Below are 144,179 nucleotides of genomic sequence, written 5' to 3' on the forward strand. Positions count from 1 at the left end.
AACCCGAGTTTGTCACGAAGCATTCTAAGGGCTCAATCACCACAGTCTCACGGTGTTCCATGACGTTACTGGACTCAACCTATGTCAAGACACGTACAAAATGCATTCTATTTACATATCAATCTTCATGTAGTGGTTAAATGTAGTACGTTTGAGAATGCTACATTCGATCTTTTTAAGTAATTTCACTCCCTTGACTAATTTCTCTGTTGAGTCCAAGGTTGGCATCAGCTTTAATAGCTTCATTTTCACGATGTCATAAAATGTATCCATATTTATAGTAGTAACAAAAACGAATTTCCTTCCCGTTTCAATAGTTGTTGCAAGGATGAATGTTAATTATTGACTATGAAATTGACTTGTATTTCAGCGACGTTTCTTCCTGTTTACATTCAAGTGAAATCTCAGTCCATAAATTATGGCACCCTGTTTGTAGGCCTACATTCTACATGAGATAATTTTCATTTGAACTGACCACTCTAGATATTCTTTCTTTCATTATTTTGGCAAGTTTCAACTTAAGATTAGCACATACTGGCGACACTAAAAGTTTTCTGCATTTCCATATAAAACCAAATTTTTTGCTAGTGCTCAGCATAATTTTAATTTAAGTTTACACAGCCTAGGTTTCATGCTTTATAGAGTTATTATTTTAGAAATGTTACTCGTGTCTTCTGCTGTACTACGAAGCAAAGAATATACATTGGCCATTAGACGATAGATGTCGATCAGCTAGTGGCAACATCCATTTACTGATGAACTCTGGAACAGTGTTCAGTTTATCTTAATCTTGTGTGTATTCCATACCAAAATTTTCTTTATTAAAATCGTAAAATCTTGTGCAGAGTTTGGTTGCAATGAAAGATATATGAAATGAAGTAATATTCCGTTTCTCTAGTAAAAGGAGTTTTAAAAACACAACAACAGTTTTGGCCGGCCGGAGTGGCCGAGCGGTTAAAGGCGCTACAGTCTGGAACCACACGACCGCTACGGTCGCAGGTTCGAATCCTGCCTCGGGCATGGATGTGTGTGATGTCCTTAGGTTAGTTAGGTTTAAGTAGTTCTAAGTTCTAGGGGACTTATGACCACAGCAGTTGAGTCCCATAGTGCTCAGAGCCATTTTTTGAACAACAGTTTTCGAACACATTTTTCAGGTTAAGTCAGTGATTTTACAGCCTATAACTAAGGAGTGACGTCATTACCCAACTAGACATAAATGGACTTCTATTTGAGAGTATTTGTGGCGGCCGGGGTGGCCGAGCGGTTCTAGGCGCTACAGTCTGGAGCCGCGTGACCGCTACGGTCGCAGGTTCGAATCCTGCCTCGGGCATGGATATGTGTGATGTCCTTAGGTTAGTTAGGTTTAAGTAGTTCTAAGTTCTAGGGGACTGATGACCTCAGAAGTTAAGTCCCATAGTGCTCAGAGCCATTTGCATCAAGTACATATTTGTATCTAAATATTACGAATGTGTAATATGTGAATCTGTGTTCTACTGTGTATTATGCCACGAATATGTGATATTCAATTTTTTAGTTGTATACTGTAAGTCCTTGAGGAGTTTCAGATTAACAATTAATTTCTTTGATACTTGTACATGCCGGCCGCGGTGGTCTAGCGGTTAAGGCGCTCAGTCCAGAACCGCGGGACTGCTACGGTCGCAGGTTCGAATCCTGCCTCGGGCATGGATGTGTGTGTTGTCCTTAGGTTAGTTAGGTTTAAGTAGTTCTACGTTCTAGGGGACTGATGACCACAGATGTTAAGTCCCATAGTGCTCAGAGCCATTTGAACCATTTGATACTTGTACATTCTTTTTCTGTGGTTTGATAGCACAACAGAGGACCTGAAGTACCTCTTTGAAACAATAGTAATAGAAAAGTGCCGCAACTCGAAAGCTAGATTGTGTGTAAGAAAATAAGTATGTAAATAAATAAAAACAAAATAATGAAAGGCTGTCAGCTGCATTTTCTAATTATTCATTTTATTGTAAAAGTCTTAGAAATACTTTTAATGTTTAAAAAAATTCAGGTAGACTACAGTAAGTGTGAAAGACTAGTCTTCATGAAATAGGTTCCAAATTCCGAAGTTAGCTGAGTCAGTTTGACAGGAGTGAAGTCTGTTAACCGTTTTGGTACGTACATACATACATACACAACGGCGTCTAGAACGAAGTGATGTGCTATCGTGACGTACAGCTCTCAATACCGAATGTCAATACAGCGTGAAGGTGAATGTGTCCCATATTCCCTGGGACATACTTTTCTATGACTTCAGTTAGCTCAAGAACAAAAGCAGTTATTTGTTAAAATTAGGCAAATGATGCCCGCCCGGCGGATTTGTCTGGAGGTCCGGTGAACCGGCCAGTCTGTGGATGGTTTTTAGGCGGTTTTCCATCTGCCTCGGCGAATGCGGGCTGGTTCCCCTTTTCCGCCTCAGTTACACTGTGTCGGCGATTGCTGCGCAAACAAGTTCTCCACGTACGCGTACACCACCATTACTCTACCACGCAAAGTTAGGGGTTACACTCGTCTGGTGTGAGGCGTTCCCTGGGGGAGTCCACGGGGGGCCGAACCGCACAATAACCCTGGGTTCGGTGTGGGGCGGCGGAGGGTTGAAGTGGACTGCGGTAGTCGTCGTGGGGTTGTGAACCACTGCGACTGCGGCGGGGACGAAGCCTCTCCGTCGTTTCTAGGTCCCTGGTTAACATACAATACAATACAATAGGCTAATGATGACTAAGAATCTGCGAGTGTTAGTTACACAAAACATTTTTTTAATTTTCAGTTACGGTAACGAACAATTTTTCCAGCTATAACCGGCCGGCCGCGGTGGCCGTGCGGTTCTAGGCGCTCCATTCCGGAGGCGCGCTGCTGCTACGGTCGCAGGTTCGAATCCTGCCTCGGGCATGGGTGTGTGTGATGTCCTTAGGTTAGTTAGGTTTAAGTAGTTCTAAGTTCTAGGGGACTGATGACCACAGCAGTTGAGTCCCATAGTGCTTAGAGCCTTTTTTTTTTTTAGCTATAACCAGCTATTTTTCCAGCTTTAACTCGCCATCAGACAGACTGCCCTACTTTGGCCAGAGATTTTTGTGGCCACCTCCTCGACAGTAGTCTTCCGCAGCTGAGAGTGCAGCTGCTGGACAACGTGACATTAAATAGTGAGCACGGAGTGTAAAAGTGGCAGTAACCTGTAATTGTTTGCGACGCGTAAAATAATTTATTTACGTGAGGGTCAGAGTTAAAAATAAGCATGCGAACCAAGCAGAGTGGAGTTCGGCGCGTATCACATGTGTTTCTGAGCGACGTCTGGAGGACGGACGGGCGAATTCTGCAGGTTGTTGTTAAAAATTCCGCTGCTCCGTGCAGACTTCGGCCCGTCGCCTGGCGACGCGGCGGTTAGAGGGCTGGGAGATTGGCGGCTGTCTGTAGCTGCGCGGCTGCGGTTAGCCGCCTCTGGTCTGGTCTGCCTTTCACTTTCCCACTCACCGCCCGGGGCCCGCGGGGACCGGCTGGTTGCAGGTAATTGCTCGCAACAGGCACGCGCTCGAAGGCAAAGCCAGGTCGCCGCAAATGCCACGCCGCTGCTCACAATACAGGGCTGTCACCCAGTACAGCACAGTCCTGGAAGCTTCTGGCAAAGTACTACGTCGCCCCCAGCAATTTTTTTTTAATTTTATTTTCGCTTTACCAATTCAAACGCCTCTTTCTTGCTCCACGTATATAATTTCCACACTTGTTTCGTCGTTTCTATTAAGGGCATCATAAGTGGATATATTTTTTTCGTCAATAATACAATCTTGATTGGACAAACTATAATTATATATAGTTCGAACTAGTTCACACTACAATAATTTTCGAATCTGTCAGTATTAATTATTCTCGATTTTTCCGTCTTAAGCTTACTGCAATTTAAGAGTTTTTTCACCAGATGAGTTTCACTTTTACGAGGGTGAGTCAAATGAAAACCTTAAATTTGTAATAACAAATCGAAATTTCGCGCCGTTATCCCGTAAGTTGGTAAGCGTGCTACAAACAGCGTGCAGAATGGCCTGTAGGTGGCAGCATAGTGCAGATGCACACACACCGTCGCAGTATCAGTATAAAGATGGCCGCCCAACTTGCGACTTGCACCAGGGAAGAAAAGCGTTCTGTTATTCGATTTTTGCTCAGTGAAGGTGTGAAACCTATTGAAATTCATCGACGAATGAAGGCTCACTATGGTGACGCATGTTTGTCACAGCAGCAAGTCTACGAATGGAGTAGGAAGTTCGCAAGTGGTGTGACTTCAGTGGAAGATGCTCCTCGTCCAGGTCAGGCATAACAAGTTGTGACTCCACAGAACATTGCAGCAGTTGAAGCCATAGTGAAGGAAAACCGCCGAGTGACACTGAATGGCATTGTAGCATGTTTACAGATTAGTCATGCGTCAGCACACCACATTGTGTATGATGTACTCCAGTTTCACAAAGTGTCTGCAAGAGAGTACCACAGCATCTGACTCCTGAAATGAGAGAACACTTGTTGATGTTTGTGATAAACTTCTTTGCGCTTTGAACAAGAAGTTGATGGCTTCCTTACAAGAATCGTTACTGGGGACGAAAACTGGGTTCACTTCCACCAACCGGAAACGGAGAGCGAGCAAGGAATGGCGCCATTCCTCATCACCAAAACCAAAGAAGTTTCGAACAGAACCATCAGCAGGGAAGGTTATTCTGACTCTCTTTTGGGACGAAAAAGGCGTCATTTTGGAGTATTACATGCCTAGAGGAACCACTGTCAAAATGGTTCAAATTGCTCTGAGCACTATGGGACTTAACTTCTGATGTCATCAGTCCCCTAGAACTTAGGACTACTTAAACCTAACTAACCTAACGACATCACACACATCCATGCCCGAGGCAGGATTCGAACCTGCAATCGTAGCAGTCGCGCGGTTCCAGACTGTAGCGCCTGGAACCGCTCGGCCACCCTGGTCGGAGGACCACTGTCACCAGTGCATCATACATATATCTCCTAAAAAATCATCTGCGGCCTGCAAGCAAATCAAAGCGACGTCGATTGGTGTCAACAGGTGTCCTTTTACAACATGACAATGCAAGGCCCCACACTGCCCGTACAACACTTGCAACAATCACAGAGCTACATTTTGAGTGTCTTCCTCATCCACCACTCACCAGATCTTGCCCCAAGTGATTTCCATATGTTTGGACCATTTAGAGACGCAATGGGAGGAAAGAAGTTCCGTTCTGATGGTAAGGTACGCCACACGGTGCATGAGTGGTTGCGCGACCTACCAAAAGAATTTTTTTTCTAAAGGAATTTAAGCACTTTGTAAGTGCTGGAGGACTTGCATTGAGCGTGGGGGAGATTATGTTGAAAAGTGATACAGCTTTGTACCACTTCTGCACAATAAATAATATTTAAAAAAATATTTAAAGTTTTCATTTGACCCACCCTCATATATAAAAAGCTTCTTTAGTGGTCAATATAGAAATGCGCACGTAGTATGTCTCTACTTTCGGTATTTATAGATTAAAAACAGTGTTTCTTTATAAAAGCTGCATTCACTTTACTTACGGTGTTTCGCCGCCTCGTTTGCATGTCCTGAAGTCCAAAGCTTTCTTCTTCGTTGTTAACGCATGATAAAGTCAAGAAAAACCAGGTTGCACATTCACTTTTTGCAATTTTTCCCCTTCAATGAAACTTCATTTATTTATGCTGCATTTGTATTTCTTCCACTGCACCTCACTTCTGTAAACTTCGCAAGAGAAACAGCATAGTGTTTTAGTTTATTCATTTGTTTTCTGTGTAGGTTCTGAGTATTGGCGTCCTTGTGTATTCAAAACAGAACTGTATTGTTCCAGAAAAGAAAATACGCTGAAGATGCCCTCAATGTAAAAGGGGAAACGAGCCTGGAAAAATAAATATTATTTTCCAGGAACATTATTTGTCAGAATCAATTTATGTTCTTGGTACGTGAAATGATCACATGAAAAAGTTTGCCTTTTATTATAATACGTTGCTGGTAAGGCTGGTTGAAAAAATGGCTCTGAGCACTATGGGACTCAACTGCTGAGGTCATTAGTCCCCTAGAACTTAGAACTAGTTAAACCTAACTAACCTAAGGACATCACAAACATCCATGCCCGAGGCAGGATTCGAACCTGCGACCGTAGCGGTCTTGCGGTTCCAGACTGCAGCGCCTTTAACCGCACGGCCACTTCGGCCGGCTGAGGCTGGTTGATTCAGCTGTTCTAGAGGATATATTTTAGTTTACGTGGGCCTCAACCACTGATATAATCAATATGGCGACTGTGACGTCATTGATGGTTTCGATATTTCGTATTTAGTACTACATTATTTTGTAGAGATTTTTTTTCTTGGCAGTATACACGTAACAAGGTGCACTAATCATTACGTTTTTGCCGCAGTTGTAAATCATCTCTTATTAATGATTACAGTTGATTTTAGTCAATGTATTTCTACGTACGTTTTTCAAAGTAGTTATCTTAGTACCAGTATTTTGTGCTTCTTAGATGTCATCAAAAAACAACGTATTTCGATTTTATTTTTACGCGCTTGTTGACTATCGCATTACAGTTTAAGAACAAAGAAACATAATATATGCAGGCATTTGCTTGGTTACAGTTCTATTTTGACAAGGGCGGGACAAGTACTACACCATCGTCTAATAGTAGGAACCATCCCGGCATTCGCCAACAGTAGTTTATGGTACTGCGAAACACCATAATCAGGACTGCCACATGCAGATTCGAGCCTCCATCATCCCGAATAAAAGGCCAGTCTGTCTAAAACAGCACAACGTCATTAGTTTTAACCCTACTGTACTATACTGTATTGTTTGTACCATCTTGCAGAGGAGTTAATTAACAGCGTAAAAAGCTACTACGACACGATTCATTCTTTTATTAATGCCCATCGGAACACGCACTTCATAAATATTATTTCTTCATGCAAAAACTGGGTTGTTTTCCGAATCTAACCGCAATTATTCTGCTCTAGAAATGGAAGTTTTTGATGGGCCAAGTGCAGTGTCTCATAGAACGGAAGAGTATGTAATGAAATGACATGAAGTCCCTTGTTTCGAAAGTGCTCGTTTTCAGAATACCTTTAAGCGATTTGTTAGAGAAACTTCTGCTGTATAAAATACATCCGCCTCCGTAACCGACCACGTTAAAGCACGTCTGTGCAGCGGCGCCCGGCTTGAATGTCCACAAGTTCGAATACTAATGGTGAATGAAATGGCTCTGAGCGCTATGGGACTTAACATCTGTGGTCATCAGTCCCCTGGAACTTAGAACTACTTAAACCTAACTAACCTCAGGACATCACACACATCCATGCCCGAGGCAGGATTCGAACCTGCGAGCGTAGCGGTCACGCGGCTCCAGACTGAAGCGCCTAGAACCGCACGGCCACACTGGCCGGAAATGGTGAATGAAATTTTCACTGCCAGCATTTGGCCGGCAAGGGGAAGAGAGGTGGCGGTGTTAAGTTCCTGATCACCAGTGGTTGCGAAAGTGTCCTGGATTACATTAGTAACCTGTCCGCAGCGTGTCATGAATTGGAGGGCATGTGAGAGACTGTTGTTGTGTTAGTTAGGTTTAAGTAGATTTAAGTTCTATGGGACTGAAGACCTCAGATGTTAAGTCCCATAGTGCTCAGAGCCATTTTGAGGGACACCCTTTCCGACTAGGTGTGCGAACTCACGTAGTGGGGTTTCCCAGTCAACAATGATATACGACATTTAGTTTGATTTCGGAACTAGAACCTGTTAGCACATATCTGTACGTGTAACGTCTGCAGACATAAGCTTCAGTAGGCGGTATACGTGCATAACGTAACTGTGAATTGCCGTCTTTAGTAGGGCTGTTAAGGTCAACTCCAGATTGTGACATATGCAACATTCGGAACAAAATTACTGCCATATGGTGCGTCATTAGGCAGACCCGCCAGGTTTGCCGAGAGCGCTAATGCGCTGCTTTCTCGACTCGGGTAGGCGCGCCGGCCCCTGTTCGAATCGGCCCGACAGATTACCGACGAGGGCGGTGTGCCGGCCAGACTGGATGTGGTTTTTAGGCGGTTGTCCACATCCCGCTAGGTGAATACCGGGCTGGTCCCCACGTCCCGCCTCAGTTACACGAGTCGCAGACATTTGAAACACGTTCGTACCATTTCATGATTAACACTAGACGCATACAGCTAGGGTATACTGATTCCGTCCGGGAGGGAGGGGGGGGGGGGGGGGGGTGTATGGGGTTGCGCCAGGAAGGGTATCCAGCCAACCCTTCAAACTAACCTTGCCACAGCCAATCCGTTTGTAACCACGCCGACCCTGCACCATTTGCAGGACAAAGGCGTCAGCGATAGATAGACAGGTGTGGCAATCGTTAGGAATTAAACTGTTCGATTTTTAAGTAGGTCGATGCGAATCGCGTTCCGTATTCAAGCAATATAGGTTAACTTCTGATTACAGTATATTTATTATCCCATACTAAATTATTCGTACTGCTCGTGACTTTGTTTCTGTCTTAATGTTTAGTGAGTCTCCCGTCCAAAAACCCCTTTTCCCCGGTAGATTCCGACAGTTCAAAGCGTATGAACCATACTTCTCTGCGTTTTTGTTTAACGATTAGAATCTTAGCGCCTAAAACTCATTTTTTCAGCGTAGTCTCGGCGTTTGGTAGTTTCTAACATGTGCTAAAGCATAACTTGAGAGACACTGTACTTACACTCATGTTTAGGAAAAATGAACACCTCGAATGGCTAGAGAGAGGACGTTAATAAAAATGGTTCAAATGGCTCTGAGCACTATACGCCTAACGTCTGAGGTCATCAGTCCCCTAGACTTAGAACTACTTAAAACTAACTAACCTAATAACATCACTCACATCCATGCCCGAGGCAGGATTCGAATCTGCGACCGTAGCCGCAGCGTGGTTCCGGACTGAAGCGCCTAGAACCGCTCGGCCACAATGGACAGCGGAACGTTAATATTTACAGGACATTTGCATTAGTATGTTAGCATTTGAACCATGTCCGCCTGCAGGTTCGAGGACAACATCGACATCGCGAAATACCACCACCTACCGGTAAATTTGTGCCTCCGGCTCCCGTTGTCGCTATAAACCGAAGGTTGTGGATCAGCGTGACCTGAGCAGACATGCAGAATGCCTCGCAGAGGTATGGGCGAACCGTACCGTCAAATCAGTGATTTCGAAAGAGGGCTCATTGTTGGCATGAGGGAATGCAACTTATCCATCCAGGAAATTGCTGCTCGTGTGGGACGAAGTGTTTCGGCAGTGCAACGGTTGCCAGCAGAATGGTTCACGGAAGGCCGTGGAACATGAAGAGATGCGTCAGGTGGTACCGCCCAGACCACACCCCGAGGAGATCGACAGCTCATCCGAATGGCGTTGCCGGGCAGATCGCGTCCTCCTCGGCTCTGCGCAACAGCGAAACGGTGTAACACATCGTACACTGTCAGGGGTGACAGTCCATCGCTGTTTATTACGGCATGGGTTATGCGCACGTCGTCCACTTCTCCGCCTACCTTCGTTGAATGCGCAGAAACATCATACATGGCAACGATGTATGGAACTAACTCACTGGGGACTATGAACGGCACCAGGTAGTGTTTTCCAATGAATCGCTGCGCGGGATTAGCCGAGCGGTCTCAGGCGCTGCAGTCATGGACTGTGCGGCTGGTCCTGGTGGAGGTTAAAGTCCTCCCTAGGGCATGGGTGTGTGTGTGTGTGTTTGTCCTTAGGATAATTTAGGTTACGTAGTGTGTAAGCTTAGGGACTGGTGACCTTAGCAGTTAAGTCCCATAAGATTTCACACACATTTGAACATTTTCCAATGAATCCAAGTTCTGTTTGCTTGAAAATGTTGGGTTCGCCGCGCACAGGGGAACGTCACCACAGTGACTGCATTCGCATAAGACATACAACGCCAACTCAAGTTCTTATGGTGTTGGGTGTTATCGGGTACAACGACAGATCGCAGTTGGTGGGTTCCAGGGCCCTGCGACCAGTGTGACCTACGTGAATGACATCCGGTGAACCGTAACCATATCCTTTCTGCACAGCACACCAGACGCCAATTTTAAGCAAGACAATGCACGACCACATGTTCCTGCACGAACACGTACTTTCTTGGTGTCACAGGATGTCAGCCTTTGCACTGGCCCACCAGATCACCAGTCTTGTCGCGAATTGATAATGTGAGGGATATGGTGAACGACGGACCCAGCGCTGCGACCCAATGCCAACCACCGCAGTTCAGCTTGGGAAACAAGTGAATGCAGCATGGATGGCTATTCCATAGTACGCCATTCTCGCCTTATACGCGTCGATGCCATCACGCATGGAACAAGTTATCAGGAACCATCGCGGATCTTGTGCCTTCTAGGCAACAGGATCAAGCTCAACCGAGATGACTGAAATGCTAATCATCTCTGCAGAATACACTAATGTACATGTCTTGTGAATATGAATGCCCTATTGAAACGTCTGCTTAGAAAAATTCATAAATTACTGGGCTGGTAAACCTCTTACGTTATTTGATTTTCAAACAGCTGAGCAAAACTGAACGTACTCAGACATTTCTCTCTTCACTTATTCTGATCATCACTAAACTGACACACAATATTTTTAGCGCAACGCAATCTGACTTTCAATAATCCCTACAAAAGAATGGCCCTGACTAACAATAACCTATACCTTTCATGAATCACTTGCCTCACAAAAATCTTCGTTATTCGAACTATTTCAATACAGCGAGCGCCAGTACTGCCAGCTGAATAAAAGATTCTAACTACTGAAGGCACTAACTACTGATAGGCATAGTTAGCAAATGAAAGATTTTGATGGAGAACAAACAATGTATTTACCTTAATAATGTTCAAAAGTCATTATATACCAGTTCATGACAACCAGTTTTAAAACTTTTTCTGGAAGACACACGTTCAGACCGTCCGCTCTCAAAATTCTGCCATCTCTCCCCCCACATCCACCACTGCTGGCTGCTCACCTCCAACTGCACAACGCTACGTGCTGTTCACATCCAGCTGCCCAACACTACAATAACGAATATTCCAACAATGCCAACCAGCCACAGACTGCACACAGCACAGCCTGTGATTTTCATGCAGAGCGCTACGTGCTGTTACCAACATAACCTAAACAGCCTACTTACATTATCTCTGATCGTCCAAGATTTTTTTTTCTGAACATGAGTGTACTACGTATCCATGAGCAAGGCGGCGGATTGTATCGGAATGTGGCTCCGAACGATGTGGGACAGTGGTCAGCACACCAGACTCGCATTCTGCAGGGCGACGGTTCAAATCCTTGTCGGACTATCCAGATTTAGGTTTTCTGTGATTCCCCTAAATAGTTCCGAGCAAACGCCTTTATTTGAAAGGGTAAGGCCGATTTCCTTTTCTATCCCTGAAACATACTGAGATTGTGCTCCATCTTTAATGATCTCGATGTCGACTAGACGTTAAACCCTAATCTTCCCGCCTTCCTTCAAAATGTTGAATGTGCTCGAACAATCCTGACACCTCTGGCAATGCTATATCCTCTAACTTAGTTTTAGCGCATCACAGTACATTTTTTCTGGTAAAGTTGTTGCGTAGTTTTCATGTCCATTTAGGAGTACATTAGTCGAATGTATGTTAATATCACGACAAGATGTATTCTCACTTGTTTCATGTTAAAATGTTACTAAGCACTCTTACTTAATTAAGTAAGGGATAGCTGCCGTGTTGGAGATAGTCGATGTGGTATAAATGTGCTACTTACATGCGATGCTGTATGCTTGAGTTGATCACAAGGCAAGATGTTTTTCTAGGCTGGATTCTAGTAGCAGCTACCTCCACGTGTAGTAAGATCGTGTATATTTCCTCCCCTTCTAAATGTCGACTTTTATAAAGAAAACTTTTGGTAGATATGACAGAATACATCGTTTTTTGAAAGGTATTTCATAACGTTCTATGGTACTAACAATAAATTTGCTTTATTTCTTAATTTTGCTATAGGGTATTATACAAGAAGATGTGAGAACGACTATTGATTAATTCTTGTTTGCGTAGCTTTTTTACGTTTGTTAGACTGAACTCCTACGCATAGAGACGAACACGCACTTAAATCGTATAATTTAGCCTCATGAACAGGAGGCAGCGATCTCGTATTTTTTTCGGTCTAGATCACGTAATATATGGAGGTGGTCGGGTTCTGTTGAATTTGTCCATCTTCAGAAACTGATGTTTTATCCTGTGAAGATAGTCTAATTCGTCTGGAACCAGTCATGTCAATGAATAACATGATCTAGACTGTGCGTTGTTTAGCCTCATCTGACACATTCCATTGACAAGGAAACTAGAAACTGTTTAATGTTACCACGAATAGCTGCTTACATTTCCTGACACCATGCAGCAATTTAGTTACACGAGCTTCACATTCCTAAGCTTTACAAGAAGCTTTTTACTTTCCCGCTTCAAAGACAAACAGTTTTTTGTTCTGTACAAAAATAACTAAACGTTTATGCAAGAAATATCTGCCCACTGCTGGAATGTGCGTTGCAGTCTTTTGTTTCAGACATATGACGAACCCACATACCCTCCTTTACAGTCGTTACGTCCCATTACCTCCAGTCTCATGTAAACGCAAGACAATAATTCACTGCGCTGGCTAGGAACCAACTCTATATTGGAGTGATTCACTACTTGTACTCAAGGTCTCACGATGCTTCTTAACCTCAGGGAAAGTCAAATTGAAAATTTTCAACATTAGTGACATCTACGTGTGGCTCTGAGTGGAAATCCTCTCAGAGCCATTGAAGCTTTTTATATACAAAGACCACCAGCCTATGATTTAATAGTGACAAACATTCTTGATAACCGTCATGACTACGCATAGCGATAAGGCCGAGAGGTACGTCTTTGTTCATTAAACATATTAACATTGTATAAGAACGTTTACATTTACCATCTTCATTACATCAGTTTATTTGCTTCAGTAGTAGGTTATCGGTCAAGCGAATGGGCTCACGGACTTATTCTTGTGAAACCTACGGCGGCTGTAGGAAGAGTCTAAAGGAATATTAATCTCATAAGTATTGGGGCATTTGCGAATACTGCAACGGACACATTGCCATTATTTACACTTGGCTCTGTCTACTTCACTTGTTACTTAGACAAATAAAGAAGTACATCATTGTTTAAAAAGGGGAAATTCGACAAAAATTTGACTGATAATCAGTGACTATACAGCAAACAGAAAATTAGAAATACCGTATTTGATAATTACCAGAAACCACACGGTGAAAATCACAAACATGTCACATAGCTTACGAAATTGTTTCTACTGTCCGACAGCGACATACATTACAGTTTTCGGAGCCAGTACATGGAATGGCGCACTTTGTTACCGGTTACTGGCTCTACACATTAGATTTATGCTGTTGCTGCGTTCTTCAATTTGAAGTCTACTTTAATGCAACTCTGCAGGATAATCTAGCGTGTGCAGTTCTCTTCATCTGTGCACAACTACTGTAACCTGCAGCCATTAGAAACTCTCTTACGATTCCCTCCACAATTTTTACTATTCACTCCCCCAACCCCAACACCCACAGCACGCTTCCCTCCATTAACATACTGACGATTCCTTGATTCCTCAGAAATTTTCCTAGTATCTTATCAACAGACCCTTTCCTTTAGTCAAGTTGTCCCATGAATTACAGTTGTTACGTTCTCTGCAGTTTGATTCAGGACCTCCTCATTAGTAATTCACTGTGCCCATGTAATCTTCAGCATTCTCCTGTTGCACCACATTTGAAGCGCTTCTATTCTTTTCTTGTTTGAGCTGTTTATCACCGACGTCACTTCCGCACAAGGCTACGCTGCAGGGAGATGCCTTCAGGAAAGACTTCACAACACTTCGTATTCGATGTTAACAAATTTCTGCTGTACAAAAATACTTGTCTTTTTGCTATAGCTAGCATACATTTTATGTCTGGTCTGTTGTGGCCATCGTCAGTTACTTTAATGGCCAAATAGCAAAACTCATCTACCACTTTTAGTGTCTCATTTCCGTATCTAATTCGTTCAGCTTCACGTGATTTAATTCTACCAGTTTCAGTTGCCTTAGCTACAGTTTTGCTGATGTTCGTCTTGTAACCTCTACTCAAGACAGTATCAATTCCGTTCAAGTGACTTTCCAAATCCTTTGCTGCCTCTGGCAGAATTACAATATCATCACAAACCTCAAGGTTTTTATTTTTCTTTACTCAACTTTAATCTTTATGGAAAATAACTGTTAAATAAAAATAAAGCAGTTCCAAAACTAAAGCACGTTCTCTGAAAACTGCACATATTTGCATACCTGCCATATGAAAATCGATTTCTAGGTAGCATTCAATACCGTGTTGCTCCAGCTCATACATTGCAACATCTTTGTACCCTTCTGGGCGTACTGTCGACGACGAGGAGGTGGCGACATTCCTGCTCAATCCCGTCCTACTCCGCCGGCCCTGCTGACGTCATCCAGTGTATGACGAGGGTTTCTGTAGCGGCGCTCAGCAAGTTTTCAAATGGTCCGCAGCATCGGGTTTTAGTATTCAACAGATGCTGGAAAGCAGTCCAACGTTATATTTATCAAAGAGTTCGTTTTGCTGTAAGTTTAAATTCGTGAAGGATATTGGGTCTCATAGTGAAATACGATATAGTGCCAAGCTAATAGCCTGTTGTAGACCGAACGAGGTGGCGCAGTGGTTAGCACACTGGACTCACATTTCGGAGGACGACGGTTCAAGACCCGCGTCCGGCCATCCTGATTTAGGTTTCCAGTGATTTCCCTAAATCGCTTCAGGCGAATGCTGGAATGGTTCCTTTGAAAGCGTACGGCCGACTTCCTTCCCCATCCTTTCCTAACCCGATGGAACCGATGACCTCACTGTTTCCTCCGCCCCCCCAAATCAACCAACCTATCGTAGATACTCACTGTGCTAGTGCCGTAAATCCAACTACTGTGGAGAAAAAGGATCATAGATGTAGATAATTCCTTATAATAACATGAGAACTAAATAAACAGGTGAAACGCAGTATTATGTAAAATTCAACATTTACAGGATTTTTTACTATCGATAGACTTTATGTCGTAGAGACAATAACGAATGAATTATACGTAAATTAAAGGTGGAGGGAGGGGAAAGCAAATGAAAGGGGGGGAGGGGGACTGCTGCTGTCAGCTGCATCGGAAATTTACGCAGAATCAGCGGCGCTTGTGAAAATTTGTGTCAGATCAGGATTTGAATCCGGGATCTCCTTCTTACTAAGCAGTTCGTCAACAACTACGCCAACCGGACACAGTGTTTATAGCAATAACGCGGACTATCTCGTCGCGCAACTCGGACGGCTCATACTCCCACCTAGTGTCACCTATTCAAAGTCCCTCCATGCTCGCTGCTTTGAGATTCCCGCAGAAGGTCAGACATAGTCGTGCACTCGCACTGAAGAAGGATTCGTTACCCATCGAGGCGAATAAATTATATGACCGATTGGTATCTGTTCTTTCGGACAATTTCTAAAGAATAGACACCATGGATTCATATGAATGAATGAGTGTATGTTGTTGTTGCTGCTACTGTTACAGTTCATGTTGAAGACGTGCAGCCATCGTCGTTGGACACGGCTGGCGTGTGAATCAGTTCCTCCGCGTAGGAGCGCGCATATGACTCATCGCTGGCTCACAATCGGTAGACATCGCACGACACTCACCTATTGCTGCCTACGCAAGAGGGGAAAGCAGATCCGGTGTCTCGCAGTGTTGGGAGATCAACACGTCGTTTCGACACGTTTCACAACGTCACGCTCGTCAACACTTTTTGGTACCTGTCCTCGGGAATTCCCATCTGATGTGATCCGGTGTTTCACGCCGACGCACCCTCTTGTCTTCATTCCTGAATCTCCTTCGTAGCCGGCTGGTGTGGCCGAGTGGTTCTGGCGCTTCAGTCTGGAACCACGCGACCGATACGGACGCAGGTTCGAATCCTGCCTCGGGCATGGGTGTTTGCGATGTCCTTAGGTTAGTTCGGTTTAAGTAGTTCTAAGTTCTAGGGGACTGATGACCTCAGATGTTAAGTCCCATGTGCTTAGAGCCATTTGAACTAATGTCATAAGTTATCACTCACTCCCTGCTTCCTGATAGCATCACACGGAATCAACACGCCCCGAATTATTCCCTTGTGTTTCACAAGAGAAGAGTTCTCTCGTGCAACAAGGGGATGAAAGTCGAAAGTTGAAGACCTCGGCTGTAAATAAGCGGGAGGAAAAGTCGACGAGAAAGAGAGTTATTGCATGTAAAACATAGTAAATATTTTGCTTTGTTCACGTTAGTTGAATTTCCACGATAAACCAAGAAAGAGAAGCTCTGTTTCCACTTCCAGATTATCGCTAAAGGCAGCTTTGTCAGAATGGTGCATGTAAACCGTGACAAGTGTCAGAAACGTAGCTGCTACTTATAGTAACTTGTGCGATGTTCGTGCCAGAAAAATACTTTTCAGAGACGATTTGTACAATTCCGAGGATGATGTGGCTACTTAAAATTCAGATAAAGATAGTTACAATTCAGATGAATGTGTTTCAAAAGTAGTTTCTAATAAGGTGCATGTGAATAATTATTTAAGAAACTAAACAATGTTAAGCTGTGTCCCTTGCCATAGTTCATGTGAACTCATGTGAAAGTGTGATGATAGAAATGTTAAGGATAATCCCGCAGTTATCTGTGAGAAAGTCTTTTCGGATGGAAATTGCAGTAATATCGTCTTGCATCTCAATAAAATATAAGTCTAATGCAAGGACTGACAAGTATCTCTTAATTTAGAGTAGTTGTGCTCCTCACGAAAAGTGAACGACCAAACAATGCCGACGTGTGCTGTAAATTTCATGGCACTTTCGGATGCGGTTCTCGGTGGCGCGACTTGCTTAGAATTAATTCTCGCAGCGCAGCCAGCAGATCAGTTAAAACAGCGGCGTAGGACCCACGTCGGGTAATAAGTTGCCAGGCACAGTTGTGAAAAAAAAAGAAAAATCAAAAATCGTTTTACTGTAGTGAGCTATATGAAGGACACCTGCGCAGCCTCCAGGTTTGAATGGGCGTCGAATGACAAAGCGTGTTTGTCGAGGCCGAAGTGAAAAGTAATTAATTTCCAAGAGCGCGCTCGCTGTGCCAAATGCAGCACGTGGGCGTCCGAGCGGGCACGTGCGCAGCCTGCACTCCACGTTGCAGTAAACCACACCCGCAAATCCCTTCGCGACAATTTTCAAGTCAACAACTTATCCGCGACGGACAAAGCTGTTTAATATTCAGAGATGCTTCCTTGTTTTAATGGATGGATATTTTAAATATTTTACAATACTGGCTTCAGAAATGCATCTGTAGGTTTCTGACACGTGTCGTTTCTCACCTTTGGTTCCCATCCAAAACTATTAATACTATCAAATTGTTTTCCCGTACTTCGCAATTAAGAAAAACGCACAAAACATGTCCAGCAGTTGGAAGTTCGTCTACACGTCGGATACTTTTCCACCGTTATTCCGTGCGCCAGCTACACCACGTCTGCCAACATTAACTTTTCTTTTCAACAAGTGGCGAAATTATTGTAAGTAACGATCTTCTTTGTTCCCGCAGCCGGAGTGGCAGAGCGGTTCTAGGCGCTGCAGTCTGGAACTGTGCGACCGCTACGGTCGCAGGTTCGATTCCTGCCTCGGGCATGGATGTGTGTGATGTCCTTAGGTTAGTTAGGTTTAAGTAGTTCTAAGTTCTAGGGGACGGATGACCTCAGATGTTAAGTCCCATAGTGCTTAGAGCCATTGTAACCATTTTTTGTTGCACTGTAGTGGGGGGAAAAAGAGCAGTATCAGCACAGGGAAGGAATTCAGTTCCCGAATCAGTCTGTCCTTTTTTTACGCCAATGACCAGGTATCCATAAATATTATAAAAGTGTGTGTGTGTGTGTGTGTGTGTGTGTGTGTGTGTGTGTGTGTGTGTGTGGTGTGTATGTGTGTGTCGTTCGTTCCCTATCTCCTCATAAACCACTGAGCCGATTTCAGGCAAACTTGGCCCATATATACCTCATTGTCAGGTTACATCGCTGTGTGGATAAGAACCACCAACATATCGAATGGGTGGGGATGGGGCTGAAAAGGAAGCGTAGCCCGGCACGCATGAATTCCAAGATTTTATTCATCCAGTATTTGAGAATGAGAGTGTTATGTATGAGGCGGAACTATGGGCCTCATGGAAAATGGGTGACCCGGCTGAGTCACGCAATTTGACTCTTAGTCTGATCACAGGGTGTGGCCATTAATTGCACGCGTTGATCACGTGGGCTGACGTGAGGATCAATGAACGGGATGTATCTGGAACATTTTAGGTAATTTGAAAGTCAGTAGACAGGAATACAATTACATACTTAGATTTAATTCAGCATCAGCGGTTAACGTCGACCTTGACTTTGTACAATAATATTTACAAGTGCAGTTCTGGACTGAACTGCGAATACTTCTTTACAGTTCTGATTGCTTCACACATATACATCAATTGTCAATGCATAACTGTATGTGGCGCATGGTTACGTCGTAGCTACTGACTTAGCCGAAGGCTATGCTAACTAGAGTCTCTGCAAATGAGATCTCTGAAGCTATAGCAAGTGAACCATTCCTATTGAAGTGGTCTGTAGAAGTGGCCAGTGCGCTAGTTTGTCTCGTAAGACCAGCCGAGTGGCGGCGCTCTGTCTGCTGGTATCGACAGTGGCGACTCGCGGGTCTGATGTGTACTGACGGACCGCGGCCCATTTGAAGCCTACAACCTAGCGAGTGTGGTGCCTTGCGGTGACACCACAGAGAGCACTTAATGATATCCAACAAGCTTTAAAAATCATTTCAAAGCTTTACAAATTTTTTTATTGCTGACAACCATTACAGAATGATAAAAATAAAAAAGTTTAACGATCTCTACTATTTCCGTTGTTCATGCAGTAAATGTACCGCGTGAACCATAACGTAATTTATTACTTCTTTGCTACTAACTGTATTCGTGACACATTTTGCAGACAGTACGCATGTATATTATTCAATGTTACTGGAAAATTATACCATTCTACGACAAGAAGTTCAGGTGATATGGCGTCATACATAGTGAGATGCGGGAAAAACTGCTGCATCTCGCTTGACGTTTAAATCTATTGATGATGATGATGATGAAGTGCCATACTTCTTTGCAGAGCGTAGGAGAACGACGCGGGAGACCCGCGCCGCCCTACTAGGCAAGGTCCTAGTGGAGGTGGTTTGCCATTGCCATCCTCCGACCGTAATGGGGATGAATGATAATGATGAAGACACAGCAACACTCAGTTATCTCGAGGCAGGAAAAGTCCCCGACCCCGCCAGGAATCGAACCCGGGACCCCGTGTTCAGGAAGCGAGAGCGCTACCGCGAGACCACCAGCTGCGGACTTAAATCTATTACTTCCTTGCTACTAACTCAAAAAATGTCTCCAAGCACTATCAGTCCCCTAGAACGTAGAACGACTTAAACCTAACTAACCTAAGGACATCACACACATCCATGCCCGAGGCAGGATTCGAACCTGCGACCGTAGCAGCAGCGCGGTTCCAGACTGAAGCGCCTAGAACCTACTAACTCAATTCGCAACACAGTTTGTAGACAGTATCCACATATGCTGCTGGATGTATCTACGAAATTATATCTTTTTACGACGCAAAGCTCAGTAGTTGTGACGTCATAAACACTTAAGTACAAGGCCAGACGCTGCGTGGTACGGACGTGAACGCACAGCTATAGATAATTACCTGGGAAACGCCGGACTTCTCCTCTAATCTGACTACAAATCCTACGGCTGATCAACTGCTGGTACGAGAAGTGACATTTTCTGTTTTCCATATTTGCAATCCATTCTTTACGCCTATGAATGTAGGTAGGTAGTTGTCGGTGTTCATGAGTGTTGAAGTTACGGTCCGTTAAGTACAGGGTGTCAGTTTTTGAACTACGTAAAATAAAATCGTCATAGCTTCTGAACGGTTTACGTTAGGACGTTCAAACTGCAAAGTCGGCCGCGGGGCAAGATGGGAATTAGTAAGCGCTGTATGCTTTGGTTTAGCGACGAAGCCCACTTTCATTTGGATGGGTTCATCAGCAATGAAAATTGGCGCGTTTGGGAGACTGAGAATCCGCATTTCGCAATCGAGAAGTCTCTTCACTCACAACAGGTGAGTGTGTGGCCTGAAACGTCCAGTCACGGAATAATCGGTGCGATATTCCTTGATGGCATGGTGACTACCGAACGGTACGTGAAGATTTTGGAAGATGATTTCATCCCCACTATCCAAAGTGACCCTGATTTCGACAAGATGTGGTTCATGCAAGACGGAGCACGACCCCATCGAAGCAGGGGGTTGTTTGATGTCCTGGAGGAGCACTTTGTGGCCCACTTCCTGGTTCTGCGGTACTCAGAGGCCACTGACATGGACCTCGATTGGCCGCCATATTCTCCGGATCTGAACACATGAGACTCCGTTTTGTGGGAGTGTAATGGCAGAGTAATCACGCAGATGTAGATTCTGTACCGTCCTGTCACATCGAAGAGCATCGATATGATTGCGTAAACGCACTTTTTTTTAAAATTTGGTCACGGTGATGATCTGTCTACTAAGCGGTGGTGAATTTTCTACTAAGCTTTAAGCTTTCTCAAAGACAGAAAGTGTGACTCAAACCTGTTCTTCATACATATATTTCATAAACAGATAGACCAAACAGTATGTGACATTATCAGTCCGTGTCCGCCCTTCAGAAATATTTCTCGATCTTAAAAATGAAACAAAACGGACAATCATACGCCAGCATAAAATATACTCCATAGTTCCACAAGCAAACTGACGTTAGTGAGGTAGTCTTGTAATTCTTCTGTCTAGCCTTCAACTAACGTTGTACGGCATAACGACCTCCGCCTCCTTTTTCAGTCAGGTGTAATACTTCGTGCAGGTTGCCACGAAGATAATCGTTTTGCTCCAGACGTAGCGCTACGTTAGAACTGAGGATATGGTACAGCATTTTGGTGTGATAACTCTGACGATTCGTCTAGATTCTAGCTCGTCTGCCTGCGTAGCTGGACGGCTGGCGCATCTACCCGTCACATGGACGATCCTGGTTCGATTCCCATTAGCGCGAGGGTTTTTCTCTTGGAGACAGGAATGGAACTGGGTGCACTTCGTCCCGTCATTTTCGTCTTTAGTAGGCTAGTAGGCATGCGCCTTACCGTCTTCTCAAAGATCATGTTCATCGTTTCCTTAGTCGACCTACAAGTTTTCTTCTAAACAGTGGAAAATCCTGGATGGAAAAATGACACCATTATGAAAAGAGATGATTTCCATTCACCAGATAGAGGAGACGATAAGCTGCAGACAGGCACAACAAAAAGTCTGCTAAAGAAGTAAGTCTGAAGTAGACAACAAACATTCACGAAAACACTACTTACACAAGTAGCGGCTTACTTATTTAGCAACCTTTTTGTGGTGCCTGCCTGGGACACAACATTTCCACTATATGGTGAGTAGCAATATATGTTAGAGGCTATTCATTCATTCTCATTCTTTTATATGTTATCTCCACCTCTTTGTCTTTTCAGTAAAAATAAATGTCGTGTGACTAGGGCCTCCCGTCGGGTAGGCCGTTCGCCGGGTGCAAGTCTTTCGATTTGACGCCACTTCGGTGACTTTCGCGTCGATGGGGATGAAATGGTGATGATTAGGACAACACAACACACAGTACTTGAGTGGAGAAAATCTCCGACCTAGCCGGGAATCGAACCTGAGCCCTTTGGATTGACATTCTGTCGCGCTGACCACTCAGCTATCGGAGACGGTCGTTTTTTAGTTACTTCCTCGTTAACAGCAGGTGCTTTCAACTCATTTTTCGAGTCCTCCCCTCGGGTATCGGTGTGTGTGTTATTTTTAGCGTAAGGTAGTTTAAGGTGAGTTAGATTAAGTAGTGTGTAAGCTTAAGGACCGATGACCTCAGCAATTTGGTCCCATAGGACCTTACCACAAATTTCCAAAAAAAATTTCGAACGTATTCATTCTTTATTAAATCTCTCCTTAAGAACGTTATACCTGATGCTTGTATTTTGCTTTCTTTTTAAATATTCATGAGGGCAGTGGGGAGATACTTGAGGGACATAGTAGTGCGAAAGTGGTACACTGACCACATGCCTGTTTGCATCGAGTCGCTTGATGCTGTTTTGCAGATGATGACAAGGGATCCGGTCAGTACCAGGACACCACAACGTATCCTGAGTTCAAACACCGTGTCCTACCTAGCACAAAATAGCCTCCTCCATGGAAATCTGCCTGCGTTCCAAAAATGTCGCTCATGCAAAACTCAGTTCGCGCCTTTAGCACATCATATCCTCAGTGCCACAGGTAAAAGGGACTTGGTTGATTTCTTATTCCTGTATTATTTGACCAGGCGTGTGACAGGATCTAAGGTTTCCTGACAGGCTGGATGTAAGTTACAAGCGGGGATGCTCCACGCAATTGAGATAAGGCCATTACGAATAGCGTTAGTTGCAATTTCGAGATTTTTGCAGATAATGCATTTGTCTAAGAGGGAACTCTCTGTGGTAAACATTGCAGCTATAACACGTTTATGGATCGACAAATGAAGCCAGCTGACGCAAAGAATGGGAACTTATTGTTAATTTAGAGAAATGCAGAGTTCTACACTTCATGTAATTTAAAAGCTTGGTATCCTTTGTAAGACTGTGTACAGTTACAAAGTGAAATGACCAAATAGGGTCAGTTGTAGGAAAAGCAAATGGCAGCAACATTTATTTTCTAGGACACTGGAAAGCCACTGTTCGAAAACAGAACGGGTTTGCATACAAACACTTGTGAAGCCTGACTTGAATGCTGCTTATGGGACGTGTATGGGAGCCGTACAACGTCGGACTAGCCGAGAACATCGAGCTGTTACTGAAAAGGGTGGTGCGGACCGTCGCAGGCTTGCGTGTCTGGTGAGAGTGGGTAACAGAAATTTCAAAAATCCTTAACTGGTTTGCATTCGACGAAAGATGTGGAACATTATGTGAGGACGTGTTTAGGAAACTTAGACGGCCATCTGTCCTACAGGCCCCTATCCATCTATCCGGCAGACACGAAGGAGGTAAAAACAGACAAATGACATCCCGCAGAGAGATGTAGTAGCAGTCATTCTTCCTATGCTGCATCCATCAATACAAGACGCCACCACATAAAATAAAAAGGAACGTCTATCACGCACTTTACAGTGATTCACAGAGTAAAGATGTAGATTTAGACACTTTCAGATTCTAACCTCGGAGTTAGTGAGACAGACATATGGAACAACTAATAGTGCCTTTTTTGTTGATGGTGTGCCTTGTGTCTCAGCACTAGCAAACTTTCCTTGTTGAAGGAAACTGCAGTAAACGGTGATTAGAAGCGGCTGTAGACTGTCGCACGACAGTGTCAGTCAGAATGCATGCGTATTGCAGGATCGGTCAATCAGAGTAGGCCTGCATCCAGAGTGTGGGATCAGTCATTCAGAATGTATCCAGAGTGTGGGATCGGTCAGTCAGTATGTATCCAGCGTGTGGGATCGGTCAGTCAGACTGTATGCAAAGTGTGACCTTGTAGCTGCAAAGAGGCCAGACCTTATCGAAAGCGTCAGTAGAGAGACAAGAGTTAGTGATTATGATGGCATTACAGCAACTAGGGTTACGAAAGTTAACAAATCAGTCAAGATGGCTTGGAGAGTGTATCTGTTACAAAGAGAAGAGAAGCAGTTGTTAGCATCTCACTTACGCAATGAACTGACATCACCTAGTTCAAGTAAGGTGGACGAAGATGAATTACGGGTAAAGTTTAAACATATTGTCTTTAGAACTACGAGCCTGATAAATGGAGTAAGGACGGAAAAGACCCTCCGTGGATTAACAACGAAAATCGGAAAATGCTGAAAAGAGAAGGCGCAAATGACGACAGGCAAAAAGGTCTGCAGAGATTCATGAGCCTGGGAAAAGAGCTATGCCTGAAACACACAACGACTACCACCGTCACACCTTAGCAGAAGATCTGGCCCAGAACCCGAAAAAATTCTGGTGTCATGTAAAATCACTAAGAGGGTCAAAGGCTTTCATCCTGTCGCTCATTGGCCAGTCTGGTGAGGCCATTCAAGACAGCAAAACGAAAGTCGAGGTTTTAAATTTCGCGTTTAAGAAATTGTTCACGCAGGAGAATTGCACAGGCATACTGTCGTTTGACTATCGAACAAACTCCCTTATTGACGACATAGTAATAAGTATCCCTAGGGCAGAGAAACAACTGAATGAGTTGAAAACAAATAAGTCGCTAGGTCCAGATGTAATCCCAGTTTGGTTTTACAAAGACTTCCCTGTGGCATTGGCCCGTTAGATAGCATTTATCGCGACTCTCTCGCCCAGCGCAAAGTTCTAAGCGACTAGAAGAAAGCTCAGCTGGCTCCTGTTTGTAAGTAGGGCAAAAGAACGGATCCGCAAAATTACAGACCAATGTCCTTAACATCAGTTTGGTGCAGAATCCTTGAACATATTGTCAGTTCGAATGTAACAAGTTTTATTGGGACCGAAAAGCTGGTGTCCACAAGTTAGCGCGTTTTTAGAATGCATCTCTCATGCGAAACTCAGCTTGCCCTTTTCCCACGTCATATGCTGTGTAACAAGCAGATTCCATATTTCTAGATTTTTGGAAAGCATTTGGCACGTTTCCCCACTGCGGGCTGTTAAAGAAGGTGCGAGCATATGGAATGGGTTTCCAGATACGTGAGTGTCTCGAAGACCTATAAAGTAATAGAATCCAGTGTGTTGTCTTCAGCGGCGAGTGTTCATCACATGCAATGGCATCGTCAGGAGTGCCCCAAGGAAGTGTAAGTGGGCAGCAATCTGTAGTTGTTTGCTGATGATGCTGTGTTGTACAGTAAGGTGTCGAAATTGACTGACTGTAGCAGGATATAAGATAACTTGGACAAAATTTCTAATTGATGTGATGAATGCCAGTTAGCTCTAAATGTAGGAAAATGTACTTTAATGCAGATGAGTAGGAAAAACAAACTCGGTACATGTGGAAAAAAAAATTGTTCAAATGGCTCTGAGCACTATGGGAGTTAACGTCTGAGGTCATCAGTCCCCTAGAACTTAGAACTACTTAAACCTAACTAACCTAAGGACATCACACACATCCATTCCCGAGGCAGGATTAGAACCTGCGACAGTAGCGGTCGCGCGGTTCCAAACTGTAGCGCCTAGAACCTCTCGGCCACCAGCGGCCCGCGGTACATGTGGATACGACATTAGTAGTGTCCTGCCTGACACAGTCACTTCGTTTAAGTAGCTGGCATAATGTTGCTAAGTGACATGAAATGAAATGAGAATGTGAGGATTGTAGTAGGGAAAACGAATGGTCGGTTCGGGTTCATTGGGAGAATTTTGGGCAAGTGCTGTTCATCTGTAACAGAGAACGCGTATAGGACACTAAGGCGACCTGTTCTTGAGTATTGCTCCAGTGTTTTGGATCCTTACAGGTTCAGATTATAGGAAGGCAGGCTTACAGATTTGTTACCGGTATCTTCGAACAACAGGCAGGGGTTATGGAGACGTTTAGGAACTCAAATGGGAATGGCTGGAGCCAAGGCGATGTTCTTTCCGAAATACTACTGAGTAAATTTAGAGGACCGGCATTTGAAGCTGACTGCAGCACAATTCTGCTGCTGCCAACAAACATTTCGCGCAAGTTAAGATACGAGATATTAGGGCTCGTAGAGAGGCATATAAACAGACGTTTTTCCTTCCTCTATATACAAGCGGAACAGGAAAGGAAATGATTAGTAGTGGTACAGGGAGACACGCACCGTGTGGTAGCTTGTGGATTATGTTTGTAGATGAAGGTAGAGGTAGGTGTAGTGTACTCAGAGTGCGAGATCAGTTGGACAGAGTGTATCCAGAGTGCCAGATCGATCGGGCAGAGTGTTTGCAGAGTGCTGGGTCGCTCGGTCAGAAAGTGTCCAGAGCGCTGGATCGGTTGATCAGTGTGTATCCAGAGTGCGGGTTCAGTCAGAGTGTATCCAGAGCTCTAGATCGGTCGGGCAGTGTGTATGCAAAGTGCCCGATCGGTAGGACAGAGTGTATCCAGAGAGGCAGATCGGTAGCATAGAGTGTACCAAGAGTGCTGGTTCGATCGGACAGAGTACAGCCAGAGTGCCGTATCGGTCGGCCAGAGTGCAGCTAACAGATATACCGAGGTCGCGCCTCGGCGGTGACCGCGCAGGAATGCACAGTGAGGGGTGTGGTGTACTGCGGCCTGCTCTCTTTAAAAAGTCGGCGCACGCAGCCACGGCCGCACTGCCGCACTATTGTAATGGCGCTCCTCTTCCAGACTCCTAACTCACCAAGAGACCTGGTACAAATACGGAGACAGTCCTCATCCAATGACGTACAGTGAAAAGAAACTGTGTGTTACATAGGCACTCAGCCGTTCGATAAATGTAGTCATGAGAATGTGAGAAATATGCAATCATGCGTCACACACTTTTTAAGTTTTATTCTTTGTAGCTTAGCGTCCGCTTCTTTGCTCGTGTAGATTGTATGATCTGCAGAGATACTTTTGTTTTTCTTTTAACGAATTTTTATCCTGTTCACAAACTGCAACACTTTCTAAACTTTTCACGCTAAGTAAGGCCTAGAAGCTTTTCCGAATGTACTTCTGGTAGCTGGAGTCTCAGGTTTTGTTAATCACTCCTTTTACGTTCTTGTGGAGATATTTCCATAGAAACTTTAGTCCATAGCTCGTATTTCTTTATATTTAACCGAGGAGTTAAATACCAGTTTTCGTAGATTTACCTTTTAAAAGCTTTCAGTTTACCTAAAACTAAATATTTTCGCCCGTTATTTAACCCATTAGGGGTTAACTCTTCAAAAACAGTGAAACTCGTATTTTTTTTTCCATTTCCAACCGAGAAGCCAAACACCAATTTTCAAAGACGCAGCTTCAAACATGCTTTCATGATGAAATATTTCCATAAAATTCTTCAGTCCCTGTTTCACCCCATTAGGTGTCAAATTTCCAAAAACAGGGAAATGTGTATATTTTTAGTTCTAACAAAGATATAAAAGAACAAATTTTTTCTGCATTTAGCTTCAGAAATGGAGGCGTAATTAAATATTTCCACAAACGCTTTCAATCTCCAATTGCACCCCGATAGGGGTCGAATTCCCAAAAACATTGAAACACCATTTTTTTGTCTCTAACGCAGAAGCCAGACATTAATTTGCAAATTAGCTTTAAAATCATCCCATGTTTCATCTGCTCACGTGTTGAATTCACGAAAACACTGAAAAACATATCTTTTTTATTTTTTACTCAGCAGTCAAACATTTTCCTAGATGTAACTTTAAAAATACTTTAGTGGTCTCTTAATAAAGATTTTCAAAAACATTTTAGCACGCTATTTCAGTCCCATAGGGGTTTAATTTACAAAAATGCAGAAACACATATTTCTTTATTTCAGACAGAGAAACCAAATACCAATTTTTGTAGGTCTATCTTCAAAATTGCCTTAATAGCGGCATATTTTCAGAAAAATTTTTCATCCCCTGTTTTATTCCCTTAGAGGTGGAATTTCGAAAGATCTCTTCTTAAAAGACGCCTACAGTATAAGACCACCATTTCTCCAAATTTCAAGTTTCTACCATTCGCGTTTTGGGCTGGGCGATGATGAGTCACTGAGTCACTCAATTAATCTGAGAGATTAAAGCGAGTTGACAAGTTCTTAGCGTTGATATTAGTGAAACACTATGAAGCTCCTATAGGAAAATTAGTTTCTTTCAAAATACCACCAAGATTCAGCAAAAGCCAGTTGTGTCAAGCACAGATTGCCTAATTCGTAGACTATATCGTGCGAAAAGAGATGCCGTTGAACAGATAGATTCCATCGTTATAGCTTTCGGAAGGAGGTACGACGTTGTGCCATATCGTCGGTACGGTCAGAGGCAATACCTTGGTCGATGTGTGATTGGCTCGGTAAATATTTGAGTAATATAAACCAGAGCGTTACATTCTCCATCACATGTTCTAAAGAAACGAAGGGAACATCAAGCTTGCCCCTAGCAAGCGCAACGAGACATCCAAAATTGTAAATAAACGTAAAAATTTCGTCATATAGAATCAGCCGCACTACAACATTATTCGCTGACGACGCAATTGTCTACCAAGATCGCCCGACAATCTTAAGTAGATGCAGTAATATACTGAAGTGAGGTGACAGAAATCATGGGATAGTGACGTCTACATACACAGATAGCGGTAGTACCGCGTGCACAAAGTATAAGAGGGCAGTGCACTGACCGGAAATGGTTATGTTTGGCTCTGGCTCTGAGCACTATGGGACTTAACAGCTATGGTCATCAGTCGCCTAAAACTTGGAACTAATTAAACCTAACTAACCTAAGGACAGCACACAACACCCAGCCATCACGAGGCAGAGAAAATCCCTGACCCCGCCGGGAATCGAACCCGAGAACCCGGGCGTGGGAAGCGAGAACGCTACCGCACGACCACGAGATGCGGGCGTTATGTTTGGCTTCTTGGAGACCCTTTGCAGCCATTCGTGGGCTTCATGTTCCCAGACAACGGTGGAATTTTTGTAGATGACAATGTGCCACGTCACGAGGCCACAACTGTTAACGATTGGTTTGAAGAACACTCTGGAAAATTCGAGCGAATGATTTGCCCAACCAGATCGCCTGACATGAATCAAACCGAAAGTTATGACACAGTCGAGAGGTCAGATCGTGCACCGGCTATACTTACGCTATTATGGACGACTATACAGGAAGCATGGCTCAGCATTTCTACACTTTCAATGAATTGTTGAATCCAAGCCATTGTGAGTTGCTGTGCTACGCCGGGCAAAAGAAGGTTCTACACGATGTTAGGAGGTATCCCATGACTTTTGTCATCTCAGAGTACGTGAACAAAGCTTCCAGTTTGTGAAACGAATGGTGCTTCTCTTTAAATGTCGGTCCATGTAAGATAATAGTTATAACAAACAAATAGGACTAACAGTATCGAACTGCGAAACCACTACTGAACGTCTTGAGCACGTTACACCACATACGTAATTCGAAGTAATATGATGTGCATGAGATGGTCAGTTAAAATCACTCTTAGAGAAGGCGACTGGAAAACTTAAATTTGTTGGAAACCTTCTGGGACAATACAACACATCTCTGAACGAAATAGCATGCACAAAGCTAGAGTGACCAGTTACAGTGTACTGTTCAAGTATTTAGAGCCCTTATCAAAGAGGCATGACGAAAAACATCTAAGAATTCAGAGACACTCTCTGAGGAACGTAACTGGTCGGTATAACCCATACGAACGGGCAACAGAAATGCTCAGAGAACGTAAATAGGAATCCTTGAACGAAAGACTTATTTCTCGTGAAACCTTGTTGGGTAAATTTAGAGAACCGTAAATCGTGGAGGATTGTGAGGCCGTTCTGCTGCTACTATTGCTAAACTCGTTTATTGACTATGAGAATACGAGAACAAAGTTTAGGACAGGTACGGAGGCATAAGGATAGGCTTTTTTTACTGTTCAGTTCGCAAATGGACCAGGAAATAACATGGATACTATTGAAAGGAGTCCCCCTTGCCATGCACTGAAGACTGACTTGCGGAGAGTGTGTATAAAGAAAGATGTGAACATGGCACAGGCTTGACAATAACGTAATCAAATGTCAGCTGAATGATTTCCTTTATACGAATTTCTTGTCCGTACCCCGCAAGGCACCGTAAGGAATATGGCAGAGGGTAGATAATGCCACAATATTATTTCGCATGCGCCCCCTCCTCCTCCCTCCCTTCCTATTCCATTACAGAAGCTACGCGTGAAGGCTGGTCGTCGGTGTATCTCTTACTACAACGAATTTTAACGTCGTGCTCAATATGCCAGATGTATGGTAAAGGAAATGGTATGTCTCTTGTCTTATTCTCCTTTACTACAATCCAAAATCGTGAGAGCAGGCGGGCCGTTATAGAACTTCGTTTTTGTCAAGTAAACTTCCCATAGTGCTGGGAGTGAGGCAGAGGGAGTACCAGCTGGGAACTTTGGGGAGGGGGATCTCCAGGTCCGACATTAGCTTCATGGTCAAAGGATAACGCCTAAAAACTTTGCTCGAACTGGGGTTGGAGCTACATTATATGATAAAACGGATCCAAACACCCAGTAGTGAACATTAGTAGGAAATGGGCTCACCCTTTTCCTTTATGACAGCTTGAACTCTGCTGCCGACGCTTTCAATGAGGTGTCTGAATGTCTCTGGAAGCATGGCAGCTCATTTTTCCTCAAGAGCACAGACCAGAGAAGGGACTGATGTTGGACGCAGCGGTGTGGAGCGAAATCGACGTTCTAACTCATTCCAAAGGTGTTCCGTTGGATTCAGAGTGGGACTGCGGGTAGGCTATTCCACTTCAGGGATATTACTGTCCACAAACCATTCCCTCACAGATACTGCTTTATGATAGGGTGCCCTGTCAAGTTGTTACAAACATTGATCGCCTCTGAACTGTTACTCTACTGTACTCAATACACAACCCTGTGAAATATGTTCTAATGCTTCTACATTTTCCGTTTTCTTATTCTCTATAAGGGAACTACATCCTAACAACGGAAAAAATAACATTATACCGTCCATACTTCACCGTTGGCACTGCACATGACCGCAGTTAACTTTCACCAGGCATTCGCCAAAGCCAAACCCTTCCATAGGATTACGACAAGATACAGCGTGATTCATCGTCCCAAATCATTCTTTCCCAGTCATCTGCTATCCAGTGGCGTCGCTCTTACACCACCTGGAGCGTCGCTGAACATTGTGTACAGAAATGTTTCGCTTATAAAGAGCTGCCCTATCACTGTACCCAGGTCTTTTGAACTACTTACGCACAGTAATTATGTTAGCTACGCTGCTGTTATCACTTATGAATTCATGAGTGATTCTTTCCGCTGATTTCATGCAGTTTTTAGAACCACCTTCCGTGGTGCTCGACTGTCACTAGGTGAGGTCTGTCTGGTCTTGGTTCGCTTCTGGTCGTTTCTTCGTATTTCCACTGCACGGTCACATCAAGAGCAGCCGACTTTGGCAACTTTAGAAGCACTGAAATTTCCCTGTTGGCTTTTTCGCTCATGTGACGTTCGATGACTGATCTACGTGCAGTAACTTCGCTCTTCTGACGGAACCATTCTGTTGTTACTGCTCTGCTGCGCTACTGACAACACAGTACGGCTCCTACTATACTAGCAGGCCTATCTTCCGTAAGGTCTAGTGGTTCACCCAGTATTACACAGAAGTGTACAAATACTTTTGATCATATAGTGTGTGTACGTGTGTGCGTAATGTTTCTGTGTATGGCTGAGTGTAAAATAAATGTAAATAACTGAATATTCAGTTTTGCTTTTAACACGAAGTACTCGACTCACCGCAAGAAAGAGGTAGACGAGGACAAAGTCATTAAGACGGAGCTCAAGATCAAATTTGGGGGAGGAAATCGACCATTTTCTTTTCAGAGGAGCCACCCAGACATTCACCTTAATTTAGGGTTACCACCTTCCCTCCACCGTGCATTAAAAGCTCGACTCTAAAACTGGCGAGAGGCCGACAGCGTGTTGGTAACCGGAACGTACAACAATTCCACAAGTGCAGCGAGCAGTGGCTGTGGACCCGTGCCACTGGAAAGACGGAGCAGTCCGTCCTGCGGCGAGCATAAGCCGTCAGTGAGGCGGTCTGCGGCACTCGTGCGATTAGTGGCGGCATAGGGCCGCCAGCTCGGAACTGCTCCTTTGTCTGCGCCGTCTGGACCGCGGGCCAGCCGTCTGCCGGCGGCAGCTGGAGGGGGTAGGCGTTCTGTGTCTGTGGTTGCCGCTTGATCCCAGCTGCCCGCAGACGGACCAAGCCCTCTACACCGCCCCCGCGTAGAACTCGCACTCGCTATTAACAAGCGGGGGAGCAGCAGGCAGCCGTGCGGCCACGTTTCTCCGTAATTTGTTCTCGTGCAGCAGTAATCTACACCTGGGAAACTAACAGAAGTGCACCGTAAATGGTGTCCACTTGTTTCCAGGCATTACACATGGCCTCGTCTAGTGGACGTGGTTTGTGTCCTGTATCTTTCAGGCAATACAGTACTCCATGTCAAGGTGGTGCACAGCATCCGTAACAATGGCGCCTGCTGTGCTGATACCTGCTCGCAATGAAAGCAGTTGTAGAATTCTGGAACACGTATTATGTTCGAGTATAATGACTTTTCTGGAGACTAGGAATCTACTCTGCAGGAATCAGCATGGGTTTCGAAAAAGACGGTCGTGTGAAACTCAGCTCGCGCTATTCGTCCACGAAACTCAGAGGGCCATAGACACGGGTTCACAGGTAGATGCCGTGTTTCTTGACTTCCGCAAAGCGTTCGATTCAGTTCCCCACAGTCGTTTAATGAGCAAAGTAAGAGCATATGGACTATCAGACTAATTGTGTGATTGGGTTGAAGAGTTCCTAGATAACAGAACGCAGCATGTCATTCTCAATGGAGAGAAGTCTTCCGAAGTAAGAGTGATTTCAGGTGTGCCGCAGGGGAGTGTCGTAGGACCGTTGCTATTCACAATATACATAAATGACCTTGTGGATGACATCGGAAGTTCATTGAGGCTTTTTGCAGATGATGCTGTGGTGTATCGAGAGGTTTTAACAATGGAAAATTGTACTGAAATGCAGGAGGATCTGCAGTGAATAGACGCATGGTGCAGGGAATGGCAATTGAATCTCAATGTAGACAAGTGTAATGTGCTGCGAATACATAGAAAGATAGATCCCTTATCATTTAGCTACAAAATAGCAGGTCAGCAACTGGAAATAGTTAAATCCACAAATTATCTGAGAGTATGCATTAGGAGTGATTTAAAATGGAATGATCATATAAAGTTGATCGTCGGTAAAGCAGATGCCAGACTGAGATTCATTGGAAGAATCCTAAGGAAATGCAATCCGAAAACAAAGGAAGTAGGTTACAGTACGCTTGTTCGCCCACTGCTTGAATACTGCTCAGCAGTGTGGGATCCGTACCAGATAGGGTTGATAGAAGAGATAGAGAAGATCCAACGGAGAGCAGCGCGCTTCGTTACAGGATCATTTAGTAATCGCGAAAGCGTTACGGAGATGATAGATAAACTCCAGTGGAAGATGTAACAACAACGACGTTGTACTATTGTACATATAAACAATAATTTTTCCATCAGATTTTTCGTTGAACATGTGTAATTGATGTTCTGATTTCATTTCTTTTTTGTTTCATGCCAGAATTGAAATCTAACAAATGTTGAGACTGTTGTAAGATGTTAAAATTGTAACTGTGCATCTGGTCCATACGTAGGCAATGTGTTAGGATATGTAGAATGCAAAACCTCGGGTGAATACCCCGTCTGTAAGGGAGCGGTAAAAGGTGGATGGCAGGCGAGCGCGGGAAAATGCGCACGGGCACTGTACGGCACAACGGGCTCAGCAGTAGTAGTTGGAGTTTGGCATTGGTTTGAGCAACACCTTCTGGAGCGAGGAGGCTCTCCTGGAAGACGTAATTTCACTGAGCCTCGGGTATGCTGTTCCAACGCCCACAAGTTAGGCAAAATTCCATAGGCACTAAATGGAAAAGTATTGCGACGCTAAGAAGAATTAAAGTGCTGATACATCAAGAGCCATAGCTGTGGTTGTATGTGTGCTCTGTGCCTCGCCATCTCGCCGCTCGCCAACCGCCGCATCGATACAAGCAGGTTGAAACTTTTAGTACTAATTCGTATGGACCATAGAGTGAACTGTTCAATAATAACCTAAATTTTACCAGAACTTCCCCATCATTTAATTATCCTCACAACCAACCTAGACAGGGTCCTTTCCAAATGTTGTGCAATCCGAGTATCCCGAAATGAAAAATTAAATTTTGTGTTAATAATAATTGCAGACCTAGCTATGTTAGAATGGTGTTTAAAGAACTGTTTTGTTAATGAACCAGTGAAAGAATAACGAAGGTCTAACGAAGTTGAAAGATAACTTTAATATTGATATAGTAATGAAGTTTAATTATTTCGAGACACGTTACCTGAATGGTCGATAAATGGGCCTGTGTTCTTTTCACAGATGAGTCCCAATTTGGTCTGGAGAGTGACTCCTGGCCGATTCGCAAATGGAGGGAACGTGGAACATGATTTTGGGACACAGAAATTGTGGAAAGAATCCTTTATCGAGGAGGATACCTAATGGTACGGGCAGGCATTATGTTGACCACTAAAGCACCTCTTCATGAAACTGCGTAGGTGAACTGGCAAGGTTTAACTGCTGTCAGGCATCGTGAGAGATCTTGGGACTTCATATGTGGTTGTCGCGAGGTGCTGTGGGCCCAGACTTCGTACTGATGGACGATAGCCGGTCGATGTGGCCGTGCGGTTAAAGGCGCTGCAGTCTGGAACCGCAAGACCACTACGGTCGCAGGTTCGAATCCTGCCTCGGGCATGGATGTTTGTGATGTCCTTAGGTTAGTTAGGTTTAATTAGTTCTAAGTTCTAGGGGACTAATGACCTCAGCAGTTGAGTCCCATAGTGCTCAGAGCCATTTTTTTTTTTTTTTTTTTTTTTTTTTTTGATGGACGATAATGCTCGATTTCATAGAGCACAGGTAGCTGGAGCCGGCCGAAGTGGCCGTGCGGTTAAAGGCGCTGCAGTCTGGAACCGCAAGACCGCTACGGTCGCAGGTTCGAATCCTGCCTCGGGCATGGTTGTTTGTGATGTCCTTAGGTTAGTTAGGTTTAACTAGTTCTAAGTTCTAGGGGACTAATGACCTCAGCAGTTGAGTCCCATAGTGCTCAGAGCCATTTGAACAGGTAGCTGATGTTTGCTTGGAAGATACTGCACGCATGGCGTGGCCTACTCGCTCTCCCCGTTTGAATTCCATGAAGCATGGCTGGGATGCACTAGGGAGACAGGTTGCATCACGCCAGCATTCACCATCCATTCGCCAAGACTTTCGAGCAGCTCTGCAGGAACAATTGGCGTTATTGCCTCAACATGAAACTGATGACATCATTCACAGCATGCCCAGTCGTTGTCAGGCCTGTACTGCTGCCAGAGGGGATCACACACCATACTGAGCACAGTAATCAGTTGTCGGAATGTGTAGGCAAATCCTTTAAGATGGAAAAAACGAAGAACATTTTTGTCTACCGTTATGCATGTGGCAGTTGTTTATGTTCTGTATTTTTTACACCGTTTCTATTTTACTATCACCTGTTTATACTATTTTGTAGCAATATACCGCGCGACAGCTACGGTTGCAGATTCGAATCCTGCCTCGGGCATGGATGTGTGTGCTGTCCTTAGGTTAGTTAGGTCTAAGTAGTTCTAAGTCCTAGGGGACTGATGACCTCAGATGATAAGTCCCACAGTGCTCAGAGCCATTTGAACCATTTATTTTGTAGCAAAATAAACTCAACCTTGCTAAATTTCCGTTTGTTTCTTCAATTTTCGGTACCTGTGTATTTTAGTAGATACTTTCAACGGCGTATATGGGTACTGTTGGCGAATTGTATTGCGAATAGAGTAGGTAGTAAAGACGTAATAGCCAGCCGGAGTGGCCGAGCGGTTCTAGGCGCTACAGTCTGGAACTGTGTGACCGCTACGGTCGCAGGTTCGAATCCTGCCTCGGGCATGGATGTATGTGATGTCCTTAGGTTAGTTAGGTTTAAGTAGTTCTAGGTTCTAGGGGACTGATGACTTCAGATGTTAAGTCCCATAGTGCTCAGAGCCATTTTTTGAAAGACGTAATAAATTTAAACGTAATGCAAGATGCAGCAGTTTTTGACGCATCTCAAAGTTTATGACGTCAAATCACCTCAACTTTGTATCGTACAATGATATAATATACTGTAGCAGTAAGGAAGTAATAAACTAAAACGTCGTGATTCATGCGGAAATTTTACCGATTGAAAAGCGAAAACGTAGTTAGCAATAAACTCTTTTCCTTTATTCATTTTGCGAAGTTGTCAGCAAGAAAATGTTTCATAGAGGTTTGAAATGATGTGTCACGTTTGCTGCAAGTCACTAAGTGCTCTTATTCGCAAATACAGGATGGATAGGGAAAGGGGTTAGCGCGTCACGAGCTACACTGTTTCTTCGTGTCCCCCCCCCCCCCTTTCCCTCCCCGCACCCTCCGCGCGACTTTATGTGTAGGTGGTTCTCACCCCAACAGCGATTCCTTCCAGACAGTAAATGTAATGTGTACTACATTTGGCTGAAATCTATCCAGTAGATTAGGTGGAGTCCTGAAACATACAAGGATATAGCTACATAGCTTATGTATGGACCACTAGACGTGAGTCCATACACGCTCCACAGAGGCGTTCATAGCAGCGTGACGATGTTTATTGCAATTGCAGGGAATGATCTAAAACAGTAGCGTGGCAATTTGAGCGAAGGAAAACAATATTGTGAAATATTTTCGCGGTGAGCTCGTGGGTGCGAGTTGCTTGTTCAGTGCACGGTTAAATCACCACACAGACAGCAGTTTCCCGGGTGGTAGTGGAGCCTGCAGTGCTTCGGTCCTCGGGCACGCACTGGTCGGCCTGCTCGCGCCGTGCACGGTGTCGTGGGCGCGGCCCGGTGAGTCACCTTGAGCCGCTATGCCGCGGTAGGCCGCGAATCCAAGGAAAGGAAAGTGGTCGCCCCGCCGTGCCACGGCAGGGGCTCCGCTGGGGGCAAAAGCACGCTGCCGACGATGCCGGCGAAACGTTCCAGGTGGGCGCGACTGGAACCATGCAAGCCTTGGAAGGCACCGCGGAATCCGGCTAGAGTTTTGAAACGTGGTGGAACAGGTCGCAGTCGGCAATGGCTACACTGCTTCCATGTTTGAATCAGTACCACGCGAAATAAATAATAAACACTTACGTACAAACCGCACCACCGAAAATAACGATAAAAACAAATCTATGTGTTGTATCCCATACACTGGCAATATATCACAAGAGATTGCAAATATCTTAAAAAACCACAAGGTAAATACGGGATTCTCCACAGCTAATCAAGTATAATAGAAGCTAACACATAAGTATAATCAAGACCCATATTAGATTCTGCAATATGCTAAAAACATGTCTGGAATGTTCTTTGTTCCACTAGGACAAACAGGCTAAGATTTCCACGCCAGGTATAAACAGCATACACACACACACACACACACACACACACACACACACACACACACACATACCGTGAACAATAGCCACATACATGGACAAGACAGAGCACCCTCTTCGGAATGTAGCTCAGAATGTCAAAATACGCTACCGACTAAATGAGGTCATAATTTGGATCTGTTGGAAGAACTGGAGATATGTTCACATTGCAAAAAATATGAAGACAGACTATTACGGTTAAAACCGGAATGTGATTCAGTTGATTTTTTCAGATGCTTCCACAGTATACTTCTGTAAAAGCAATGATACATAGAAAGAAGAATATATGTATATATGATCCAGATTATTGAGGTAACTATCCTCTGTACGAAAGGATAGTGTATCATTACCTGTCGATGACCTATAACATTACCTCTGTTGATCATACGTAAAAATGTCTTTTTATCTGTTTTCTTTTTCTGTGTTTGATGTTATCACTGTGTACTGTGCACAGAAAATTGTGTGTGATGTTTAATACATGTGATATTCTGTACAAGTAGACCACAAGAAAATCGGGAACAGAAATTCCTTTCAATTCCCCATTAACTCTACGCAAAGATCCATCATTAACACTGAAAATTGGTTTAATTTCAATCTTCCATTTTGACAACGCATTTCGGAGTTGGCCTGCTATATATACGTGGTGTAAGCAATAACTGTCTATAACGTACCACAGTGGTGTAGATGAAGCAGAGACGACCAAATTGATATAGGTCAAGCCTAAAATTGGAGTACAAGAGCCACCCAAACTACGGCGGATGCGCGCCACATGAGATTTTTTTCTAAAATCGTCCTTGAATAGTAAATAAAACCCTTCTTATTGCACTTAAGGAATATAAAGCTGACGTTTGTGTAAAATTTACTTTAAAATATTGTCAATTTTAACAGCATGAAATTAACAGTTAAATCGTTTTGTTTTTCTGGCCTTGTTAGCATGAAACAACTGTGCTTTAAAAGGTTAAGTTTGGACGGAATTTTAAACGTAATCAGTTTTTGCATAAACATTTACAAAAGTATTTTTAAGTTTCCGTGCCTCAGTCTGTAAAAAGGAAACCCTTATAGGATCGTTTTGCTGTCCGTCCATTCGTCCGTCCGTCCGTCTGTCTGTCTGTTGGAATGTCCAGAAACTTTTTCTCATGAATGAGTCAACGTATTAAGTTAAAATTTATGTCACATATCCAGATATTTGCTGTCTTGGAGATGTAAACATTTTAAGCTTCTAAGTCACTTCAATCAAAAGATCTGCAACCTGCTCACTTGTAATTGTTTCACATAAAAATATCTTTTGCCATCTCAATATACATTGCATTCATCATTCTTCAAAAGCAAAACAGACGAACATTATTGCATGCAAACATAAAATGTAAGCTGTAATCATCTTTTTGTAAGTAAATAAAAGTATTTTATTGAGTGCTCTCTCTCTCTCGCTCTACATAAATAAACAGAAGTCCCCTGTTCGCTTCTCTTTGTATGCCCTGCTAGGCTGAGGAACTACTACGGTCTTGGAATTCTCGCGACCAATATCTTTCCAGTATCGATATAGATAACAAACAAAAATCGTTGATAATCTCGATTCCCATACATATACAAAATTAAGTTTATACGAAACCGTCAGTGCGTGAGTCCTAGTCGCGCTAGGCCAATTTTTTTTTTCATTAACCTCACGAGAAAATTTAAATTAGCGATGTTAGTGAAATAGTCCACTAGGCCGGTGACGTAAGAGAGCGGAAACATGTTGAAAATCTCGCGCGGCGCGCGTGCGCTTTAGGTCACGTGGATTTTGTTGGCCAATTTGGAGCTGTTTCCCGGCCTAATAGACGGCAAGTGTCCTGTATCAGTTCGTTCGTCACGACTTCCCCTACACCACTGGGGACTTTGTAAACAGTTGTCGTTTACAACCTGTTATCATTTACAGCGTGTGTATTCGTCGTCACGTTGATTACATTAGCGTGCGAGGTGGCTCAGTGGTTACTACACTGGACTCGCATTCTGTAGGACGACGGTTGAAACCCGCATCCGTCGATCAAGATTTACGTTTTCCGTGATTTCCCTAAATCGCTTCAAGCCAGAACCGGGATGGTACCTCTGAGAGGGCAAGGCCCATCCTTATGTAATCCGATGGGGCCGATGACCTCACTGTTTGGTCCCTTCCCCCATATCAACCAGCCAACGTTGTACTGTTGGTACATTATAAATATTTTTGTGGTAAGGTGGGAGGCGGAGGCGGCGATTGTAGTAAGATTTGCGAATTGCCTTTCAACGATAGCAAAATATTCGGAAATGCAGAAAGGCTAACAGAGAATCTGCTCTTGCTATGATTGGTAGCTGCGTTTAAACGTCGATAAACCCAAAAAAACGCCAGTGACAAAACGAAAGAAGCTTTTACTCTCAATTCCAAGCCACTCGCAACCAGTGTGAAATAAGTATTTATACATATTTTTGAAATTTAAATATAGTGCTCCTGTATTAAAACACCGCCACAAGCTAAACCTGTTTGTTTTTGGCTAGCATAGACAAACAAATACATTTTTCTACGAAATTCATAGTGAGACGTTCTGGCCGTCCCAGCACATCTTTTGAAAACATTCTGAATCAAATATTCCAAACGATTTTTAGCAAAAATGTGAGGAAAATTTGGTTGTAATTAATAATACATACTAGTTCTACAAAACGAAAGCGTTTTCAATTAACAGCTTCTAAAGAATCAAAACATTACTTTAGCAAAAAGACATTATTTTTCCTGTCGTCAGCGACGATATGTTCAGGAAATTATTTGTGAGTTTCATATTTTCTGAAAATGCTATGGTAACCGTTCTGCTATGTCATTTCCAAAATTAGTCATCTGATGTTATTATTTTCTTTTTTAGTTCTGCTTCTGTAACCACGATATTTATTCATTTCGAAGATTTTTGTCGAAGTCGCTGCTGAGAAAAAAAATTGTAGCGGGAGTTACAAAACACGAAAATTTGGTGTCTGTTACGGCAAGAAATTAACTTTGACTCAGAATGTACTTCTTCACTTCATTCTTTTAATTGGCTCTGCCTCACCTTCCACTGCTTGCAGCAAAACTTTTGCCTTAACCACTGTTGGAACATCATCAAATAAAGGATAACCCCCACAGGGAGTCTATATGGAATGTAATACCTACATTATTTAGCGTACCAAATAAACCACCACAACTGTAGCATCAGGAAAAACCATACAGACGAGATAACGTCACAAGCAATAACACTGTTTCCCAACACAGAAGAAAGCAGTTCTACCATTATTGCTAAATCTGACCCACAAACGGCAACATTCTTCAAAGCATTCGCTTTTGAAGCAAAAGTAATTACTTTTACAAAAATATCCGTGTCTTAGAAAGTCGAGTGAAGTTTAAGACAGGGTGAATCATTAGAATCCATAAAAATTTTTAAGTGTCAAGGAAACTGCCTATGATAATAACAACAGGCAACAACAGGAATATATGCTTCTCATGAATGAAATCTGTGTTTATTTTCTCTTGCTTTCGGCGGAATAAGTCGCACATATACACATATTCGAAAGTACTTCTTCTTGAACAAGTTGTAGTTCATGCCATTGAATCAGTGCGATTCGGTTGTTTTTAACTGTCTTTCACGACAATGCATGCCTCTTGGTAATTTACTAATGCATAGAACCCAAAAATATGGTAACTATTTCGTTAATTAAGTAGAAAATTATTAAAAACAAATATTGTCCGCACGACGCTTGTTATTGTCAGCTTACTCATCAACGGTAACAACATTCGCACCAAAGCGTATTGCCGGCCGCGGTGATCTAGCGGTTCTAGGCGCTCAGTCCGGAGCCGCGCGACCGCTGCGGTCGCGGGTTCGAATCCTGCCTCGGGCATGGATGTGTGTGATGTCCTTAGGTTAGTTAGGTTTAAGTAGTTCTAAGTTCTAGGGGACTGATGACCTTAGAAGTTAAGTCCCATACTGCTTTTTTTTTTTTTTTTTAAGTCCCATAGTGCTCAGAGCCATTTGAACCAAAGCGTATCGTCATTGTATGTATTGGAGTGTACTCATGCTTCTACAATGTGAATAACTTACAGTAAGATTTCAGTAAGTCCCTCTTTTTCCTTATGACTGTTTTTGATTTGTTTTACATGTGAGTAATGGTTTCCCCGTTTTCCTGCCTGATAGTGAGCTAAACCTGATAACCGGCCGGGCGATTAAATAATTTAAACGTAGTTGTTTCCTTGAAGATATGTCGTCGTTCATGAAATTTGTACAAGCTATGGAGTACCATGCATACAGCATGTTTAATTTAGGGTAAGACGGTTTTTACGACACCCGCTTGGATAGCTGTGCGTGTTACAACGTCGCTTCCGCGATGGAGAATTGCACCGGCTCCGGATCGAATGTACCCGGCGGCTTAAGGACGAGGGTCGATGTGCCGGCCAGCCTGGATGTGGTTTTTAGGTGGTTTCCCACATCCCGCAAGGTGAATACCGGGCTGGTACCCAAGTACCACCCCAGTTATATGATTCGCAAACATTTAGAAAACTTCCGCTCGCTTTCACCTGAATAACACTACACGCAGACAGTTGAGGTACACATCTTCCACGTCGGGAGGGTAACAGGGTGGCAACATGAAAGGCATCCGGTCACTCCTTGAACTACAACCATGCTAGATCCGTTAATGAGCCTGCCTACCCTGCACCGGTGCGGGAAAATGGCGCAAGAAAAAGAAGCAAAAGTAGTAGGCTGGTTTTACGAGGACACTGAGTCGCTGTCTGTTGCTGGCGATACTGTATCGATGCGCTCGTAGTAAAACAGGAAAATTGGGACACTGAACGCTTGTCTGTGTCTGCGAAAGAAAGTCGTTCTTTCCTGCTGCCTCTGTTTTTATCGAGTCAGAGAAGACACAATCGTCCCAACAGAGAACGCTTAATTGTAGAGTAACACTGAGTTGAGACAGCAGAAGCAGTCTTTTAAAAGAATCATTAACCCCAATCTTCTGTCTCCTAGGACGGCGAATAATCAGCTAGATGGCGTGTACTTGAGCACTATCAGTCATTATCTATAGTGTGCTGATTATTGTTTTGGTCACAATAAACTATCCAGTTTAAAGATCGTTCTGGAAACTGACACACGCCTGGATCGGACCTCTCCTGCATACCTAGCGGGACTGGCGCTACTGGAAGAAAGGATACTGCTGAAAAGTGGCTTAGCCACTTGCTAGGGAATTGTTTCCAGAGTGAAAATGTTACACAGTATATTATAGTTATACAGGGTGGTCGGAGAGACTCTGAAAAGCTTATTACGGTGTTTCAGGAGAGGCTGTGTTGAGGAATTATTCTTAAGAAAAAAATTGGGCACTTTGCGTCTTTTCCGAGTTATTTGGCACTGACTTTAGCCAATCATGTCGTCACGCGCGCAGTTCCAGCAGCGTGCCAGAGACAGTGATGCCAAACTTATGCTTCGTTTGGTTTCTTCAAACTGAAGAAAGTTCTTTTTTCCTCACCGGCTTAAATTCATCACTTCCGAAAAAGACACTTTTTAACTGGTAATGATCAATTCAGCGCGTGTAAGGGCTTGAAATTGCATGCGCAACGACCTGATTCGCTAATTTCAACGCTAAGTAACTTGAAGGCGACTCAAGCTATCAAATTTTTGTCTTAATAATTGTTTCTCAGCAGAACCACCCCTGCAACACATTTAAATCTTTTTAGTCTGTTTCTGACCATCCTGCACGATAAAATACGACACATTCCGCTGCAAAGTGAAAAATTCATTCAGTTGTTAATTCTCAAGATGTAAAGTAAAACAGTTGGCCTTCAGGCGCTGTAAGTCGATCAGTAGCTGGCTCTACTGTCTCTGTAGAGCTCTGTATTCCAGCAATCAGTCATCGATCTGCCGTTGCTAGAAGGGTTATATAAAACAAACACTACCAATACTTGGTGCAACTGAAGCCTTTTGATTGCGTTTCATTCACTTAACAATAGGACTGTGAAACTGAAATCGACTTTCTTTGTCCTCGCCTACATATCATAACTACTAATCACGTACTCATGAACAATAAATACAGTCTGTCGACGTGTAAAGTGCCATTACCCCCAGGATAACGCTCTCCCCTTAGCACGACAGAATGTAATTGTTCACCAGAACAATGGAGGTGTTGATAAATTTCTCTCGGCGCGCACGAGAAAGTTAATCGCCTGCTTCCTTTTGGCATCGCCTTGAGAGGGCTGTGGACAAGATAATGGGGTTTGCTTGTCGATCCAGAGTTACGTGCTTTAGTGCACACAGAGGTGAGATGTTAGGCCTTCTTCTCTGTTCATATATTTGTGCACCTATAAGGGGCCGCGTATGAAGCAAGTGGACTTTACAGTTACATTACCAGGAGGTGGCCCGAAAAAAGCATGTGCTTTGAGAATTTTTTTTCTCGGGATGTGTTATAGATATCAATGTCAAATTTGGTCAAAATGTTTATTGATATTTCCTCTACAAACTGAATTTTTTTCGAGCGGAAATGTCGAAGAGCAAAGGCGGAAGTGCCGTCGGAACGAAACAAAATTTCGATGTAGACCTCCACGCGCCCTATGTCACAGGTCAGCCGGCTCGTCTGAAATCAAAATTAAGTTGATGTTGGCGAAGTATATAAGATTCTTTAGGAGTTGTACCTCGCTTAAATTATTTGGACCATAGGAAACAAAATGGCGGCTATTTGAAAAAAAAGGGTTTTTTCCATCGATGTTTCGACTTCATCGGCCAAGTAAAATATTTATAGTTATTGGATCGAGATAAAAGTGGTAAAACTCCTAGACAATTTAGTTAGCTTCGTCGGAAACAAAGAATCACGCCAATCGGTTCAGTAGATTTGAAGTTACCATAATGCGCGATAAAAAAGACGTCATTTCGAGAAAAACGCGTTTGAAGTTTTGACTACATATGAATGAAGTATTATGCTATGTAGGTTCAATCTGCTATTCCAGGTCCATAAACTAGTCCTTCCTCTTCCTCATAGAGGGCGTTCTGCTCGATCTGGACCATCCTGCGCTGCTCCAGAGCTGCTCGTACGGCCGGTGATAAGCGGTTTTCGGCCTCTTGAATCCGGTGGTCGTCCGAATGATGGCGAACTGCGTCGAATAGAGTCTCAGGGTAAAGTCCATCATTGTCTTGGTCATCATAATTTCTGAATACCCTACGTTGAAGCTGCTCACTGCCAGGAAAGTCGCAATCTCCACAGTCTTCGCACCAAAATGCAAATGCTTGGGGCCTAACTTCCAAACCTACGCGTTCAAACTTTCATTTGAATTTTGTGTGTTTCCTCCAAAGCACCGGTACAATAACTCGCCCTTTGAAAGAAAAAACTGGTGCGTGAAAAAGACCGGTTTCAGACAGGTCTATTTTTTTGGTCAACCACGAATAACAAACATTTCCGTTCCGTATTCGGGAAACCCGTTTCAGGGGTGGATTCTAAACACTTTTATGGATCCAAAAATGCAATTTAAAAAAATCGAGTTTTTGAACCGAAAGATGGTAAACCTCCCCCTAAGAACAGTGTCGAGACCGACGCTGTTTTTGAACTGAATATGTGTTTCCGTAGCTTTCCGTTTCATAGCATCTGTCCGTATGTACTGACGACATGCTCATTTTTACTACTGCAGTCGTAAATTCCACGATGACGAAGCTTACATAATTTTGAATGAATCTATACACATCTGTAATATACGCTTCGCTTTTTATGTGAGTTACAGCTAAAAATTTCCGCAAAGTCTGAAAAGTTCTCTGCACTTTGAACTAAAAATAAATAAGTTGGAGCGGAGATGCGAATATGCTGTTATTCAGTAAACTTGTAAGACGCTGTTAAAAGTGTACTAACTTTCTTTGTCTCCTCCTCCCCCCTACCAATCATTCTCTCTCTCTCTCTCTCTCCCTCTCCCTCTCTCTCTCTCTCTCTTTCTGTATGTGTGTGTCTCTCTGTGTGTCTCGCCGGTGCTTACACAATCAACCACAGACCTTTTTGCTACGCATTTTTAACTTTTGCACTAGACTCTTTACATGGTCTTTGTGGAATCTCACTTAATCCGTATGGAGAAGCCGAAAATCTCTCAAGCAGCTTTTGGACAGAAGCGTCTGTTTACTTCTTAGACCAATGATGATACTGTATATTGCTTCTTATTTCTCTGTTTTTTATATCCATGCAAAGATTTCTTGTACAGTTGAAGATCTCAAATTTGTTGTCTTGGATAAACTCTTATTTTGAAAGAAGCTTCCAATTATATATGTATGCTTTCGATTTAAGTTCAGAAAGGCAGCTGCGGATTGTCGTCAGCGTACTGACATGTCTTAGTCCTAGGAAAAATGTTACAATTTGAAATTAAAGCTAGTATTGCAATATATTCATGGGACGTCACACGAATATTCTACTGTTGGGTCTGCAGTTTAGTACTGCCTCTGGGATTCTTATATTGTGCAAGTGCATATGGTTAAAAAAAACTACGGCTGAGGATAGTCGTTTATATATTGTATCTATAAATGATACAAGGGGCGTTCAATAAGTAATGCAATACATTTATTCCTGAGAGCAGGCTGCTTTTATTCAGGATTACAATACACCATGTCATTCCCCACTCTTCTGGCTACTAAACCCTATTTTTAAACACAATCTCCGTTAACCTTACTAGGAGGGACGGTAAGTTCGGGTAGTACCACTCTACTGGTTTGTTGTGCTGCGTTAATAACCTCCCCATTATCCATTTACTGCTTCCCGCGGAGTGCATCCTTCTTTGGGACAAAATGGTTCAAATGGCTCTAAGCACTATGGGACTTAACATCTGAGGTCATCAGTCCCATAGACTTAGAACTACTTAAACTTAACTAATCTAAGGACATCACACACATCCATACCCAAGGCAGGATTCTAACCTGCGACCGTAGCAGCAGCGCGGTTGCAGACTGAAGCGCCTAGAACCGCTCGGTCACAGCGGCCAGCCGCCTTTGGGACAAACAGGATGTCGGAAGGTGCGAGATTCGCGATTTAGGATGGATGAGGACGAACAGTTGCGTGAACTCCTCTCTGATGCGAAGACTAGTGAGAGGCGTTGCGTTTTCATGGAGATGTTTGGTTGTGATCCATCGATCACCTTGAATGAGAATGTCCAAACGTTACAACAATGCAGGATTCGCAAGCATGTGCGACAGGCCGGTAAGCGGGAGTTTGGACGGATTTGCGACGTTGTTGCAATGATGACAGATTCCTCGGCCAACGATTCAACGTGCTTTTGTTCACTGGCGTGTCTGCGTAGGCGTTCTGAAAGCACTTATGAATGTCTGCGACGCTTTGGTTTTCCGCCGAAAGAAACTCGTTGATAGCTCTATGCTTGGAAAGCACCTCCGTGAAAGAAGCCATTTTGAAAGCTATGTATAACGTCGGCACCTAAGAGTACTTCATGAAACTATAGGGGCCGATGTGAGAATATTCCACTTTGTCCCACAACAAATTACGCATTTTTAAACTGAAATTGACAAAGATAAAAAAGTTGTTGCGTTACTTATTGAAAGCCCTTCGTAATATGAGAAACAATGAATAGATGTCATCGGGACGTTATATTCACAACTTGCTCGTGACAAATATACCAAACACGAACTTACTTGGAAACTGACGGTGTGCGTTAGCGATATCTCACTCATCTACACTGATGAGCCAGAACATTACGAGCACCTGCGAAATAGCTCGTTTCTCCGTCTTTGGAACGAAATACATCACTGACTCTGCCTATCGAGGATCCGAAAGTTTCTTGGTATGTTTGTGGAGGAATGTGGCATTAGATGGCTATGCACAGGTCATTTAATTCCCGTAAATAACGAGCCGCTGATTTGTGTAACCGGTGAGGGCACCCGATAGCTACCCAGATGGGTTCCATAGGATTTACATCAGGCAAATTTGGTCGCCGAGAGGTCAATGTGAGCTCACTATAATGCTCCTTCGCAGATGTCAGCGTGTCTTCGATTACTACCATAGGTCCCATACAAGCGCAGCAGAATGTCTCCCATAGCGTAACACTGCTTGCATCAGCCTGCGTCCGTGGCGCGCTGCACCTTTCGAGCCGCCATTCATCTCTATGACGGCTTTGAACCCTCAACCTAATGTAGCAAAAATGTGATCCACCCGAAGAGCCAACACGTTTCCATTGATCGACGGTCGAATCTGGATGGTCCCGTGTCAACTGCAATCGTAATTGATGTCGTTAGGTCAACACAGGTTGGGGGTGGTCTGCTGTGGAGGTCCATGTTCAACATCGTACGGTGAACGGCGTGCTCCGAAATACTTGTGCTAGCACCAGCATCGTCCTCTTTCGGCAGAGATGCCACAGTTTCACTGTCCTTGTACCCCTTTCCGTAGATGCTCAGGACAGCAGCACGTGATTGTTAGAATATTCGCTTGTGTAGTGTTGGGCAGTTGGATGTGAACAGCGCGTAGCGTTGCGCAGTTGGGGGTGAGCCGCCAGTAGTGGTGGATGTGGAGAGAGAAATGGCAGAGTTTTGAGAGCGGACGATCTGGACGTGTGTCCATCAGAAAAAGGAAATTTGTAACACTATTAAGGTAAATACATTGTTTGTTCTCCGTCAAAATCTTTCATTTGCTAACTATGCCTATCAGTAGTTAGTGCTTTCCGTAGTTAGAATCTTTTACTTAGCTGGCAGTATTGGCGCTCGCTGTATTGCAGTAGTTCGAGTAACGAAGATTTTTGTGAGGTAAGTGATTCATGAAAGGTATAGGTTATTGTTAGTCAGGGCCATTTTTTTGTAGGGATTATTGAAAGTCAGATTGCGTTGAGTTAAAAATATTGGGTGTCAGTTTAGTGTTGATCAGAATAAGTAAAGAGAGAAATGTCTGAGTACGTTCAGTTTTGTTCAGCTGTTTGAAAATCAAATAACGTAGAGGTTTACCAGCACAGTCATTTATAAATTTTTTCCTAAGGGGATGTTTCAACTTTTGTTACCGCATCGCATGCTCGCAACGCCACCAGGTGGCATCCAACGTCGCTTTGGGCAGTGGTCATCATGTTTGGCTGGTCAGTGCAAGTTCAGAAACAGCTATAATCATTTTCTCGCATGAATTCTCATTCAGCGGCGGAGTGTGCGCAGATTTGTAACTCCCTGTCAGATTAAAACTGTATACAGAACTAGGACTCGTGCAAAGATGCCAAGTTCCAAACTCGGTCCAGTAAAAATTTTTAATAGCCAGAAAATTTCAGCCATAATTTCTCTTCAGAAGTTAGAAGTGACACTTTTATGTGAAACTCATTCAAGATTTTTTTTATTATACAGTGAATGAATGAGCAACAAGAGTAGTACATCAGCAGTTCAGAGACTTTTTTGATAGATCCTCATGAATCTTAAATAAAGTGAAAGAGCTGTGGTCCAGATGTTAGATTATAATGTATATGTTCTGTACTAGAAATGGTCGTACCGAACAGTATTATTGGTGGTCTCTAGAATGAGCTTGAAGATGCAATAAAAGTATCTCGTAAACGACTGTATATGAGTTAATAAACTTTCGTGGGCAACAGAAGTGAAGACAACATGTTCTGTCTTCCTGCCGTCCTGCGATCAGTAAAACATCATAGTTAGCGACTAATAAGACTCTCACAGTTCTACAGCGTCTGAAATACTCTGCAGCGTTGAATTTGTCACCTCCACAAGGTTGAAAATAAATAAATAAATAAATTCTAACGTCTCCGTAAGCTCCTACATTTGGTGGGAGTTGTATTTCAAGCAATATAATTACTAAGTAAACGATAAATCCGTTGCGCTGCTGATCCATGACTATCCATCTTTACATATTACCAACATTTTATCTCCACTAGGACCACACGAGGTGCACATATCGCATTAGCAGTAAATACGATATTCTTGTAGAGGACTTGCACGTGTTACACACACACACACACACACACACACACACACACATACATACAATCAAGTAAAAAATCCCTATGCGAGTGAAGCTTATTTAACACTGTGTAATGCTGACGTGCGATCACACCACCAGTTTTATTCAAAGTCTCTCCGTCCGACTACAAAACCAATGTTTGTACAGCAGAGACCAGCGCTATTATATTACGACTGTGTGATCTCACTTCTCAAACAGCAATTCCACATCAGGCCTTTAGAAACGCAGTGCATCCCCATGCGATAATGGAATTAGTCATTTATCGTATTAACGCTCTATGACCTGGCAGAGGCTCCTTTTATGTGGGTTCTGCTTCTTCTTGCGCCTTTTTTTCTCGCGTCGGCGCAGGTTCAGCGTGATTTTTGATGAATTTGGCATGATCAGTTTAAGAGGTCACCGTATGTCTTTCCTTTCGCCACCCCATTCACTCCTGAGACGGAATATGTGCACCCCAACGGGCTATGTCTAGTGTTTTTCATGTGCAAGTGAGCCAAAGGTACCAAATTATGTAAATTAAGGGTTGAGGTGGGAGAAATGACAGGAAAGCGAAGGAGCTGATGATATCGGTTGCTCTGGGACGTTATGCGAAACCAGCGGCGACGAGTGAAAAATGTGTGCCGGATCGGGACTCGAACCCGCGACCTCCTGCTTACTAGGTAGTTGTGTTAACCACTGCGTCATTCGCACACAGCGTTAATCACAGATGCAAGGACTATTTGGCGCGCTACCCGGCTGACCCACAGTCACACCACCAATTTGCAGTCCCTGCATATCCTCTGTGCTTCCTAATTTTAGATGCCCACTGAACCTAACCTAACCTAACGTAAGTCGAAAGTAAGTATGTATCCGTATTGAATGTCGTGAATTCATTCCCCATCGAAGCGAATCAGTTCTGTAAATGAATGCTTGGTGTCTTTTCTTTCGGACACATCCGAAAGAACACACACAACGATTTCTCATGAAGGTTCCTAAATGTGCATAGTGCAACTGCGGCGGGACTTAGATACAAATACCATTATTCACTTAGCGGGCTATGGAAACCACCTTAAAACGGCATCCAGGCTGGCCGGCATACAGACTCGCGTCGTTAATTTGTCGGGTGGATTTGATCCTGGGTTGGCGCACCTCCGCGTCCCTGAAGCGTCCCTTTAATGCGCATGGCTAACGGGCGGGTTGATTTATGAGAGTTCTAACATGGAATAAATTACAGAAAAAAGGAAACAGTTTCTTGATGTCCTCCAGATGCTTTTCTTTATTAACTAAACCAGTTGTCGACTTACTACACTATCATTAGATTACGAAAGACTACCGTAGCTGCAGATACAATTGCCTTAGATTAGAGATGCAAAGTTTACGACATTTTAAGTCCTAAACTTTTTTTAAATATATAATATTGTCAGTTCCACTTCGATACCTCTGAACACATTTTTGGTGAGAATTATACTGGAATTACGCATAAAATGTAAACAAAACGTGTTACAGCTAATCATTCACTGAAGGCACTGTCTTGTTGATGTAGCGAGTCTCCTCTGTTTCGTGCTATCCGCACCATGTTGATTCAGCTTTTAAAGTTCGTTCCACTGAACTCATTTTAAAAACCATGTGGACATTGCCCAGCTCAGTGACATTTGCCATGAAATTTTTCTTGTACGATATCATTTAAGTCACAGCGCCAAATCCGGTGCCTCGTCACTGCTTTTTGTATGTTATTAACCAGTCTCGATTTTCCACCGATTTCTTTTAGCACAACCTCATTAGAGTTTCTTTCTCTCGAGTACGTTTTTTGTCACTCACTTCCATTTTTTAAAATTTTTCTGTCTCGTTATGTTTCTTTACATTTTGCCTCTGATACTTTCAATTTTCGCAGGAGTCGGCCATTCGCAGTCGTAGCGCTCCAAACACACGGACTGACAATATTTTTCCTAGTTTCTGTACTAAGGTGGCTGCTCGTGAACATACTACTTTCATTTATGAATGCTTGATTAGTCATTACGACCATTCTTTTGAAATTCGTTTGGCTCTTCTATCATCACCAGTTACTGACTACCCAAATATCAGAACTCATTTAACCATTTCATTAGTGTGTGTCGTATTCCGATGTTGATTCTCAAATGCTTGGTTACTTTATCTGTCACCATGGTTTTTGTTTTATGTGCATATATGTTTAGCGTACGGTTAATTAGGGCATCCATATGTATGTGTAATACGTAATTCATTTTTTTCTTCTTTTTAGTCTACAGGGATAATCAGGGAATCTAATATTAGCGAATGATTGATACCCGTCATTAATAAAAGGCATGTGCAGCAGAAAGAAAACTGCATTATCAAATTGAAAAAGCATGTCAGGAGGTTCAAGCAATACTTCGGTAATCGAATAACGATCTTTCCCAATCCAAAATTTAGTACTGGGGAGCTCACAGTACTTAGAAAAGTAGTCGAATGTGTCCATCTTGCTGGACCTTTGGCAGCAGTATTAAAAAGGTCCTCTGAGAAAGCAGTAGAAGCGACGTTCCAAGGAAAAGTTCGACATTTTACGATTTAAGACATTTACTACTTTTAAGGAGTTAGCTTACGGTTGCGAAACCGATAAGCTGCAGTAGTTGTGAATCTACACCTCCATACACATTCTGCAAAGCGCAGTGAATTGCATGGCAGAGGGTACTTAGCATTTTCCCACATGCTGGAGTTTCTTTAAGTTCTAGTTGAGTGCCGAAAGAACGACAGGTTAAATTCTTCTGGGCACGCTGGAAACAGTCTAGTGGTATCTTCGCGGTTCTTTCGCAAACGATATATAGAGGGCTCAAGAGTATCTCTTGAGTCTTTACTTAATGCTGGTGCTTGAAACACTGCAAGTAGTCTTCTGATGGATAATTGGCATTTATCTTCGTGCGTCTGGTAATTAGCATTTCTTAGCGTTTCCGCGACATTACACTGTCTGCCGAACAAACCTATGACTATACGAACCGCTCTTCTTTTGATACTTTCAGCATCCTCTGCTACTGCTACGTGTATGGATCCCAAACATTTGAAAAATGAAAGTGATAATGTCAGTTAAGTTAATTAGTTCCTCAATAGTTTACAACAATTATCTAAATATCCGACGGCATCTTTTAACTATCAAGTCAAAAACTTTCAGTTATCCAGAGGCATCGTGTATGAAGTTGCTACAGAGATATTCATGAAAGTGGAGTCTGTTGCCCCAAGATAGTAAGGCTTGTGTAAATTAGATAAAAAAAGGTGCTCTAATAAGCCCAGGTACGTAGCCCTCAAATTGGCGTCCGTAACGGAGGAGTGTTCAAGCACAGAGCTGTCTGAGTTTCTTTTGGTGGAAAACATGAGCATCGCAGATATTCATAAGCGTTTTCATAATGTCTACGGAGCCCTGGCAGTGAAAAAAAGCTCATTGAGTAGTTTTACGAGGCATCTGTCATCATGCAACAAGGTTGCGCAAACATTTCCTGTTTCCCTCTTGGCGGCCCGCCGAAGAGAGCTGTGACTGCTGCAACGTTGGAACGTGCGGACACTCTCACTCGAGGTGATCAACGGATGACGATTAAACACATCGCTGCTCTATTGGACGAATCTTCTGGTTGTACTGACACACTCGTCCGCAAGTTGGGACAGTGGAAGGTGTGTGCCCGCTGGATTCCGCCTAACGGAAGATCATAAAAAGCATAAAAAGTAGGACCATCTGTGCTGAATTGCTTGCACGTTAAGAGGTTGAGGAACTTCGCCTTCTCCATGTCAATGCAAGCCTCAGACAAGTCTGCGAATCCGAGAAGAGCTCACAAAACTTCATTGGACTATTCACTTTGAGTCACTCTACAATACGCACCTTCCATCTGTTTGCTCCAGTGAAGGATGTCCTCCACAGGAAAGCAGATCATGAATGATTGGGAAGTTATTGATGCAGCAAGACGTTGACTCCGACGTCGATCAGTAGACTGGTGCTATGCGGGCATGCAGGACCTCCACCAAGATGGCGTATGGCCGTTGCATTGAACGGAGGTTCTTTGTAGGTACTGGCACTGTAATTGAATGCATTACGGGACGCGAAGCCTTCAACCGTAGAGGTCGTCCAGTCTATTCGTTAGAGAGGACAGAGTCCATTTAAACTCTGCGAGGCCAGCTGAGGAGTTGGCTGCATACGGATGAGAGTATGGTATATATATATATATATATATATATATATATATATATATATATATATATATATATATATATATATATTAGCTGCGATGTCGCCAGTTTGGCACCCCGCTTAGCCGTCGCCATTGAACTGGTTTACTCAACCTCTCAGGCGATCGGAACGGTCCCCGGCGTGATACCTGAAGTTCTGAACACATTTAATTTTCTTCTTTTTCTTCCACATCAAATTATTGTACCTTTAACAACTTGCGATTACAGTAAAGCTATTAAAGACGGCGCAGAAATTGAGTGAATAATAGTGAAAAAGTTGTCAGTTAAACGTTTTTGGTATTAGGATTTGTCCTAGCTTTCGAAGGAAAACAAAGAAAAACCAAACTGATGACTGTTGTACTGGCAATTGACCACGGCTTCTTTCGCTTGGAGCCGAGAGTTTCAGCTTTGCACTGCCTTCTGGTTTTGTCCATTTTAAATGGTTTTACGGAAGCCTGCGACTGTGAAAACAATGGGTTTGTTTATAAATAATTTTTGTGCTACCGATCACGATTTTCTTTTATTCATATTACACACGACGCATTTCGGGAAATGATTCCCATTTTCAAGTGGGTTTTCTCTTTGTAATATGCAATTTTTACGTAATATTTTCGAAATGTGAGTTTCTGCTTAGCTTTGTTGACTGTACTGCAATATACGTAATATTTTCGAAATGTGAGGTTCTGCTTAGCTTTGTTGACTGTACTGCAATATATAGAAAACGTGAAATTTTTAGTTAGTTATCAAATTTCGCCGCTAACTACATACAACAATCGATAACTATCTAAAAATTGCCCTTTTTTATGTATTGCAGTAGAGTCAACAAAACAAAGCAGAACCTCACATTTCCAAAATATCACGTAAAAATTACGTAAAAATAGCACAGCACAAAGAGAAAACACACTTGAAAATGGGAATCATTTCCTAAAACGCGTCGCGTACAATACGAATAAAAAAATCGGGAACTGGTAGCAGAAAAGTTATTTATAAACATATCCATTGCGCTGCCTTGCTGCGTAAGTAGGATGGCAAACCAGTCGAAACGCTTCTTCAAGGCGACACTCTAGTTCAGTTGATACTCCCGAAAAATTTCGTCGGTGACATTCATCATGAAAATTTCCTTTGATGTACCTGCATATGCTTTCTCGACGCAATATTTTTTGGTAGGCTCCTCTGGTTTGCTGCCGGATTCCAAAGTCAACACGGGTCAATATTTCGGCAACCCAGCTGCCCTCAAGCTTCAGGAGAAATCATAGATTGTGCCCTTCATCACTCACGCTAAGGAATATCTTCTTAAGACTGGAATAATTTTAAGGAGATTCGAAATCAAGTGTGTCTTCCACCCACCTGTCAGGATTTTTAACTTAAGAAGCCTTGCATAAACACAATTCCGCGTCATTGTCGGAAGGCCTACATTTCAGGACTGGATCACGGAACATTGGCGTCACATTAGACAACAGCCTGCGAAATCGGCAGTAGCGGTACATTGTTTGATCCACGGACAGGGGATAAAATTTGAAAAGACCCTGGCAGTTGCCAGTACGTCCAGTTTTGGAAGAGTATGCGGAAGCAATTGGAATTAGGTCAGCAGACAGTCTGGTTAATAGGGACAAGAGTTTCCTCTTAGCAGGACGTGCAATGCTGCACTACCTCGCATCAAAACATAACTTTCTTTGGTGCAGCAAGCCCCTGTGTATGAGGATTATCTTTGAGTGTCATATATTGCTGTCGCCAGTGTTCTACTAGCTGCGGTGTCACAAGCGCAATCTTTGGTTGGAGGGCGGAAGGGGGGGGGGGGGGGGGGGGAAGCTGTCAGCGCTTGTGGTGGGCGACATATGCGATACGTACGATACGGGGGCCTATAGAGGGCAGTCAGACACAGTGATGGTGTTGGAGGATAGGTTGTGCTGCGGAATAATTGTTAAGAAAAAAATCGATACGTTTCACCGTTTCCGAATTAATTAGCATTGAAGTTAGCCAATCTGACCTCTGGGGGCGCAAATTCAAGCGGCCCGCCAGATACAGTTAGCGTCAGTTGTTATCATAGCGTAGACGATAGCGCACGAGCCTTTGGCTAGGATTCGATACCTCCTACGGTCCCCTGTCCAATTTTTGTATCGCTTTCCTGTTCTTTTTTAGGAAACAAAACGAGGAACACATTTGACGACACCGTTTCTGGTGGGTACCTTAAATTTGCGCGTGCAGTGGCTTGATTGGCTCACTTGAATGGCGATTAACTCGGAAAAAGTACAACATGTCTAATCTTTTCTTAAAAATTATTTCTCAACAAATCCTACCCTGCAACACTGTTACAAGCTTATCAAAATGTTTCAAACGACCTTGTATAGGACGACGGTTTCCAGCCTTGGTATCAGTTTTCAGTGGGAGCCAGCAGCTGCAGCAGCGTCTCTCCTGAAGATGGAGACCAAGTGGCCCAAATATTTAGTCTTTAATTTCGTTGGATTGAACAAGGAGAGCTATCAGTAACGTCAGCAGGTACAGAAGGAAGGAATATGACGTCTCTTAGACAGAGCACAAGCTCGGATTACAAGAATGTGAGGAAAGAAGCCGGACGAGCACTTTTCAAAGAAACAATCCCGGCATTTGCCTGGTGCGATGTAGGGCTACCACGATAAACCAAAATCTGGATGGATGGAAATTTGAACCGTCGTCCTCCCGAATGCGAGTCCATTGTGCTAAAAAGTGGGCCACCTAGTCACTGTGTCTAAGGTTTCAGTTAACGTTATTAGATGCAACTCATTAATGAAAAGCCACAAGATAGCAACCAACGAACTCTTTTAAACGCTGCAACTACAGTAAGACTCCTCTCCCCTATGCAATTTGGGTGGCGCCCGGATTCAGTTCCAGCGTCCTCGTGGGGCAGATGCCTGGCTTTAGGCGCTCGCTCCATCGGTACTAGATGGTTGGCAGCGTGTAGACTTGGGCAGCTCCTGTTTTTTGGAAACCGAGCTAGTAAAACTTCGAGTGCACCTCACCCTACTTTCACTATGTGCCTGGACTTCGTTCGTGTTAGATATTGCTGGAGACGAGTCATCCTGCGTAGGGCAAAGAAGATGAACTGACACTAGAAGAGCCGTTAACCTCGCGTGTCCATCTTGGTCTGTTTTCCGATGCAGACTGGTGTGCATATTTAGCAAGTGTTAGCGAACAGATGAAGTCAGGCGTTCCTCCGTGCATTAAGCAATGTTGTACGGAACATGAATATCACCAACTGCGTCGCGATGTTACAAGTATTTCACCTCCGCCATAGCTGCGCAACGCGACATTCTGCAGCCTACACTCGGAGCTTCGAAGCAAAGCCAGGTGAATAACCTATGTCAGGAGTTCAGTACCTGCCGCGCCTACCCTTGCTGTTTCCAACCACTTACCAACACTTCTGCCTTGGGTAACAGACTTTCAATGTCTCAAAGTGTGTGTGAGGCTATGGTCAGAAACAATGACCATTGTGCTGACTACCTTGCTTGTGATAAGGACAGATGTTATTTTCAATTTATGATTAAAATTTCTGTTAGTGATTCCCATGAATCATTAAGATGCGGTACCCATTTTTTACAGTAAACAGTTCTATATTTTGTCAGTGTTTACCGTTCTGGACGAGTCTCGTTGGTTATTAAATAATACAATGGTGTTATTTCCCACATACATGGCCGATTATTATATTAGTTTGCTGAACCCGCTATCCTGGTGCTCCAATTTTTTATGCTATGCATTTATCCCAGCCACGGTTATATTGTGGAACAAAATTCCCATGTCTGTAAATACGTGATGGATCTGATTGCGAAATACCACCAGTTTTAGAAGAGGAGCAGTTTTGTTGCCGAGCTCTAGTCGGCGCGGAGAAACAGGCAGATAGGGAGACCATTACGTCTGGCCGTGACGGAGAAAGCGACTCCCTGCTGGCCTTTCATTCTCGAGGAGCAGCAAACGCCTTCACAGGGGAGGAAAGGTCATTCCTGCCACAGCCGACAGCCAAACAAGCACATTTATAATAGAAACCTCATTCATTCAGTTGTAATTCAACAATCGGCCTTGTGAAAAGGAACTAGAAACTGTATTTGGCTCTGAGCACTGTGGGACTTAACATCTGAGGTCATCAGTCCCCTAGAACTTCGAACTACTTAAACCTAACTAACCTAAGGACATCAAACACATCCATGCCCGAGGCAGGATGCGAACCTGCGACGGTAGTAGTCGCGCGGTTCCGGACTGAAGTGCCTAGAACCGCTCGGCCACACAGGCCGGCTAACTGTACTTATTTTACCCCACTGGGCCTGGCAAGGGATATGGGTGGGGGGACTAAAGACACCTGGAAGTTTCCATTCCACATGTGAGAGCGTCTGACAGTAATCAGGAGCTAAGTCGGGAAATTTATAGCCTGACGTCACAGTTTGGCCAGTATCCGGGAGTTTCTTCAACTTCTTAATTCTATACAGCGCAACATAGGAGGGTTATTCGGAAAGTAAGGTCTGATCGATCGTGAAATGGAAAACACCGTGACAATACGATGAAGCTTTGCACAGATGATTTGGGCAGTGTCTCTGGTATAACCGTCGATCGCGTCACGTCTTTGGCGTCGCGTCGCTCTTTTCGGTTCTGAGCGCACAGTGAGCATGTGAGATGCCTCGAAAAACGTCTCCCCCCAACTATGAATGTCTGTGACAGATTTCGCCTGATTTCATGCAGCCCACACAACGTAACTGTCATGCGTTTCCCTCTTCATTACAGTCCTCGGCCGCACACTGCAGGGGCCATGAAGACGTTCCTGTAGCTTTCTCGATGGGAAGTGTTTGACCACTCACCGTACAGCCCGGACTTGGCTGCCTCTGATTTTCATTTCTGCTCAAATGAACCGCTTGTGTGAAGACAACATTTTGGCACAGACAACAAGCTGTACATCAGCGTAGGAAATTGGCAGAAATCACAGGCAGCTCAGAAATCAGAGGCAGCTGCCTTCCATGACGAGCGTACTGGAAAGCTGGTCCACTGCTGTGATAAATGTCTCAGTAGGAGGCGCGAATACATAGGGAAGTATCTGGAAGGCGTAGCCAACTGTTGCAAATAAAAATTTTTAAAGCATTTTTGGTTTTCACTGTGGCTGCCATTTTGCGACTGATCGGACGTTACTTTCTGAATAGCCCTCGTAAAATTTGTTACGGAGAGAAAGGTGGTAATTCGCCGGTCTTAGACGTAAAATAAAGTTTCTCTGTATCTAAAATGATTAGCAAATCAAAATTTAAATTGTAAGACTACCTCTCTTTTATTTTGATTAGTTAAATAATATTGTTTAAGGGAAATCTGTCGATATTTCAAGTGTTACAAGATCACTTTTTGAACGATAGTGAGTAGCACAACAGACATAGCTTGCCGCCTGTAGAGGCAAGCACGCGTCCGCCTCTGGCTCGGTGCAATTACCACGGCGTGATTCACTTATTGTTGGTTCCTGCGGGAGGGGAAAGTTGGCAGGGGCGACTGGAGCCCGCGGCGACCAGAAGGGTTTCTCACTTGACGGGCTCGGCTCTGCGCTTCACACCGTTCCGTCTCCAAATCACGAATGCAGTCCTCGCTGTACGGGGGATGTGGGAGTATTAGGGCAGTTGTCGAGCAGTAAGTGGCATGGCAATTTGTAGAACAGTGCGGGATTGGTCTGCAAGTTCACCAGCGTAGCCTGGCGAAGCCTGTATGCCGAGAGGTGGCACACGAAACAAGAAAATTATCCGAATATCGTCGGCCAGCATTAGTGCAGGCTTCAACACGCGGTCACACTGGATCTCGACTGCGTAGTTTTTGCGCCTAAATAATCGTCTTTCCATTAACATGTGTAAGTAGGCTGTTTATGTTTTCTCTATGTAAGTAGGCTGTTTATGTTTTCTTATTGGCAACGTTACGTAGCGCTCAATATGAAAATCACTGGCTGTGCTGTGTGCAGTCTGTGGCTGCTTTGCATTGTTGTAATACTCGCCATTGTAGTGTTAGGCAGCTGGCTGTGAACAGCGCGTAGCGTTGCGCAGTTGGAGGTGAGCCGCCAGCAGTGGTGGATGTGGGGAGAGAGATGGCGGAGATTTGTAATTTGTCATGAACTGCTATATTTATATATGATGATATCAAGGTAAATACATTGTTTGTTCTCTACTAATATCTTTCATTTGTTAACTATCCCTATCAGTAGTTAGTGCCTTCCATAGTTTGAATCTTTTATTTAGCTGGCAGTAGTGGCGCTCGCTGTATTGCAGTAGCTTGAGCAGCGAAGATTTTTGTGAGGTAAGTGATTTGTGAAAGGTATAGTTTAATGTTAGTCAGGGCCATTCTTTTGCAGGGAATTTTGAAAGTCAGATTGCGTTGCGCTAACAAAATATTGTGTGTCAGGTTAAGCACAGCCATATATAAATTGTTCAAAGGGGACGTTTCATACATGAAATGCTATACGTAATCCGCGCGAGAATTTTATTAGAACAGCAAGATGGAAATTTTACCTGTGTGTTTTTGTTCAGTCCCTCTGTTGCGTAACTAAAGGCAATAGGTGTAGTGCACAAAAAACGCTTGAGACATTCGCGACGTCATTGTAGTGGGTTCTAACAAGCCTAAATTTAAGTCTGCTGGAGGTCGAGCAGGGACTACAACGTACAAAAAATACACTGATGAGACCAAACACTTTAACAGCCTGTCTAATAGCTTGTTTATCCATCTTTGGAACGAAATAGTTTACTGATTCTGCGTATCAGGGATCCGACAGCTTGTTGGTAGGTTTGTGGAGGAATGTGGTATCAGATGTCTACGCACAGGTAATGTAATTCGCGTAAATAACGGACCGCTGATTTGTGTACGCGGAGATGGCATCTGGCAACGATCCAGACGGGTTCCGTAGGATTTACATCAGGCAAATTTGGTGACCGAGATATCAATGTGAGTTCACTATGATGCTCCTCAAACCACTGCAATACGGTTCTGGCTCCGAAACACGGACAGTTATACTGCCGAAAGAAGACATCGCCGTCGGGGAAGACATCAAGCATGAATGGATGTCGGTGGTTGGCAGCTGTCAGTGTGTCTTCGATTACTACCACAGGTGCCATGCAAGTGCAGAAGAATGTCTCCCGTAGTATAATAATGCCCTCACCAGACTGTCCGTGGCGCTCTGCATGTTTCGAGCCGCCGTTCACCTGGATGACGGGTTTGTGGAGACGAGCATCGACATAGTGTAGCAGATATGTGATTCACCGAAGAGCCGATATGTTGTCATTGATCGACGGTCGAATCACGATGGTCCCAGGCAAACTGCAATCGTAATTGACAATGTCGTTTGGTCAACATGTGAACACGTAGGGATGGTCTGCTGCGGAGTTCCATGTTCAATAACGTATGATGAACGGTGTGCACCATCATTGTGCTCTTTCGGTAGAGACGCCACAGATCGCCATCTATTCTACTTTGCAGAGCAGACAAACATGCGAACCCAACCATTCACCGCCTAATTGTAGTTTCACTGTCCTTCTACCTCTTTCCGTAGATGCAGACAACAGAGGCCCGTGAACATTCCATCAGCTTTGCCGTTTTAGAGATACTCGTTCACACCCTCTGCGCATTAATAATCTGCCCTTTCTTGAAGTCGCTTACGTCTAAAGATTTCCCCATTTGCAACCGATATCTTTGCTAGGATGATCCCTTCTCCATCTGTGCTCCGACTACACACTTCTGTTACCGCGTCACTCTCAATATACAATGAACTATTAACATCGATACAGCTCTAACTTCTAAAACAACTAGCGCTGCTGGACCTGAATTAATATGATGCTGTCCTCTCAGGTGATGATTAGAGATTGGTGCTGAGCGGCACTGCGCTTTGACATAAGCACTCTTCTGTCAGCGGGGGCGTACGGAACTTCTCGAGGCCACGTCTACGTCTAGTCTATTAGTCGATGCTGCAACTGTCCTTACTTGTGATTCCATCGTGAGGTACCAACTTTGACAAGAGACATTATTCTTCGGACAACATCACAATAGGAGCACAGGGCAAACTTGCTGTACGCCCTCGCCCAACCAATCAATAACACTGCATTTTTTTTTTGCTTAATCCTCATCGCTGCTTAGCCTCTTCATTCGTTTCTTTTCCTAATGAACACGATTTCACAATGAACTAAAAGATACACATTCCAGTATTCCTTTTTCTTGTGAGACAGATCACAAACATAGAACAACATACTCATTGCTAACAACGATAACGCGATTACATTTTCATTGTTTTTATTGCCGATCAGTGTATAGCAGTAACAAACAAAAGAACAAACTCAACAAGTGGAATATACACTTTAGTTGTGTTGGCTCACTTTGCATAACGAGACTGGTCCCATGTAGTAGCCGAAAACACTACATAAAGTCGATTAGACTATCCTCATTATTTCATTTTATGCGTCTCTTCTGTTTCCTTCGTAGAACCCTCCAATTATTCGGCTCCATTTAGAAGCCGAAAACATGACAGATAGACTGTAAATTAGAATCACCTCATGATTTCAATGATTCTCCTCCTCATCCTTTGTAATGCCCTCCAATCCTTCCCTTCAGCTTCCTCCTCCTCCTCCTCCTTCTTCTACCCCTACCTGCTTCGCCCTCCCTCTTCCAAGAAGTGTGTGGGATCTATATCAGATACGTCTAACTGTGGGTATTGAACATGTACAAGAAAGGGTGACACGAACTGTCACAGATTTGTTTTACCTATAACGAAGTGTCACGGAGGTGTTTCAAAACCTGAGTTGATAGGTACTTGAAGATAGACCCCAACTATCCCCTCAGAGTTTACGAAGAGATTATTAAGAACCAGCTTTAATTGATGAATCTAGCAGCGTAGTATAGTTACCTACGCATCGCTCCCTTAGGGATCGTGAGGACAAGATGAGACTGCAGCGCGCACAGAGCCATTTAAACAATCATTCATCCCGCGCTCCAAACGCTAATGCAACGGAAAGAAACCCCTTTACATGGTAAAACAGAAAGTACCCTCTACCATTTGCTTTATAGTAGAGTATGAATATTGATATAGATGTAGTGATACATTGATGTATAATTGGCGCTATCGGGACGTATGGCCATATTGTTCTTACAGTAGTGGAATGTCAATTATGTCGATACAAACGTAAGGACTACACCCAATCCCCTACGGGAGAAAATCTCCAGCCCTTCCGGGAATCGAATCCAGACCCCTTCAGACAGCAATCCCCTGCGCTGACTGCACAGCAAGTGGGGCAGTGCAAGGTTGAATGGTGCCTGGTGGCATTTCAGGCACGTGATTTAGTAAGGAAAGTAAATAAGCGGAGCAGAGACGAGTGGGAAATTATTCTAGTGATCATATGGATTGCAAATGGGCAATTCCACTGACATCAGAGACTGACAAAGGGCAGATCGTTGTGGCCTGGGGCCTGGGAACTAGCACCTTGGAAACGGCGGTGGTGGTCAGCAGTTGCTACTGTCGTGTATAGCCTCCGGAAGATGGTTGAAGATCGGTGAATCCACAAGTAGGTGTTGGTCGTCCACACCTCATCTTAGAACGTGGGGGGGTCTACGTCTTCTGTAAAACAGAATACGCGGTGATCTGTGGAAAATCTGACGACAGGATAAATGCTGGTGCAGGCACAGGTTTCTCGGCTCACACCTTCGGTTCCCAATTTGATCGAAGGACATCGTCAGTTATGACTGCAGAGGACACGGGACCGTCGAGATTGGTCTGCGGATCAATGGAAACATATCGCCTGGTAGGATGAATCATGTTCCTTGTCACACCATTTCAATGACAATTTTTTACACTCAATCACCCAGGCAAAAGGCTGCTTGAAAGGTACACCGTTCCACGTACGCAGCACGGTGAGTTCTGCATTTAAATATGGGGGTATTCACCCTCTGTGCTAGTGATCGAAGGCAACATGGTTCAGATTGCTCTAAGCACTATGGGACTTAATATCTGAGGTCATCAGTCCCCTAGACTTAGAACTACTTAAACCTAACTAAACTAAGGACATCACACACATCCATGCCCAAGGCAGGATTGGAACCTGCGACCGTAGCAGCAGCGCGGTTCCGGACTGAAGCGCCTAGAACCGCTCGGCCACAGCGGCTGACTGATCGAAGGCTCTACGACAGCTATAGACCATGTGCACGTTATTGCACCACATGCATCTCTTAATTCTTAATGTTTTCGATTTTTACGATGCCTTCCACCAGCAGGATAACTGAATGTACGAGAGGTATTCAATAATTACTGCAACACCTTTTTTCTCGGTCAGTTTTGGTTGAAAAATTGCGGAATTTGTTGTGAGACATCGTGGAATATTCCAGTCTCATCTCCTATCGTTCCATGAAGTTCCGATAGGGGGCATTGCTATACGTAGCCTTGGATATGGCGGGTGTAGCGGAGGCGTGTTCCAAGGAGAAAGCTGTCATTGAGTTTCTTTTGGCGGAAAACCAAACCATTGCAGATATTCATAGGCACTTGCAGAATGTCTATGTAGACCTGGCAGTAGTCGAGGCGTCTGTCATCATCACAACAACATCACGCAAACCTGATCGGTTTTACATACGCAGGCGGCAGCACACATCTGTGACTCCTGCGATGTTGGAACGTGCAGACACTCTCATCCGACGTAATAGATGGATGACAATCAAACATCTCGCTGCTCAGCTGGACGTGTCTGTTGGTATGCTAACACCCTTGTCCAGCAGTTAGGGTACTCAAAGATATGTCCCCACTAGGACAGTGTCTTGAAAGGAGGATATAAGATGAACATCAACAAAAGCAAAACAAGGATAATGGAATGTAGTCTAATTAAGTCGGGTGATGCTGAGGGAATTAGATTAGGAAATGAGACACTTAAAGTAGTAAAGGAGTTTTGCTATTTGGGGAGCAAAATAACTGATGATGGTCGAAGTAGAGAGGATATAAAATGTAGACTGGCAATGGCAAGGAAAGCGTTTCTGAAGAAGAGAAATTTGTTAACATCGAGTATAGATTTAAGTGTGAGGAAGTCCTTTCTGAAAGTATTTGTATGGAGTGTAGCCATGTATGGAAGTGAAACATGGACGATAATTAGTTTGGACAAGAAGAGAACAGAAGCTTTCGAAATGTGGTGCTACAGAAGAATGCTGAAGATTAGATGGGTAGATCACATAACTAATGAGGAAGTATTGAATAGGATTGGGGAGAAGAGAAGTTTGTGGCACAACTTGACCAGAAGAAGGGATCGGTTGGTAGGACATGTTCTGAGGCATCAAGGGATCACCAATTTAGTATTGGAGGGCAGCGTGGAGGGTAAAAATCGTAGAGGGAGACCAAGAGATCAATACACTAAGCAGATTCAGAAGGATGTAGGTTGCAGTACGTACTGAGAGATGAAAAAGCTTGCACAGGATAGAGTAGCATGGAGAGCTGCATCAAACCAGTCTCAGGACTGAAGACCACAACAACAACAAGGTTCCTTGTTACTGGATTTCACACCTACAGGAAAGAGACCGCCAAGGAGACCCAAGAAGCGTTGTAGGGATGGACTCCATGAAGATTTAAACCAAGTGTCAATAGATGTGGACGGATGGCGGATAGCAGCAATGGACAGAATACATTGGAGGAGGAAACTTGTAGATTCGTGCGTTCCACTGGGCCTGATGACGTCATCGTCGTCGTAGTAGTAGTAGTAGTAGTAGTACTAGTAGTAGGTTCCTTGCCGCCTACCAGAAGTCCGTAAAGAGCACCAAAAGCAACCTGTGCGGAATTGCTTGCATTTTAAGAGGCTGATCGTGACAAGTTTTGTCGAACATCTTCACAGGCGATGAAACACGGGACCATCACTTTGAAATGGAAATATAACCGCAATCCGTGGAGTGACGTCCTCCGAAGAAAACATTCAAAGAAGCACCCTCAGCCACTAGAGTCATGGCGACTGTTTTCTAGGACTCTGAAGACATTATTGTGTTTGATGTAGTCCCTCATAGTGCAAAGATGAACTCTGAGGTGTATTCTGCTACCGTCAGGAAATTAAAGAAACAACTTCAGCGTGTTCGTCGCCACAAACGTGCATACGAACTTTTCCTTCTCCATGACAACGCAAGGCCTCACACGAGACTGTGTGACCGAGAGGAGCTCGCAAAACGTCATTGGACTGTACTTCCTCATACACCCACAGCCTGGATGTCGCCACTTCCGACTTCCACCTGTTTGGTCCAATGAAGGATGCCCTCCGCGCGAAAAAGTACGTGTATGCTGGGGATGTTACTGATCATCAAGACGTCGCCTCCGACGTCGACCAGTGGAGTGGTACCATGCGGGCATACAGGCTCTCCAAGTAAGGTGGCTTAAGGCTGTTGCACTGGATGGAGATTGAGTCGTAAAATATGGTTTTGTAGCAAAAAGAGCTGGGAATATTATGGTATATTGCAATCCAGAGTGAAACCAACCTGCTTAAGAGAAAAAGTGTTGCGTTACTTACTTAACGCCCATCGTGTTATAAGGCCAGAATCGGGCTACAGTGGTTTGAAGAGCATGAAGATGTTCGATTTGTGGTGCGCTCAACTGCGCGGTCATCAGCGCCCGTACAATTCCCAATCTGTCAAAAGTTCAATCTAGTCACTTTCACAAGTTATGTTGGAATGATGAGAGCAACACCCGGCCGGGAATCGAACGTGGGACCCCGTGATCCAGAGGTAGCAACGCTAGCCACTAGACCAAGAGCTGCGGACTTTGAAGAGCATGACAGTGAACTCACGTTGATATCTTTACCACCAAATGTGTTTGATCTGAGCCCGAGGGAAATCATGTGGGACGCTATCGGAAGCGATCTCCGCGTCCGCAAGCCATCCGACGTTAATTTACGCGAATTGCCTGACCTGTGCGTGAACATCTGTTGGTACGTATCTCCCTAAAACCACCAAGCACTTGTCGAGTCCATGTTACTCAGAATTGCTACTGTGTACCGCTGAAAAGGTAAACCAACGCGCATTTATGCAGGTCATGATTACAGTTTAACTCTTCAGTGTAGATGCAGATGTAGATGTAGTTTTTCTATGTCAGGGCTCGGAACAAGAGACTAGAATTTCAAGATCCCTTGCGTCAAAAATCTCTATTACAATCAAATATATTTTCCCCAGTTTAATCAGTTAAAATCGTGACTACAGCAACACCCACAATGCTGGCTCACTGGCCTGTGGCGGAATTCTCTACGCTACTAACCCTGTTTAGTATCATGGGTCTGGCTATGACAAACGCCGTTCCTAATTATGCAGGAATGAACCTACGTGTCCTTTTCAGACACAAACTCTCGGAAATACTGCACAGAAACATCCACAGCAGCATTGCAAGAAACGAGGGAGGAAAAAGTAAAAAATGGAGAAGTACTGCCCTCAGGAACGCGGTGCGGAGTTCTGGTTTCCTCTGCTGAGCCGCTGTCCGCACGTTTTCCCCGCTGCGTGGAACTTCATTAGCGATGCGGCCTCCTCTTTGTTGCTTATACGAGGCTCACACGGCCGAGTCTGGACAAATGGGAATCCCTCGCCGCGTGCTTTCTTCCTCACAAGGCGTTCCCTCAACGAAAAGTCCATCCCGTGCCACTGACAAAGCAGGTTAAATATACTCACCGCTGTGACTATGTAGACTTTCCCGGCTTATTGAACGATCAAATTCTTGTCGGGTCTTCAGTCGGATAAAACTGTCATCTGCACACAATATTTCCGCGGTCCACCTGGCCATCATCACCAGGGGAGAAATGCTAACAATGGATACCCGCTAAGCAAAACTTGGGATCCTGTTTGATAAGAAGAAACAACGGCGTCTGAATCGGTCGGCGATGAGTAATAATCTTTAATGGTATATCGTTTTTCGACAATATTCTCCACTGGAGGCGCTGCAACTTTTCTTGTGCCAGGGGGCAGCACAACGATTAAACGCATCCGTATTTTACCTTAGCGCATTAGCGTTCGTATTTTCGCTACATATAAAGGTTCCGTCGATCACGGTTTTAATTTGTAATCGGCGAGAGTGGCTTAGCTTTTTTCATCTGACAGTGGCGGCCAGATGGACTGTGGAAGTAGTGTGTGCGGATGACAGTTTGATCCTGAGAAGACCCGACAAGAACTGGATACTCACAGCTGCGAAACACACTACCATTCCAAATAAATATGCAGATAATTTCTTTCTGAGAATTTCCAGTCTAGAGCAAGTCGCGTAAGATCTAACACCCGTTTCATTCAGGCAGCAGTTCAGGATACTGAAAAGACATTTTCGGGAAATGGTAGCACGCAGAGGGGACCATAAGATTATTATACAGCTACTACTATTAACACGTGTATCAAAAAAATATAAGGAAGTAATATTTTGGTGTAACAATGTTGATGTTGAAACTTTTCATGTAAGTATCTGAGAAACTGCTCTAAAACTGAGACCTCAAACAAGCGGAAACCGCAGTTGCTACGTAAACATAGTCCATTGGGGCTGAAGTTCGAAGAGGTAAGCGACACATTAAAATTCGCCTTCGATTCCGGGTCGATGCTTAAATTTTTTTGGCACTTGATACCACTTTGTCTGTTGAAAATACTTTGTGAGAAATGTCATGTCGCGCAGTGTATTGGGATTACGCGTGAAACTAAGAGAACGAACGGGCCAGTTTTGAGTAAGATAATTGTCACATCATTTAAAGTCACAGTGATTTTAAAATAAACCTCCATTTGAGTAACCTAACCAGATGACGCATTGATACAACATTCGACTCCCATTCATGAGGACGATGCTTCATATCTCCGTCCGGCCAGCCTGATTTAGGTGTTTCGTTGTTTTTCTAATTCATTTTAAGCAGATGCTGGCATTGTTCCTTGGAAATTATCACGGTCGATTTTGTTCCTCAGTTCGGAATGTTTCTCCGTCCTTAGTAACCTTCTTATCGATGCCACGCTAATCACCGATGTTCTTTACTTTATTCCCATGATGCTTTTGTCGCAGCGTTCTCACCACCACAAACCAAATCGATAAAACGTTGTCGCAGGGCCTGCCCGGTTTTGTTGACGGCTAAGGGCTCTCCTCGAATGGGCGACAAACATGGAATGCTGTCTGGCACACCAAGGATGACCAAGAACCAGGTCGTCTGTAATGCGACAGTTTCCGCCATTGACGTGATCCAACAGTGCTTCCCGACCCACGGATCGATGGTGCAGCGTCGTGAAGCTGGGATTAGCTGTCACAACTCTGAGCGCTAAGATCATTACTAGAGACGAGATTATATGCATCATAAAAATCTTAAAATATACATGAAAGTGCTTAAAAAATACATGAAAAGTGGTCTAAGGCGCTGCAATCATGGACTGTGCGGCTGGTCCCGGCGGAGGTTCGAGTCCTCCCTCGGGCATGGGTGTGTGTGTTTGTCTTTAGGATAATTTAGGTTAAGTAGTGTGGAAGATTAGGGACTGATGAACTTTGCAGTTAAGTCCCATAAGATTTCACACACATTTGAACATTTTTTAACATGAAAAGTTTCGAAATATGCAGGATCAAATATTTAAAAAAAACAATGGTAGTTACTGCGTCCATTATATCTAAAAGTTGAACCTGTGCATATCAATTACGAGAAAGAGCGCCGGACATGAGAAGAATCGGTACATTTAGCACGCTGATATCATTTTTTGAATACTTTTTGGTACAGGTTAGGAAGGGGACCTTTCTAGAATTATTTGCTAAAAATTTTCAAAATGGGGACGCATACTGTGTTTTAAGAATTGTTCCTTCTTTGCTATTGTTGTCGGTAACAAGCGGATACGATGCGAGGGAGTCACACCGAAACAATCGATATGTATAGGTCCAACTTGGACATATATCCCACGCAGGGGGGCACGCTCAACAAGTTCGTAATATTTTATTTAAAAACCCAGCTTTAACTTTTAATTAATACTACTGGAACGAAGCATCATTTACAACTCATTTTACATTTTTCTACTATTGTAAACATAAAACGACCAAGTACTGTCCAAATTTTCGGTAGTAAGATCGTGTCTTCGATCACTCAAGCATTTTTATGAGCAGAAAAGGACCGTTCTGCATCAACTGAGGTAACTGGGCAGTATATGAATTTGGGTACTATGTTGGCACCTTAAGTTTTGCAGAGCGATGTATACATCGCAAGCCGGCCGAGGTGGCCGTTCGGTTCTAGGCGCTTCAGTCCGGAACCCAGCGACTGCTACGGTCGCAGGTTCGACTCCTGCCTCGGGCATCGATATGTGTGATGTCCTTAGGTTACTTAGGTTTAAATAGTTCTAAATTCTAAGGGACTGGTGACCTCAGATGTTAAGTCCCATAGTGCTTAGAGCCATTGAACCATTTTTTATACATCGCAGTGTCACGTTCGATTCGTGCTTTGCTCTTTCTGATCCGTTATGCGTTCAGCAATAAAGAGAAAATTGGGCGGTTTTGCTTTCATATCGACGTTGCGCGGCGGGGTTACGTCGCAAGGTCCTTGGGTGGGCCCAATCGGAGACGCTAATGTGGTGGGACCGCGAGGGCTCGCAGGAAGGCCGCGAGCCGGCACGCGCCCAGCGCCCGCTGCGTGAAGCGGGCCACCAGTGAAAACGGCCGCCAACTCGCGCCTCGGCTGGCGGAAGGGCCTCCGTAGTGAGGGGGGGAGGAGGTGCTGGCGCGGCCGGAGAGAGTGAGAGCTTCCGCAGGCCGAGAAGCGGGTCACGCGATGCAGGTCACCGCCGAGGCCGACTGCCAGGTGCCTGCCAAAGGAGAGGTGAACGAGGTGTCGTGCCTGCTATGAAGGGGCATCATTTTCTTAATAGCCAAACTGCGGGTCAAAGTATACGAGATTAGAAGTCAAACAGCTACAGCAAACATGGCTCCGGGAGACTAATGCGATAACGAGCCGACATATACCGAGTGATCAAAAAGTCAGTATAAATTTGAAAACTGAATAAATCGCGGAATAATGTAGACAGAGAGCTACAAATTGACACACATGTTTGGAATGGTATGGGGTTTTATTAGAACCAAAAACATACAAAAGTTCAAAAAATGTCCGACGGATAGCGAGCGCTTCATCTGAACAGAATAGCAGTAATTAGCATAACAAAGTAAGACAAAGCAAAGATGATGTTCTTTACAGGAAATGCTCAATATGTCCACCATCATTCCTCAACAATAGCTGTAGTCGAGGGATAATGTTGTGAACAGCACTGTAAAGCATGTCCGGAGATATGGTGAGGCATTAGCGTCGGATATTGTCTTTCAACATCCCTAGATATGTCGGTCGATCACGATACACTTCCGACTTCAGGTAACCCCAAAGCCAATAATCGCACAGACTGACGTGTGGCGACCTGGGAGGCCAAGCATGACGAAAGTGGGGACTGAGCACACGATCATCACCAAACGACACGCGCAAGAGATCTTTCACGCGTCTAGCAATATGGGGTGTTTCTAATAAAACACCATGTCATTCCAAGCATGTGTGTCAATTTTTTCCTTTCTATCTACATTAATCCGTGGTTTATTACGTTTTGAAATTTATACTGACTTTTTGGTCGCTCGGTACTTAGTACGAAGTTTTAAGTATTGCCCTGGACCAATGGTACCCAATATCCCTGAGAGCGGTACACCTGAGTGCCATCAGATATTAAATAGTACCCCCCCCCCCCCTCAACCCCTCGTTCCTCCATTACCAGCATTAGTGTCTAACAAAATTTTAGATTGAAAAAGAATATTCGAACACTTCCATTTTTAAAATGACGAAAGGTAAATGGTATTTACTGTATGCGGGTGTTTTATTAAACCGAGAACTAATGAGGCAATTAGTGCTGATTGTTCCTAACAACCCGTTTTTTATAGAGTGGTGAATTATTTCTCAGTGCATTCCTACTTCTACCTAAAGCTCCTCCTCAAAGAAGAAAGCACAATATCCACAGTCAGGGTAGACACTTGTTGCAAAACACGCTCCCCCTCCGCCACTCCTCTCCCTAGCCATACTTGCTTCACCCGCAGCCTGTAGATATCGAAGTAATTGTTAGTCTATTGCTGGAACTACTTACAACATGGAGAAAGCATTTTCATGAAATATTTAAGTATACGTGATGTACATGTCTCGATTTTACTCTTATAGATACATGGTACAAGCTATGAAGTATGCGTGTGCTGGGTGGGGGCTAAATGGCAAATTATATTAATACAGAATGAGATTTTCACTCTGCAGTGAAGTGTGCGCTGATATGAAACTTCCTGGCAGATTAAAACACTGTGTTGGACCGAGACTCGAACTCGGGACCTTTGCCATTCGCGGGCAAGTGCTCTACCATCTGAGCTACTCAACCACGACCCACGCCCCGTCCCCAGAGCTCTACTTCTGCCAGTACCTCGTCTCCTAACTTCCAAACTTTACAGGAGCTCTCCTGCGAACCTTGCAGAACTAGCACCCCTGAAAGAAAGGATATTGCGAAGACATGGCTTAGCCACAGCCTAGGGGATGTTTCCAGACTGAGATTTTCACTCTGCAGCGGAGTGTGCGCTGATATGAAGGTTCGCAGGAGAGTTTCTGTAAAGTTTGGAAGGTAGGAGACGAAATACGGGCAGAAGTAAAGCTGTGAGGACGGGGCGTGAGTCGTGCTTGGGTACCTCAGATGGTAGAGCACTTGCCTGCGAAAGGCAAAGGTCCCGAGTTGGAGTCTTGGTCCCGCACACAGTTTTAATCTGCCAGGAAGTTTTATATTCATACACTTGTTTCACAAGCTGTAACCTCCAGACATTGTGTCACGCGTTAATGTTAACATTTGGTAAAAATGTAATTATGGGTAACTTATATAATCAGAATTGCAGTCTTATGAAATACTAATGCTGTTTTAAAGATAAACTTAGTTTCGTGATCGAAACATAATTGAACACTTTCTTTTTACCCATCAGAAAATTACGTATTACCCATCAGGGGCTAATTACTCCTAGGTTGGGAACCACTGTACTACTTGGGCTACCGTCCAGAGATCTCCGAGCCACATCAAAGTCAGCACGCGGATTAATACCAAAGACATTAGCGAGGGCTCACTGCAATCCGCAATGACATATGGGAGGTGGTCCAGAAGACCAGGCCGCCCTCTCCTCAACAGCAGGGCCCTCGTACTGAGGTCAATATAGAGTTCAGCGTGCAAGAGCTCAGCCTAGTTCTAGATCTCAGCTAAAGCTGTCAACAGTCAACATTACTATCTAGGACCAGCAAGCACTTACAGTTTCAGACGAACTTCTACTGTTGTTGGGTTGTTTGGGGGAAAGAGACTAGACAGCGAAGTCATCTGTCTCATCGGATTAGGGAAGGATGGGGAAGGAAGTCGGCCGTGCCCTTTCAAAGGAACCATCTCGGCATTTGCCTAGAGCGATTTAGGGAAATTACGGAAAACCTAAATCAGGATGGCCGGACGCGGGATTGAACCGTCGTCCTCCCGAATGCGAATCCAGTCTACTGTTGTTAATGTTGAACATTGTACCTCTAGAGAATAGAATGTTAATTAGTGCATCAAGTAATCCTTTGCCACTCCATGGCAGTAATAAAGCATCCAGTACTCTTGTGGCAAATAAATGTGTCGAAGTTAAAAAATGGTTCAAATGGCTCTTAGCACTATGGGACTTAACATCTGAGGTCATCAGTCCCCTAGAACTTAGAACTACTTAAACCTAACTAACCTAAGGACACCACACACATCCATGCCCCAGGCAGGATTCGAACCTGCGACCGTAGCGGTCACGCGGTTCCAGACTGGAGCGCCTAGAACCGCACGGTCACACCGGCCGGCTGTCGAAGTTAAGCAAATCTTTTCTTCATTTATGTAATAAAGTGAACTAATATCTCATGTGTTCTAATATGATGAGCCTTCTCTCATAGCAATGAAAAAACCTACAGCTGTGTTCGGACGGCTATGGTTTCGTCTGATCACAACAGTTGTAGTTAAAGTGCAGCTACTCTCGGACTCCAGTGTGGGCTGTAATTATCATATATCAGCAGAATTTGGTAGATATACTAATACATTATGACGGAACAGATTTTCGGTTGAAAACAATTAGTTCCAGTTGTGGCCACCAAGGTGAAAATCTGGCGCTGTACACTATTTGTATAATGGCATGACATCCACGCTGTCATTTGACAAGCCATAACGTGAGCGAATAGAGACCGTGCGCTGTTAGTGAAAATATTCTACGTGGACGGCAGCAATTATAGTGCTACATTGAGAGAGTATCGCCTACTAAAAGGCCTAAGGAGATGTCCGATCTCATTGAATAGTTTAAATAAGATGATAATTAAATATTAATACACGGGTGAGCTTGGCGAGGCAGCTGAAGAGGTAGGCGTCCCATCCCGGTGGAAGTTATTGACAGGGCTGCTGACTACGCAGCACGTGTCCATGGTCAACACTACGGAAAGCTTTGAGACTTATATTACACTGGTACCCATACGAGATCCAGAGAGTGCACCATCTGACACCTCATGATCCGCAGCAACGTGTTGAATTTGCTCTTCGGTTTCTGGCACGGATCGAATATGACGACATGTGGCCGGACAACGTTCTGCGGAGTAACGAGCCACATTTCGCGCTACACGGTGCAGTGAACAGACATAACTGCCAAATTTGGGGTACTGTTAAACCGCGTGTTATGCACAAAGAGCCATATGCGACTGCGCGCTGTCAAGCGCCTTTATTCTCGGTCCGTTCTTCTTTGAACAGAATACAGCCGGGTGACAGTCGGATGCACCATGACGTCTGCACTTTATCGAGACATCCTTGTACAGCAGGTGATTCTTGCTTTGGAAGAGCGCAATTGTATGGAAACCACTGTTTTCATGCAAGATGGGGCAACACCTCATGTCTCTCGCCCAATGAAAGAACTGCTTAACGCGACCTTCCACGAACTTTTTACCTCCAGAATTTTTCCAGGTGCATGCCCTACAGGATCACCTGATCTGAATCCATGTGACTTTTGGCTCTGGGGATATCTAAACAAACGAGTTTGTCAGGGACACGTTCGGTCTCCACCTGGCAGTCAGTATACAAGAACGTTTTTCTCAGATTCCACCGAAACTGCTGCGAGGAAATGTTGATTTCGTCCTTTTATGGATGCAGCATCTCGTCCACGTCTACAGTGTTCATAATAAAATCAACATTATACCTTTCTCACTTGTTTGACGTTTTCTGCCCACGTCCCGTCATTAGAGACGAACACGTTCGGACTGTGTCAAGGATGGCAATGGCAATCGGGTCGTGCCCTTTTCAAGAGAACCAGCCAGGCATTTGCCTGGGCCGATTTAGGGGAATCACAGAAAGCCTAAATGTGGATGGTCGGACTCGGATTTGAACTTTCGCCTTCCCGAATGCGAGTCCAAAGTGTTAACCACTGCCCAACCTCACTTGGTTAACCCTCTATTGCACAAGAACAGTAAAACTAAGAATTTTCAAATAACAACTTTGGATTTATACTTCATAGTGCCCATGAATGAAAAATAGATGATGATAAACTTTCTAGTATATATATTTTGGAAAATATCACTCTGTATGTTCAAATATACACTGCGCAAATACGGATGTAATGAGTACGTTTATATTAGTTCGTATAAGGTACTAAATTTTTGGAGAACACAGTTCAAAATTTATGGTACATCCACAAATTAAGACTTTAAATTAAATTTTATTCAAAAAACAAAAATAAAAAACATTATAAAAGTTGGGTATACATCAGTTAGCAAAATGTCACTACTATGCAGTTACATATTTCCAGAATTTATACATTGTGAAAATTGTAGAAACAATTTCTATCTGGTACAAAACACAAATAGGTGTTACATTTGGTACACATTATTTTTGTTATTTTTTGACATTTATTATATTTACATCTGGCAGATTTTTCACAGTAGTTAGGCCAGTGATCGATTCTGTCCTTCCTGATGTCAGCATTTGCTGTATTTGGCTGCCTTCTCTTTTTGGTGCCACTGCCTGGTGAGCTATCCAGCGACTGTCTCTTGGATGGTTTTCCTGACCAGCATAAGGATTCAGCAATATCAAGCTTGAAATCAAACAAAGCCATCTGGGTTTTCTCTTCAATACTATCTTCATGACAGGCTCTCTTATAAAGTAGCCAAGCAACAACACAACTCATGTCCAATAAATGGAAGAACAGTCTCATGTAATATTTCTTTGACCTGATTTTCGTTCTGTACAGAGCTAATAAGGAGTCAATAGTGTCAACACCTCCCATAAACTTGTTGTACTCCTTCACAATCTTTGGGCATTTTATTTGGATACGTTGCTTTGTTTTTTTGTCATATCTTGCAACCTGGCTTTCTGGGTGAGTACCTGAAAAGGTGCCCAGAAGGCTGACACACCTGTTGTCTTGCCATTTCACAAGAATCAGGTCATATCCAGAAACAGATGCAGTGGATTCAACAGATGTGCCTCTTCCCTGCTTTTTCATTTCAGCATCAGAAGGCATCTTATTGTTTCTCACTCTATTCAATTGTACTGTTCCCAGACTGTGAATACCACATTTTACCAGCTCAACTTGAAGCTCTGGACTGCAGAACCAGTTATCATAGAACAGTTTATGATTTTTGTACTTTGGTATTCTTTCAGCCAATCTGAGCACTACATTTCCACTGGCGTTTACATTAGGAAGATGACTGGGTTGATTGACAGGTCCAGAATAGACTTCGAAATCATAAATAATACCACTGGCACCTGCTATGCAATATATTTTGTAGCCCCACTTTTTTGGTTTCTTGGGATTATACTGTTTCAAGCTACTGTGACCTTTGAATGGCACAATTTGTTCGTCCACTGCAAGGTGTTCTTCAATTGGTATTTTTGATAAATTTTTTCGCAGCATGTCGCTTACCATTCTAACCTTGAACAGTCTGTCAGGTGCAGAATGTTGCTGAGTATTGTCAGCAAAATGTAAATATCTCTTTATTTGTTCCCATCTGCGTAGTGTCATTACATCAGACACTTGTTTCACACCACATTTCTTGTTCCAGTATCTTCTGTTCCCAGGTATAGCAATCAGTGACATGTAGAATGCAATACCAATAAATTGTTCAATTTCGGTAGAGGTAACACTGAAGGTGTTGGCCACATCACACTGCTTCGAATACAGATTCGTTTGTTGACATATGTAGTCAATGATACTTGAGTCAGAAATCTTTTTGAAGTACGTTAGTGGTGAAAATACTTCTGTAGATGGTGGAATTTCTCCAGTCCAAACAGGAGAAGGAAATACAGATTTTACCGTGTTCCTCTTCCAAAGAAGGTTCAATTTCGGCACATTACAACGAGATGGAGATTGTGCCTGAGGAAGATTATCACCAACTTCAGGTTCAACTATCTGCTCTGTGTTTGAAACACAAGGCACTCCCACTTCATCTGGCTCATCACAGTTTTCTTCGCTGCTGCTACTGTCACCTGATTGTGAGCCTGAAAAGTAGAGTGTGAATTACTTGTCATCAGAAACTGAACAAGAGATGGTGCTGGGAAACTATATAAAGCTGACTAGGCTACAATGCTGGTCTAAGTCACAGTCACAATTTTTTAGATAAAAAGCATGAAACACATTTGGGACAACAACAATTGATATATTGTCACGAGAAAAAGAACACACATGAAAAGAACTGTAAAGAGTTGTATATTAGAGCAAGTAAAAGTTGCCACTGTAGCGAAAATCCAATCAACTTCTTATACTGATGTAACTCTTTACATGATTTTTTTATGAAAATTGCTAGTCAATTTCTAACTCACCTGTAAGTCGTTCAGGAACGTAGGTTTTATCCAGATCACTGTCATCACTGTCCAAACAGTCCTCGTCACTGCTTTCTGGAGGAATGTAGCTTCTCCCTTGTCTTTTTCGGTAAAATAAACGGGTATCCATGTTTCCTTCACGAATTGTCCACTTTTACCTTTACTGCACACTGTTCATTCAGATACACACACACAAAAGTTTGAATAAAAAGCAAAGAAACAATTATTTCGAAAGAAACAATACGTTTATAGCTTTTGTAGATTCTTCCAATAGAAACACGACGAAAGAAAAGCTCAAAAGACACGTCACTCATGAATAAATAAATACAAACAATCGCACGCCCGGAGACCCACAGCCTTCTAGACATACCAACAGTTCTGCAAACTTTTACTCAACTGCCGTAAGCAGATGCTGCCATCTGACGTGATACACGAAAAATACAGATGTACATCTGAGTATACAGTGCACGTCAGTGGCACAGTTACATTATATGAGCCAGTACAGAGTTCTGAAAATATGTATATTTAAATATACACAGTGCAATAGAGGGTAGTATCTGATACCGCATACTCGTGTTCTAACAAGCCGCGAAGCTACCTCAAATCGGCCCACAAAAGCCATCTAAGCTACAAAGCATGCACGATGCGCGATATTGCAATATATTCTCGCCCGCTTATGTGACTGGCTTAGTTACTCTTAACCGTTCGAAGCTCATTTCCTGTTGTCGACAAAACCACCCTTGAATATTAATGGTTCAAACGGCTCTGAGCACTATGGGACATAACTTCTGAGGTCATCAGTCGCCTAGAACTTAGAACTACGGAAACCTAACTAACCTAAGGACATCACACACATATATGCCCGAGGCAGGATTCGAACCTGCGACCGTAGCGATCGCGCGGTTCCAGACCTTGAATATTAAACACGCCATTTTCTTGCACTTTAAGATTGTAAAATTAACGTCTGCGTAATTTTTGCCTCAAAACTTTGGGAATATTAGTAACGTATAACTAACATTTAAATCGCTTTTTCCTCCAGTCTTCTTACCAGAAGACTCCTGTTCTTGTAATGGTTAAATTTATAATTACCAGAAGACTCCTGTTCTTGTAATGGTTAAATTTATAAGGAATTGTGTAAGTAGTTCGTTTATGAATAATAATTACAAAATCATTTTTCATTATTACATTCCTAGAAAAGTTTAAATTCTTAATTTCAATAAAATAACACATTTAAGAAACCCAAACGACTTAAGCCTGTGGCGTAAGATAGCGAGTGGTCATTCAAAATAGTGGCACGCTGAGCACACGTGCTATAGCTTAGCTGTCTTTTGTAGGCCAATGTAAACCTATCTGAGGTTGTTTCCCAGACTTGATAGTCCCAAAAGTGTGCTGTACCAAATTATTCGTCAAGACTTCATCCGTGATACGTTGAAAACAACGATCGTTTACACCCCATACAGGAGCCTATCTAACGTTGCCACCTCATATATTTCCTAAAAGGAACGCAGGGTGAAGCATGAAATTGGCCAGGGATTCACCTACGTCAGAACTCACATAATGGGTATAAAATGTACAATCCTTAAAAATAAACAAACATCACTTTCAACAAAAAATTACTTTTTTTGGAACTTGTATGACTTTTTTTTCCTACCGAAATGAAAACTGGAGGTACAATTAGTGATGGCAGACTTGGTATCATTGTCCTGAACCTTCTACCTTCTTGAAAACTTACACTTTAAATAGTGGAAACTGTGCCACAATTTCTGTCTTGATGCTGTAATGCTGTAGTGCGGGTTGCCTACGCTGTCCTGAAGCCTGCAGTAGGCAAACATTGCTCTGCGTATACGGCAGAAATTGTAACTCCATTGCCATTCTTTAAAGTGTGCGAATTCAGTAGATGTGAGGTTTGGAACAGTGAAAACAAGTCTGCTAGTCACTAACTGTACCTCTAATTTTCATTTACGCAGAAAAAATACGCATACGCCATTTAAAAAACATAACTTTGTGATGATAGTGATATTTGTCTACATTTGTGTATTGTTCATTTCTGCCTATTGTGTGATCCCCAGACATAAATGCATCCCTGGCCAACAGCATTTTTCACATTTCGTTTCGTTTCGAAAATGTATGAGATGGCAGAGTTAGATAGGACAAACTGCACAATTCGTCTCGAAAGTGAAGCACACAACACTCTTGTTGGTACAGTTGAGAAATTGGAGCAGGGAATGGTACAGTCTTGTCAAGATAAACGATATAATCCTGTGACGTCCGAAAGAATTCGTAACTGATTACAGAGACGGATGCAGTAGTACATCCAGCTGCGAGAATGACACATGAACAGCACCTCCAACAGGCACCACTGTACAGCAAATTCTAACGTGTAATTTTCTGAAGTGGTATTGTACACAGAACTGACAAAAGTCATGGGATATCTCCTATCATCGCGTCGGACAGCATTTTTCCCGGCATAGTGCGAGAACTCGGCGTGATATGGACTCAACAAGTCGCTGGAAGGTGGCTGCAGAAACGCTAGGCCAGGGTGCCTCTATAGCCATCCACAGCTGCGAAAGTGTCGTCGATGGAGGAGTTTGTGTAGGAACCGACCTTTCGATTATATCCCTGAAATTTTCTATGGGATTCATGTCGGGCGATCTGGGTGGCCAAATCATTCGCTCGAATTGGCCAGAGTGTTCTTCAAACCAATTGCGAAGAACTGTGGTCCAGCGACATGGTGCACTGTCATCCATGAAAATTCCATTGTTGTTTGGGAACACGAAATCCATAAATGGTTGAAAATGGTCTCCAAGTAGCCAGTTATAGCTGTTTACGGTCAGTGATCGGTTCAGTTCGACCCGAAGACCTAGACCTTTCCGTGTAAACACAGACGACCCCATTATAGTGCCACCGCCAGCTGGAATACTGCCTGATTGACAACTTGGGTCCCACCGAGCGAGATTGCACAGTGGTTAGCACGCTGGACTCGCATTTGGGAGGACGAAGATTCAAACCCGCGTCCGACCATCGTAAATTAGGTTTTTCGTGATTTCCCTAAATCGCTTCAAGCAAACTCCGGGATGGATCCTTTGAAAGGGCATGGACGATTTCCTTAGCCATCATACCCTAATCTCGTGGGACCGATGACCCCGCTGTCTGGGTCCCTCCCCCACCCCAAACCACCCAACCAACCAACAACTTGGGTCCATGGCTTCATGCGGTCTGCGCCACACTCTAACCCTACCATCAGCCCTTACCAACTAAAATCGGGACTTGTCTGACCTGGCCACGGTTTTCCATTCACTTAGGGTCTAACCGATATGGTCATGAGGCCGGCCGGAGTGCCCGAGCGGTTCTAGGCGCTACAGTCTGGAACCGCGCGACCGCTACGGTCGCAGGTTCGAATCCTGCCTCGGGCATGGATGTGTGTGATGTCCTTAGGTTAGTTAGGTTTAAATAGTTCTAAATTCTAGGGGACTGATAACCTCAGAAGTTAAGTCCCATAGTGCTCAGAGCCATTTGAACCATTTTTTTGATACGGTCACGAACGCAGGAGGAGCGCTGCAGGCGATGTCGTGCTGTTAACAAAGGTACTGTCGTCGATCGACTGCTGTTATAGCCTATTAACACTAAATTTCGCCGCACTGTCTTAAGGAATATGTCCGTCGTACGTCCCACACTGATTTCTGGGGTTCATTAACGCAGCGTTTCTTGCCTGTTTGCACTGGAAACTCTGCGCCTTCGGTCGTTAAGTGAAGGCCATCGGTCACAGCGCTATCCGTGGGGAGGGAGTAATGCCTGAAAAGTGGTTTTCTCGGCACATTCGTGACACTGTGGATTTTGGAATAATGAATTCCCTAACGATTTCAGAAATGGAATGTCCCATATGTCTAGCTCCAACTGCCATTTCAAATTCAGAGTCTGTTAATTCCCACAATCACGTCGGAAATCTTTTCACATTAATCACCGGAGTACAAATGACAGCTCCACAAATGCACTGCCATTTTAATGCCTTGTGTACGCGGTGCTATCCCCATCTATATATGCGCATATCGCTATCCCATGACTTTTGTCTCCCCTTTCTGTTTCTTCTTAAGGTACGCCATGGGGGAAATTTAAGCCCAATTAGATGGCTACTTAATAGAAAAACTTGAATTTTAAATTCATTTTTACAGTATTTCTTAATGACGTCAGTGGCAGGTTTTTACCAAACGTTCCATTCCCAATTAACTCCTAAACGGCAAGTTAGCTGGAATGCTTGGCTCATTTATTGTACATTGTGCCGATGTCTGTTTTCCCTGTTAACTATGATATGATACCCCGTGTAGAATGGGACTGATTAATTTTGGATAGGCGATACGTCACTTCAAGCTGTACGCTCTGTGTGTGGATTGTTGTCGATGATGATGATGAGCGTCCTGATCCATGACGCAAGTAGAACTAGAAGCTGGTACCTTACTCTTTGTCACTTGGCAGTAATTGTATCCACGTGAAAATACTCGAGGACGGAGGATTTAAGTTCCGAAACCGGCAGAGTTATTGATAAAAAACACTATGGCGGCGGTGTTACTAGTATTTACTGTAGTTATTAAATGATGCGGGCAAGATACAGAGGGGATGTCGAGGGAACAATATGCGCCAAAGTTAGAATCATCTCCTGTAAGTGTCGTCTCCACTTGCAGACTAGAGGAGAGTCGTGGGTGACCGTTAGGTACAGCACTGGATTTTAAAACAGAAATGCTCTTTCATTACCTCATACGATCCACCACCTACCGATGGAGCATGAAACATGGTGACGCTGCAGGGCTATGTCCTTGGTTTTACTTTTATTTCGCGACTCTCGGACACCATTGCCAACTTGCTATCGTAGCTATATGGTCAACTACCAAAAATTTTCGGTTTGAACCCTGTCGTTACAATAGGTGCAATGTTTTAATGTTTCATGTTAAGACACGGCGACGCGGTACGTATATTTCAGAATATAAATCTAAAAATCCAGGGTTAAATCCTTATTTGGCTCAATAATATTTTTGGTCAAAAGTTTGCGTGAAACGAAAACATGACTCCTGTGAATCACACAACAGGTTGTGTCCCAATTTCCATATCCAAACTAAGAGTACGAAATGGACAAATTGGGTGTCAAATTGAGCTGCGTGAGGTCCAGTTTAACAAAAAGAGATTATTTGCTTGAATGTAATAGGGGTTACTAATCGAAAATTAATTAGCGATTTGAGGGAAAATTTTTGTTTGAATTTTCATAACCAAATGAAAAATGGGAAATTGACCAATGGAATTATCAAACTGATCAATGTGAGATCTACTTTTGCAAATCATTTAATTGCTTGAAAGTAGTTAGGATGATTAAGAAAAAATTATTTGTTATATAAGAGAAAATTACTCCACATAATTTTTGTCCTAATTTCATCATTTCAAGGCCTAGCATTTTGTGCATAAAAAACAACATTGGTGTGATATTTAATTGTCAAAAAGATTCCTTCAAATCAAATACTAAATTTATCACTTTTCGCAAACAGTAGACATTAGGAAGGTAAATGAGGTGTCAAAAAGTTCATGCTTTCTGTACAAAACCTGAAAATAAAAATAAAAATTGACGAAAAAACGATCAAACGTTTGTGAAATGATTTGTCTGAGAGTACGAAATAAAATAAATTAGAGAAACATTTGACGCCCTCTCGAATAATGGCCGAAATTATTTACAACAAATAAGGTGGCGATTAAGAATTTAAATTTTGATGTTTAACTTAGAATTTCAAAAAGTACAAGAGAATACTTGTATGGTGGGTTATCTACAACGTGCAGTCTGCTGTTGTGTGGTCTTGACATACTTCCATCATGTATGCTCAAAGGTGTAAAGGAGGTCCGACAATTTTTCAGTCTCAAAAATTTTTCAGTATAGTCCAGTGAATAACAGGAACAAGTATGCACATTCTTAATCGACACCTCATTTTCTGTACATGATTTCGAGGATTATTCAAAGGCGCATCGAATGTGCATTTAATCTGTTTTACTTTTTACTTTTCGACAAATCATATCGAAGAACATTTGAAAATTTAATTCAGCACTTTTTTTATTCTGTCTGTTATTGTTTCTTTCGCCCCTGACGATGACTTGTTAATATGAGAAAATTCCTCGCTTATATGTCCACGTTAAACTATAGGCTGTGCTGGCTGTGCTAAGTGAGTTCGAAGGTCACAGGAAGGAAGGGGCATACCAACTGGATCAAGATCAGTATTTGGCCTTCCAGTGTCCAAACCAGCCTTTGCGTTGAAGATATTTTTACTTTAAGGAATGATTTTGACTTTAATTTTATCGTACTGTACTCATCACTCTTTAATCGTGACAGAGATGTGGCGCAATACGAATTGCACTACAGCTACGAGAACAACAGAGAGCATAGGTCGCAAGAATTGAAAATGCATTATTAATGAATTTCGTAGTTTCGTTGACATGAGATGCACAGATGCTGGAAGATAAGAATTTAACGTTTCGTTGACGACGAGGTCACTGGAGGCGGATCATAAGCTGGTGTATGGAAAGTATGGGGAAGGAAATCGGCCGTATCATTTTCAAAGTAGACATACCAGCATTCACGTTCAGCGAATTAGGGTCATCGTGGAAAATCTAAACTTGGATGGCTGGATGGAGATCTGAACCGCCGGCATAAGAAATACGAGTCCTATGCCTTACCACAGCACTCTGAAATATAAGAATAGTTCAAAAAGAAACGAGCCAGAGGCAGAATTACAGCAACCACTACCTGCACGTTAGATGTGTTGACCCTGGCTGTTGAGACACTTGTCGCACTGTGACACAAGGCGGTGAATGACTGTCTCATAAAATTCCCGGGGCTTCGATGTTAACCAGTTCCACACGTACAGCTGGACGTCGTGGTCCGAGGTGAATCTTTGCCTCTCAGAGCCTTTTTAATGGGACCAAAATGGCGTACTCACAGGGAGAGAGGTCCGGATTGTATGGAGTGTGGCCGAGAACCTCCCATTTGAATTTCTTCAGGAGTGCTGCGACCATGTTGGCCGTATGAGGCTTTCCATTGTCACGGAGCAGAATGACCCCACAGATGAGATTGACTGGTCGTTTTTATTTGATGGCTTGGCGAAGGATGGTCAAGGTTTGCGAGTAACGCTGGGCATTCACTGTTCTCCCATACTGCAGGAAGTGAATCAGAAGGGTACCATTTTGGTCAAAGAAGAACGTCAGCATAGGGGCAAACGATTCACTTCGGACGATGACGTCCAGCTGTACGTGTGGAACTGGTTAACGTTGCAGCCCCGGAAATTTTATGAGACAGCCATTCACCACCTTGTGTCACAGTGGGACAAGTGTCTCAACAGCCAGGGTCAGTACTTCCAACATACAGGTAGTGGTTTCTGTAATTATGGTTCCGGCTCGTTTACTCTTTGAACGCCCCTTATATATCCTAGGGGAGATATCAGATTCAATGACACGAAATAATATGGGGGAAAAATTGTTAAAAACGCTGAACCGTGGAAAATCCAATTCAGGATGGCTGGATCGTGTACATCAGCCTGCATTTGCTTTACGTAATCAGCATTAGAGGTATTTTTAATTTTGTACTTGGAGCAACAGTATAGAGAAGAAACTGATCGGGCAGACATGTAAGATGCCGTTTCCTGGTCGCGCCTGTGAGCTCTTGTTTTCTACAACAGTGTCGGTAACTGGCGCAAGAACATGAGCTATCTTACCAAAAGTAACCGGTTTCTACTAATGGGCATTAATATGATGTGTGTTTGTGTGTGTGTGTGTGTGTGTGTGTGTGTGTGTGTGTGTGTGTGTGGCCGTCCACACTTCGCCTTTACGACGGCTTAAACTCTGCTGTGGTCACTTTCAATGAAGTGCCTGAATGTCTATAGAGAAACGACAGCCCATTCTGATTCAAGAGCCAAAACCAGAGAAGATAGTGGTGTTAGATACTGGGATCTGCAGTGGAGTCAACATTATAACTCATCCCAGAGGTTTTGCGTTGGCTTCAGGTCGGGACTCTAGGCAGGCCAGTCCATTTCCGAAATGTCACTGTCCCCGTAAATCATTGTCTCAAAAATGTTCACATGTGTGTGAAATCTTACGGGACTTAACAGCTAAGGTCATCAGTCCCTAAGCTTACGCACTACTTAACCTAAATTATCCTAAGGACAAACACACACAACCGTGCCCGAGGGAGGACTCGAACCTCCGCTGGGATCAGCGACACAGTCCATGACTGCAGCGCCTGAGACCGGTCGGCCATTGTCTCACAGGTGCTGCTTTGTAACAGGGTGCATTGTCAAGCTCATGCAAACAACCAACGCTCCGAACTGTTCCTCTGCCGCACAGATTACACATTGCTGCAAAATGTGTTCACATCCCTCCACCTTCAGCATTTACTTAAGCACAATAAGGGGGCCACAAGCCTAACCACGAAAAACACCATCATACCATAACACCACCTCCTCCGTACTTCGCTGTTGCCACTATGGCGGAGGGCAGGTAACGTTTTCCTGCCATTCGCCGAACGCGAGCCTTCCAGGCGATCTCCACAGGATATAGTGTAATTTATCACTCCAAATCACCTGTTCCCTGCATCCACTGTCCAGTGGCGTCGCTGTTTACATTTCCTCAAGGTCGCTCACGATAGCTACAGAAATGTGTGGCTTACGAGGAACTACTTGAACATTGTACCCTATTCTTTTTAACCTTTTTAACTCCCTACGTGATTGCAGGTAGCACTTTGGAATCCACGGGCAATTCCTTCCGCTGATGTCAAATGAAATTTTATAACTCTTCGCTGCAATTTTCGACGGTTCCTTTACGTCAGTACATGAGGTCTTCCCGGTCTATTTTAGCTGCGTTTGTCCTTCCAGTTTCCAGTTCACAATCACATCACCAACAGTCGACTTTGGCAGCTTTAGAGAGTTTGAAATGTCCCTGATGGATTTGTTACTCAGGTGACACTTAGTGACAATTCCACGTAAGAAGTCAACGAGCTCCACTGAGTCTACTGACCTACCCATTCCGCTGTTACTGCTTCTGGGCTGACAGTACAGTATTTCTCGCCTCCTTTTACACTGGCGAGTCCCCCTCTACTGACATCGAGTGATCAATTCCGCATTACATAGTCATGTCCGGATACTTTTGATCAGATAGTGTTTGAGACTTGCCGCTGCTCTCTGGAGTATGAAGACGTACGTCATAGCAGTAGAATCTCCCCGACGGCGCTGGGCCGCGTTTCAGCGTAGGGGGAGAGGTATGCAGTGTACACCGCGTACTTACCAGTCGCCAGACACCTCGGCCAACATCTGGCTAGGTACACAGTACACGGCGTGCGGTCACCAGCCGTGACGTACCGCATTCCGCCGCGTTCCTCTGAGTCTGCCGGCCGACTACACAAAGCACGGACGACGTGACGCCAGCTCGGCGGTTGTGTTTTACTGCCTCGCCGAGGAATCGGTGAGACCGGGCACTGACGCAGCTTGCCACGTCCGTCTTCGTATTCTAGCTCACCAACCCCGACACTCTCTGATGTGTTGCGCAAAACCGTTTATTGTGCCACGTTGACGCCTAATTGTACTGCAGTATATGATCTCTGACTTTGAGAAGTTAGCAGGGGTTTATCCTGAAACAGGAATACCTACGGAGCGAAAGTAGAGTATTGATGACATTGCCATCATCAAACCGGAACAGTGACATGGCACTGCATAACAGTGGTTTTTTTTACTTTTTGAGCTAGCACTGAAACCTTAATATTTCAATTATTTGCTCAGATCTTACACATTATTTATTAGCAACAGAAATGGTGAATAACACTTGTTGCTACGAATGCAAATCGAAATACGTCAGAGGAGGGAAAGCCGTAACCTGTAATCATTTTTTGGATGTTGCAGCTCTTCCTATTTTCGATGCTTGCTAATGAAAACTGGAGAGAAATATTGCCTCGTGCAAGGCCCCGTTTTTTAATTTCATTACGCAAACGGGTTTCTGCACTATATGGGTTTTTGTTTATTTTATTTCTGAATAATGATTATCGTACGTTAACCTATTGTGTAAGTTATATAATTTTTGGCTAAAAGTTATTCACATGTACAAAGAAGCGGTAATTAGGTGTCAAGTATTTTACACTGATTTTCCTATATAGTTATAGACACTTTTTTGAGTTGAAGTGTAATGTGTGGTACACTCAAGATCTGCTGAAAGATTTGGATGTAGGATAGCAAATTTCGATACAAAATGGTTATATACAGGCTGTATCAAAATGAATCATTCGATTTGGCACGTCTTTATTTCCGAAACTAATAAAAACATACAAAGAATTTTGTTTTTTAATGAACTCGAAAATCAAAAAGGATTCTTTCATATATTTTCGTAGGTCCCCTTGAGATGCACAGCATATGTCAATGCGGTATTCATATTGTTCCCACACTGCAGCGAGTATGTATTGAGTTACAGCTTCCACAGCTGCTGTTATACGATGTCTCAGTTCATTCATTGTTGTGAAAACGGAGGCACATCAACCCCCTCAAGATGTGATCACATACAGTCAGGTCCGATGACCTTGGAGGCCAGTAATGTAAGGCTGAATCATTTGGTGCAGTTCGATCGCTCCATTTTTCAGTAATCCTTTGACTTATAAATTCCAGCACTTCCAGATACGAGTCTGGCGGTGCCCCATCCTGTTGGTAAATGAAGTCGTTCGAACCAGTCTCCAACTGTGGGGAAAGAAAGTTCTCAGGCATATTGAGATATGTGCTTCCTGTGACAATGTTCTCGGCAAAGAAAAATGGACCATACACCTTTTCCCGTGAAACTGCACAAAACACATCAAATTTTGGAGAGTCCCTCTCATGTTGTACAACTTCATGTTGTTGTTCCGTATCCCATATTCTCACATTATGACGGTTCATCTTTCCATTTAAACGGAATGTTGCCTCGTCACTAAACACTAAGCGTGTAAGAAAATTGTCACCCTCCATCTTACTAAGAACGAAATTACAGAACTCCACACGTTGTTGCTTGTCACCTCCACGAAGAGCTTGCAGTAGCTGAATTTTGTACGGTTTCACGTGTAAACGTCGACGCAAAACATGCCAGACTGACATTGGGGGCATGTTGGGCTTTGCATTTGCGTGGTGAACACATTTCTGTGGTCTCCTTGTGAAACTATGGCGGATGCGTTCGACGTAAGTGTTAGACACTCGGGGATGGCTAGGCGATTTGCATTTACACAAACTACCTGCTTCTCGGAATTGTTCATGCCATCGTCTGATGCTCTGTGCTGTAGGACGATCCCCACCATACCTAGTACGAAAGCCACGCTGGACAGTTATTACTGATCCGCACTGCGCTAAACGTAGAAAACAAAACGCTTTCTATTGTCCAGACACCATTTTTGCTAGAACTGAAGTGGGCGCACACTGCTGGTACCTAGAGGGAATCATGAAAAACTCGAGAGCCTGCCCTTTCTAACAGTACGTTGTTCACACCCATATCTCAAATAACATAATAATTATGATTTTTTTTAAATCGGATGATTCTTTTGGATTTCTTCACATACCTCATATGAAGCTACTTCACTGAAGAGCCAAAGAAACTTGTACATCTGCCTAATATCGTGTAGCCCCCCCCTCCCCGAGAGTATGCAGAAGTGCCGCAAGTGACATGGACTCGACTAATGTTTGACGTAATACTGGTGGGAATTGACGCCATGAATCGTGCAGGGCTGTCCATAAATCCGTAGGAGTGCGAGGTGGTGGAGATCTCTTCTTAACAGCACGTTGCAAGGCATCTCAGATATGCTCAATAATGTTGATGTCTGGAGAGTCTGATGGGCAGCGGAGGTGTTTCAACTTAGAAGAGTGTTCCTGGAGCCACTCTGTGACAATTCTGGAGGTGTGGGGTGTTGTATTGTCCTGCTGGAATTGCCCAAGTCTGTCGGAATGCACAATGAACTTGAATGGATGCAGGTGATCAGACAGGATGCTTACGTACGTGACACCTCTCAGAGTCGTACCTAGACATATATGGAGTCCCGCATCACTCGACAGCACACTGCCCACACCATTACCAGCTTGAACACCCCTACCTGACATGCAAGGTCCATGGATTCCTGAGGTTGCCTCCATATCCGTACACGTCCACCCGCTAGATATAATTTGAAACGAGACTCGTCCGACCAGGCAACATGTTTCCAGTCATCAGTAGTCCAATGTCGGTGTTAACTGATCCAGGCGAGGCGTAAAGCTTTGTGTCGTGCAGTCATCAAGGATACACGAGCAGGCCTTCGGCTCTGAAAGCCCATATCGACGACTTTTCGTGAATAGCTCGCACGCTGACAGTTGTTGATGGCCCAACATTGAAATCTGCAACGATTTGCGGAAGGGTTGCACTTCTGTCACGTTGAACGATGCTCTTCAGTCGTCGTTGGTCCCGTTCTTGCAGGATCTTTTTCCGGCCGCAGAGATGTCGGAGAGCTCATGTTTTACCGGATTGCTGATATTCACGGTACACTCGTGAAATGGTCGTTCGGGAAATTCCCCACTTCATCGCTACCTCGGTGATGCTGTGTCCCACCGCTGGTGTGCCGATTATAACACCACGTTCAAACTAACTTAAATCTTGATAAGCTGCCATTCTATCAGCAGTAACCGATCTAACAACTGCACCAGACGCTTTTTGTCTTCTATAGGCATTGCCGACCCCAGAGATATACTCTGCCTGTTTACATATCTCTGTATTTGAATACTTATTTCTGCACTAGTTTCTTTGGCACTTCAGTGTATTTATGTGTGCGGTTGGTTATGTCTACCATACATCCTACAACTTGTCATCTGCAAAAAAACGAAACATTTTCTGTTTTTTTCTGATACTCGTCCATTTCAAACTTATACCACTATATGCTGCGTTATGTTGTACCATTGCTTCCTTATGCTAAAGCAATTATTTCTTTTTATGTTGCCATTTATTGCTGTTACACAGGGACTTGATATAATTCATCAGCAAAACACAAGATTCCTGCCGCCATTTCCCATGTTGGTAATGCTAACCCTGTTTTCACTTAGGTCTTTCAGTGCTTCGTCCACTTCTTCTTGTCTTTCCATAATATTATCATAAAGCTCTTTTCTTGTGTATCCCTTCTACGTACTTCTTCCACCTTTCAGGTTTTCATTATTTGTTTAGTTCTGGTTTACCACCTGAGATCTTTATATTAACACAGGTGCTTCTCTTTCCTACACGACTCTCTATAATTTTCGTTTAAGTGGCAGGTATGTTTCCCACAGTTATGAATGCTTCTACATCTTTGCATATCTCTCTTATCTATGGGCGTTTTGCCGCTTTGTCTTTTCTGCCAATCTCATCTCCGAAAGGGAACCGTTCCTTTGCAATTGAAGCTGCTGCGGCCTAATGTCGTCTACGAGGGCTGTGGAGACTTTAGGTCAGCGTCGCCGTCTCCCGCCTTAGGGAGCGCACCACTTTACGGTTTTTCAGCAAGTTGTCATTAGGAGAAATGCGAGTCGAACGGAACGCTTTGCGTTTCTAAGCCCGCGGCAAGCGCCTGGGTATGGCCGGACAGTTCTTCCGAGCTTCCTCCTGCTCGCCTCCTTCTCGTCCCTCCCCCGCCCCCCCCTCTTTCTCTCTCTCGTTCTTTCTCTCTGCTGCATTGTTCGCTGGCTGCTGCCCGCTGCCCGCAGGGGCGCAGTGAGTCGGTTGGAACGCCTTGGACACGGAGCTACGTCCGCCAGACTTTTTCCCCTTTAATTGACCTTCAGGCTGGTGATTCACTGACTGACAGGACAGCCCAGAGAAAGGGGGAAAAAGGCTAATCAAGAGAGAGAGAGAGAGAGAGAGACAGAGTGCTGACCGGGGTAGAGTATCCCTAGCCTGCACTAAGGACGTCCTTGCTGACGGGGCGAAGCACAATACCCAATCGCAGGATGCTAGCAAAAAGTTAAGTGAGACGAGGCGGCGTCTGCAGTGTAAGCGAGCTGAGAACCCGGCTGGAGGCATCGAAGTGATGGCGCTGCGCGAGCAATCTGTGGGTCCAGATTGAATTCCGGCGGCTTATTTTACCGTTTTTATTGCATTCCGAGAGGCTTCGGAGAACGGTGGGATTTTCCCTTGCAGGTACCACGCTGATATTTTTAGACTCCCTCCTGGGCAGCACTTTTAACCGCAGATTTACTTCTTTGTGCTGTTGCCGCAGTATCTGCACTGCCACGACTTAAATTATGTGATGGTCGCGTAAGAGTACGTTCGGAGCAGAGGAAACTAGTCGCTTTGGGCAGGAAGAGATAAAAAATTCAGTTGCATTTCGACGTAGTCCCCTGCTAAGTGAATCCACTTCATCGAACATTCTGCCAGCAAATACGGTCTATCCGTGAAGAGCGCTTCAAGAAATTCTGCAAAATGTCCCTCTCCTCTCACCTCTGGCACAAACTCTCACAAAAGATGTTTCATTAAAATCCTAGATATTTCGTCATCGCCATTGACACCCCGAATCTTTCCACTGGAGCAAAGCGTTTCGCAACCAGAAATTTCTTTACAGGACGTATACGACAGTGGCAGCAAAATGGTGGCACAGTCTCCTTGGAATAAATGTTCTCTAAATTTACCCATAGGCGCTTAACCAGAGCTTCGTCGTTTTTCTTGCAAGGATACTCAATTGAACTCCTCAGGAATTGCTGTTAAATTATCGCATGAATTATATCATCCTGTTACAGTCCCACGAGCGCGTCTCTGAATTTTCTCTATTTTCATTATCATATCTATTTAATAAGGACTTCCAAGGCTGCAGATATGCGCTAGAATTGGTCTAACTAACGTCCTATGTGAAAACTGATGAAAAACCGCTCCAGCTGCTGTTGAGCATTTAATGAGTCCATTACCGATTTCGACCTTTAATTAGGCCATCTTCAAGCTGTTTTGAAAAACTCTGATATAGAGGAAGAACGTCGAAATGATCGAAGTACAATCCAGAATGATTTAAAATTTTACATGTCCAGTGAAATAGTAATGGCCTAATATAAAAGCTGAAGCCGATAGTTGACTTAATACAGTTCTCAACAGAAAGTGGAGCCGTTTTTCATTAATTCAGCAAACTGTTGTGGAATTAGCACAATGGAGTTACTAATTATAAACAACTTGCTGTACTGATGCAGTGCCCTTTCCCAGAGTCCTTGCAAAACATATAAATTTTCCATTCGATTCCCCTAAATCTCATTTAATGTGATCGTCCTATTTCATATCTCATTCTAGTGTTACCCTTAAATTGTCTTTTACAACTTTACGAACTAAACTACTCTCTAACAGACTCACTAACAATTTATTCGTTATAGACATTGTTTTCCATTTAGCCACAATTAAAGAGTGCTCCCTTTCCATTTAGCCCCAATTAAAGAGCGCTCCCATCATTGCACCAAGTGGAAATTTTGTCCAAGTCTTCTTGCATTTCCTTACGAACATCCTATACACTACAGAATAGCCAGCGAAATATAGTACAGTTGATACTATCTGATGTATAATGAGAACGTTTGAGATCCTGTTAAATTTCCTTGCGGCACACTCTGTTACTTTAGTCTCTCTAAAAAATTTGTCTACCAATAAACGTACTGGATTCTATTAGCCAAATATTTATCAAGGCGATTTCACATGTGTGACAATACTCCGTATGATTGTATTTTGTTTATTAATCTTCGATAGGGCGTTTTGGAAATCTAGTAAGGCAGAATCTACCTGTCCACCTTCAGCTATTGTTTACAAGATGTTGTATACCAATGGAGCAAACCGTGTTTCGCACGTGTGGTTTTTGTGAACGGGTTCTGGTTGATCGAGTGAAGGTTTTTTTCCTCGAGGAAATTCATTTTTAAGCTTAGCGCATTTTCTTAGATGGTGCATAAGATAGATATAATCCATATTGATTTGTAGTTCTGTGCATCCGATCTTTTATTCCTTTGTATACAGAAATATTTTGCTATATTTTCGATTCACCTGGGTCTATTTGCTTTACAAAATTTTCTCGATAAATATGGTCCAGGAAAGGAGCTCACTCCGCTGCATATTCGAAACGAAGTCCAACCGAAATTTCCTCAGGGCTTGGTACCTTCTTGGCTCTGAGGAATCATAGTTGTTTTTCAATACCGGATGCGTTTGTACCACTATCTCTGTGCGGCAATCAGACAGTGGTATAGTAGCATTCATACACATAACAAAAATTTTAAATACGTAATTAAAGGTTTCTCCTGCCTTTTGTTTGAACCCCAGACAGGTCTACGAGAGACTGAATGGAAGATTTGGATCCGTTTCTGACTTTACAGAATGGTTCAAATGGCCCTGAGCACTATGGGACTTAACTTGAGGTCATCAGTCCCCTAGAACTTAGAACTACTTAAACCTAACTAACGTAAGGACATCACACACATCCATATCCGAGGTAGGATTCGAACCTGCGACCGTAGCGTTTGCACGGTTCCTGACTGTAGTGCCTAGAACCGCTTGGCCACCCCGGCCGGCTTCTGACTTAACATATGAGAATGCAGAAAGCTTTCTTGTTACTCCCTCCTACTGTTTTATTCTTTGATGATTCATCGTTCAGAAGAATACTTTTCGTTTCCACGAAAAGAGTGATCATACCTTTTAAATCAACTTCCCACAATTCTGCAGCAGGGTTAACAGCTTTTGTGCAGAGTTTTAGTTGATGTCGCTTTTCTGGTAGGGAATGGTCGACGCACGACCCACTCACAGCAACAAATCGGTGTAAAATTCAGGTGCATTCTGTTTGCTGTGAAATGGATAAAGTGTTTTCGTCACGTTAACAACGCAACAGTTCCAGTTTCCAGCTCGTATATAGTTAGCTGTTCACGTAAAACCTGGTGTACCCATTCTTATATTACGTCTACGACGCCAGCTGTCTCGTACACTGCCGTCACTCAATGTTTTCATCCGCTATGTTGATATCTTGGGCTTCATTCACATGGATCGTCTTTAACAAAAGTGCGGCTGCGTCCAATTCAGGCGTCCATTTACTAACACATTCAACACTACTATGCACGGGCGCGGCCTTTCCATTCTCTGAAACGTGTTTCTTGCATGCTACATGATTTTCGGCTGCAGTGTAGCCGTAAGAGTTCATATTTTGTTCGCTAGATGCTGCAAGAGACGATTTACAAATGTGTATTTACCGAACGTGTTGTAGGAACATCAGAAACTACTTGTTTGGACTGTTACGAAGAACAAAAGAAGCTGCCTACAAGCTTCAAAACAAGGTAACTAAAGAAAAATGATATTTTTTAGTGAAGAGAACATGTTTTTTGAGGAAGGGAAACATAATGTATATTAGCTCTCCACAAAACATCAGGAAACCACCGAAGATGTTTCTGTACGTTCAAAATGAGATTTTACAAGAACAATAAAGCCCAACATTGTCATAGACTATAACATGAACAAGACTGGTTTAGACCGTGTCAATCAACTTTACAGCTACTATCCAATCCTAAGTAAAACAATGTAAGTGTTAGAAAAAACTTATCTTTCAGTTCTCCTGATATCTACTGTGAACGGCTTTATGTTGTACGAGAATGTCACCAAGCAAAATATATCTGTAGTGGAATCTTTAAAAATAGTTAGCATGGAGTTCGTAGCTGCAGGAGCAAACGTTCGATCATGGAAAACAAAGCCAATCACTAGCCTAGACAGAAATTTTGATTGCCATTTTCCACGAAAGGTACCACCCACTTGCAACGGAGTATACGCCACATGCTACTGTAAAGTTTGTTCTGACACAGGAAAGAAAGAGACTGGCAAGCTGATAAGGAAAGAAAGCAGATGGTGATACAAAGACTGCAATGTTAGAGTTTGTGTACCACGATGTTTTCAAGATTAACATTTAGAAGTAATGCATCGTAAAAATTTAAACGTAATAATTTTGAAATAAAATGTGAAATTAATATGCATTAGTGAAGTAATATTTTTTTTTAATTTTTAGTTCTGCTTTAAATCTTTGTGAGCAAATGTAAAACTTTTCCTGGGGAGGGGGAGGAGGAGAGGGCAGTTTCTTCACTTTTTTACCTTTGCCAGCCGCGGTGGCCGTGGGTTCTAGGCGCTTCAGTCCGGAACCACGTGATTGTTACGGTCCCAGGTTCGAATCCTGCCTCGGGCATGGATGTATGTGGTGTTCTTAGGTTAGTTAGGTTTAAGTAGTTCTAAGTTCTAGGGGACTGATGACCTCAGATGTTGAGTCCCATAGTGCTCAGAGCCGTTTGAACTAATTTTTTTTTTTTTTTTTTTGCCTTTTTGGCTACGCCAGTCTACCAGTACCGAAGTGAACATACATACAAGCAAGCATATTTACTAATCTATAAGGTATGGGATTTAAAATGATGCTAGATGTGTGCCTCTAAGATGCTTGACCGCTGTACTTATTCATTAAATCTGCTACAAATTGACAATTAACCTACGCAACCGAAGAAAAAAGATAGCAGTTTTGAATGTGTTAGCAGCCGAAAATTGAAACGGACACTCCTTTACAAATTACCCGTCAGCTTTGGATAAATTTCTAGATCCATTGTATCGCTTAGAATAAAAATTTCCTGACATTGAAAAATAAGCCGTGGCTATTTTGAAAAGCTGTGTAAACAAAAGTCTCTGCAAGTCAACTGCCAGCTTGTCAAACTTATGTCATGTCGAATATCTGCAGCTGCAAACTCTTTACACCCGCATGATTATTCTGTAAAATCACTGATATCTTTTTTTTTTCATTTCATGCGAAGTATTTGCAAGCGTTAATAGAACCTCCTCGATTATCTTAAGAGTTGGGGTGGAGGACGCCTCTCGAGGCTACCCATTCTTGACAACCAAATTACCTCTGTTTATTTATGTATTCCTCCTAATTACACCAAACCCGTTTGTTGTTTGGTTTGCCGGGAGGCGTCCTTGTCACAGGCCGTTCATGCTTCCGCCTCTCCTCCTGCAATTACCGACTGCTCAGCCGTTAAATTGACTGCTCCCGGGAAAATCTGTTGTCGCAGCTGCACGCCTCACCTGCTTTCAGGCTGTAGCTTTTGATCTTCTAGTGAGGCAAGTTGCGTTCAGAAGTTACTGTTGCAGTATTTAGCTTCGAGGTGGGCCTTCAACGTGATTTACCGTATCCCTGCTGTATAAATTACTTGAGGAAGTTGTAGGCCGTGGTACTCCTACGTGACGCCTGTCACTAGCCAATCAGGCCGTTGCGTGCCTCAGTTCAAGCGGTCCGTCAGAGATGGTGTCGCCAAACGTGTTCTTCGTTTTCTTTCCCAAAACCGAACCAGAGAGCCATGCAAAAACTGGACATGTGACAGAAGTAAGGATCGAATCCGAGTCAAAGGCTGAACAGTCTCGTGGGCTATAATCTACGCTACATGAATAACTGACAATAGCTGTATCTGGTGGGCCGCTTGAATTTGCTCACGCCCCAGCCTGTTTAGCTAACTACAGTGATGATTGATTCGGAAACGGTGCAGCGTATAGAATTTTTTTCTGGGCTGTTATTTCTCAGCACAATGTACCCTGAAAAAAATGATAATTAATTGAAACCCTCAGCTACCGACAGGTGTTGTTGATATATCTCGATGAGGACAGCTGAAAACGTGTGCTCCGACCGGGACTCGAACCCGGGATCTCCTGCTTACATGGCAGACGATCTATCCATCTGAGTTACCGAGGACACAGATGAATAGCGCGACTGCAGAGGCTTAACCCGTGCACGCTTCCCGTGAGACCCACATTCCCAACTGTCCACAATCTACATACGTAATGTACCTCATAGGTATTTGCCCATCTACTCATTACTCGCGCACACTAAGGTGTCGATTCCCGTAATAGTTCGGGCAATCTGTGCGCATGCGCACATTAATACCTATAAGGTACATTACGTATGTGGACTGTGGACAGTTGGGAAGCGTGCAAGGGGTAAGTCTCTGCAGTCCCGTTATTCATCTGTGTCCTCGGTGGCTCGGACGGGTAGATCGTCTGCCATGTAAGCAGGAGGTCCCGGGTTCGAGTCCCAGTCGGGGCACACATTTACAGCTGTCCGCATCGAGGTATATCACCAACACCTGCCGGCGGCTGAGGATTTCAATTAATTATCATTTATTCTAGACAAGCTGCACGGTCAAAAATGGTATCTGTTCAAAAATGGCTCTGAGCACTATGGGACTTAACATCTATGGTCATCAGTCCCCTAGAACTTAGAACTAATTAAACCTAACTAACCTAAGGACAGCACACAACACCCAGTCATCACGAGGCAGAGAAAATCCCTGACCCCGCCGGGAATCGAACCCGGGAACCCGGGCGTGGGAAGCGAGAACGCTACCGCACGACCACGAGCTGCGGACAATGGTATCTGTTTTTTCGAGAACAGTTACTATCTTCATATACATATACCCTGCAAAACCCTTACAAGTTATTTACACTTCTTCCAGTGGGAGTGGTTAATATTCGGCATATGACAGGAACGATCATTCGAAGCAAAAAGGCGTAGCAAACGTGGGCTCTAAAATGCATGCCTTAACAGCTATTAGTACCTCCTGACCTTCGATACTGTGAAGCGAATCTCTTCCACTCCAAGCTCCTTGATTTCCTCATTCTATGAGGAACGTGGACCTAAATAAGGAAAAAATTTTAGTAAACATGGGCTCTGAAGTTCACACCTTGACCGCTATGAACATTAGTTCATCTTCGCTGCTGTGAGACACATTTCTTCTACTGAACCCCTCCCAAAAAAAAAAAAACGGCTCTGAGCACTATGGGACTTAACATCTTAGGTCATCAGTCCCCTAGAACTTAGAACTAATTAAACCTAACTAACCTAAGGACATCACACACATCCATGCCCGAGGCAGGATTCGAACCTGCGACCGTAGCGGTCACGTGGTTCCAGACTGTAGCGCAGTGATAGAATTCTTGTGAGTATAACTGCTGACAGTTTTCGCAAAAGTGTCTAAGAAATGCCCTAAGACCGTAAGGCAAGGAGGCCGGAATCAAGTGTTGCGTCGTAAACTCCGACAAGTAGAGCTTTCGCGGCAGGCTCCGATGAATCTAGCCTTTCGACTGTTTCCAGGTTTCCAGAAGAGCTGTTCCCTCAAGCACGAATACGTACACTGAATTGGAATAGTTTGCATTCTCATACGGTAGAAGTCAGTAAACAGTTTTCATTTAAAATAATCACAGCTGATGCTGCATCTATGTTGTGTAAAGTTACGTTGAATCTTAGTTGCGCAGGCCACTATTCTTGTTGCATACAACGACTGTGCCTGAGGTAAAAGCTCCACTAGGCGGTGTTTACACAGCAATTGACGATTCCTGTCTCCTTTGCCTTTCAATTGTAGCTCATCTCTCTGATACTTCTGCGACAAGTTGCAACGGCAACACGAACAAGCGTTATATCGCTGTAATTGTATTATCAGAAGCTTTCGGATTCCGTTAAAGAATTATACCCTTCCAATTTGCTTCAGTATATCAGCATTAAACCTACAAAAATCAAAAATATTACGTGCCTCTGTGTACCATCAGTTGCTGAAAACCTCATACCGACAACTTCATCCATTCAATAAATGAAACATGTTAGTGTCAAAAAACGTGAGAGGAATGTGACTATGACCAACGTCAGCACAACTTTGAGATACAGTATATTTTCTGTGATGGTGGCTTTCGCCTTTGGCAACTTAACAACGCAGCCATACAATATAACAGAAATAACAAGTTTTATGTTCACGACAGTATGGTGTTTATGACTCTCGGCTCTAAGGAACTGGGGAGCGCCGGAACAAAAACCGATAAATCCGCATTTGCTGTTAATACAGGAAGTAACAAATAGTGATCTCTAAATGGCTCCACAAGCTATAAAAAGAAGAAACACACCATAAAACACTTGATGTCGCGTTGTGCTGAAAATTATTTTGTGGCAGCATGTATTATTACTCCCGTATCTCCCCTCTACAGCTCAAACACGCGAATACAGCAAAAGTGGATATATCGGGCTTTGTTCTGGCGCTCCTCAACTATCCTTGTGTGCGTTTGTTGTAACTATGACTTCAGTGAGTATTCTCGGCACCTCTTAGGTTACGTTGATTAAAATGTTTCTGTATATGTATATGTTAACTGAAAATCATCTTTTGATCATAGATACCGTTGGCAGTTAGGATATATTTTTTCAAAACATTGTCGCTGATTAATAGCGACGTCCCTAAGAAAGCCGTGTGTTTTTATTTTAAACGACTTTCTACACAGGACTAAAGAATCTACTGTACCTCGGGCATTTTCGTTGGTGGAGTTGCAAGGTCAACGATTAGACGAAAGAAGGGGGGAAGAATCCATGGTTTTTCGATACAGTGCTCTCGGAGGTTGATTAAAAATACCAAACTGCTAATGAATGGCTTTTTTGGCAAATATCGTGTGAGGCATACCTACCGAGAAAAAATTAAGATACGACGTTTGTTGGTAATACATATTGTATTAGTTCTCTTTTTTCACTCTTCATGTATTGATCAACGTAAATTGATACGGGGCCCATTTGTTGATAGTTCTGCCCACTTTTCTTCTGTACCAATCTCTTCATTTCAGAGTATTACCTGCACCAGATACCCTCAGTTGTTTGTAGTATAGATTCCAAACTCTGTATTCGCTTACAATTTTTGCCATCTAGTACAAAGCAAGTTATTTTTGGATATTCTAACACGTGTCGTATTGGTTCAAATGGCTCTGAGCACTATGAGACTTAACATCTATGGTCATCAGTCCGCTAGAACTTAGAACTACTTAACCCTAACTAACCTAAGGACATCAGACACATCCATGCCCGAGGCAGGATTAGAACCTGCTACCGTAGCGGTCGCGCGGTTCCAGACTGAAGCGCCTACCACCGCTCGGCCACTTCGACCGCCTGTTTCGAGATGTGATTTATATCTTGTTTTCCGAATATAATTATTAAGTAAGGATTTATGGCTTTAATGGTTCATAACAAAGGTTGAAAATTTTGACAATATGAAAAGTAGAAGCTTCCTGTTGTTTTATAGAATGTATTTAATCATCGACACAAAAATCAGAAAAATTAGAAGTTAAAACAGAAATTTTGCTTGCATGAAAACTGAACTCTACCAAGATTACGTTTACTGTAAAGTTGTTTTTAAGATCACTTAAGTTTACAATTGTGAATACTAATTTTCAAGATCGATATTACGAAATGGATCGATTTTAATAATAAAAATATTTTGACAGGAAAATAGGTTTTGGCAATCAGAAATGTTTGCAATATCTACAGGTGGAAAATATATAATTTAAGCAAGAAAATTAAGCTATAGCTGGCCAAAACTTATACAGAATCGAACATTTCGGCAACATGCGAAAGGTCCTAGGAGGCTAGATTCATTATTCAGTGTAGCTGGATTGAAGTATTTTTGTTAATTATGAAGAAAGTTGACCATTATAATCAGTTGTTACACTCGTCAACCTAAATCTTTTTCATTAGTTAAGTCCAAAATATGTCTCTTCGTCAGTATCGCTTCAGCTGCAGACTGAATGTGAGCATTGTTTCATCAACTATTCATCCACAGAACTTTACAGTTCCACAATTAAATGAGTGACTTTCGGTTACACTCGACATTCGGTTACCAGTTTACGTTTCGTTACACAGAATCATACTATGCTGCTGTGGTAATACTTGATGAGTGTTAGGCATGCAGCACACGCTTTCTCCCTAGAAAACAGGGAACCGAGATTCCAACGCTTGCCAGGCTCATTAGTGGCGCTACGTTACAACGAAGCTGTGTCGAGTCCGTGTTTCCTTTGCCACGTGGCAGCCCCACTCGCCTGTTGGCCCGCCCTTATCAGGCTCTTGCCTGCTTGATGGCGGGAGAGGAAACCGATTGCCGTGTGCTTTCGCACAGCGTACGAAGCGATTGATAGGAAACGAACCCCGGTGAAGTGGGTTCGCCACACGTATGCAACGTTCTAAGTCGGACTGCCCCAGCTCCACTACCTGTGGTGGTTTTCGGGCGGCAAGTATAACAATCACAACCTTGTACATTTTAATACCTTGTATGCAGTCCTTTTTGCCGTGAACGAGCTTTCACGTATATTCAGGACTTAGTATTCGTTCCTTTAAAGATTGTTTTGATGTCACTGGTATTTGTCGTACTTTTCGCTTCAATTCACTCCAACGATTTTCTATTGGGTTCAAGGCTGGACTCTGAGAAGGGGTATCCAAAACCTTAGGGCAATTATACAGCGTACATAATCTCACAATATCCGCTTTATGCATCGGATCATTGTCTTGATACAATTGTAACGTCCTCGAAAGCCCGAAACTAGTAGCACGTTGCGGTAATTTCTCTTTTAGGACGTTCAGCTACTTGTGTTTGTCCATTGTACCTTGAATGAATGTTAATTCGCCTACCCCACACGACGACATGGAACCCCAAATCATGATACGTCCTGCCCGCATCTCGTGGTCGTGCGGTAGCGTTCTCGCTTCCCACGCCCGGGTTCCCGGGTTCGATTCCCGGCGGGGTCAGGGATTTTCTCTACCTCGTGATGGCTGGGTGTTGTGTGCTGTCCTTAGGTTAGTTAGGTTTAAGTAGTTCTAAGTTCTAGGGGACTTATGACCACAGCAGTTGAGTCCCATAGTGCTCAGAGCCATTTGAACCATGATACGCCCACCTCCGTGTTTAACTGTGGGTTGCAGGTGCTTCGATTGAAGTTCTTCACATCGTTTTCTCCAAGTCAAAGGTCTTCCGTTTCAGGAGAACATCTGCACTTGACATTTATCGGCAAACATTACTTCGTCCCACCCAAAAAAAATGTTCAAATGTGTGTGAAATCTTATGGGACTTAACTGCTAAGGTCATCAGTCCCTACGCTTACACACTACTTAACCTAAATTATCCTAAGGACAAACACACAGCCGGTCGGAGTGGCCGAGCGGTTAAAGGCGCTACGGTCTGGAACCGCGCGGCCGCTGCGGTCGCAGGTTCGAATCCTGCCTCGGGCATGGATGTGTGTGATGTCCTTAGGTTAGTTAGGTTTAAGTAGTTCTAAGTTCTAGGGGACTTATGACCGCAGCAGTTGAGTCCCATAGTGCTCAGAGCCATTTGAACCATTTTTGAACAAACACACACAGCCATGCCCGAGGGAGGACTCGAACCTCCGCGGGGACGAGCCGCGCAGTCCATGACTGCAGCGCCCGAGACAGCTCTGCTAATCCCGCGCAGCACTTCGTCCCACCAACTGACACTATTATTTACGTGCTGCTTCGTGAAGTCAAGTCGTTTCTTTCTATTCCTCTCATTTATCGTAGGCTTCTTCTTGTTTACTCGACCATTATACCCGTGTGGTCTGAAAATTCGTCGGACTCTTTCAGAGTACACGTCATTCCCATATTCCTGCTGCACTGAGGCAGCAATTTTCGTTGCCGACAACCTTGGATTTGCTGTACGTTTCTTATTACTTCGGTTTCCTCTCTTCTACTCAGCTTCTTTGGTCGCCCTATTTTTTTATCTTCAGTTCTATCTTCTCTGTTGAATCTTCGTATGATGTCTCCTACAGTACTCTCACTCATTTGTAACAAAGCGGAAATCTGCCTTTCGGAACGTCCTTAAGCGTGATGGAAAATAAGAAGTTATATTTTTTCAAGTGACGTATTGTTCCCTTCCCGCCCCATCGTACTGTGCACCATGCGTGTTAACAACATTTGAACTGCTCGCTCTTCAGCTAGCACCACCTTCGCCTACACGACATGTGCCCGAATAATAAAGTGACTGCATGCCGTGGTGTCTTACAATGCAAATATACATTGCGCGTAGTTAATTGTATTATACAGCGACCTGCTTGTGGTACATTGTCAGACAATATTCACACTACAGAATGGACCGGCAATTGCTTCTCGTGGGCCTCAAATGTTCCAAGAGAACTTCACATTTCAAAAACAATGAGGGTGGTCGAATACTTTTGTGATGCACTGTATCTTGTGTCGTCCCACCTAGTCATCTGAATGCTGGATATCGAGGGGTATGGCAGGAACGATCATTCTAAGCAAAAGGGTCCAGTAAAAATGGGCTCTAAAATGCAGTCCTAAAGAGGTGTGAGTTCGTGTTCAGTAGGGGAGATGTGTTTCACAGTATCGAAGATGAATAAGTGCTCCTAGCTCTTCAGGATTGTATTTTAGAGTCCAAGTTTACTGGACATTTTTGCTTATAATGATCGTTTCTGTAGTTCTCAGTATTGACCATTCCTCCTCGGATACCCTACGTATCGAGCACGGCCTCTCATCCCGGAAGTTTTAACTGAAGTAAGCACCCATCGTGAGGACCTACATTATATGACTTCCGACTGTATCTCAGTAAAACAGCCTTTCGATGTACACTGATCGAAAAAAAAAAAAACGCAACACTAAGAAGGAGTTGTGAGACCCAAAGGAAATGTTTCTATAACTGAAAAATGATGTCTAATCTAATTTCACTGTCTGTAGCATAAGTGTAGCACTAGTAGCGCCACTATGAGGATGCAAATCAAGTTTGCTTTAAACACACGCTGTAACGGTGAAGAGCGTTAAGTCACCTTCGTGACTGGACCTGATGAATTGATGTTAGTCAAGAATGCCTTTAATGCGACAAAGACGACATTACATACACCTCACTGAGTCTGAACGAGGTCATGTAATAGGGCTACGAGACGGTGTGTATTCCTCCTGCCTTATTGCGGATGGACTTGGCAGTAATGTACGCACTTTACACGATTGCTGACAGCGGTAGTCACGAGAACATACACTATGTGATCAAAAGTATCCGGAAACCTGGCTGAAAATGACTTACAAGTTCGTGGCGCCCTCCATCGCTAATGCTGGAATTCAAAATGGTGTTGACCGACACAGTTTTCACCCAGTCACAAAGCATGGGACTCGAATAGTCGAATATGTCTTTCCACTCGGCGAGTCAGCAGCGTCCGCTTCCGGGAGCGCCGGGCCCTGCGGGGAGACAGCCCGGAGTCGCTCTCGCGACCCACAGACAACGCCCCCCCTTCCCCCCCCCCCCCGTCCCCAGCGCGTCACAATATCGCCCACTGCCGCCCCCCGCCACCCCCCGGCCACCTAACTTCTTTAATTACCGCTCGGGGCCAGCCAAAAGTTCTTCCGCGAAGCGTCATCCCCCTGCTCCCAGCTCTTTCTCCGCTACACTCTGAGCCTTGTCTTGTTCTGCGGCTGCAGTGTTCTCAGAGCTTCGCTGTTTCTCGGAAGTCGCTAATGCCGTCTTTGTTCGTGCCGTCTCGTGCCGAAACTTTATTTCTCCAGTTTCCGGTGTCCGCGGCGACAGCAGTTCGTTCATCTCGTCATCCTGGCGTCGCAGCCTCTCTGTGCTAATGATACCGATGCTGTGCAGTCAAAGTTACCAATATAGGTACTTACATTGTCTCAAGACTAATTAAATGCTTTATTTGTTCCAGGAACCTCATGAATATTATACAGAACGAACCGTATTAACCTGAACTACTTCTGTGGGTCACAATTTCCCTCCGAAAGCTTGTAGAAACGAGGAAGTTTTTTTAGTGATCTCAGTAGCTCTAGGAGACTCATAAGTACCGCCAGTTGTTGGCAAGTTGGGTTTTGTTTCTGCGTGTGATGTCCTTTGGCCGGGCCGCGCGGGATTAGCCGCGCGGTCTGTGGCGCTGCAGTCATGGACTGTGCGGCTGGTCCCGGCGGTGGTTCGAGTCCTCTCTTGGGCATGGTTGTGTGTATTTGTCCTTAGGATAATTTAGGCGTGTAAGCTTGGGAACTCATGACCTTAGTAGTTAAGTCCCATAAGGTTTCACACACATTTGAACATCCTTTGGCCGGTACAATGCGACGCTTGCTCGGTTCGTCTTAGTTCGTTCGCAGCCTCGCCGGTTGCGGTTTGTGAAGTCTGTGAGTATCATATTCGGGACACGTGACAATGACGAACAAATTAAAATTAGTGGTCATTAGAAGTCTTTAGCTGGCAGAAACATGCAGTAAACACTTCCGGAGCGGGTTCTTATTGTGAAAACGTATCAGAAGACAGACTCACTGGTTACAACTCAACGGGAATTCCGGGGAGAATTCAATGTGCACTATGTTCCAACAAAGATAACATTTTTTATAGATTATAAGGAACTGGTGTTCTAAACCGTGACTGTGGTAAATATAGACCATCATTGAGTGCACGGATTATTGATCATCTTCGAAGACGCTTGGAGAAGTCTCCGAGTAAATCCTTGCGTCGACTGAGACAGGAGACAGGCATTTCATATGGCACCTGTCAGTTAGCTGCGAAGAAAACGGCATTACGACCATACGGAGTGTACATGATGCAAGCAACAGATCATGAGAAAAGAATGCGTTGCTGTCGATGGTTTCAGGGGTTTCTTATTCAACGTCCACACATTCTCTTCAGGACTTGGTATACAGATGGTTCTATCTGTCTGGTTACATCGACACACAAAACAACAGACACTGGACAGTGTAAGCTCCCATATCATTCACGAAATACCACTGCATGATGGAAAGGTTGGAGTGTGGTACACAGTGCAAGCCTCCAGAATTTTTGGGTCCATTTTCTTCGATACAACCATAAATACACAGTTTATACGGGCATCTTCAACACATTTTTTGGACAACTGGAACTTACAGAAGGTTATTTCTAACAAGATAGAGCAACGTGACGCACGTCTAACACTTCCATGCAACTTGTAATCAGTTTCTTTGGTGACCGAATAATATTAAAAATGTTGTGGCTACTAGATCACGTGACTTAAGCCCCCAGGACTTTCTCTTGTGGGAGTATCTTAGAAGCTGACTGTACCAGAACAGACCGCGGACAACTGCAGAAATTCGTGAGCCCATTATACACGAAATAACAACACCAGCGAGAGAACGTCGCGGAATACGCATGCATCGCTGCTGGTGGAGGTCACTTCCAACATTTTCTCTCAGGAAAAATGTTCACATGCGTGTGAATTCCTAAGGGACCAAACTGCTGAGGTCATCTGTCCCTAGATTTACACACTACTTAAACTAACTTACGCTAAGGACAACACACACGCCCATGCCCGAGGGAGGACTCGAACCTCCGGCGGGAGTGCTGTGAGGATTTTGTACATACTGGTGGTTGACATCTCCCAACTGTGTATTATCATCTGTTATACTTGCAAATGTGTCCTGTTATTGATTCAAATATCATGACTCATTAAATTAGTTCAGGTTTATATGGGTCGCACATTTCATTGTCCGTTATTGAAGCTATCCATCTGTCGTAGTACCGGTACATCGTAAGTTTCGTAACGAACACGATCGTTTTCCATATCTTGTCATACATCTGTATACGAGTTTTGGATCTGCGAGGCGTCTGTATAATTTAACACGTATGCAGGCCGTGGAGTTGAACAACATCTGCTTTGAGTCACAAAAATTTTACTATCGGACAGTACGTTTCAGGCAGTTTGGATTTATTTTCAAGAACTTTCACTTTAGTTTTTCGTCGTTTATGTGCCTTTCACAGACGTATTGTTAAACTGCTGCATTTTCCTTACAATTCCTTACATCACTGTAAAAAAAAAAAAAAAAAAAAAAAAAATCTTAAAGAAAATTTAGTAGAGTTGGACGTTCACTTACTGCGACTGTTTGTGCCGACACTGTCGCACTTCATTTACTGTTAACATTTATTGACTCTCTGTTTCTTTCTTCTTCGTTAATGGACGGCACTTAAAGGAAACTCGTTACGATGCTTTTCAGAACGTCAGTTTTTCAGATCCGCTTAAATACAGTGCTCGATTGTTACTTCTTCACATGAAAGCAACCAATGATTTTTTCTACAAGATTTTTCGTGTAACTCCGTGACGCAGTTACAAGAGGTGGACAGTTTTCTTTTTTATTCCACGCTACCTTCAGCGTTGGTGTGCCGACGATAGTGCGCTTGTGTACTTCCCATACCAACAGGCCGCCTAAAAATTTCATTCTCTCGTTTATGGCGATCTCTGGAAGACACTGGGAGTAGAGAGAACTTTTCCATTATGAAATAATAAACTTGATGATTACAAATTTCATTTACTTTTGTGCCAGATTAATGTAATTACATTACTCTTGAAATACGTACCACCTTCAGTGACTCAGTAGTGGCGTCATCGCTCACTGGACGGTACTTGCCACCGATCTCCTTGTGAGTGGTCGTGGGAGAAAAGATTCCATCCATTACGGAAAGGCGCGAATCAATCACAGTTAAGCAGATGCATGGAAGAACTGCACAAAATTTAGTGGATCACAATAGCGGAAACCTAAGAACACCACCACAGATATAGATATTTAGAAAGTACAGGCATTCATATTTTAATATAGGTTTCATAATAACTAGAGATACACAGTACTGGCTAATATACCACGTGTACAAGAACGAAGAGAAGACATTGAGAATGGAGGAGAAAAGTGCTCGGATTACAAAGAACGAAAGGCAAGGATGCTGCCTCTCCAACTGTCCTGTTGAGCCTGCACATCGGAGAAGGAATGCAGGAAGTAAGAAACAGATCGTCATTCGTATTAAATACAGCATCAGAGGAAATCGGTGATAAGAGTCGGTGATAACATTGCTATTCTCTGTGAAAGTGAGCTAGAATGACACGGCCGATTGACTGGAATTAACTGTCTGCCGTACATTGCATAGGACTGGGAGAGTAAACCAAAGAAAGACGATAGTAAAGGCGAGTGGCACAAATGCAAAGTGGAAACAGAAAACGTTCTAAGTGCCATATTTGAGATTTGCCAGGAGAATTAAACAAGAAAAAAAAGAAGAAATTTATGTCTGTTCGTACACAACTGATTTCTATCCAAAAAACCCCGCTTACAAGTTAATTCTCGCAAATAAGAAAAAAACTGTCAGCCTCTGTTAATAATGCCGTTTATGTACACAGCTATCGCTGATACACGTTTCGAACCGATATTCTCATCTTCAGACGGCTGTTTACGTTTACATTATATTTGTTATTGTTTGCATTAGTTGCGAGCCGTTTTTATCAATAACTAATATAAACAACAACAACAAATTTAAAATACACACTGTGGCGACAAAAGTCGTGGGATAGCGATATGCACACATGCTGACGGCGGTAGTATCGCGTACACAAGGTATAGACTGGCAGTGCATTTCTGCAGCTGTCATTTGTACTCAGGTGTGTTGTGCGGAAAGGTTTCCGATGTGATTATGGCCGCACGACGGGAGTTGGCAGACTTTGAACGCGGAATGGTGGTTGGAACTAGACGCGTGAGACATTCTATTTGGCAAATTGTTAGGGAATTTAGTATTTCGAGATCCGCAGTGTCAACACTATGCTGAGAATACCAGATTTCAGGCATTACCTCTTATCATGGACAATGTAGTAGCTGATGGCCTTCACTTAATAACCGAGAGCAGCGACGTTTACGTAGAGTTGTTAATGCTAATAGACAAGCAACACTGCGTGTAATAAATGTGGGACGTATGACGAATGTATCTGTTACGACAGTGCGGCGAAATTTGGCGTTCACGGTCTATGACAGCAGACGACCGATGCGAGTGCCTTTGTTAGCATAACGATATCGCCTGCAGTGCCTCTCGTAGGCGGGTGATCCTATTGGTTGGGCCCTAGACAACTGGCAAACTGTGGCCTGGAGAGATGAGTGCCGATTTCAGTTGGTAAGATCTGATGGTAAGCTACGAGTGTGGCGCAGACCCCGCGAAGCCAAAGACCCAAGTTGTCAACAACGAACTGTGCAGAATGGTGATGGCTCTATAATAGTGCTGGCTGTGTTTCCATTAAATGGACTGGATCCTCTAGATCGATCATTGACTTGAAATGGCTACGTTGGGCTACCTGGAGACCATCTGCAATGTGAAGGACATTCTGGAGAATTCGAGCGAATGATTTGACCATCCAAATCACCCGATATGAATCCCATCGAACAATTATGGGACACAATCTAGAAGTTAGTTCGCGCACAGATTCCCGCGCCAGCAACACTTTTCCAGTTATGGATGGTTATAAAGGTAGTGTGGCTCAATATTTCTGCAGGGGACATTCAACAACTTATTGAGCCCACGCCACGTCGAATTTCGGCACTACGCTGATCAAAAGAAGGTGCGACACGGTATTAGGAGGTAACCCACGACTTTTGTCACCTCAGTGTAAACGTGAACAGCCGTCTGACGATGAATCTGTCGGTTCGAACCAGGTAACACTGCTATTAGTGTAGTTCGTGCACGTAAGTAGCGTTATTAACAGTGGCTGGTTGCTATTTTCGTCTTTGCAAAAATGTTAGTTTTCGACAAAATAGCAGGAAGTAAGTTTTTCTTTAAAGTTTCCTTAATATTGAGACACTACATTTTATTAGTGATAATACAAGTACAGAAATACTGCAGTAAGTTTTTAACTAGTAGGAGGGAAGACAACAAAAACCATTTCTCATGTCTTTTAAATTTTGGAACCCCAGAGAGAGGCACAGCTTGGCACAAAGGACGTGCGCCATCTATTAACGCATGTCTGGAAGACTTTCTCCATGGTTTGCCACCTGGATCAAGCCTGGAGACATGAAGCGAGTATCGAGAACACAATACAACAAATAACGCCACTTTTGAAACAAATGGCACTTACAACGTTTTCCATTTCCATTCTTCAAATAATATTAGCATCAAACTTGACATCGAAGTTTGGAGACCACGTAGTAGACAAAATGAAGGGATACTGCTACTGTAACATTAGGTGGCAGAAGCAAGCAGGACATAGTAAACAGACTAGCACAGCCTAAGAGAGCCCTCCCAGATAAAATTTCCGCTATATCACAGACCGGCCTCCAACTCCTGCAAGAAATTTCTTAGCAGGTACTAGTGTGTAAATGAATCATGTAGTGCAGGAAGACTGGATAAAAAGAGAAGTAGAGTTTTGGAGACGTGGGATAACAGTAGAACGCTGAAAACTAAGAGGGCTGATGAAATACAGAAGGTGATGGTATTGCGCAGAAAGGCATATATGGACTAACTATAAGAAGGGAGAGGAAGGTTTGGAATGTGTTAAGATATCGGAGAAAAATATCCATGGTAATAGAGGAAGCGGCAGAAAATAAAAACGTAGAAGACGATAGAAAATCAAATATAAATGAGAAATAGTGTATCGCGCAGTGCGTAAATTCAGCTCCAAGAAGCGGAGGCACGGGAGACAGGGATGGCGCTTCTAGGCACTGGAGGTAGGGACAGTGCTCATCGCTGAAACAGCCGGCCTTCCGTTATATCGTTTTTTCTTCTTTTTTCCTTTTTTTTTGTCACGCTAGTTTAACATGATAGTCGAAACCGCGCAAAATAACCGGTTTCTGAAATAACCGATTTACGGTTTTTTGTTCGTGTTATTTCCCGTAATACTCGTAATTCAGTTTCAAGACAAAATATTAAATTAAACGGATAAACAAAAGAATACTTATTCCGTCCACCATTCTCTGTTTTTCTCTAAAAGCAATAAGTGGTTGGATACCACAAAAGTCACCAGTATTCTGCCATTGATTTTATCTTTTTTAAACTCTACTAAAATTATGTTGCAAAGTGGGATCATCCAACTATTTGGGCGTTACGAATAGTCATTGCTTGAAGGAGGAAACTGAGATTGAAGAATATTTTCCGCGTTAATTTTTCCGTTTTCAAGGGCTGTAAGCAGATAAAGGTATGTTATTTAGACACAGGTAGCAGATCAGATACTTCGTATTTTTATTGCATGCTATGAATGAATTCTTCTTATAGTTTTTAACTTACTGCTCTACCACAATTTCCTTCCTCTTTTATTATTTCACTGAAATCGCAGACAACTCTTCAACCTCTTAAGGCAAATGAAGCATTGTACTTCATTGTTACCTCACTTTGTAAAAATATTTCCACACTGAGGTTGGTGTCATTTGCAATACTACGGATGTCGGACGACGATAGCGAGGAAGTAACGTATAGAGCAGGTGGGTGCAAGTCTTACACACTGCACGTACACGAACACGCTATGCCACGACATATGGCAAAATGGCCATTAATGTCTCAGCATCGCTGTACCAGTTCATATGCCATGTACTTGTTGCTGGTTTCTGTCGGCATTTTTATTAACATAGGAACGACCGCGTTTCTCAATTTCCATAATAACGCAATGTTTCAAACCAACGCAAATTTTAGGAATAAAAATTACTCCTTTTTGAAGAAAGTTTTATTTAAATACGAAAAATTTTAGTACTGGTCCTATGACTAATTAATATTTCGGTTTCTTACTTGGTTATTAGTAAAAAAAAAAAAAAAAGAGGAATTTGTTATAACCGAGACCAAAAAATACGGAAAGATACCGGTTATTCAGAAGTAAAATACTGCTATCTGTTTGAATAGGTCGGCTTTCCCCATCCCTAGTATGGAGAGGAAATCATGAAGGATCGTTTCGCACCATCAGAAAAAAAAACTTGGAGTCAGTGCTTCTAATTGTGCGAGAAGCGAAGGGTTCAACCTCGACACAACAGACACTGTTTGGAGAGTATGGGCGTTTGCGAGCCAGTGTTGGTACAGTAAGCCTCCTGCAGCAGTGAGATTATCATGTTTCGTGGAAATACCGGAGTGTCAGGAGTGTCAGCGAAACTGTCAGCAACAGCATCGGCGGCGGCAGCAGCAGCAGCAGCTAGCAGAACAACCTCGCGCGGCCACTCTCGCTACTCCCGCCGTGCAGCTTTCACTCTGTTCGCTGCGCTGCCTTGGTTTACGGTACACTGTCGTACAGAGAGGTGATAAAGGTCTTGGGATAGCGACGTGTACATATACAGATGGCGGGAGTATCGTCTACGCAATGTATAAAAGGCAGAGCATTGGCGGAAAAGGTTTCCGATGTTATTATGCCCACGCAACGAGACTTTGAACGCGTAATGGTAGTTGGAGCTACACGCATGGGACAGTCCATTTCAGAAGTCGCTAGGAAATTCAGTATTCTGAGATCCACAGGATCAGCAGTGTGCCGAGAATACCAAGTTTCAGGCATTATCTCTTACCATGGACAACGCAGTGGCCGACTCCCTTCACCTAACGGCCGACAGCAGCGGCGTTTGCGTACATTTGTCAGTGCTAATAGACAAGTGACATTGCTCCAAATAATCGCAGAAATCGATGTTGGACGTTCGACAAACGTAGCCGTTAGGACAGTAAGGCGAAATTTGCCACTGGGCTATGGCAGCGGACGACCAACGCGAGTGTCTTTGCTATCAGCACGACATCGCCTGCAGCACCTCTCCTGGGCTCGTGACCATATCGGCTGGACCCTAGACGAGTGGAAAACCGTGCCCTGCTCAGCTGAGTCCCGATTTCAGTTACTAAGAGCTTCATCGCCGGGTTCGAGCGTGGTTTAAACCCCCACGAAGCCACGGACCTAAGATGTCAACAACGCACTGTGCAACCTGGTGGTGGCTCCATAATGGTATGGGATGTGTTTAAATAGAATTGACTGGGTCCTTTCGTCCAACTAAACCTATCAATGACTGGAAATGGTTATGTTCGGTTACTTGAAGACCACTTGCAGCTATGAAACGATGAAACTTTTATGGATAACCGTGGGTTACGTCACCAGGCCACAGTTGTTCGCCACTGGTTTGAAGAACATTCCGGACATTTCGAGCGAAATATTTGGCCACAATGACCACCTAACATTGATATCATCGAACATTTATGGGGCATAATCGAGGGGTTTGTGCACAAAATCCTGGATCGGCAAAAATTTCGCAATTATGGACGGCTATAGAGGCAGCAAGGCTCAGTATTTTTGCAGGGGACTTCCAACGACTCGAAGAGACTATGTCACATCGAGCTGCCGCATTACATTAGGAAAAAGGAGGACCGATACAATATTAGAAGGTACCCCATGAGTTTTGGCACGTCAGTGAAAGGACACATGTTAAAACAGGTCGGCAAGTACTCGCCGATATACAAATCCCGAAAACTTACTGCGCCCTATAACACTGTTAGCCACTTCTATCATCTTAGCATGGCACCATAAATAGTAAGGCAAGGCTTCGAAACTGGACACTTGGTGAACGGCAAGGGTATGGTAAATCGAGGCCAAAGTCTACTTCCGGTCGCTAGGGACAGGCCGCAAATGGATCACATCAAATCCAGTAGGTGCTGTATTGTTCCCGATGTTGACGACTAATTTTTTTGTGAGCTGTAATTACTTGATATTATTTAGCTCAGTTTGCTTTATTTCTTCTTGTTCATGGATTCTAAAAAGCTCGGGCTATTTCTGCAAATTCTACAGAAGACATTGTAGGTATAGAACTTAGCATAATACGAGGTTTGTAAGAAAAGTAGTGAGACTGATTTTTATCCACAATTTTTTTTATTTTTTTAAACAACGATATCGTCTCCTTCAAATAAATTCCATACTACGGCGGAGGCGTTGTTCCCACTCTTGGTGGCAGCGCTGAAAGGCTTCAACTGGTAGGACCTTTAAAAATGTCTGTCACATTCTTTTGAATGATCTCCAGAGTCCGAAAATGAAGTCCTTTTTCAGACATTATTCAATTTCTGGAAAAGAAAAAAAAAGTGACAGGGACTCACATCAGGTAATTAGGGGGGCTGTGAAGCAACAGGAATGTCTTTTGAGGTCAAAAATTCCTCGATGGAAGTGGATGTGTGACATGGGGCGTTGTCATGATGGAGCATCCACTTGTCTGCAGCGTCCAGTCTCATTCGATTCACCCTTACCCTCAGCCTTCCAAGGACATTTTTGTAAAGACTTGATTGACGGTTTGTCCTGGAGCCTGGACGAACAAATTCTTTTTGCACGATACCCCTACTGTCAAAGAAATAATCCAGCGTTGTTTTGATCTTTGATTTGTTTATTCCATTTTTTTCTTTTTTTTTTTGGTAGGAGAGATATATCAGTGTGCCACTCCTCTCTTCACCGGTTTGTCTCAGAATCACACTCAAAAACGCAAAGTATGCGGAATTTTTTTTCCTTTGACTTCATTGTGACTCCTTGTTTTTTGCCAAATTTCATGATTCTAGGCCATTGGGATATACCACATAGGTTTTGATAAGCAAGTGTACGAGTATCAAAATATGTGGCACAAATTCCCTTATCTTTTAACAGAATTGCCTTAGAAATTCCAATTTGTGTACAGCGCATTGGAAACATAGGCCTTAGTACGTGATGTAAATCTCAACTGGGTACGTCAACCCGTTCCAGAGAAAAAGAATTTTTAACAGTCGGGCGGGCAGACAGATAGGCAGACAGACATACGGACAAACAAGCTACGGAACCCCATAATGGCCGAGTTTCAGTCATTACTCACTATGCGAATTGGAACCGTTAGTTACAGTTTTTTTTTTCTCCTAAAAGTAAAACAGTGATTCAGACATCTCAACGACTTGTTTCATTGGAATTACACATATAATGTTAAACTATTTCTTCGGAATCCTCAATATTAATACTATAATTATCGTTTTTGTATTTGACCAGCTGACGTGGAAACAAAAGGTTTGAAACACTGAAATGACAGTTCTTTCCTTTTATATGCTATAGAATTACTGCTTTCGTTGCACTGTGTGTCATTTTGTCCAATGCTTCCACAGGAGTAGAAGGCTAAATATCAGTTTTACAGCGAACATTTAGTTTTATGACGATTCCTCGATAGCATGTTAAATGTTTCACTATGCTTTTGTAAGAACTGACATCCATTTCTATACAAAATATATTTTTTTCGCAAAGATTGAGCTTTTGTTTTTGGACTGTTGCTGATTCGAGTACAGGTACCGAAACAATATCAAGCTAACAAGCTCACTGTATTAGAGAATGTTGGTTATAGGTGAACTAATTCAATATTAACATTCTGTTATCTCACAATTTTCATCATTCATCGAACTTTAGCTCTGAGGATTAACGTAATTGCTTACTTTCAAAAAACGAATTCGCAATTTTTTTGGTGTGTTTCTAAAACAACTTTACTTTGCCCTTATCTTTCTATGCAAGGAAACGCTGCATAGTGTTTCACCATGTAACAGAGAAGTCTTTACTGAATATACTACAACTAAGGTAAAGATAAATTGAACAGTTTTCCAGAAGTTGTCTGCAAATGGTTGCCGTTATTGATCAGCTGACAGAGTTGTTGGTTTCATTATAATGACATCATGTTCATCGTCTTTGTGTGACTGCGGTGGTGCAGTATTTCCTGAACATAATGGTTTCCAGAAAACATTACCAAGTGGAAGCCAGATGGTACGAAGCCCCGAGGGGTAAACGCAGTTATTGATGGAGAAATATCCACGTAACTCAACAACACAACAAGCACCGTATCTAGGAACGAACCAAACAAATGTAAATAGTTGTGACAGAGACGAACGTCTGCGAGTTATAGACAAAGGAGGGAGCCGTTTGAGACTGAAGACTCCCAAAAGGCATTTGGTTCAGTTCCGCACTGCTGTGAGCTGGTCAAAACACGAGATTACCGAATGTCTAACCAACTGAGCGATTGGATCCAGAACGCCTCTGCAGATAGAAGTCAGCATATTGTTCTTAATGGGACAAAATCGACACACACACAAAGCTAGTTTCGAAGTTAGCTCAAGGAAATGTTGTAAGACTATTACCGTTTACCATATACGTAAATAATTTAGTCGATAACGTTGGAGCTGTCGTCTATATGAAGACTGCAAAGAAAGGAAACTTCGTCATTTTTCACTTTTTTCGGCGTTACAATTTCAATTTTTGCACAATGTTTCGACGAACAACCCATTCGTCTTCTTCAGGTTCTGCGTGTTGTGCTGTTGTGTCTACTCTCCACCTGCACTCCAACCGGATTGTGAACTATTGTTGACCACTCGTCGTTATTTATTAGCTGACTAGCTTAGCCCCCTCTGCTTGGCTCAAGTAGACTGCATGGTCTGTATAGATTTTATGTTTTTCCTTGATCGAATTTTGATGTTGTTCACAAATTGCAACTCCTTTTAAATCTGGACGCTAATTAAGGCCATAGAAACATGGAGTTTTCTAAATGTACGTCTCCAAAAAGCTATTCTGGTAGCTGGAGTCCAAAGTTTTTTTTTAAGCATGCCTTTCGTGTTTCTGTGCAGATATTTCCATAGGAACTTTCATCCCCTAATACATATTTCTTTATAACCAACCAAGAAGGGAAACACCAATTTTCAAATTCTAATCTTCAATTTTTTAAATATAACGAACTCTTTTCCTAAAAATTTTCATCCCCTATTTCATCCCCTAGGAGTTGAATTTCCAAAAACACTAAAACACGTATTTTTTTAACTTTCCAACCGAGAAGTCAAATACTACTTTTCATACAAGTAGCTTTAAAAATGCTGTTGTGATTCTCTAGTAATGATGTATTTTCAAAAAATGTTTCACCCACTATTCCCCCCCCCCCTCCCTCCCCTCATAGGAGTTACACTTTCAAAAATGCCGAAATACGTATTTCTTAATTTCTGCGTGAGAAACCAAATGCCAATTTTCGGAGGTCTAGCTTCAATATTGCCTTAATAGTGACATATTTACAAAACACTTTTCGTCCTACGGTATAAGATTCACACCCTCTCAAGAGTTAACAAGTCATCTGTGCTTGTGCACTGACGTGACTAACTTTTTGTCCGGTGAGCTTCTGAGCTCATTAAGTAAACGCACTATATGTGGTCTAGCTGTAAACCTACAGGTTTTTTAATGTAGTTTTTAGATCACTGGTACGGTCTCTAAGTGTTTGAAAAGTGGCATAAAAAGAATTAATAACTTCCTACAGAACAGCAGGTTTGGGAAAATGACCTCATTTAAAAATCTGTATAGACTAAGGACCCTGCTAAAAGAAAAAATGTAATAATGTTGTCGTCGACGGGATGCAAAACTCAGATCTTCTATCCTCCCTTTTGCCTTGATGTTTGTTTTTTTATTCTTTCTTTTCCATAACTTTTAATGTGTTTTCAGCTAATTTCTAATGAAACAATTGAGTCATAAGCGGCAGCGTGACAGAGAAAGGAACGAGAGTGGCAATATGTAAGTGACCAAACATTGGTTGTCCGTCAGCAGGATTTGCGTGTTTATCCGTGCAGCCTGTGTAAAATATTTGTCGAGGTGAACAAATAGCGGCATGTTTGTTTGTACTCTGCGGTGGTCTTATTAGTGAATGTGTATGGCAATTCTGTCATCCACAATATAAAAAACAGCAAAAAATTTCTCCGTCTGCCCTGGCTATTTACTCATTTCATTTATTCGTGTGAATCTGTTTGCGCCTGCACGTTGACGCGAAACGGCAGTGTCGTTTCCGTTCCCGCCATACTTCGCAAACAAAGAACAAAACGGTATCCTTTAATCCTACTGTGTAAAGAACATAAGTGGCTACTTTCGCTGTTGAAAAATAACCTACCAGTCAAACTCCAGAATCTGGAAACTCATTTAAGATTCAACTATTTAACCTTTCACGTTTCAGAGATTATACAAACGAAAATAAAAAGAGAATTATTTAAAAACCTTCCTTCTTCTACCTAAGAGAGAAAGTTGACACGTGCCATTCTCTTTCCTCAGACGTTGCTTTTTGGAGGTTGACAATAGTTCTTTCCTAAATAGATGACACAATTCTAGTTTGTGGGGAGACCTTAACAGATGCTTATAGTAGCAGGTTTACCTTTTGTCTTTGAATTTTTGTCTTTTTCGTGTTTCCGCTGAACTTCTGAGCACAAGTGCGTTAAGCAGTTTTCGCCATACAGTACTGTCTGCGTTTTCCTAAACGAGATATATCAGGAATGTAGTATGTTACTACTTACATAAGCTTTCTGTGTAATCTATCTATATGTGAGATACTGAATATTTTGTTTTCAAAAACTTTCTCCTCGTGTACTTTTCCTTTAGATATCGTATTCAACTGCTGAGCAGAACTAAGTATTGGTTGGCCCGCTGTTGCGCATGTGAACGGTGTCATGAAACAAAACTTTAATCTTAGTGAAATGCTAAGTTTCAAATACTGAAAAAATTACGTAACACGAAGTGTAGTGTCTAACTTGAAATATCGACGAAATAAAATAGAGCTCAATACTGTAGAAAATAACTGTTTAAGTTAACCCACACTGATGACTGTAAGTTAATCTGCTTACTTAACACAACAAATTCCGACCACTTACTGTTTACTCACAAGAAATCAAACTAAGATCTGCTCTGAAACACAAGCAACCTATCTCATGGTCAGCATACCGCTTTGTGTCTGGTGCACTGACGTTCTCAAAACCAAATTGAAATCAGCAAATGCACCAGCTAAAGAAAAACAATCTACTCTCAGTTTTTCTTCCCTTGTCAGAACCAATCTGTGTCTGCATGTGACGTAAGATACAGTGCACACACAATAAAATATTTTAAACTCCGCAAAGGATGATGGAAGAGGGTATTACTTTAAAGAAAACTGTTCTTCAAAAATTAAAATCCTATTATTGCCAAAAAAGACTGTACAACTTGAGAAGACTATAACAATTCCGAAATTCTTTCATTGAAAAAATTACAGACTTTCAAGCAGCTGCGTAATTTGTGACATAATGAAAGCAAAGGGATCAAATTAACAGAAATCATAAGTTATCTAAGCGGCAAAGATATCCTTCAATTGATAGTTCTAACAAACATACATTTCATTCTTGCCTTGAAATATTAACCCAAAAATCTTCTCCATCAATACAACCAATAAAATAATTTATAAACAAGTTTATTGAACAAGTATTCAAGATAATTGCTACCAGATTGAAAAATATCAGATCTCCTTCTCCAAAACTGAACTGTTCACTTCTACGTCTCTAAGAAGAGTGCCCTAGCGCTGCACAACTAACTGGAGGCCAAGCGCACCACAGTTTACATTAAAAACAGAGTCAAGGATCTTATCCGCTACTCGTGTAGCGCACTCGTGCACTTTTTTCCAGTACAGTTAAGGTGAATTATTTACAATGGCAGGAAACATATGAAAACTTTGCATTTATAGCATACTTTATCAGAAGAAATCGTCTCTAGGTATTTCCAGTTTGCCCAAGTTTTTATTACTGTTAATGTTCTGATTCTTACTTTCATTAACTTGGTGGGAGATTGTCTAATGGACTTGTTTGCTCCCCCTGGGGGGTTGTCTGAATGACTCTGCAGTTTGGATTTTCCCACTAATACGGACCACAACAATTCATCAGTATGGTGTGCAATGTGTAAAAAGCCATGCTCATGCAGTTGGTCGCAGTCAAACTTCTGAAAAATAAAATCGTTGTTTCTTCTCGAAACAGTAGACACATAAATGGTGGAAAAATTTCTATCTTTAATGGTGAATGAGAAATTTTAAAGCAATAAACACTACCGGTGTGGTTTAATAAGTCCGGAAAAGAATAAGAAAAAATGTTTGTTTCGTTAACACCTCACGTTAGTTATCGTCATAGTCTCCTTTGAGGAATACACACTTGGTCCAGCGATCCTCAGATTTTTCATCCAGACGGAAAAATAAGTTCTGTCAAATTCTGCACTGCAACTATCACTTCCTCATTTCATGAAAATTTCTTCGCAGCAAATCAAAGTTTCAAATTAGGGAACAGGAAGATGTCACTTGGTGCTAAGTCTGGTGAATAGGGTGGATGAGGAACCACTCAAACCCAAAGTCATGCACTTTCGCCATTTTTATCGATACTGTGTGGTATGATGCGTTATTATGGCGAAAGAGCACTTTTTTGCCTCCCAACCTTTGTCTTTTTCTCTCAGCCAACGCAAGTTTCAAACTATCCAATAATGAAGCATAATGTGGTCCAGTTATGGTTCCGTCTTTCTCTAAATAACCTTTGAGGATTATTCCTTGCGAATCCCAAAAAACAGTGGCCATCACTTTTCCTGCTGAAAAATGTTCTTTGCCTTCTTCCGTGCAATTTCACATGCCTTTGTCTATTTTTTACTGCCCTTTTGACGCTAGCGTGTAACGATTGATCCACGTTTTATCAACAGTCAGAAATTGGAGCAAAAAGTCTTGTAGCGTTCGACTGCACATCGCCAGATATTATGTTGAAATATTGGGCAGGATGCGTTTATGGCCGACTGTGTGCAGTCGCGGCACGCACCTCACATACAGCTTCTTCATAGCCAATTCTCTGTGCAGGGTATTATGCACTCGTGCAGTTGAGAAGACTATAGTCTCAGCAATTTCACGAATTTTCATATGTCGGTCTTGCATTACCATACCTTGGATTTCGACAATGGTTTCCTTCGTGGGGATCACAATTGGACGGCCGGAGCTCGCTTCGTCTTCGGTGTTTGTCCGACCACGTTTAAATTCATTAATCCAAATAATCTTCAATGATGGTACAGAGCCTGTGTGAACTCCATCCAACTCTGTTTTTATTTGTGCTGCAGTCCAACCCTCCCAAGGAAAATGTTTAATAACAGCACGAAACCCTGTTTTCTCCATTGTCAATTGCAGTCTACACACTGACCATTTCAGACGGCTGTCAACAATGAACTACAAGTTGAACATTGTTGAAATTCTTTATACGATCTTTGGAATAACCAAGCTTATCAACCATGAAGCCACAACATAAATGTTCCATTCTTCCATGGAAGTTTACCAGACTTATCAAGCCTTTACTATCAGAACGCACGCTCTTCAGGCTCTTCCGTGGTGCACATAAGAAAGTCAACAATGCCAGGAAGTTGTAGCGACATTCAGGAAAGTCTACAGAGCATCGAGAGTTCGTGGAGTGACTGTTATAAAGACATATAATGAACTGCGTATAAATAAGCGGATCCATATATAAATAAATTACTGTTCAATTACACTTTTCGTGCGTACATGTCCAAAGGAACATTGCATCGTAATTCTGAACAATGCAGGCACTGCAATATCGTATTTATTCGCGGAAACCGGGCAGGCGACTTTCAATTAAAATCTCCCCTCTTTACGGGAAAATACATAACAAATGTGAGAATGCAGGTTGTACACACATGGTTGACGACTTACGAAAGTTTGTGTCTGGCCGTGGTGTGTGCTCGCATAGCCTACTTGTAAGGAAACCGCCAGCGATAAGCCGGAAATCCGGGCTCGAGACGCGGTCCGACACAAATTTTCATAGTGGTCATTCCATTACACACTTGATGGACGTCCACATTCGTAACATTGTCGCAGTTGTAGGACAACTCTGTAGGTGAAGAATGACCGTCCTTTCCGCCACATTTGTTGGCCGCCATCTGCTGTTCGTGATTGACTGAAGTCGCGTCACGTGACGTTTAAAGCCATATTGAGCCTCCGGGTTACGTGATGTGGCGTAGGACGTGTTATGTATTCCGGAAATTTCCAATGAAATAATGCCGCAGTGCCGTGCTTTCAGCTGCACTCTTCAACTTGAGAAGGGTAGGAAACGGTATAGGATCTCCACCGAAAGGAGAGATTCAACTAGAAAAAAAAATTGGGTATTAATGTAAATCATCTTAAGATTTGAGTTTCGGTTATATTAAGTAAGAAACAGCTGCAAAGTTGTAACCTGAACAATCTCTTGATCAAAGATGCTTAGCAATGATGTGAGGTAAAGTTACCAACTCATCGATATCTTTTATTCGCTGCATCTGATTGAAACACTCAACAGTTGTGAAATGTGACTGATCACTGTTTCATTTAGTGTTGTAATTAACGTTAAATACTTAAAAAATACTGCTTGCTTCCACATTCGTTTATTTGGGTTTATCACATCGTTATAACAAACAAAGGACTGAAAATAAGATAATAAACGGAAAAGACATGCAAATGTAACCGAAACAGTAGAGTTGATATTTTTAATCTTCGATTTTTACAACTGTTTCCATACTAGACTAAGGGAATTCAAACGTAAATATAGGACACAATACGTGCATCAAAACAATGTCAGTCTACAATTAGGCAGTAAGTTTAGAACCCAAACACTGTAATATTTACATGACTTACGATAATTACACTGTGGTAGAGATAAGCGTCTGTGGGCTGTTATATATCAAGCAAGAATATTGTGAATGATTCAGACCTGACTGATACACGTGTACAGTGGATATTGTTAACTGTATGTCCATTATCCCTAAGTTATCTTGTAATAGTTTGTTTCAGCAAAAAATCCTTGACAGAAGTACAAGTATATGTGTAAAAATGTATGTATTTGTGTATGTAACTTCCACATCGCCTAAACCATTGGATCGATTTCAACCAAATTTAGTACACATACTACTTATTGTCTGGAAAGAAGTAATGAGGTGGTAAGTGCCACTAAGCCTCCATAATTGCGGGGACAGGGGTGAAAAAGTGTTGGTACCTGCTGACTTCTAAGCTGTCCTATACAACTGGCATGTTGTGTGGGTAGTATCGGGATGTGTTTCATGGAGTATGTGTTTCTTGGGTATTACTGCGCAGAAGGAGGGAGGGAGGGGGGGCAGCAGGAGATGGACAGAGAGAGGTGGGGGGGGGGGGTGCAGAAGATGGACTGAGAGACTGAGGAGGTGGATTGGGAGTGGGAGTGTAGAAGGCAGACATAGAGATTGGGGAGTAGGAGATGGACAGAAAGATGAGGAAAGAGGAGATGGAAACAAAGATGGGGAGGAAAAGATGGACAGAGAAGGGGGGTGGAGGAGCAGATGACGTAGAAGGAAGGAGGAGATAGACAAAGAGATGGGGAAGAAGGAGGTGGAAAGAAACAGGGAGGTGGACAGTGAAAGGGAGGAAACGGAGGACGAGCAGATTATGTCTGCAGTGTATGGCCGTATCCACACGCGGTTGAAGCGTTGGGTAAAAGGCTAGTAGTATATAAAACACAACCTCCTTGACTCTATAAAAAACCACAGATTACAAAAACTCTTAACCTCATCTCTTAAATACACGTTGCTACGAGATGAGTATGGTCCTGTAATATCATTTATTTATTTATTTGCAAGATCCCTTTAAATTTTGTTCACAGCATATGCTCTACCATGAATACATTTACTTACTTGGTGGCTTTAGTAGTATTGGCGTTAGACCGTAGTAAAAGCACGTTTCTGTGCGTAATATTTCCACTCCCAATGCTCGAGACATTATCAGAGGATATAAAGGTTTTATTGTCTCTGAGAAAGTGTCCAGCGTTAGGAGACGAAGGGTTACACATAGAAAAGTACAGCTAAAACCACCAGGGATGTGAAGACGTGCCCTCTGAGCCTGTACAATATTGCAGTATTTGTCCTGCAGCCTTGATATTTGCTAGTAAAGACGATTTTTCCGGTCTGATGTTGACTACCTTTCCTGCTGCTGTTGCTGCGGTTTCAAGACAATACTTTTAAAGCTAGTAACAATAATAAAAGATATTTCAGCTCACAGCCGTACCAGAAACTGTGAAATGTATTACTATCGCCGTTAAAAGTGATGCTAGTGCCAAAACTGTGGTCTGTTCTCGTCGTAAAATATTCTCTCATCGTATTTAGTGTACATTTCTTATTTGCTGAGGGTTCGAGACATTTTGAATGAGCTAGTGCTGTACCTCAGCAAGAGGTGAAGTAGCGGAGCTCGGTGCTTTAACTGAAGCTGCTGAATACATCGTAGCGATCAGTGTATGGGCAGCAGCGTGTAAATCTCGGACTGTAATCTCTCCCTACCAGTCGCTTCCTTCCTTTCTCACGTATAAGTAATATCTTACCTCCAGAGAATTTCTCCTGTCTTCATCACCGTGGCAGCATCGGATTTTTTGTCGTACTGAGGGTTTTTGTACCGAAAATTGCTGCTGAAATATACTGGGACAGATGTGACGGTTACAGGCAAGAAATAGCAGAACTCTAGTATCATTTAGCTATATTCTTCAGTGTGTGTGATAGGTGAAGCAACATTTCCACTTTGCACAATATTGGATTACTATTGGAAATAGCCCTCTCACACACAGAAAAATGATAGACCAGAAAAATAACTGAAGGACAGAAGTTTGCTTCGCAGCCCATTGATGTAATGAACTGAATGACAAGATTGCAGCAGATCAATTAACTGCCAAGATTGCAAAAAAAGAAAATCATTTCAGTTTCAAACGAACTCGGGATAAAAGTATACTCGGAAAGAATATTCTTTGTTAGCCAGCCAATAGAATTCTAGGATTCATTGCAAGTGGGTATATAGAGCGTAGTTTATACCAAAGTTTCAACAGCACGTTAAGGGGAAGCCAATTTGTAGCGTCATCCCGGGCCTGCGTGGTTTCTAGTTTCGGAATTTATAGCGAGGCTGAACTCTGCAAGTTTCAAACTCAAACTAAGGTAAGTCAGAGCACCAGAGCATGCTGCGCCAGTGTACACGTTGAAACGAAACGAGTGAAAGTATTAGGCTAGTGAGTCGAGAGAAGGGGGGGGGGGGGGGCAGTTTTCTAACCTGCGTAGTGTGCCTCTGCGGCGAAAAATATACAGCGGGTGGCCAAAAATTTGGAAACACCAAAATCAAACCACATTACCAGATCTAATAGGGTGGAGAAAACCCGTTGGCATTCGAAACATCTTCCAGTCCTTTCTGAATGGATTAATACGCTTTCAAGGGAATTTTGTACCACACTTACTGCAAAATGGTGGCAAATGTTGGTAACGATAATGGAGGTGGACAGCGATCACACATATTTCTCACCAAAGAAGACCACGAAGGCTCAATAACATTGAGATCTGGCGGCTGTGGTGGCCAAAAGAGACGCGACAATTCATCCTCGTGCTCACACACCAAGTTCTGGACAATGGGAGTTGTGTGAACAGGCCTTGTCGTCTTGGAACAGAGAAACACCACTGGGGAACAAACATTCTACCATGGGATGGACCATATCAGCTAAAATGGTCCCATAATCATTGAAAGTAATGCCAGCTTGCAGAGTAACCCTGGAGTCCACGGAGTACCACGATATGGCTGCCGAAATCACTACCGAACTTTCTCAACTTTTAACTCCTGGAACATAAGCGCGGCTAGAAGTTGGAAACTGTGAAACAACATTCATCCGACCAAATGACGTTCTTTCATTGCTCCAAAGACCAGGTTTTAGGGCTTCGGCACCATGTGTTCCTGTTACGGACATTTGCGTAACTGATGTGTGGTTTTGGAATTCCACGTCGTTCAGCAGTGTCCTGCTTCCGGAGCTCCCTTCGTGTTGTTTTGGCGCTGACAGAGTCTGTAAGTGCGACATTCAGTTCTGCAGTGACTTTTGCAGCTGTAGCCCTCTTATTTTTCGACTCAAGCCTATTCGATGCCCGTCCATCACGTTCAGTAGTTCGTTCTAATCGCGGAAGTCCCTCAGGTATGCAGTCAGAACTTTACGTGACACCTCAATTGCCAGGTTTTTCAAGGTTTCAGAAGTCTCTTCGTGTCTTAATAGGTCGTATGTGTTGTTGTTTCGTAGTTGTTGTCTTAATGTAACTGCTACATCATCGAAAAGGGGGCACTCGTAAACCACATGGTCGGGAGTACCCTCCGATGCGCGACAGTCACACTTAGGTGTAGCCCTTTTCCCAAACCGACATAGATACGTAGGGTAGGGCCCATGACAAGTGAGAAAATGAATTAGACCCCGGGTTGGTTGGAAGTATCTCATGCCTAACCTTTCTTTAACATTTGGCAAGAGTCTGAAGGTTCTTCTGCCAGATTCCTCCATTTTCCATGATCTACATCTACATCTACATTGATACTCCGCAAGCCACCCAACGGTGTGTGGCGGAGGGCACTTTACGTGCCACTGTCATTACCTCCCTTTCCTGTTCCAGTCGCGTATGGTTCGCGGGAAGAACGACTGTCTGAAAGCCTCCGTGCGCGCTCTAATCTCTCTAATTTTACATTCGTGATCTCCTCGGGAGGTATAAGTAGGGGGCCGGCCGAAGTGGCCGTGCGGTTAAAGGCGCTGCAGCCTGGAACCGCAAGACCGCTACGGTCGCAGGTTCGAATCCTGCCTCGGGCATGGATGTTTGTGATGTCTTTAGGTTAGTTAGGTTTAATTAGTTCTAAGTTCTAGGGGACTAATGACCTCAGCAGTTGAGTCCCATAGTGCTCAGAGCCATTTGAACCATTTTATAAGTAGGGGGAAGCAATATATTCGATACCTCATCCAGAAACGCACCCTCTCGAAACCTGGCGAGCAAGCTACACCGCGATGCAGAGCGCCTCTCTTGCAGAGTCTGCCACTTGAGTTTATTAAACATCTCCGTAACGCTATCACATTTACCAAATAACCCTGTGACGAAACGCGCCGCTCTTCTTTGGATCTTCTGTATCTCCTCCGTCAGACCGATCTGGTACGGATCCCACACTGATGAGCAATACTCAAGTATAGGTCGAACGAGTGTTTTGTAAGCCACCTCCTTTGTTGATGGACTACATTTTCCAAGCACTCTCCCAATGAATCTCAACCTGGTACCCGCCTTACCAACAATTAATTTTATATGATCATTCCACTTCAAATCGTTCCGCACGCATACTCCCAGATATTTTACAGAAGTAACTGCTACCAGTGTTTGTTCCGCTATCATATAATCATACAATAAAGGATCCTTCATTCTATGTATTCGCAATACATTACATTTGTCTATGTTAAGGGTCAGTTGCCACTCCCTGCACCAAGTGCCTATCCGCTGCAGATCTTCCTGCATTTCGCTACAATTTTCTAATGCTGCAACTTCTCTGTATACTACAGCATCATCCGCGAAAAGCCGCATGGAACTTCCGACACTATCTACTAGGTCATTTATATATATTGTGAAAAGCAATGGTCCCATAACACTCCCCCGTGGCACGCCAGAGGTTACTTTAACGTCTGTAGACGTCTCTCCATTGATAACAACATGCTGTGTTCTGTTTGCTAAAAACTCTTCAATCCAGCCACACAGCTGGTCTGATATTCCGTAGGCTCTTACTTTGTTTATCAGGCGACAGTGCGGAACTGTATCGAACGCCTTCCGGAAGTCAAGAAAAATAGCATCTACCTGGGAGCCTGTATCTAATATTTTCTGGGTCTCATGAACAAAATCGTGCACCGGCAACTGTTTCTGAAATACGGACGGCTATAGAAGCAGCGCGGCCCAATATTTCAACAGTGGACTTCCCACGATTTGTTGAGTCCATGGCACGTCGAGTCGCTGCACTCCGCCGGCAAAAAGCAGGTACTCCATGACTTTTGTCACCTTGGTGTAACGATTCGTTGGTCATGCCAACAGGAGCGTCTATCGATCTAGCAAAGTTTGTAACCTACAGGCGGAATGCCTCCGTCGGGAAGCCGGCTGTGCTTTAGCTGTACGGACCTTTGAGGAGTCTCGGTAGCAGGTGACGCGTATCCACGCCCAGTGGTAGGTAGACACAGAGGGTGATCAGCGGGCCGGGTGTGATCGCCGGTGACGGATCGCGAAAGAAGCAGCTCGGATCGGTCTAGAAGAGCCGGCATGCCTGCTGGAATTGCAGCCTGGGTGGCAGCGGCCCTGCGGGCTGCAGGTGTGTGGGTGGGTGCCTGGCCGCTCTGCTCTGCAGCACTTGGCTGGCGGCCAGGCGGGGCTCTGCGGCTGGGCGGCCCCGGAACACAGTGGCGGAGTCCGCCCCGGGCTTTCCGCAGCCACGGCTGCCGTCTGGCACTGTAGCTCCACACACACACACACACATGGCGTTCAAATCCTGTCTCTGTCCAAGTCACGATATTTCCAATGATGTTCTGTTCTTCTCGCAGCTGCCTCCGCCATTCCCGTCGGTAGTTACACTACCGACAGCAGCAGCTTCACTGGTCATATTGGCCCAAATGCCGGAATGTTTAGAAAAGGAGTGTCCAACCCTTAAAATTACTTGGGCCTAGGGATTCCGGCTATCGCTGAAACAACCGGTTTTCGGTTACATTGTTTTTTTCCACGTTAGTTTAACCTGACTGGCGAAACCGCTCAAAACAACCGGTTTCTGAAGTAACTGATTTTCGTTTTTTTATTCCTTTTATTTCCTGTATTAAGAGTAGTAATTGAACAAAGACTGAAAATTTTTCACTCACTCAGTTTCAAGTACATAGAGTCAAAATACAGGCAAATAAAAAAAAGAGTCTTTCCACCATTTGCTGCTTTGGGGAAAGATGATAAATACCCGGAAACTGCAAAAAATCACCAGTACTGACCTAGTGAGTATAATTTTTTTTAAACTCTGCTTAAAAATCGTGTTATAATCGGTCATCATAGCACTATTTGGGCATTACGAATAGTCAGTGCTGCAGGATGAAAACTGAGGTTGAAGAACTTTGTTTTTCATGTTAATTTGTCCGATTTCAAGGGCTACAAGCAGATAAAAGGTTATTGTGTACACACAGGCAGCAGAGCGGCTACTTTCTATTTTTATTGTTGCTTAGTTTCTAACTTATTACTGTTATCGTAATTCCTTCCTGATTATTATTTCATAGAAATGGCAGACAGATTTTTAAACAGAATGAAATTTTCACTCTTCATCGGAGTGTCCGCTGATATGAAACTTCGAGGCGGATTAAAACTGTGTGGACCGAGACTCGAATTCGGGACCTTTGCCTTTCGCGGGCAAGCGCTCTACCAACTCAGCTACCCAAGCACGACTCACGATCCGTCCTCACAGCCTCACTTCCGCCAGTATCTCGTCTCCTTACAGACCTAGAGCTCCTGGAAGAAAGGATACTGCGGAGACATGGCTTAGCCACAGCCTGGTGGATATTTCCAGAATGAAATTTTCACTCTGCAGCGGAGTGTGCACTGATATGAAACTTCCTGGGAGATTAAAACGCCGGCCGATGTGGATGAGAGGTTCTAGGCGCTTCAGTCTGGAACGGCGCGACCGCTACGGTCCCAGTTTCGAATCCTGCCTCTGGCATGGATGTGTGTGATGTGCTTAGGTTAGTTAGGTTTAAGTAGTTCTAAGTTCTAGGGGACTGATGACCCCAGATGTTAAGTGCCTAATTAAATTACTATTTTGACAGATTAATGTGTTGAATTTAGAATTCATTTATGTAGATTTTTTTCTACAAATAGTATTGATTAGTGCTCAGAGCCATTTGAACCATTTGAGATTAAAACTGTGTGCCGGACCGAGACTCAAACTCGGAAACTTTGCCTTTCGCGCGCAAGTGCTCTACCAACTCAGCTACACACGCACAACTCACGACCCGAGCTCATTACACCGCCCGCGAAAGGCAAAGGTCCCGCGTTCGAGTCTCGGTCCAGCACACAGTTTTAATCTGCCAGGAAGTTTCAGATTTTTAAACTTTTAAAGCAAATGATGCATTGTACTTCATTGCTACTTCACTTCATAAAAACATTTTTAGGCTGGAATTGGTGCCGTTCTGAGATACAACGGATGTTCGGCGAGGATACAGATAAACTGCCGTATAGATCAGGTGGGGGCATGGGTTGCACACAACACGTACACGCATTCCTTAAGCCACAATACACCCAGCAACAGGGACATTATTGTCTAAGCAATGCTGTACCTATTCTTGTGCCATGTGTTTGTTCCTCGATTCTGTTGGCACTGTTATTGAAATAACGCTAATGATTTTCAAATGGTTCAAATGGCTCTCAGCTCTATGGGACTTAACTTCTGAGGTCATCAGTCCCCTAGAACTTAGAACTACTTAAACCTAACTAACCTAAGGACATCACACACATTCATGCCCGAGGCAGGATTCGAACCTGCGACCGTAGCGGTCACGTGGTTCCGGACTGAAGTGCCTAGAACAACTCGGCCACAGCGGCCGGCGCTGATGACTTTCCCATTTTCTATAACAACGCAGTACTTCAAACCAATGCAGATTTTACAAATAAAAATTACTTCTTTTTTAAAAGAAAGGTTTCCATAAAGACCAGAAATTTCAGAACTGCTGCTATGGCTGTCTAATATTACTTTTTACTCGGTTATAACCGATGCCAAACAAATACCGAAAAATTCCAGTTATTGAGAACTAAAATACAGGTACCAGATTTAACTGGTCAGTTTTTTTCTGTCCCTACGTATGCCACACTGGGCGAAGACGAGTATTTTGTGCCGCATATAATATACTAAACAGTAGCCAGCCGGGGTGGCGGAGCGATTCTAGGCGCTGCAGTCTGGAACAGCGCGACCGCTAAGGTTCCAGGTTCGAATCCTGCCTCGGGCATGGATTGTGTGATGTCCTTAGGTTGGTTAAGTTTGAGTAGTTCTAAGTTCTAGGGGACTGATGACCTCAGAAGTTAAGTCTCATAGTGCTCAGAGCCATTTTGAACTTAACAGTAATGTTCAGTTTATCATAACTATTCATAAATGCAATTTTATGGAAATCTTTATGCCCACTTCGTGGACCACTTTGATACTTGCTTTTTAGCCGCATGCGGCCCGTGGGCCGCAGCTGGACACCCCTGGTTTAGACAAATTCAACAGTTGAATGGAACTCGCTGAATATAGAAACGTGTCACGCCAATAACGCTCTAAATGAGACCTGTAAGTTCCTTTTATGGTGTTGGAAACACTAGCAGCCACTTTGCAGTCAAATAATATTGGAGGCTTGTAATACAAAATATTTTCCATATATTGAAGCGGGGGGGGAGAGGGAACGGAGCGGTGGTTCTCCCGCTAAGTACCGATGCGTTACGCTTTATTAGCACCAGGCATTTATAATTAAAGTGCAGTTACTCATGGAGGTCCATTGTGGTTTGTAATTATGGTGTAGCAACTTAACTTAGTTGGTATTCTAAAGCGTTAATGAGAAAGCTATTTACGCTGGAAAACAAAGATAGTTTCAACTGTGGCCACCAGGTGCAAATTTGGCGCTGTACACTGTTTGTGTGACAGTATGACATCCACGCTGTCATTTGACAAGCCACAACGTGAGTGAATAGTATGGCTATTGAGAAGAAAAGGAAGGGGGGGGGGGGGGGAAGGAAGCTTGGGTTCAACGTCTCGTCGACATCGAGATCATTAGAGACGGAGCACAAGCTCGGATGGTGCCAAGAATGCGGAAGGAAGCCTGGCGTGCCCTTTCAAATCACAACCCTGGCATTCTGGAAAGATTTAGCTAAATCACAGGAAACCTGAATCTCGATGTCTAGACGAGGATTTGAACCGTTGTCCTCCGGAATACGAGTCCGGTGTTTTAAACACTGCGCCAACTCACTCGAGAAGACAGACCGTGTGCTATTAGTGAAACTGTTTCATGTGTACGGCAGCAATTGCAATGTTGCGTTGAGAGAGTATCGCCGATTAAAGGTTTGAGAAAAGGCCTGACGTCATTAAATGGTCGAAAGAAGATGATAATGAAATTTGCAAACACGGGAGAGCTTGGTGTGCCTCTTGGAACTGTAAGGCGTCCCATCCCAGTTGACGTTATTGACGAGGCTGCTGTTGCTTAACTTGCCATGCAGAACGTGCCCGCGATAGCGCTAGTGTTCGTGCAGTGTCACGAGAATTGCCTACGCCATGGTTAACAGCACGGAGAGTTTTGCGGTCTATTTTACCCAGGTACCTGTTCAAGATCCAGATGGTGCAGCAACTGAAACGTCTTGATACGCAGAAGTATTCTGAATTTTCTCTACGGCTTCTGGCACGAATCGATGTTGACATCATGTGGCCGGACAATATTGTATGGAGTGACGATATACACTTTATATTACAGGGTGCAGTGAATACACAGAACTGCCGAATTTAAAACGCGTGTTGTGTACAAAGCAGCATTACACTCGCCTTATGTGACTGTGTGTTTGATTGTGTGGTGTGGATTCACTGTGTGGTGTGGATTCACATGCGCTGTAAGGTGGCTATAATTTCGCACCTTACAAACACTCATCTACATACAATGTTGTGATCTACAACCAGAGTTAGGCATCATTTGATAGGTTGTACATCGTATATGTGAATATTTAAAGAAGACTGACATTGTCACATACGCCTTGTAAATAACTGTTAACGCTTTTGCATGAAAGGTGACGGAGTGTCTTTATTATAAAAAACGGCATAATGATTGATTGCCTATACTAGTAGAGTTTGGAACGCCAGTGGAGGTGAAACAGCAGGCGGAACTCAATCACTGGGTGGAAGGATCCTCGGGTGTGCTGGTCCTGCTTAAACACAGGAAGTAGCAAGACGGACTTTGAGGCATTTGAACGCTGGAGCACAATATAGTCACGACCGGCCAGTTTGTAGCCGGACCTGAAGGATAACCAGGAACTCTGGAAATCTTGGACGCAGCTGAGAGGAACGAGGAAGAGTCACCTCGTAAATAGCGCAGACTAGGTCATTTCCAAGGAATTTTACTCAGAAGCGTATCATTGTACGAGTCGAGGTATTCCCTCGCAAACTTTCTGCGCTGGACGACAAAAGACTAAAATATGATTGGTCGGTGTTCGGAAGGGTCTGTAGAGAGGGAGATATTCTGGGGTTTCGAGAATGTGATTCGCCTTCTGCAGTTATGAGGGAGGGGAGCCAAGTCTTGCTGGAAAGCCAGCAGTGGAGAGACGAGGTCTTCCATTGTGAGCGCCCGCTCAGTATCAGCTTTGTTGGTACAGACAGACTTGCTGTCTTTTGTCTCAGGAGAGTTTATCGTTAGAATGGTTAGGCAATGTACTGTTGCCAACTGATACGATTCTGGACTTCGCGTCCGGGTTGAAAGTCATCGCTGAGTATGCAGCGTTCAGTGATTGAGAGCACTTCTTCTGCCTATACTGTACCTGAGTTGAGACGTTATTTGAACTCCGTCCTTGTGGCTGGGGGTTCGCGTTTCTTGTCTGTAGAACACAGAGAGGAGAAGACAGTATTAGAGTGTAAAAGTCAGAGGACCGCCTTCTGCCGTCCTAGAGTTTGAAATAGTTTTATTTTGTGGCTGGAGTTCTTCCAACGTCGCAGACGTGTACGAGAACAATCACTACAACGAACCAGACACAGTACATACGGTGTTATTGCTAATTCCTTCGGCTTATTAGGGATATAAAGCCAAATGGCTGTGAACACGATAGCTCATTTCCACTGAGGTTCCACACCACTGGAGATCATCTTTGAAAGTAGTGTCATGAAGTGTTTGGTACGTAGATGATGTCAGTCATTTCGCGTTATGTTAGATCGCGTGGCAATAAAAAGGGGCAGAGTTGGGCAATTGATCAGCAATTTTTAGTCAGGAAATATTGACAATTGCAATAAAGGGTTGTTTCTTAATCTACAATAAATGTATAAAAAGAAACAACTTTCATCATTTAGTGGCAATAGTTGCCTTAATCATTCATTTATGTTGAGGTTATAATTTATATGTAAAGAGCGTTAAGAGAGCCTAAGATCTATTTCAGTGGGATAGTCAGACGGGGCCAAATCATCATTTTAGCGTTTATTATTTTCCGTTGCGCACACTAATTTTACACCCGCCTGGAGTAGCATTCTCGGTCCGATTTTTTTTTTTTTTTTTTTTTTTAAAAAAAAAGAGAAGACACCCAGATGGCCTGTCAAGTTCACCGTGACTTCCGCACTTTATCGAGACCTCCTTGTACAGAATTTGGTTCCTGCTTCGGGAGAGCGCCGCAGTGAAGAAATCACTCTTTTCATGCAGGATGGAACAACGTCTCATGTAGCTCGCTCAGTGAAAGATGTGCTTAGTGCAACCTTACACGAACGTGTTATCTCCAGATATTTTTCAGGCGAAATAACCTGATCTGAATCCACGTCACTTTTGGTTCTGGGGATATTTAAAAGAACGCGTTTCCCGGGACACGTTTGGTCTCTACCTGATCCGAAGACCACTATACAGGAAGACGTTTCTCAGATTTCACCGGAACTGGCGCGAGCTACTGTTGATCACGTCGTTTTACGGATGTAGCCTCTCGTCGACGTCTTTGGTGGTCGTATGGAACAAATTGTGTAGGCGGCCAGTAATAATAAAATCAACATGACGACCTTTTCACCTGTTCGACCTTTCCTGCCCACGTCCCGTTCCTACTCCACTACATATGGAAATATGTCTGTCTGTTTTTTTGTTTTGTTTTTATTTTTCTTTTTTTTTCTTGCAGTCATAGCGCCAGATTTGTATCTCGTGGCCAAAACTGGAACTAATTTTTTCCCGGAGTAAATCGATTCCGCATCACTGTATTAGCATATCTACCAAGTTTCGCCACCATATGATAATTACAGCCCACATTGTACCTCTGTGAGTAGCTGCACTTTAATTATAAGCTCTCGGTGCGATACAAAGAGTTTGGATGCCAAGCTAGTACTAAGAAAATAGAAAGTTCGAAGGAACATATAATGATTCTGCTCAGGGGAAACAAACTTCAAGACAATATTGTAAGAAGTACGAAAACTTGGTACGGGCTATATGATATTGTGAGAGGCATTGGACAGGGGACTGGAGGAGATAGCCTAAACAGGGCTACCCGAAGTATGTGACATTCCTTCAGAATTACAGGGACACTTGAAAGAGCCAGTCGTTTTAATACTGCTCGTCCTATTGTGTAAGATGAATGAAACATGAGAAATACCCTCAGTCTTCAAGACGAACGTAGTAATTCCGGTGCCAACGAAAGCAGTTCATAATAGGTGTGAATATTACTGAACTATCAGTTTGGTAAGTCAAAGTTGCAAAAAACCGATATGAATTATTAACAGAAGAACGGCAGATCTGCGAGAGACCGACTTAGGGGAATATAAGGTTGGGCTCCGGAGGGATCTAGAAAAATGTGATGCAATAATGACACGTTGACGTATCTTAGAAGATACGATGAGGAGCGACAAACCTGCGTTTATACCATACCATTTGTGGATTTATAAAATACATTTTGACAACGTTGACTGTAATATTCTATTTGAAATTTTGAAAGTGTGATAACAACGAGTGTGGCTCGTAGAATCTGCAGAACTGTCATTAATGCCGAAAATGAGAACTGTAAGTCCTTTTGGCCGGCCGGTGTGGCCGTGCGGTTCTAGGCGCTTCAGTCTGGAACCGCGTGACCGCTACGGTCGCAGGTTAGAATCCTGCCTCGGGCATGGATGTGTGTGATGTCCTTAGGTTAGTTAGGTTTAAGTAGTTCTAAGTTCTAGGGGACTGATGACCACAGATGTTAAGTCCCATAGTGCTCAGAGCCATTTGAACCATTTTTTTGTAAGTCCTTTTGTGATGATGGAAGCCTTAGGAATCACTTTTCTGTCAAGTAAGACCCGAGGCATATAATCCAGAATAGTTTTCATATGTATGAATGTTTTTCTTAAGACTTTTATCCATTTTGGATGTGGAACACTGTGATAGTAACGAATAAAAGTTTTCGGAAATAATTGCGACTCTTTGTCTTTATGAGTCTTCAATTTTTATTTCCATGACCATTTTTGAATCTTCTAGTGACTCAGCACAAGATCGTACACTGTTAGCGTTTTGGGGGCCATGTAGAGGTATTAGCATTAGCATCACGGAGCACACTTTAGTCTGGAATACATAATTTATGATTTCCAGTTACGTAAAATCAACAACACTTCACAAACGCTGGTACAAGCAACAACTCCCATTTGCTTTCCAGGGTAATCTTTGAACTACCATAAAAGCCGTGGATGTTAGAAATTCTACACGATCCCCACAATACTATAAACAATCGCTAAAGTGCGTACCATCTGATGATGAGTCGCTACGTGATGCGAAACGGTCACGGAAAATAAGAACTGAAGCATCAGAAGAGGCGACTGGGTGCAATTACTTCTTGAAGTTCTAATAAGTTGTTGTGCGGTATTTGATTAATCTAGCCAGTAATTATTCAGCTTTAGTGAAGCGTCTGGTATCCACATATTACTAGCAGACGGAAAGTAAACAACCTTAGGTCTAATTGATGATACAACTCCCTTACAGAGACGGCACTGCCAATATGAGAACTGACCAACAGCTCCAGAGCAACCTGCGGGAGGCACGCAGCTGATCGGCCGCGTTTTGCGCTTATTCTGCGATCCCTCGGGTGTTTTTACGGGGCAGCTGTGATGCCCTTTTCCTCTCGCGAAACAGATGATTGTGCCTATGCGGTTCATTACCCCAAATGATTACTTCCATTCACTGCAACTCTTTTTGTTTGATTATTCACGAATTAAATACATTACCCTGCAGTGCTCGGCGTTCTGTTGAGTTACGTATTCACCGGTATGGGAAAGAAAAACAGACCTATATTTTTTTCCCTTTTTACAGGCAACCGCCGGTAATTATTTTCGTCATTATTACATTTTCTGACGATTTCTGCTGAATTGATGGCTTACGCAAACAAATCATTGTTGGCTCCTCATCTACACTCTGCGAATAACTGTGAAGAGCGTGGCAGAGGGAACATTTTACTTACCACATATTAATGTTTCTATTCGTTCCATTCAGGGATGCAAGACTGACTGATTACACGCCTCTCTTTGAACTTTTATATGCCACATTGAAGCTACGCTACTTCTACAAGTACAGATCTGAAACTACACTCTAACGCAAAAAAAGAAAAGAAAACAACGACGCATCACGAAGGAATTATCGTTCAGAATGGGGCGGAAATCAGTGAACGTGATATATGTGCATGGACAAACAAATGATCACAGTTTCAGAAAAAAATGAATGATTTATTCAAGTGAAAGAGCTTCACAAACTGAGTATGTGAACAACACCTCTGGCCCTTATGCAAGTAGTTACTCAGCTTGGTATTCAATGACAGTGCTAGATCGTCAAAATTCCGAGCTGGTTGGAGGTTCCTGTCCACATTGCTCCAAATCATCTTATCCGGGGAGAGATCCAGCGACCTTGCAGGCCGAAATAGTGTTTGCCAAGCACGAAGCCAAGCATTAGAAATTGCAGTTACTACCACATAACTTCGTCACATGCAATAAGCCTGAGGATACAGCCGATACTATGCACTTCCCTATTCATAAAAAAACATGAACAACAACGCTCCGGTAGCCCTATGTCGATCGCCGCATGGCTTCTTCTGGAGTCATTGTAACATGCTAATAGGTTGTTTTGAGGTCATGTACTTTATGATATTACTTTCATCTCAGGTTATGTACCGTTCAACATAATCTTGGCAGATTGATTTTGTCAATACGGAACCCGTGTGTTACGTTTCCCGACGATGGCCTATACATTTAGGCCATTACGAAATGCATTGTTAATCTTTCTTGTTGTTTGCAAGCTTTAAGTAACTTTCAGTAAATTCTTAGGTTAGCAAAGGTGTAAATTGGATCAATTTCGCCCCTCCCTCAAATTTTCTAAGCAAAACATACCCATGCTATTGGCTGCCTGTGTAGCTTTAATTACAAATAAATATTTTCTATAAAATTAAGTTCTTTCATATTGAGTATTGAGGTAAAATAGCATCGTAAGTGGCTTAAAATGAGGTAATAAGCCAGTGGATATGAAGACATCACGGGGATTGTCTGCTTCACTGATAAAAGTCGACGCCAAGAATATTTATGCCAATCTCACTTCGTTTCATATAATCTCAAACCTGTAATTCACCTTTATGTTTGTTACTATATTTGGGGCAAGCAACCAGAAACCATAACATGTGTTACAATAATTCATCCAAAAGTTAATAAATAATTTTAATCATTAATTTCAATGTTTCATGTAAAACGACAGGGTACATTGATATTTGACTATTAAATGTTACGTCAGTGAAGAAGATGTTTTACTTTATGAACATTGGCAGTATAATGGTTAACGTCATATCTTGCATAAAACGCAAATATTAACTTTCGTTTTTCGCAATACCGGCGTAATGTAGGAACCAGTTTAATCGTAATTTTATAATTCAGATTGTCAGCACTCCTAAAAAGGTGAAAAAGGTGGAGATATATGTTCCGTAATACTGTGTAAATCAATATGTGTATGACTGTTTTGTGTTATGTTAACTTCAAAATCGCCCTGGTTATTAATATCGAGCACTGCCTGAATAACTTTATTCTAACAAAATAGGCTTTTTTTTTTTTTTTTTTTTTTTTTTTTTTTTTTTTTTTTTTTTTTTTTTTTTTTTTTTTTTTTTTTGCTGTGGACACTCCATTACATTTAAAGGCATACGATATTTACGTGAAGTATGCTGTCACGAATGATTTACAGAAGAATGGAGAAATTGGTTGTAGTGGACCTGGGAAAGATTAGTTTCGGTTCTGGCGAAATGTAAGAACACGCGAGGCCACACTGACCCCATAACATATCTTAGAAGATAGCGTTTATAGATTTAGATAAAAGTTTTGCCTTTGTTAACTGGAATACACTCTTTGAAATTCTTGAACTAACAGAGATAAAATACAGGGAGCGAAATGTTATTTACAGCTTATACAGAGACCACACTATTGTTTTAATAGCAGAAGATCGGAAAAGGAAAGCACCGTTGTAACCTCTCTCGTATGTTATTCAATCTGTGTATTGAACAAGCAGTAGGGGAAATCATGGAAAAATTTGAAAATGTATTATATTTGGGGCAACAGAAATAAAAGTTTTACTGTTTGATGATGATATCGTAATTCTGTCAACACCAGTAAGGGATGTGAATGAGCATTTGAACAAATTGCTAGTTACAAAATGAATATCAACGAAAGTAAAATAAGGGTAATGGAATGATAACACAAACCGTGCTGCCCTTCTTTGAACTTTTTCGATGTGCTTCATCAATTCTTTCCGGTAAAGCACAGCACAGCACAGCACAGCAATACTACAGCGGAGGACTAAAAAGAATAGCGTAGGCAGTTTCTTTAGTAGACCTGTTGCATCTTCTAAGTGTTCTTCCAATAAAGCGTAGTCTTTTGTTTGGCTTCCCCACAACGTTGTGTATGTGATCGTTCCAAATTAAGTTATTCATAACTGTAATTGCTAGGTGAGTCGAATTGACATCCTTTAAATTTGTGTGATTTATCGTGTAATCTAAATTTAGCGCATTTCTTTTTTGTACTCATATGGATGACCTCACACTTTTCCTTATTGAGAGACAATTGCCACTTTTCGCTCCATTCAGATATCGCGTGTAAGTCATTTTGCAATTGGTTTTGATCTTTTGACGACTTCACTAGACGGTAGATGACAGCATCATCTGCAAGCGGTTTAAGAGGTGTGCTTAGAGTATCTCCTAAAACGTTGATGTAGATTAGGAACAGCAAAGGGCCTGTAACACTTCTTTGTGAATCGGAGATAGCTTTGTTTTACTTGATGATTTTCCGTCAATGACTGCATACTGTGATTTTGTGGGCCGCTGCAGTCTGGAACCGCAAGACCGCTACGGTCGCAGGTTCGAATCCTGCCTCGGGCATGGATGTTTGTGATGTCCTTAGGTTAGTTAGGTTTAACTAGTTCTAAGTTCTAGGGGACTAATGACCTCAGCTGTTGAGTCCCATAGTGCTCAGAGCCATTTGAACCATTTTTTTGTGATTTTGTGAGAGCAAATCTCAATCCAGTCGCACAACTAAAGGGATAGTCCAGAGGCGAGCAATTTGATTAGAAATCTCTTGTGAGGAACGGTGACAAAAGCCTTCCGTAAATCTGGAAATACGGGATCACTTTGAGATCTCTAGTCGATAGCACTCATTACTTCGTGCGGATAAATTGCTTGACAAGAACGATATTTTCTGGATCCGTCCTGTTAGTTACCGGTACCTTTGAGTTAATTAATAACGTCGGAACACAGTGTATGCTCCAAAATGCTACTGCAGATCGACGTTAGTGACATGAGTCTTTAGTTCAGCGGATTACTTCTATTTGATTTCTTGAATACTGGTGTGACAGTGCAGCTTACCGGTACAGATCTTTCGTTGAGCGAGCGGTTGTATACGATTGCTAAGTATGGGGACAATTGTGTCAGTGTACTCTGAAAGGAGACTTATTGGTATGCTATCTGGACCCGAAGACTTGCCTTTACTAGGCGCTTTAAGCTGCTTCGTTACATCGAGGATATCTACCTCTAACTTAGTCGTTTTGGTATTTGTTCTCGATTCTAACTCTGAAATACTAGCTTTATCTTCTTCGGTGAAGGAATTTCACAAAACTGTATTTAATAACTCCGCTTTAGTGACTGGTATCGCGTGGAGGAGGTATTGATTGTGCCTTGCCGCTGGTGTACTTCACATACGACCAGAATCTCTTTGAAGTTTTGCCCGCATCTCGTGGTCGTGCGGTAGCGTTCTCGCTTCCCACGCCCGGGTTCCCGGGTTCGATTCCCGGCGGGGTCAGGGATTTTCTCTGCCTCGTGATGGCTGGGTGTTGTGTGCTGTCCTTAGGTTAGTTAGGTTTAATTAGTTCTAAGTTCTAGGGGACTGCTGACCATAGATGTTAAGTCCCATAGTGCTCAGAGCCACTTGAATCTTTGAAGTTTCTGTCAGATTTTGGGAAAGTTTCGCTCTGGAAGCCGATAAAAGCATCTCAAATTGATGTAGCAAGTAGAGAGCATATAAAATGTAGACTGCCAACACAAAGACAATCATTTCAAAAAAGAGAAATTGGTTAATATTGAACAGGATATAGGTTCCACCTCTTTGCAAACACATTGATTTTTTTAATTTTTACCCCTATCCTATAATTTAACTGCAAACGCTGAAAGAAAGGGCAAAGTTGCAGGTCCAAAAGATGAATGTAAATTGAAGTGTTTGGAAGTCTTTTCTAACGGTATTTGTCAGCAGTGTAGCCTTTTACGGAAATGAAAAGTGGATGATGTGCAGTTCAGATTTCGAAGTACATTACTAGAGAAGAATATTGAAAATTAGGTGGGTGGACCGAATTACTAATAGAAAGGTACTTGGAAACTTGTGGTAAGTTCCCATGTGAGCAAACTGCTGATGTCATCGTTCCCTAGGCTTACACACTACTAAATCTAACTTAAGCTAACTTACGCTAAGGGCAACACACACGCCCACGCCTGAGGGAGGACTCGGAACCTCCGACGGGGGGAGCCGCGCGAACCCTGTCAAGCCGCCTCAGAACGCGTGGTGAGAAGGGGAATTGGGGAAAAAATAAATTTATGGCACAGCTTGACTAAAAGAAGGGAGTGGATGTGGATAATAGGACACGACCTGAGGCATCAAGGAAGGAATCGTCAATTTTGTAATGGTGGGAAACGTGGGGGGGAGGGGGGGGGGACTTAAAAGCACGGAGAGGGACCAGGTCTCGGATACAAGAAGCAGGTTCAAATAGATGTAGGCAGCAGAAGTTACGCAGAAGTGAACAACCTTTCTCAGGCAGGACTACCGTGGAGTGTTGCAGCAGAGCTCTTCGAACTGAAGACCACAGCAACAAAAACAACAGCAACACGATTGAGATCACAGATTAGTTTTGCAGTCTGGAGTTGAGAGTCCATATGACTGAACAACACAAGAAGATAGTCTTTCTTCCTACTATTCCCCGGAAAGTTCTTTGGACATTTAAAATAACATATTCATGTGCACTAAACAATCTATCAATATGTGCCTCAAGACCTGTTTTACATCATGGTAGGATCTCCTTCTCTCCCTGATAGTGTAAACGCCTAGTTTATGGAAGATTATGCCACATCTGGCAAATCCACTGTGTTCCGCCGCCATGATGTCGTCACCTCTGGTCTGCTTGGTGCTAAATTTACGATAGGTCAATCTCGGCGAGGTGCGAACGAGGGCAGACGCGGGCGGTTTCCTCAGCTCACTGTCTGGAGGAGCAGTACCCTGTACTCGGTACTGAGAACCCAGGACGGCGGCTGCCTTTGCGTCCGACCCGTGAGAAAGGCGGAGTCTGCAACCGATTGCTCCAGTTGGCGAGGTTCGCTATTGGAATGCTGCGGGAAGAACTCGGCAACCATTCTTCACTATTATGGCGCTCCGTGGTGCAACGTGGGAGGGTGGCCTCGTCTGACAAGGAACGTACAAGGGCGAGACCTGGAGGAAAGAGTAGAGCACGACACTGCTCCGCTTCGCCAGTTGCGAGTCGCAGTTCAGAGGTAGAGTTTCCGTAACTAGCTTTCCACATCTGCATGTATACCCCGCAAGCCTTCCTGGAGGGGGGTGCTTACAGTAGAGTAACCAGGGTTTGGCGGCCGGGGAGCGTGCATTGGGTGTCGTTTCCTGAGAATGATTGCTAAGGCAGTTCTCAGATACTGGATTGGCACTCAAGAGGACAGTTGTTCAGATCCATGGCTACCCATCCAGATTTAAGTTTTCTGTGATTTTCCTGAACAGCATCAGAAAATGTCGGAATAGATTCTTTGAAAGAACACGGCTAATATCCTTCCCAAACCTTCCACAGCTCCGATGGGGCATAAAACCCAATTCTTATTTCCTTCCTTTGGGCGCAATTTGCTTGGTGATGCAGTTTTGTGATGTCTGTATAGGAATTTAGAGGGGTAAAAGAGGGGGAAGAGGAAAAAGTTGCCGACGGATAAGAGGCCGTGGGGAGCAAAAGATTTCGGAGTGTGCAACTGGGGTCCAGATCATAGATTTCTCTTTAACACGTCGGAATAATGTCATGTATTAAAATGTAATTTAATTCTCCGTAACATCACCGTCTACTGTGGCAGCTTCCATCGTCGTACTCGTATTGATGCCCAACGTGGCCCGAAAGTGCAGGGTGGTTGTAATAAAACCTTGGCTACTTGAACCAGAGCAGACGGAAAACTATTTGCCGTATGGGTGCCAATTTTACAATGAGGTAACAAAACTCATGGGATAGCGAGACGCACATATACAGATGACGATAAGGTCGCATACACGAAGTATAATAGGGCAGTGCATTGGCGGAGCTGTCATATGAATTCAGGTGATACACGTGAAAAGGTTTCCCACGTGATTCTGGCCACACGACGGGAAGTAAAAGACTTTGAACGCGGAGTGGTAGTTGGAGATAAACACATGGGACATTCCAGTTCGTAAATCGTTAGGGAATTCAATATTCCGATATCTACAGCGTCAGGAGTGCTGAAAATACCAAATTTCAGGCATTACTTCTCTCCACGGACAACGCAGTGGCCGACGGCCTCTACTTAACAACCGAGAGCAGCGGCTCAAAAATGGTTCAAATGGTTCTGAGCACTATGCGACTTAACTTCTGAGGTCATCAGTCGCCTAGAACTTAGAACTAATTAAACCTAACTAACCTAAGGACATCACACACATCCATGCCCGAGGCAGGATTCGAACCTGCGACCGTAGCTGTCCCGCGGTTCCGGACTGAGCTCCCAGAACCGCTAGACCACCGCGGCCGGCAGAGCAGCGGCGTTTGTGTAGAGTTGTCATATTAATAGGCAAGGAACACTGCATCAAATAACCATACAAATCAATGTGGGACGTACGAGGGATGTATCCATTATGACAGTGCGACGAAATTTGGCGTTAATGGTCTATGGCAGCAGACAACCGATGAGTGTGCCTTTGCTAACGACATCGCCTGTTGCGTATCTCCTGGGCTCGTGACCATATGGGTTGGACCCTAGATGAATGGAAAACCGTGGCGTGATCAGATGAGTCCGAATTCAATTGGTAAGAGCTAGTAATAGGGTTCGAGTACGGCGCAGACCCTATGAAGCCAGGGATCCATGTTGTCAACCTGGTACTATGCAAGCAGGTGATGGCTCCATAATGGAATGGGCTGTTTTTACGTGGAATTGACTAGGTCCGTTGCTCCATCTGAACTGATCATTGACTGGAAATGATTATGTTCGACTACTTGGAGACCATTTGTTGCTATTCATGGACTTCATGTTCTCAAACAAAGATAGGAATTTTATGGATGACAAGGCGCCATGTCGCCGGACAACACCTGTTCGCGATTGGTTTGAAGAACATTCTAGACAATTCGAGCGAATGGTTTCGCCATCCAGATCGTCTGACGTGAATCCGACCGACCATTTATGTGACATAATCGCACAAAACATGCACCGGCAACACTTTCGCAATTATGGACGGCTATGGAGGCAGCATGGCTCAAT

General features: G+C 43.3%; 1 protein-coding gene across 1 annotated transcript; it reads right to left on the bottom strand.

The window, feature by feature from the left end:
- Positions 1–3,393: 3,393 nt before the first annotated feature.
- Positions 3,394–77,433, bottom strand: LOC126481871 (piggyBac transposable element-derived protein 3-like). The gene is made up of 4 exons (XM_050105830.1): positions 77,304–77,433; positions 75,408–76,982; positions 31,837–32,085; positions 3,394–3,578 (listed from the first exon to the last, which is right to left on the bottom strand). The coding sequence occupies exons 1-4, from the start codon at positions 77,431–77,433 to the stop codon at positions 3,394–3,396; spliced, it is 2,139 nt and encodes a 712-aa protein (XP_049961787.1).
- Positions 77,434–144,179: the final 66,746 nt, after the last annotated feature.

This window comes from Schistocerca serialis, chromosome 5, assembly GCF_023864345.2.
Source record: "Schistocerca serialis cubense isolate TAMUIC-IGC-003099 chromosome 5, iqSchSeri2.2, whole genome shotgun sequence".
NCBI classification, from domain to species: Eukaryota; Metazoa; Arthropoda; class Insecta; order Orthoptera; family Acrididae; genus Schistocerca; species Schistocerca serialis.

Coding starts and splice junctions, on each gene's coding strand:
- LOC126481871 (XM_050105830.1), bottom strand. CDS start 77,433: ATGGATACCCGTTTATTTTACCGAAAAAGACAAGGGAGAAGCTACATT. Junction 76,983..77,303: donor CGTTCCTGAACGACTTACAG/GTGAGTTAGAAA, acceptor TCTACTTTTCAG/GCTCACAATCAGGTGACAGT. Junction 32,086..75,407: donor CTGTGAAAAATCTGCCAGAT/GTAAATATAATA, acceptor GTCTGCGGGCAG/CTGGGATCAAGCGGCAACCA.